A 144179-nucleotide genomic window follows, 5' to 3' on the forward strand; every position below is an offset into this window, starting at 1 on the left:
TTTTTATTCTAATTAAAATGAATTTGAAGTGTTGCCTTATTCAAATGTGCTTTCAAACCTAGTCTTTTAAAAAAGGTTTTCCTTTATTTTTCCTTCTCAAAAATTAAAATAAAGTGGTGACATTATTTTCAAAGGTAAAAAAGACAAGTTAGAAGAACCAATGATTTGGTACTCTACAATTATTTGATTTTAAATGGTCACCATATGTTGGCAACCTAAACGGGTCCATAAAACTTGATATTCTCAATACTGACATTCAAAGAGATGTATTATTTTGTTAAACTCACCAACTATTGCCACAAGTTTATTAAGGGATACTCGAGGAGCACTACATTGTTAACAGAATTGCTGAAGAAGGACTATGTGCGAAATTGAGCGTAGGAGTGCTAGGGAGTCTTTTACAACTTGAAGACAGGATAAGGGAAATGGTATTTGCATTTTTAGACAATAATACGTTCTTTGAGGTATAAACATATGCATCACTATGCCCTTAGTGAAATCTTTTGGTAGGATGTGCATTATGTTATTGTTGATAGTCATTTCTTGACTAATATGTCACAATCAAGTGTCCAAGCCCTATTCTAAGAATCGGGGCAACAAAATCATCAATCTCCTTCCCCTTATCGTCGTTTCGAGTATTTATATCCTTGTTCTCCTTTCCCTTCTTGTTCATTTTGAGCATTTTTACTCCTTTTTGACCACTTTTGACCATTCTGAGTGATTTGGAATGTTCAAAAGGTTTAGGAGCAATCAAGGCAAATTTCAAGCTTTTGGTAAGAAAATTGAGGAAATCATCTTATTGGCCTAACAAGATTTTCACATCTTATTTTGATGGTAACAAATAAAGGATGGTTTAAGAAGTTTGTGTTCAAGTGATGATATTTCAGGAACTCTAAAGTGACAAGTTCAAAAAGATCAAAAAGGAATATAAAAAAGATCACCAAGTGCTTAAGGAGACTCAAGATAATTAAAGCAAAAACAGCTCAAAGAATGATCAAATTCAGGGAAAAAGAAAGGAGATTCATGAAAACTTCAAAAATGAAAAGAGTTTTCAAAGTTTTAGGAAGCTTCGTGTAAGTACTTCAATTCTAAATATATTTTTGGATGAGATGAAGTTCATTAGGGGATAAAATGGACTTAGAGACTTTCTTTTAAAAACCCTGGAAAGTACATTTTAAATGTAAGAAAGTAAGAAAGTTAAGAGTGTTGACCTTATAGGTCATACCCAGTTTTGATTATAACAAATACTTAGATATTTAATATCTATCAAGTTTGTGTGCAGGTTCATATTAGCAAGATCACTTGATGGCATATGAAGACTTAAAGACTAAAGACCCAGAAGATTCATTTTTATTGTAATTTATATTATGCTTTATTCAGGTCTGTAATAGTAATATAGGAAAGATCTGTAATAATTATTGTATATCATGCATGTAGGAACTACAAGCTCAATGGCCTTATAACGACCCTAGGTCCCTACACATCGCTTAGAAATCGAGAGACCTTAGACGGTCGACTGACGCAAGATTTTTTAGGCTAAGTTAAAATGCCTAAAACCTTAGAAAGACCTTAGGTCCTTGCAGACACACATAAGATAATCCCCCATATCACATATATTATCAAGGGAATTCATTGAAGTAAAATAGGACTTAAAGGGTTAAAATCATGAGGCTTCGGGCGACCGAACCTGGCAAGTCAAATTGCCTTGGTCGACCGAACCGTGGATTGGTCAAAAAGTTGACCTGGATTCAGGTGACCGAACTCAAATGACTTGAGTATCCACGGTTGACCAAAGTCGTACCATGTACTTTTCCATCGTCCCCAGGAACCTGAACTTACAGTTCATTTTCACCTCGGGCGATCGAACTTGGAAGTTCGGTAAATTGAACCCAAGACCAGGCAACCGTACCTCAGACAAAATGAAAATCGCCTTGGTTCAGCCACCCAAAGTTCTCACCGGGCATCTGAACCTCAAAAATCACTTTTTCTGTTGTGTCTGTTCGTGCGACCGAACTATTGATTGAACACTTGAAACTCTCGGGTTGTTTTATTTTTTAACCACGATAAAATGGGTTAAAGAGGGTCAATTTTTCTAATTAGTTTTAAAATAATTTTAATAATTACACCTTTGTCCCTAATGGTCATAATTTTCCCTTTGCCTATATATATCTCCTCATTTGTTCAATTAAGGGTTGATTAGCAAGATCATTAAGCAAAAACTCTCTCAAATATTCCAAACCCATTTTGCTCATACTACTTCCATACACTCTAAAACTTCGATTTTATTGATTAACCAAGTGTAATGAGAGTACTTAGAGTGCTTGTACATCATTCCACTTTGCTAAATACCCTCATTTGTATTGTTTGTTGACAGTTGTTGATATTGAGAGTTAAGCAAGAGTTTTCCCACTAATTTAATCTAATAAATCTTGTGTGGGGAAAACTCAGTGGCTTGAGGGTCTTTGCATTGATATCGCAAGATTCCTTAACCAATATTTTTGTTTGCAAAATATTTTTTACAAGCTTGCATTCAAAAATCTCTTGTGCTTATTATATTGAGAAAACATTTTTGAGCTTCTTTGAATAATCTTGCTAGCATCTTTGAAACCCTAAACTGATATTGAGATTTTTCATACTTTGTTTCAAAGAAAAACTTGTTTAAACACTCTAGTGCTTGCTTGAGAATAATCATTAGTCTGAGTGTTGATTGCACACATTCACACCATTGAGCTTATTGTTCTTACATGATTGGTGTGCTCTGATTACTACTGGTGCAAATCTGCTTGTGTAAGAAGCATTTGTTTGTACGTAAATTTTTATATCTGATTATATTCCAAGCGTGGGCCTGAAGAGGGAGACTAGCCCTGTTGAATAGTCCTGAATTGGCTTAGATCCGGTTAGAAAAGTTAGGCGCACCATCCTGGTAAGGTGTGTTTGTAGGTTGAGGTCAGCCCCGTTAATTGACCTGGTTGTAAACGGTACCGCTCCACCAATTAAGTGAGCTGTAGTGGAATCCTTGTGCTTATGAGCCAAGGCGGGGACGTAGGCAGTATTGGCCAAACCTCGATATCATATTTGGTGTCAACTTTATTTATCTGCATTTTATTTTTAGCACTTGTATGATATTTTACATTACTCTGATTATAATATTTATATATTGATTTGGTATATGCTTAGAAAGACCCTGGGTTGTGTAATACTAATATCTGGTTTAACCTAGGAGAAAAGTTTAAAATTCCAATTCACCCCCCTCTTGGGAATACATCAAAGTCAACAAAAAATTTTGAAAATTGAACAGAAAAAAAGGTTTTTGTTTGTCTGGGCGACTGAAGTAAAAGCTCAGGTGTATGAAGAATTTCCTCAAGCAACTGAAGAATACGTACAAGCGCCTAAAGATTTTTCTAAAGGAATTCTAAAGAGGCAGTGTAAGCCCAGGCGACTAACCCTATTTTCAATAGAAAAAAAAGAAATAGTGGGTTGAGGGCTTAAGCGACTGAACCTATAGTTCAGGCTACTGAACTTCGACAACGACCATATTTTTTAAATGTTTTGATGTCAAATTTAAATTACTTGTGCCTCAAACTTTCTAAAAACTTGGGGGACACTCCAAGTAATCTTGGGCAGCACGAATTTGACCCTTTGTAAGCCTATAAATACATGGATTATGAAATCAAATAATACCAAGAATTGAAAATCATCTCTCAAAGCTCTCTTGCTCTCAAAGCTAACTTGCTTACTGAATTGCTGCGAATTTACAAAGATATTTCGAGATTCCAGTTTCTTCTATGAGCAAAAGTTCTGAGTTCTTGAATCTTATCAAGAGAAAAATACCGGTGATATAATTCTTGAGCTTCTTACTTCATTTTCTTTGATATTTTTATTGAAGTATATTAGTGTTTGAAATTGTATTAACCAGCTCTATCCGAGAGCGATCTTTGTACACACATATTTGTTCTTTTTCTTGTAGATTTTGACGTTTCAAGGTTGTTTGGATCGTTGGACCAAGCGTGGGGTATCGCTTGGAGAGTGGGCTCTACCCTTAAGGAGGTTATAATGGTTTGTTTCGCTCGAAAATGAACGGTATAGTGGAAACGTTAGGTGGTATTGGCTTAAGGCGAGGACATAGGTTGGGGATAAGCCGAACCTCGTAAAAAATCTCTATATCACTTTTAAATTTTCTCTTTATTTTCTGCATATATAAATTGTGTGGTGTGTATTCAAAGTGCAGGAAGTCAAAACTGAGATTGAGAAGACTTTTAACTTAAGAAATTACGTTGATCTTTTTTGGAAACCTTAAAGGGAGTACGTTGATCGCTTGTGGAAATCTTAGTTGAAAGAAAGCAAACAACTTTCATTCATAATAGGGCTTGAATCAAATTCATTCTCACAGGGCTACAAACAAACTCTACTTTGAGTTCTTGCTAAAGCTGAAAATTGTAAAAATGCTACATTTTATATTTTGATGGAGAATATTGTGGTTGATTGATTTAATATTTGTTTAATTAATATTGTTGTGAGTAATAGGATTGTGTTTATATAAGTTGTGATTAAGCTAAGTATTAGAAGTTAGATAAATCTTGTGTGATCACTAAATTATCAAAAAGTTGTGAATTTCTAAAAAGAATCACAAGAAAATTTTAATTACCCAATTCACCCATCCTCTTGAGACTATACCTTAACTTTCACATCTTTTTGCCCATTTGAGGAATGTTTGTTTTTTTTTTTTTTTTTTGTGATTAATTTTGACTATTTCAAGTTATTTGAAAGGTTTAGGAGCAATCACGGTGAATTTCGGGCCTTTGGCACGAAAATTGAGGAAATCCTCTTTTTACCCATTTCAGGCATTTTTGTTTTTTTGTTTTTGATTAATGTTGACTATTTCGAGTGATTTGAAAGGTTTAGGAGCAATCAAGGAGAATTTTGAGCTTTTGATACAAAAATCAAGAAAAATCCCTTTTTTTTTTCACTTGTTTTGGGCTTTTTTGCTCCTTTTTTTTAATCAATTTTGATCATTACAAGTGATTTAGAACAATTCAAAGGACTCGAAGCAATCAAGGCAGATGTTGAGCTTCCAGGACAAGAACCAAGGAAATAACTTTTTCACCCATTTTGGGTATTTATGCTCCCTTTTGACCAATTGTAACCCTCCGAGTGATCTAGAATAGTCCGAAAGGGTTAGGAATAAGCAAGGCTTCAAGCTTTCGACACTAAAATTAAGGAACTTCCCCTTCTCACTTGTTTTGGGTATTTTTGCTCCTTCTCGACCAATTTTGATCATTTCAAGTGATCCATAACAATTTGAATAAATTAGGGACAACTAGGGTGAATTTTGGGTTTCAAACACGAAAATTGAGAGAACCTCTACCCCTAGATTTTTTCCCTTAATATTATCCTTTTTGGATTTTTTAATTATTTTGCTAAATTCCACTAACTTTTTTTTCTCTATTTTGGTAAATTATTTCTTTTTCTAAAACTAAAAATAATTTTTAATTATTAAAAAAATCATTAATTCATAAAAATAAGAGAGTGTGCCTAGACACGTGCAAAACCAAAATGGCATTGTTTTTGACTGGTCAATAATCAACAATCAACAAACTAGGGAGGAGGGGTGGCCACACACACCTACGCATGCCAAAATGATGTTGTTTTGGCTTGAGGGGTTCTTCCACCTCCTCACTCGATTTTTGATTAGATTTTCATCATTTTTCTGGTAAAAAATTTGAATATTTTGTTTTCAACTCCCCGGACTTCCCACTACCCATTTTTGTCTCTCCCACTCTCTCCCAACCTCCCTCAAACCTGAAAATCGCTCAATAAGCCACCAAACCCTCTCTCTCCCTCCTATTTTTCTATCAATTCTCTCTCCCGTGTGGTGTAGGATGGGGTTGGGTGGCCTATGTCCTACAGTTTAACCCTTACTAGCACATACACTCAAAACACTTTAAAGAATTTAATTATCCGAACATAAACACAATAAACCAAAGGATATTTCACATGTTTTGGGATTTTGAAAGGGTGTGTGATGTTGTCCAGAAAATTAGTCTCAATTGGTTCTTTCATTAAGGTATTAAGTTAGATGCAGCAAAGATGATATTTCAATATTTTAAGAATGTAGTTCTATGTTAGCACAAAAATATTTCAGGGTTGATTTAAAGCTAGCAAGTAATAATATTGCAATCTCTGAATTTAAAGGGCTTATCAAATTTGGAATTTCAGGTTCTTAAGCAATGGCTTACAATATAAAATAATGGTTCAAACGAATACTGATTTTACTAATGGATACAATGGATGACTTGAGATTATCCAACACCAGACTAAGCAAAATGCAAGAATATAGACAAATTGCTAGAATTCAAAGGCTATTTAAACTAGGACTATGGGCTTGAAACAAGAGTTCACAATCAATTTAAGGGTTAATAAAAGAACAATCTTACCTAAGTAAGTCATTGGATGACTCAGTTTGATTCACCACAAACTCAGAACACACCATAGAATTCCTTAATCAAGCTGAAGCACAATGAAATAGCAAACTGCTATAGCTATGAATATTCCAACCGAATGCTGATTTTCACAATCACAATGATGGATGATTTGACGATAATCTACACAAGTTAGAACTCACCTGAAATCCTCCTTGCACACTTTTAAATATGGATATGTATGAAGAAAATGAAATGGTGGATTGTTGGTCGTGTGGGAGTAACTTGGTGGTGGCCGTGTGGGTGATGGATAGAGGTCTCGTGAAAGTGGGATAGGAATGGAATTGCTGGATAACAAGTGGTCTCACACCACTTGATCTCCGGGGAGAACGATTGTAGCCTCTCGCGACTCAATCACAAGGATCAAAACAAAGCTTAAACAAGCTTCACAAAGACAAAGTCTTTTAATTCAATATCAATATATTCTCTCTAATTGCTTCTTACAATGATACATAACATACTTATAGAATTAACAAGGGGAATGGGAAAGACACAACAATGAATAGCTAAGCTAGCATGGGGGGATAAAGACTAAACACACTAACAATTCCCATACAAGCATGGGAGACAAAATAAGTACAACACAACTTTCAAACACAATAAATAGTTCAACTTACAAGACATATTAAATGCTAACTCAACTTACTAACACTCTCACATGCAAGCAAGCTTGGTTGTCTTGCAATATTACACATTAAAAAAAAATTCAAAAGAAGCTTAATCCATGTGGAGCCATTTGGGACTCGAGCTCGCTTGTTTTGGTGTTCAAATGATGGTATCTTCGACTAGGTCGCACCCCTAAGGCTCTTGGTCGCACTTTTGGTCAAAGTTCTCAGGAGTTTTTTAGTGTGCAGGCGACTTGGTTCTACCTCATGGTGTTCTGGTCGCGCTCTAGTCGAGACTCTCAGGAAAATCTACGAACTGTAGATGGATAATTTTATCTGCAAACACTTTTCAGTATTTTGAGCCTAAATTTTACTAGAAAACTCCAAATAGGGTCATCTTGGTATCAAAAGAAAGCTAATAAAATTTTCCACAACTTTTGTGTTCAAAGTTTTTGAATATTGGAAGGTTTTGATAGATAAATTTTTAAATCAATTCATAGGTTCTTGCAAAACAGATTTAATGAGGGTTGACATCTGGAGGTCGTCCACATGTTACCATGTCAGCAAAGGAGTGGACATCGGGAGGTCGTCCACGTGTCACAATATCTGCAAAAGAGATAGTTAAGGCATGCCGATCCTCATCATCTCTCTTGGGCCCAAAAGAATTATTCTCTGAAGAATTAAAAGTGGTGTACGGGGAATACATCTCCGGGTTAAGATGAAGGAGGTCTTCCTTAAGATTCCAGCTCCTCTTGGGAAGTGGCTTACCTCTCCACTTGACCAAGAACTTCTGGAATGATCCTTCTTGTGTGAACTTTGTCCTATCATCCATGATTGCATCAAGGTTCTTGGGCATGGGTAAGGATAAAGGCAAAGACAATTTTGGGTTTTCAGGTTCAAGAGGAGCGGGGTCACCTATATGGTTAGAATTTGAAGGTTCTACAAAAGAAGGTGCTACAAGAAATGGGGTTAGATTCTCAACATTGAAAACATTGCTTATGCTAAAATCAAAAGGAATATTAAGCATGTAAGCATTAGAACTAGTTTTCTTAAAAATTTTGAAATAAACCATCTTGTTAGCATGTAATTTCCTCACCTTTGCTAATGAATTCCACTCAGGACGAATACAGAACATAACCATATCACCTTTTAAAAATTCTTTCAACCTGCAATGTATGTCAGCAGTAGATTTATAATGTTCATGATTCAAATGAATCTTCATTCTTATTTTAGAGTTTGGATTGTGTATATGCTTTGCAAAAACATCAGTCAGCTCACTCACTCTAGACTTAGGTGGTAGTGGAATAAGATCTACAGGCTTCCTAGGACTATATCCAGTGATAACCTAAAATGGGCTAAGGCATGTGGTCCTATTCACTACTTCAACTTGCCAATTGGTTTGCGATTGATAAGCACTAGGACATTTAAGTTTGGTGCCTAACATGGTCCTCAAGGCTTTTAAGAAATAACCTATGAGCTATACATCTCTATTGGAAACAATGATTTTGAGAAACCTATTCCTAATGACAATCTTGTTGGTTGCTCTATTATTGGTGCATGTGCTCAAAGTGTTATCTTCCTTGGGATAAGGGAAAGTAGGGCTGGCAAGTAGACCAAAACTTGTTGGCATTGGTGTATTCCCAAGAGGGGGTGAATTGGGTATTAAAAAATTTTCTCCTAGGTTTAATGTCCAGTAGCAGTATAACACAACCTAGGGTTTGTTTATGTAATTATAAACCCAATCATTCACAATAATAAATCACAAACATTGAAGTGCTGAAATTTAAATTGCAGAAATTAAAAGCAGGCACAAGAAATGTTATCGGGGTTCAACCAATATTGCCTACGTCCCCGCTTCAGCTCGTAAGTCCAAGGATTACTACTATTGCTCACTTAATAGGTGGAGAGGCACCGGTTACAACCAAGTCAAATTCCCAAGACTGACCTCAATCTTTACATACTCTTCTTGTGGGGTGGAGAAGGCCCTACCGATCCTTACGGGTTAGATCAAACCCCCTCAGGCAATGCCTGGAATACAATAATGAGGATACACTTTTGTTACAATACAAATACTTCTAAACAAGCAGATTATGTACCAATACGCACAAGCAATAATCAGTGCACCTCAAGTAGATAGGAACTATAAGCTCAGTGCAATATGTGTGATAACACTCAATCTAATGTCAATAGTCAATTAAGAGTAAGAGTGTATTTTCAGACTATCTTTGAAAATATGTATCAATATATCTCAATCACAAGTAGGGTTTCAAAGTTTTTCTAAGAGTGTAATCAGAATATCTCAAGAATGATTTTCTTAAAATTCTAGCATAAGAGATATTTATAGTAAAAGCTTGTAGAAAATATTTTACTTCACAAATCACAATACAAGCTTAGGATTCTTGCAATATGAATGCTAAGACTCACAAGCTACAAAGTTTCCCCACATGATGGATTTATTGATTAAATCGGGGGGGGGGGGGGGAGGAGAACTTTAGGCTAAACACTTAATCAAAAGGCAATCACACAATTACAACAATGAGATTTTAAGCAATAGGGAATAATGTAGAATCACTCATGTGCACTCTCACCAAGTTTGATTTATCAAAAGAATAGTAATGGGTGAGTGTATAGGCTTTGTATTGGAAGAAAAAGCTTTGAAAATTTCAGAGGATTTTCCTTTTAATCAAATTACAAATCTTAGCTTAATCTTGCAAATGAGAACCTATATATAGAGATGCCCAAAACTTTTACCGTTGGGGACATAAGGGCAATTCTTAAAATTGTTTTAAATATGTTTAAGTAAAATAACCCTGAATCACCTTAATTATCCGTGGTAAAAATTGGCCAACCCGAGAGTTTTGGTCGCTCGAGCTATAGGTTCGATTGCCAAAACAAACACATGCAGAAAAGGTACTTTTGAAGTTTGGATGCCTGGTGAAACGTTTGGGTGGCTGAGTCTAAGGCGATTTCCAAACTGCTCGAGGTTTGGTCGCTTGACTCTAAGTTCGGTCTGCCGAGCTTGCTAGTTTGGTCACTCGAGGGTATTTTGAATGTAAAGTTTGGGCACCCGTGGATGGTCAAAAAGTCCGCATTCAAGGTCTGGTCGAACGTGAACGTTCAGTTCATTTTAGTTTGGTCGCCCGACCTAAATCAAACTTTTGACCAGTCAACAATTCGGTGGATCGAGGCATTTTTAACGTGCCTAGTTCGCTCGAAGCTCTTTCATTTTTTACACCTAAGTCATATTTTCACCCTTGATTGCATAGATGATAGTGAGGATTATCCTAAGTGTTTGTTCAAGGACCTAGGGTCAGTCTACTGTCTAAGCTTTTCAATTAAGCTTAAAAACCTGGCGTCGGTCAACCGGAGTCTGTCTATGGTCATTTGTTTCCCTATGGTCAATTTACGGTCATGTTGAGGTTATATTCTACCATGCATGTAAAGACCCGAAGAATTATAGTAATTAAATAGTAAAAGAAAAAGGGAAGTAAAGGAAAATTCCAAAAAGGACTCATAGGGTCTCGTCGACGAACATAGGGTTCTCGTCAATGAGTATCCTTCTTGGGATCGTCGACGTGGACACGTGTCTTGTCAACGAGAATTTACTGAGAGGGTTCATCAATGAAGGATTTGTGTTCAGCGACGAACTCCCTTTATGGACTCGTTGACGAGGTGACGTGTCTCGTCGACGAATCCAGGTTTATAAGTAAGCCTAAATCGGATTTTTTAGCGAGAAATTGCATAGAAAATTTTCTCTCTCTATCTAAAAATCGACCCTATCCCCTTTTCTCTACAATTTCGGCTTCATTTTTCGCTGGTTCAACGATTGGAAGCCTCCACGCTACTCCTGGGAAGATTCTCTTCAAGTCTGCTGGAGTAGATCATTGGATAGGCCAACTTGGGCACCATCCCAAAAATTAGGGAAGTTGAATAATTGGGTATTTTCAGTTGTATCACACTTATTTGAGTTTAGATTTTTAGTTATATGAGAATATACTGGGGTTTTGTGGAATAAAATTAAGATGTTATATTTTCAGGAATAGGGTGTATTTGAGACCCTTTAGATATGGGTTGGGGACCCCAGTGAATATTTTCAGGAGCTCAAGTAAATTATAATTCAGAAAATTTACGAGTATGTAGGTTTGGGGAAATATAGTTGATTTATTAGAAATATGCATATGTGTATTATTTCAAGATTTTGGGAATGGTACGCCATGAGCGTGAGGATTAAGTTGGAGGCGAGCCTCCCAGCCAATTAGGTAAGGGAAATATGCTATGCTAGGAAATTCAGAAATATTATTAGTAAATTATAGTATTTGTTTATTAATATATGAGGTATAAATTATACAACTTTATAGATTTTAGAACATGAGTTTTAATAATTGTGTGGCCTGCGTAGATATTCGATTAGTACAAAATTTGAATAGTTTTTCAGAATATCATGATTTACAGTGTATATATATAGAAAGATATATTTACTAGACAAATATTTATCTGAAAAATATTTTACAGATATTATACAGACCAGTATTTTACAGTAATTACAGAATGTCATGCTTTCCAAAACCATAAAACTCAAACACTACAGATTATTCAGTCAGAAATAACAGTTAGATATTATAGACATATATTATAGTATTTTCATATCAGATTTATAGTGTTATGGTTATTTTGGAATCATGATGAAAACAGTAGGATATCTATAGAAATAGTATATACAATATCAAACCCTGATGAATCAAGTTATGTTCAGTTAGTAGAGCACGATACTGTTGCTATTTTTTTTCAGATAAGAGTGCAACCACATATCTCAAATAGTATGTGAATTCTATCAAATCGTGTCTATGGAGAGATTGTAGTCTCCCTAGTATTCTGGTTTGAGGAGACCGGTTTGACGAGGTAGTTACCAGTTCTGAGCTTAGGAGAGGATGCAATTTGACCAGACTGAGGATTGATAGAGTACAGTTAACTCACCTGGTAGGCCAACCACGATTAAGTCCCGCCAATGAGCCACACAACCTTGTCATGAGTGGTTAAATCATGACGTACAGTTTTCCAGGGTAAAATTTCAGTTATGTATATGTATACAGTTTTACAGAATATCAGCAATGTAGTATGATACTAGAAGTATGAAAATTAGAAAAGTCAGATATTATAGTTATACTTTAAACTATGATAAATGTGAGTTATATTGTATATTGATTTACCAACTTATACAGTTTCATATATTGTTATTTTTTATATTTATAAAACCCAGTCGCCACACACTAGCAATAGCATATTTCCTCTTACTGAGCGTTGTCTCATCCGAGTGATTTAATATTTTTCAGGTGATCTAGATAAGCGAGTAGATCAGGTTTGCAGATAGAGAAATCTTTTGTATTGCCCTACCTTAAAGGGTAAGTGTGTTCTGGGGAACATATTTTTAGAGTAGATGAAACTGGGGTGATGTGTAAATATGAATATATGGTTGGAAACACTAAATTCTGGTATTGTAGATATGGGTGTATGATTTTATGTTTTCCGCTGCATAAGTATGTCAATTTGTGTACAGGGTTACCTCAGTGCCCATCTGAGGCCTGAGATGTTAGAGCAGGTATTATAGGGGTATCAAAGTAATTTATATTTTATAAAAAAAATGGTATAATTTTTGGGTCATTACAATGCATGTCATGCATTAATTATTACAGATTTATGAATAATTATTATAGACCCGAAATGAATAAAAGAAAATATAATACAACTTAAAAAGGAAGTCAATCTTCATGCACTGCTCCTTTGCAATTCCATGGAATACACCGAAAGATGTGCTCGTTTAAGTGCTTCTCAGCTTCCATTTCTCATTTGTCATCCATGCTTAGAAAAGTAAACTTGTTCATACACTTAGCACACAAATGAGATATTGTGGTTTGTCATAATCAAAATAGGAGACGGACCCAAAAATTCAACAAAACTCTTATGAACAAAGTCATGTTCCTTCAATTCATTCACTTGTTTCAGCTCCTCATGTTCTATCAGGTTCACTCTATGATGTGATAAATGAGGCAGAGATGAATAAGGAACAAGGTCAGTGACATGTTAATTGTCTCTTATGGGAGATGACTTACTAGGTGGCTCAGAGTTGACATCCTTAAACTTAGAAGGTAGGGATGATACTTTTAGTGGTGTTTCCTTCTCAGGAAGGGATATTTCAGTCTCCTTAGCAACAACCACATTCACCACCTAAGTATCTTGACTCTCTTGTTCAAATTGATTTCTACTTATGATAGTCAAGGATTCTCCACTAATTTTTTTCTTTTCCTTCTTCTTTTTCTCACCATCTTCCCTATCAAGCGCCAAGTTCCTGGTGGGACATTTTTTGGAAAAGGGTCCTTATTTATGGCACCTGAAGCACACTGCACAGCTAGAACTCTGGTGAGATGATCCAGTCATGGGTGTTTTTCCTTTGTCCATAGGTTGTTGGACTGTGGAATTACTTCTTTAAGAGGTGACTTGACCTGATTGCACTGTTCAAGACTTGTCATAACTCTGTATCTTTCAAGAGTACGACTCATTTGAAAAGGTACCAAACTGTTTTCCCATGAGCCCTTTATTATTTTGCTCAAAGTCATAAGCTAAATTATAGACTTGTTCAAAGGACTCAATGTGATGAAGAAACAATTCTCTCCTTATTTCAGCCTCTAATCCTAAGCGAAATCAAGAGATCTATTAACTAATAGTCTCATAGACACCACATCTCATGGACAACTCATCAAATTGACTCATGTATTATGAAACAGTCATGCTACCCTGGCATAAACTACAAACTGATCCATAAGGTGCTCTCTATAGCTAAGGGGTACATACTTCTCCCTTAACCTATCCTTCATTAGATCCCAATGCTCAATGGGTCGATGATCTAACCTCGCTTTCTGCCTCTTGACATTCATTCAATGGAGCTTGGCTTGCTCGTGAACTTAATTTTGCAAACTTAACCCGATGAGCGTCAGTCATCTTACACCAATAAAATTATGAATCCATCCAAGTCAACCAATCTTAGAAGACTTTAGGATCCATCTGCCCATTATAGGTGGGGGCTTCTAACCTTATTACATCCTTATAAGGATCATGATGGTCCCTATGGTAAAGGTGTAACGACCTGATTTTACATGCCATTTTTTAAAAAGATATATATTAACTGTAAAATTTCACTACTCTGATACCTTTTAATTTCAAAACAAACCAACATCGTGGTTCAGATAGAACCTGTGGAATCTGAGACACCATAAACTACCTAAGCAGCGAGAAGCGGAATACATACAACAATAATAATATATACAATACCAGAGTGACCAAATTCTTCCCAAAATATACATACATAGCCATTTTCAAAATATCCTCATCTAAACCTAGGGACTACTAAAAAATGACTACCCAAAATACTCACCCTAGAGTTAGGGCAGTACTGTAGTCCCCTCTACCTGCGAGCCTGATCTGTTCGCTTGACTAGATCACCTGAAAAATGTTAAATTATTGGGATGAGACAATGCTCAGTAAGATGAAATATGCTATTGCTAGTGTGTGGCAGGTGAGTGTACATATTTGTAAAATCTGATTTAGAAATACCATAAAAACTGAATATGAGAAAACACGTATAGATAATGTACAATATAGCTTATACATATGCTCCTTAACATAAACTGTTTTTCTGAATTCTCTATTCATAATATTTCTAATATTCATTGGTATGTCTACGGTTTCTGTAAATCTGAATATATATATAAGGGAATTTTCTCAGTTATTTTATATATATATATATATATATATATATAAAATAACTGAGAAAATTCCCTAAATGGATAACAGAAAGTCATGATTTAACCCCTTATGACAGGGTTGTGTAGCTTGAAGGCAGGACCTATCCTGACTGGCTGACCAAGATAAGTCAAATGAACTCCAAAAGTTAGATCGACCTCCTCAACCCTAACCAACAGGGAATTTATTATGAACATAGGCACGATCGACTACTGAAAATCCACATACTATCTAAGTTATGTGGTTACACTTTGAATTGAAAATAGCTACAGTATCGTGCTCTGCTGATTGAATCTAGTCCATCAGCAGAAATTATACTATTTTACCATGATATTGACATAACCATAATACTATAAAACTGGTCTAAATATCTGAAAATCTGAATAACTGACTGAATATATAAGATCTGTATAATTGAATATCTGTCTGAATATCTAAGGATTTGGGTGTTATGGTTATGAAATCATGATAGACTGAATTTGTTGAAAATATATGTTTCTGTACGTATATTGTAAATCATGATATTTTCAAAATACAATAAATCGTGTTTCTGAATATACTGTATAATTTCTATCGGTATGTATACTGAAAAGTCATCATTCTATTAAACATGTATATGTATCCCATGATATTTTCTTCTAATATACTGTGAAACAAGGTATTTATAGGTGCATAAATATTGTGCTAATTTGCTATAAGCTAATGCCATACGATTTAAATAAATAAATTCACATGCTCTAAAATCTGTATTTTTTGCTATACAAATATTTTATAATCTAAGTAATAATAATTTGGTAAAACATATATTTCTGCTGATAATCATACTAAAATTCCTAGCATACCATATTTTCCTTACCTGATTATTTGAGCACTAACTGCTATTTACAATCTCACACGTGCGGCATTTATAATTTCAACATCCTAAGATAATGCACATATAATTTCCCAATCAAACAACTGAATTCACCTGAATAATTATCGCATACATATTTCCCAAAATCCACATATGCACAAATTCCTAAACTATAATCCATATATCATTTTACCTAGGTTCCTGAAATACCACCCACTAGGTCCTCAACCCTTGCTTGTAGGGTCCCAAAACACCCTATTCCTGAAAATATAATACCCTAATTTTACTTCACAAAAATCTTGTATATTCGCATATAATACAGAATTTGACCTCAAATGAACTGGGTAATACTGAAAATACTCAAATAAACCACTAACCCTGGTTTATTTGAGTATTTTCAGTATTACCCAGTTCATTTGAGGTCAAATTCTGTATTATATGCGAATATACAAGATTTTTGTGAAGTAAAATTAGGGTATTATGGTTCCCAAACTTCTCAAACCAACATTTCGCTCTGGTTATGTTGTAGAGAATCTCCCCAAGATCATCGTGGTAGCTTCTGATCATCGAACCGGAGAGAGACGAAGCCAAATTTCTAAAGAGAAGTCAGAGGAACTGTGTAGAGAGAGATAAAAATGTAAAAATGAATTTCTTTCATTAAAATTCATTTTAGGGCTACATATAAAATGTTGTTCACGTGGCCTCATTGATGAGCAATGTCACCTCGTCGACGAGTCCAAGCAGTAGTCTCGTCGACGAACGCCTACTCCTTGTCGACGAGCCCTAAAAATAGCCCTCTTGGTAATTTCTCGTCAATAAGACGAATGTCCCTATCGACGAACCCAAGAAGGAAGCTCGTCGACGAGCACCTTGCGTTTTTTGACGATACCTTGTAAGTTCCCTTTTAGAATTTTCCTATTTCTCTCTTTTCTTTATTATTTAATTACTATAATTCTTTGGGTCTCTACATTCTTCCCTCGTTATAAAATTTTGTCCTCGAAATTTACTATCTATATTGAACACCATTCTTAGTAGAAAATGAGCTACTTATTTTATTACTAACCCTCACTTATGGTGGAGAAATACTGTGGTTACATAAGCAAATCTGGGAGATTAAAAATATACTCATAAAAAAAAATTCTCCCAAAACTAAAAACACTACCTATCCTATATTCTAAATTACAATTACACATTTATTACTCTATACTAAACAAAATATAACTGTCATTATTTGAACTTTACAAATCACTACTATACCCCACTAAATAGGTGTGGGTATTTATGTGTGATTTGTTCCTCAAGGCTCCTAAGAAACTTCCTCCACCGCATGATTCCTCCACATGACTTTTACTAGTGGTATTTTGTTACTGTGCAATTCCTATTCTTTTATGTCTAAAATCTACGCTGGAGCTTCCTCATATGTTAAAGCATCACTGATTTCTAATTCTGCATAACTGATGATATGGGAAGGATCTGGAATGTATTTCCTTAACATAGAAATATGAAATATGTCATGTATTTTGAATTTTGAACAGAGCTGGTGGTAAAGTTAGCTGATAGGCAACTGACCCAAACTTCTCAAGTATCTCAAACGGGCCAATAAACCTAGGGCTTAACTTACCCTTCTTCCCAAACCTTATGACTCCCTTCAGTGGTGCTATTTTCAAAAACACATGGTCACCCACTTTAAATTCTAATTCCTGGTAGAGAGTATCTACGTAGCTTTTTTGCCGACTCTGTGCTGCACTGATTCTATCTCGAATAAGTTAGACTTTATCTTACGCCTGCTGCACTATTTCTAGCCCCAAAACTTGCCTTTCACCCAGCTCATCCTTGTATAAAGGAGAACGACACCTCCTAATATAAAGCGCCTCGTACGATACCATGTCGATGCTGGCCTAATAGCAGTTGTTGTAGGCAAACTCAACCAGTGGCAAATACTAGGTCTAGCTACCCTCGAAATCCAATACACATGCTCACAGCATATCCTCAAGTACCTAGATTTTCCTCTCTATCTGACCATCTGTCTGAGGATAAAAAGCGGTGTTGAATGCTAACTGAGACCCCAAAGCCTCCTGCAAGCTCTTCCAAAACTGTGATGTAAAGCGTGGGTCACGGTCCGAGACTATAGATACTAGCACTCCATGAGGTTGAACAATCTCCTGAATGTAGATCTATGCCCATCTGTTCATAGCGTAGCTAACTTTAATAGGTAAAAAGTGAGCTGCTTTTGTTAGTAGATCAACAACTACCCAGATGGCATTCTGACCATGCGGTGCCTACGGTAGCCCAGTAACGAAATCCATGGATATGTGGTCCCACTTCTACTCAGGGATGTAAAGTGGCTGCAACTACCCCGCCGACCTCTGGTGCTCAGCCTTTACCTATTGGCACGTCAAGCACTGCTGCACAAATTCAGCAATCTCCCTCTTTATGCTGCTCCACCAGAAATACTCTCGTAGATCCGTATACATTTTATTACTGTCAGGATGAACCGTGTATAGAGATCTGTAAGCCTCCTCTAAAATCATTCTCCTAATATCATCATCTGCAGGCACACACAACCTGGTACAGAACCTCAAAGCCCTGTCATCAGAAATGCTGAACTCCTCTCCATGACCATCCTGTACTCTGGCTATTACCTTTGTTAATTCTGGGTTATCTCCCTGAGCAGCTTTAATCTTTTCATATAGCGTAAGCTGCACAACTAGGTTGACAATAAATGTCTGAGGATCATCCTCCACTAACTCCACGTCGAGCCTTTCCAAGTCCGTCTGAATTGGGTGCTGAATTACTATTGCTAACTGCGATGTACCCTTTGATTTACGACTTAGTGCATCAGCCACCACATTTGCTTTACCTGGGTGGTTGCTGATGGTCAATCATAATCCTTGATGAGCTCTAACCATCTCATTTGCCACATATTCAACTCTTTTTGCGTGAAGAAGTACTTTAAACTTTTATGATCAGAGAATATTTCACATCTCTCACCATACCACCATACAAGTAATGCCTCCAAATCTTTAGTGCGTGTACCACTGCAGCCAATTCTAGATCACGGGTAAGGTAGTTCTTTTCATATTCTATCAACTGTTAGGAGGCATAAGCTATAACCCTACCATGTTGCATCAACACACAACCAAACCCTTTCAAAGATGCGTCACTATAAATTACATAACCATCACCTCCAGATGGAATCATCAGTACTAGTGCAGTGACAAGCCACTGTTTTAATTCCTGGAAGTTTTGCTCGCATTCATCATCCCATGCGAATCTAGCATTCTTCATAGTCAGTCGCGTCAAAGGCCTTGATAGTCCTGAAAATCCATCTACAAACCGATGGTAATATCCCACCAGTCCCAAGAAACTCCTGATCTCCTGAATATTCCTCATCCTTTCCCAATTTACCACTGCCTCTATTTTACTGGGATCCATTGAAATACCATCCCCTGATATAACATGCCCCAGAAATGCAATTTTCTCTAACCAGAATTCACATTTGCTAAACTTGGCATACAATTCCTTTTCCCTAAGCATCTGAAGTACCAACCGTAAGTGTGCCTCATGCTCCTCAAAACTCCTTGAGTAAACCAATATATCATTAATAAAAACCACAATGAACTGGTCTATATTTTTATGAAGCACTCGATTTATTAAATCCATAAATACTTCTGGTACATTAGTCAACCCGAACGACATCACCCAAAACTCGTAGTGCCTGTATCTGGTTCGAAATGTTGTCTTAGAGATATCTTTTGCTTTAACCTTCACCTGATGATAGCTTGATCTGAGGTCGATCTTAGAATAGACCTGTGTACCCTGAAGCTGATCAAATAAATCATCTATACGGGGTAGATAATATTTGTTCTTAATAATTACCTTGTTTATCTCCCTGTAATCTATGCACATCCTCATGGACCTGTCTTTCTTCTTTATGAATAGTACTGGTGCTCCCTAGGGCAATACGCTGGGTCTGATAAACCCTTTATTCAATAGATCCTGCAACTGGTCCTTTAATTCTCCCAATTCAGTTGGAGCCATACAGTAACGAACCCTAGAGATCGGCACTGTCCTTGGAGGTAAATCTATAGCAAAATCTATCTCGTGATCGGGAGGCAACCTAGTTAGCTCTTGTGGAAAAACATCTGGAAATTACCTTACCACAGGTGCACCGTCAAGCTTCGATTCATTTTCTGACACCTCTTTTACAAAAGCCATAAACCCTTGACATCCCTCCAAGAGTACTCTACTGGCCTGCAAGGCTGACACTAACTATGGCGAGGCATGCACACGTGAACCAACGAATCTATATTCTTACTCACCAGGGGATCTAAAAATTACTCCTTTCTGACGGCAATCAATACTGGCGTGATTAGCTGCCATCCAATCCATACCCAATATTACATCAAACCCCTGCTTGTCTAATATCACAAGATAATGGCCACTAGAAAATTCCTAAGTACCTTCCTACATCTTATAGTAGATCTAGTCAGCATAGCTACACCTAACTCAACATCTAACAACTGTGCTTCAATCCCAGCTAACTTAGCATACTTCGTTGAGACAAAAGAATGGGTGGCACCTATGTTAAATAAAACAACAATTTGATACAGAAAGCAGTAAAGATGCCTGCAATGCATCTCCAGTTGCCTCAGTGTCTCTTGGTGTCAACGCATATACCCTCATCAGGGCTACATTCCTCTGTTGGCCTTCCCGAGGTGCTTGGTAACCTCCCCAGTAGGGTTTGGGAGCTGGGACTTGGATCGGTGGTCCTGGGCATGCCCGTGCCATGTGGTTGGGTCTCACACAATGATAACAAACGTATCTCCCAGCTCGGCACTCTCCCAGATGTCGTCTCCCGCACGTTTGACACAGGGTAGGTTTGCACACCCTAATTCTCATGAGGTCCCGTTATCTACCTCTAACCTCCCCTATAACGGTCTTCTCTCCATGGGTCCCGGCTGGAACCTGCTTGAAAATCCTGAGGCATGGGCCTCTTTCTTTGACTTTGAGCTGCAATACCTCTCTGCATGCCACTCTCAATAACTGCAGCCCTCAACCCTATCCACGACCTCCCTAAATGTCTAAGCCCAGAAAACAATAACTTGCTCAAATAGGTTTTGTCTCAGACCTTCTTCAAACTTACTTGTCTTTTTCTCTTCGTCTAGTGCCAATGTGGGGCAAACCAAGACAACTCAATAAATGGAGTTGCGTACGGTGATACTGTCATCTGCCCCTCAACTAAGTGCATGAACTCTGTTGCATTTGCACTCTGAACGATGGTAGGGAAATATTGCTTAAAGAATAGTTCTTTGAATCGACTCCACATCACTGGCATTGGATCCGGTCTTTGCTCCTCAATCAACTTCACTGATCTCCACCAGCGTTTTGCCTCTCCTGTCAGTTTGAACATCGTAAATACTACCTTCTGTTCGTCTATACATGGAAGCACTGCCAACGTCTCCTTAATGTCCTGGACCCAATTTTAAGCCATAATCGAGTTAGCTCCTCCAGCAAAAGATGGAGGTTTCATCCACATAAATTGCTCGATTGTGCAACTACGCACCCTTGAGCTCCTGACCATCTCAGCCATCACGTGTTGGGTGACACTGCGCAATACTGCATCAATATCCCCACCTCCCATACTGGAAGGTCCTGCTCCATCACTCCCAGCATTCATACCACTTCTCTGTGGGTCCATCCTGAAAGACAAAGATCACTATTTAAGGACCCTATCTCCCATGCAGATCTAATCTATTTCATTCAACTAAAATTTTATATTTACTATTAGCTATCCTCCCTGATCTTAATTCAAAATCAAATCTTGTAACCTAAACACACGACCCGACAATAGTTTACTATGGATTTCCTGAAATCGTCACCCTAGGAAAGACACAGAAACCACCATGGAAATCCTATACCCAAACTACAGAACAAAACCTCAATTCCTTTCCTATACTCTGGTATTGCTTCCGCTGCACTCTAAAGTCTACATAACCGAGCAACCTAGGCTCTGATACCAAACTATAACGACTTGATTTTACATGCCATTTTTGTTAAAAGATAAATATTAATTGTAAAATTTCACTACTCTGATATCTTTTAATTTCAAATTAAATCAACATCACGGTCCAAATAGGACCCATGGAATCTGAGACACCATAAACTACCTAAGCAGCAAGAAGCAGAATACATACAACCATAATAATATATACAATACCAGAGTGACAAAATTCTTCCTAAAATATACATACATTACCATTTTCAAAATATCATCATCTAAACCTAGGGACTACTCAAAAATGACTACCCAAAATACTCACCCTACAGTCAGGGCAGTACTGTAGTCCTCTCTACCTGCGAGCCTAATCTACTCGCCTAACTAGATCACCTGAAAAATGTTAAATCATTGGGATGAGACAACGCTTAGTAAGACGAAATATGTTATTGCTAGTGTGTGGTAGGTGAGTGTACATATTTGTAAAATCTAATTTAGAAATACCATAAATAACTGAATTAGAGAAAAGACGTATAGATAATGTACAGTATAGTTTATACCTATACTACTTAACATAAACTGTTTTTCTGAATTTTCTATTCATAATACTTCTAATATTCATAGGTACGTCTACGATTTCTGTAAATCTATATATATATATATAATAACTGAGAGAATTCCCTGAATGAATAACTGAAAGTCATGATTTAATCCCTCATGACAGGGTTGTGCAGCCCGAAGACAGGACCTATCCTGGCTGGCCGACCAGGATAAGTAAATTGAACTTCGAAAGTCAGATCGACCTCCTCAACCCTAACTGACAGGGAGCCTATCCACAACATAGGCACAATCGATTGCTGAAAATCCACATACTATCTGAGTTATGTGGTTGCACTCTGAACTGAAAATAGCTACGGTACCATGCTCTATTGACTAAATCTGGTCCATCAGGCTCTGATACTATATACATATGTAACTGATATATCTATATTACTGTTTTACTATGATTTTGAACTAACCATAATACTGTAAAATTGATCTGAATATCTGAAAATCTGAATAACTAACTGAATATTTGAGATCTGTATAATTGAATATCTGTCGGAATATCTGAGGATTTGGGTGTTATGGTTATGAAATTATGATATTCTGAATTTGCTGAAAATATATGTTTCTATACATATATTGTAAATCATGATATTTTGAAGTACTATAAATCATGTTCCTAAATATACTGTATAATTTCTATCTGTATGTATACTGAAAAGTCATCGTTCTATTAAACATGTATACATATCCTAGGATATTTTCTACTAATATACTATAAAATATGGTATTTGTAGCTACATAGATACTATGCTAAATTGCCATAAGCTAATGCCACACGATTTAAATAAATAAATTCACATGCTCTAAAATCTGTATGTTTTGCTATACAAATATTTTATAATCTAAGTAATAATAATATGGTAAAACATATAATTTCTGCTAATAATCATACTAAAATTCCTAGCATACCATATTTCCCTTACCTGACTATCTAAACACTAACTGCTATTTATAGTCTCACACGTGCGGCATTTATAATTTCAACATCCTGAGATAATATACATATTATTTCCCAATCAAACAACTGAATTCACCTAAATAATTATTGCATACATATTTTCCCAAATCCATATATGCACAAATTCCTAAACTATAATTCATATATCATTTTACCTGGGTTCCTGAAATACCACCCACTGGGGTCCTCAACCCTTGTCTGTAAGATCCTAAAACACCCTATTCCTGAAAATATAATACTCTAATTTTACTTCACAAAACTCTAGTATATTCGCATATAATACAGAATCTGGTCTCAAATGAACCAAGTAATACTGAAAATACACAAATAATCCACTTACCCTAGTTTTGGGATGGTTCCCAAACTTCTCAAACCAACATTTCGCTCCAGCTATGTTGTAGAGAATCTCCCAAGGATCACCGTGGTAGCTTATGATTGTCGAATCGGGAAGAGAAGAAGTTGGATTTCTAGAGAGAAGTCAGAGGAACCGTATAGAGAGAGAGAGAGAGAGAGAGAGAGAGAAATTTGTAAAAATGAATTTCTTTCATTAAAATCCATTTTAGGGATGTATATAAAATGCTATCCATGTGGCCTCGTCGACGAGCCATGTCACCTCGTTGATGAGTCAAAGCAGTAGTCTCGTCGACGAACGCCTACTCCTCATCGACGAGATTCAGGCCCTAAAAATGACCCTTTTAGTAATTTCTCATAGATGAGACGGATGTTCCTGTTGACAAATCCAAGAAGGATGCTCGTCGACGAGCGCCCTGCGTTCTTCGACGATATCCTTTAAGTTCCCTTTTAGATTTTTCTGTTTCTCTCTTTTCTTTATTATTTAATTACTATAATTCTTTGGGTCTCTACATAAGGTCTCCTAATGTGAAAGTCGTTAACTTTATAGTCCTTATCATTCCAATGTTGGACATAGGGCATATGACGTGGGGGTCTCTTAGCAGTGTCATCTTGACCATTCACTCACCTTTGCGGAAGGAGGGGAGGTTTTTCTCTAGGAGGCATAGGTGGTTCTCTTTCATCATTAATCCTACAACCCTGGTAAGGATTCTTGAATTGAGTAGACATCCTAGGAGTTGGGGAAGGATTTGACAACACTAGGGAAGCCCTTGGAATGGTGTTTGGTCACACAAAGTAGGGTCAAGTGTAAACCTAACCAAACTAAGTTCCAAATATCCAAAATTCAGTATATATGTGGGCTGTTTTGGGAAAAATCCTGCAGTTGTTTTAGTCTAAAACTAAAATCCTGCGAGCTAAGGAAATATGACTTTGAGGGTTTAGCCTATTCTAACCTAGGCTTTGATGACAATATGATGTAGGACGGGGTTGGGTGGCCTATGTCCTATAGTTTAACCCTCACCACCACATACACTCAAAACACTTTAAATTAAGAATTAAATTATCCAAATATAAACACAATAAACTAGAGGACATTTCACATGTTTTGGGATTTTGAAATGGTGTATAATGCTGTCCAAAAAATTAGTCACAATTGGTTCTTTCACAAAGGTATTAAGTTAGATGCAGCAAAGATGATATTTCAATATTTCAAGAATGTAGTTCTATGTTAGCACAAAAATATTCCCAGGGTTGATTTATAGCTAGCAAGTAATAATATTGCAATCTCTAAATTTAGAGGGCTTATCAAATTTGGAATTTCATGTTCTCAATCAATGGCTTACAATATAAAATAATGGTTCAAACTAATATTGAATTTACCAATGGATACGATGGATGACTTGAGATTATCCAACACTAGATTAAGCAAAATGCAAGAATACAGGTAAAATTTTGGAATTCAAAGGCTATTTCAACTGGGACTATGGGCTTGAAACAAGAGTTCACAATCAGTTTAAGGGTTAAGAAAAGAACAATCTTACCAAAGTAAATCGTTGGATGACTCAGTTCGATTCACCACAAACTCAGAACACACTATAGAATTCCTTAATCAAGCTAAAGCACAATGAAATAGCAATCTACCGTACGTATGGATTGTAACGACCCAAAAACTCATACCATTTTTTTTTATAAAATCATATTACTCTAATACCCCTGTTAAAGTCTACTAAAACATCTCGGTCCCTAATTGGGCACCGAGGAAAATTCCTATTCATGAGATAATACCTTTGCAACGGAAAACATAAAAATCATAAAATCATTATTACAATACCAAAATTTAATATTTTTCTCAAAACATATATATACACATTTCTCCAAAAATCCTCCACCAGATCTCCTAGAAACAACTATTTATACATTCCCCAAAAACACTTACCCTTCTGTCAGAGTAGTACAAACATCCCCTCTATCCCCCAGCCTAATATGCTCATCTAGTTGGATCACCTGAAATATGTTAATTTACTGAGAGGAGATAACTCTCGGTAAGATGAAATATGTTATTACCACTATGTGGCAGCTGAGTTTACATGAATAATACATTGTTAAACATCTGAAACTAAGATAGCATGTAAAATAATATACAGTATAACTCACACCTATGTGGCTTAAAGTACAACTGTTTCTGAACTTTCTATTTAATCATACTTTTAGTAATTATAAATATATTTGCTATTTTTCTATAAATCTATACACACACACACACACACAATTGTGAAAACTTCCTTGGATGGCTATATGTCATGATTTAACCCCTCATGATAGGGTTGTACAACTCGCAGGCAGTACTTAACACTGGTTGGCCTACCAAGATAAGTCAACTGAAACCTCTGTTGTCAAACTAGCCGCCTCAACCCAGACTACTGGGGAGCCTGCAATCTCTCCCAAGGCATGATTGACTACTCATAAAATCCACACACTATTTGAGATATGTGGTTGCACTATGATCTGAATAGTTACGGTACTGTGCTCTGAAATTTGATCTAATCCATCAGGGTCTGATACTGTATAATAATAATTTATGTACTTATCTTACTATTTTACCATGATTTTGTTTCCACTATAATAACCATAACATTGTAAAAGCTGATCTGAATAAACTGAAATTATCTGAATAAACTGAAATATCTGAATGTTATGGTTCTATAATTTGTATATCATGGTATACTGTAAATCCTGTAAAAACATCTTTCTGTTATATATGCTGTAAATCATAATTCTATAAATTCTATAATTCATCTTTCTGTATATATATATATATATATATATCATGATACTTTATAAGCTGTGTAAATTCTGTACTGAACTAATATTTACTCATGCCACAGAATTAAATAAATAAGAAACCCATGAACTATAATATGCATTTTCTGGAAATAAAGCTAACATATAATCTATAAAGTTTTCCCTGATATCACATAATTTCATATCCTAAAATACATATGTTTTATTGGTAAAATTTCTAAAATTACTAGCATAGCATATTTTCCTTACCTAATTGACTAGGAGATCTGACTCCAACTTTATTCTTATGCCCACAGCGTACCAAACTCCAAAACCCTGAAATATATATGCATTTCCTAATTCCATCAACACAACTCAGAATAATAACTATATTTGTATTTTCCCCAAGCTCCCACACCTCTTAATTCATAAAATTCTAAACTACTAATTGTTTATCAATATTACCTATGTTTCAAAGAAAACACCTGCTGGGATCTTCAGCCCATACGTGTGGTGTTTGGAAACCCAAACCCTGAAATTATAATACCCTAGTTTACTCAACTCAAACACCAGTATATTTCTATCTTATTTAAAATCTAAGTTGAGAAAAGCCTGGTAACTACAAAATCCCCAAAATAACCTATTTACCTTGATTTTGGGATGGTGCCTAAACTTCCTAACCCAAAATTTTGCTCTAGCTAAGTTGTAGAGAATCTTCCCCGGATCATCGTAATAGCTTCTGATCATTGAACCGGGAAAAAAAAGGGCTGAAAACTTAGAGAGAAGGTGGAGAATCCGAATTCTAGAGAGAGAAAATGGATAAAGGAAGGATTTCTCACCAAAATTTTGATTTTTGCATATTTATAGGTAACTGGCCACGTGGCTTTGTCGATGAGACACGTGGACTCATTGATGAACCGAAGAAGAGAATTCGTCGAAGAAGGCCTTGAATTCGTTGACAAACCTGAATGTCCTGTAATCCTGCCCTTGGTATCTCTTCATCGACGAGACACGTGTCCTCGTCGACGGGACACAGAAGGTAGTTCATCAACGAGCCCAAGGCATTTGTCGATGAAGCCCTGTGAATTTCCTTTTTTTAAAAAAATTTATTTTCCTTCTTTAATTTCATAATTTAAATTTATAGGTCTCTACATTCTCCCCTCCTTATAAAATTTCGTCCTCGAAATTTGCTACTGTACTATACACCATCCTTTAAGGAAATTTTGCTACTTATTTTATTAATTACCCTCAGTTGTGGCGGAGGAATACCATGGTTACAATTATGGTTTTGGGAGATTACAAGCATATACATTAAAGAAAATTCTCTCAAAACCAATAACACTACTTATTTTATAACCTAAAATACAACTTATATATATATATTATCCTACTCTGCATAAAATAAAACCAAACTATATTTGCTTTACCTAAATTATTACTGTTCCTTTTTCTGTCTAATGTTGATCCTCACCAAACAGATGTGGGTGTTTCTATCATATCTCTTCCTCTAGCTCCACGAGGCCTCCTCCACTACATGATTCCTCCATAGGACTTTTACTAGTGGAATTCTCTTAGTACGTAACTCCTATTCCTTTCTATCTAGAATTTGCACTAGTGTTTCTTCTTATACTAAAGTACCCTTGAGCTCTATCTCCTCGTAATTGATCATGTGGGAGGGATCTGAGACGTATTTCCTTAGCATGGAAACATAGAATACATCATGTATCCTAGATAGAGCTGGCGGTAAAGCTAGCCCGTAAGCCACTAGACCCACTCTCTCAAGTATCTCAAATGGGCCAATAAACCTAGGACTCAACTTACCCTTCTTCTCAAACCTCATGACTCCTCTAAGCAGTGCTACTCTAAAAAATACCCGATCTCCCACTTCAAACTCCAACTTTCAGCAGCAAGTATTTAAATAGCTTTTCTGGCGACTCTGAGCTGCACTGATTTTGTCTTTAATAAGTCGAACTTTATCATACGCCTGCTGCACCAACTCTTGTCCCAAAACTTGTCTCTCGCCCATTTCATCCCAGTGTAGTGGAGAATGGCACCTTCTACCATATAATGTCTCGTATGGTGCCATCCCGATGCTGGCCTGATAGCTGTTATTATATGCAAACTCAACCAGCGGCATGTATTGGGTCCAACTACCCCCGAAATCCAACACACATGCTCGTAGCATGTCCTCAAGTATTTGGATCGTCCTCTCTATCTGCCCATCAGTTTGAGGATGAAATGTTGTGCTAAATGCTAATTGAGACCCCAAAGCTTCCTGCAGACTCCTCTAGAATCGCGATGTAAATCGTGGGTCTTGGTCTGAAATTATGGATACTGGCACACCATGGGATCGAACTATCTCTTGTATGTATAACTTTGCCAGTCTATTCATGGAGTAGTTAATCTTAATCAGGCAAAAATGAGCGGTCTTCATTAATCGATCAACGACCACCCAAATAACATTCAGTCCATGCATCATGGACGGTAATCCTGTAACAAATCTATAAATATATGATCCCACTTCCACTCAAGGATGTGGAGTGGCTGCAACTATCCCGCTGGTCTCTGGAGCACAACCTTTACTTGCTGGCATGTCAAACACAGTTCTACAAACTTAGTTATCTCCCTTTCATGCCGCTCCACTAGAAGGATTCTCGGAGGTCCTGATACATCTTAGTACTTCTTCGATGCACTGTGTAAAGGTATTTGTGTGCCTCCTCTAGGATAGGCCTCCTAATCTCAACATCTACAGGTACACACAAAATGGTATGAAACCTCAGAGCTCCATCATATGAAATACTAAACTCCTCCACCTGTTCGTCCAGCACTAAATCTATCGATTCTACCAATTCTGTGTCATTCCTCTAAGTAGCTTTGATCCTCCCCTGAAAAGTAGGTTGTAACACTAGGTTGACAATAAATGCCTAGTGATCATTCCCTACTAACTCCACACCAAGCCTCTCCAAGTCCATCTCAATCGAATGCTGAATCTCCACTGCTGTCAATGCTACTCCCACTAATTTTCGACTCAAAGCATCAACCACCATGTTTGCTTTCCTTGGGTGGTAACCAATAGTGCAATCATAATCTTTAATAAGTTCTAACCATCTTCTTTACTTCATATTCAATTCTTTGTAGGTGAAAAAATACTTCAAACTTTTATGGTCAGTGAAGATCTTGCATCTCCCACCATAAAGATAATGTCTCCAGATCTTTAGAGCATATACCATTGCAACTAACTCTAAATCATGAATCGGGTAGTTCTTTTCATATTCCTTAAGTTACTGAGAAGCGTAAGAAATAACCCTTCCGTGCTGCATCAACACACACCCGAGTCCTTGCTGGGATGCGTTACTGTATATAACAAATTCATCATCTCCTGATGGAATAGATAATACCGGTGCAGTGACCAGCCACTGGTTCAATTCCTAGAAGCTCTGCTCACACTCATCAGTCCATTTAAGCCTCACATTTTTCATCGTGAGTCATGTTAGTGGACCTGATAATTTAGAAAAACCATCCACATAATGCCAGTAGTACCCTGCCATACCTAAGAAACTTCTGACCTCCTGAACGTTCCCTGGTCTCACCCAATTCACCACTGCTTCTATTTTACTCAAATCTACTAATATGTCGTCCCCAAAAATCACATGCTTGAGAAAAGTGACTGCCTCAGCCAGAATTCACATTTCTTAAATTTAGCATGTAACTTCCTTTCTTTTAATACTTGCAATATTAGCCGCAAATGCTTCTCATGTTCCTTAAAACTCTTCGAGTATACCAAAATATCATCAATAAATACCACAGTAAACTGGTCCAAATACTGATGGAACACCGATTCATTAAGTCCATAAACGCCGCTAGTGCATTAGTCATTCTAAACGACATTACCAAAAACTCGTAGTGCCCATACCTGGTTTGGATAGCAATCTTTGAAACGTCCTCTTCTTTAACTTTCACTTGGTGATATCTTGACCGAAGGTCAATTTTGGAGTAGATCTGAGTCCCCTAGAGTTGATCAAATAAATCATCAATTCTAGGAAGAGGATATTTATTCTTGACTGTTACTTTATTTATATAGTCCCGTCTTTCTTCTTCACAAATAAGACTGGTGCTCCCTAAGGCGACACGCTAGGCCTGAAAAACCTTTTATCCAACAACTCCTGCAATTGGTCTTTTAGTTCTTTCAATTCAGCTGGAGTCATCTTGTAGGGTGTTTTAGATATCGGTGCTAACCCTGGTAGTAAATCCACAAAAAAATTCAATCTCTCTATCTGGTGGTAAACCAGGTAATTCCTCTAAAAAAAAATTTGAAAATTCTCTGACTACTGGAATATCAACTTGTTTCAATTCTTCCTTTGGCATTTCCTTTATATTAGCAACATAGCCCCTGACAACCACCCTAAAGCAACCTCCTCGCCTAATGGCCAACACTAACTGTGGCGAGGCGCGCACACGTGATCCTATGAACCTAAATTCTTGCTCACCTGGAGGTCTGAAGATCACTTCTTTTTTATAACAATCAATGCTGCCATAATGAGTTGCCAGCCAGTCCATACCCAATATCACATCAAACCCCTGCATGTCTAACACCACGAGATCGACTGGTAATACTTTCCCTTAAATGCCCACTAGATAGTTTTTCGGTACCTTCTTACACCTCACTATTGATCCAGTCGGCATTGTTACGGACAATTCAACATTTAGAAGCTGTGCCTCAACCCTAGATAATTTAACATATCCCGACGACACAAAGGAGTGGGTGACACCTGAATCAAATAAAACAATAGCTTTATAAGGTAAAGCAATAAGAATATCTGTAACAACGTCTTCGGAAGCCTTGGCATCCCCTAGCATTAATGCATAAATCCTCGTCGGAGTCGTGTTCCTCTGTTGGCCTCCACGAGGCACCTGGTAACCTCCCCGGAAAGGTCTATGAACTGGTGCATGGATTGGCAGTCCTTGACATGATTGAGCCATATAGCCGAATCTCCCACACCGATAGCAGACATTCTCTCCCATCCAGCATTCACCCAAATGTCTCCTTACACATCTAGGGCAGAAGGGATAAGTCTACCCACCCTGAGAACCACTATATCCCGTCATCTGCCTTTGACCTCCACCATACCGATCTCCTCTCCACGAGCCTTGGCTAGAACCTGCTTGGAAACCAGGAGGCGTGGGCCTCTTTCTCTAGCTCGATGCTCCCACATCTCTCTGTTCACTCTCCTCTACCACTGTGGCTCTATCAAACAGTTCAGAGAAGTCCTGCATCTTTAGAACTGCCATCTGTTTATATATTTCTCGCCTCAAGCCCCTCTCAAACATCCTTGCCTTTTTAACCTCATCTGGAACGATGTAGGGGGCAAAGTGTGATAGCTCAAGGAACTTTGTTGCATACTGTTGAACCGTGAGATTTCCCTGGGTCAAATTCAGAAATTTTACTACCTTAGCCTCTCTGACGGTGGCAGGAAAATATTTGTCAAAAAGTATCTCCTTGAATCGGCTCCAGGTCATAGCCACTGGTATGGGTCTCTGCTCCTCCAATAATTTCGTAACCGTCCACCATCTCTCAGCCTCGCCTGTCAACTTGTACATGGCATAGAGGACCCTCTGCTCATCGGTGTAGTGGAGCACTGTTAGTACTTTCTCAATCTCTTGCATCCAATTCTTAGCAATTGTAGAATCTGCTCCTCCTGAAAACGCTGGAGGGTTTATCTTCGTGAACTTTTATATTATACATCCCTAGCCTGTAGATGGGCCTCCCTACTCTCTGGAGCTTCGTGCAATCTCAGCCATAACTTGCTAAGCCACGCTGCGCAAAAAAGCATCCGAATCCCCACTGCCCATGCTAGATGGCCCTGCACCATCATCACCGCTAGCACTACTATCTCTAGGGTCCATCCTGCAATAATACCAAATTATTCTTAGAATCCGAACCTCATAATGCTATCCTTACATTAACATAACTAAAATATCCTCATTCAACCTATTACTAATTTAAGGTCTAATTCTACCATATGGAAATAGAAACCGACGATAGTTTATTATGATTTTACTGAAATCGTCACCCCAGGAAAATCAAAGAAACGACCCTGAAACTCCCACTTCCAAACTATAGAACAGAACCCTAAATTCTCATCTTATTTCCCAACATTAACTCAGTGAAATTCTATTCTATCTCAATTTCTATCCTTCTCATAATTTCATTCCTATATTCTGGTATTGTTTTCTGCTCTACTCTAGAGTCTACAGAACCTACCAACCTAAGTTCTGATACCAAACTGTAACGACCCAAAAAATTACTATCATTTTTTTTATAAAATCATATTACTCTGTTACCCCTGTTAAAGTCTACTGAAACATCTTGGTCCTAATTGGGCACCAAGGAAAATTCTTGTTCATGAGATAACACCTATGCAGCGAAAAACATAAAATCATAAAACCATTATTACAATACCAGAATTTGGTATTTTCCTCAAAACATATATATAAACATTTCTCCAAAAATCCTCCACCAAATCTCCTAGAAACAACTATAATACATTCCCTTAAAACACTTACCCTTATGTTATAGCAGTACAAACATCCATTCTATCTCCGAGCCTGATCTGCTTGTCTAGTTGGATCACCTGAAATGTGTTAATTTACTGGTATGAGACAACTCTTAGTAAAAAAAAAAAATGCTATTAGCAGTGTGTGGCAGCTGAGTTTACATGAATAATACACTGTTAAACAACTGAAACTGAGATAGCATGTAAAATAATATACAGTATAACTCACACCTATGTGGCTTAAAGTACAACTGCTTATGAACTTTTAGTAATTATAAATATATCTATTGTTTTTATATAAATCTATATATATATATATATATATATATATATATACACACACACACACATAAATGAGAAAACTTCCTTGGATGGCTGTATGTTATGATTTAACCCCTCATGATAAGGTTGTGCGGCCCATAGGTGGGACTTAACACTAGTTGATCTACCAGGATAAGTCAATTGAAAACCTCTATCGTCAGATCGGTTGCCTCAACCTAGACTACTAGGGAGCCTGCAATCTCTCCCAAGGCACGATCGACTACTCATAAAATCCACACACTCTCTGAGATATGTGGTTGCACTCTGATCTGAATAGCTACGGTACCGTGCTCTGAAATTTGATATGATCCATCAAGGTTTGATACTGTATAATACTAATTTATATATTTATCCTACTGTTTTACCATGATTCTATTTCCACTGTAATAACCATAACATTGTAAAAACTGATCTGAATAAACTAAAATTATCTGAATAAACTGAAATATCTGAATGTTATAGTTGTGTAATTCGTATATCATGGTATACTATAAATGTTGTAAAAACATCTTTCTGTTATATGTGTTGTAAATCATAATTCTGTAAATTCTATAATTCATCTTTCTGTATATTTATATACTGTAAATCATGATACTTTAGAAGCTGTGTAAATTCTGTACTGAACTAATATTTACTCATGCCACACAATTAAATAAATAAGAAACCCATGAACTATAAACTGCATTTTCTGGTAATAAAGCTAACATATAATATGTATAGTTTTCCCTGATATCACATAATTTCATATCCCAAAATACATATATTTTTCTGGTAAAATTTCTAAGATTACTAGCATAGCATATTTCCTTTACCTAACTGAGTGGGAGATCTGACCGCAACTTTATTCTAATGCCCGCAGCATACCAAACTCCAAAACGATGAAATATCTATACATTTCCTAATTCCATCAACACAACTTAGAATAAGAACTATATTTGCCTTTTCCCCAAGCTCCCACACCTCTTAATTCATAAAATTCTAAACTACTAATTATTTATCAATATTACTCAAGTTTCAGAAAAAACACCTACTAGGATCTTCAACCCATGCCTGTGGTGTTTGGAAATTAACCCAAACCCCGAAATTACAACACCCTAGTTTACTTAACTCAAACACGAGTATATTTCTATCTTATACAAAATCTAAGTTGAGAAAAACCTGGTAACTACAAAAACTCTAAAATAACCTACTTATTCTGACTTTGGGATGGTGCCTAAACTTGTCAACCCAAAATTCTGCTCCGGTTAAGTTGTAGAAAATTTCTCGGGATCATCATGGTAGCTTCTAATCGTCGAACCAGGGAAAAACGGGGCCAAAAACTTAGAAAGAAGGTGGAGAGTCTGAATTCTAGAGAGAGAAAATGAAGGAAAGAAGGATTTCTCGCCAAGAATCTAATTTTTGCATATTTATAGGTGGCTGGCCTCGTGACTTCGTCGACGAGACATGTGGACTCGTCGACGAATCAAAGAAGAGAGTTTGTTGACGAAAGCCATGAATTCATCGACGGACCTGAAAGTCCTGTAATCCTGCTCTTGGTATCTCTTCATCGGTGAGACACGTGTCCTCGTCGACGAATCACAGAAGGAAGTTCGTCGACGAGCCTAGGGCATTCGTCAACGAAGCCCTGTAAGTTTCCTTTTTTAAAATTTCTTTTCCTTATTTAAATCATAATTTAAATTTTTGGGTCTCTACATGAATATTCCAACTAAATGATGATTTTCACAATCACAATGATAGATGATTTGACGATATTCTACACAAGTTAGAACTCGGCTCAAATCTTTCGTGCACACTTTCAAATATGGATATGTATGCAGCAAATGAAATGGTGGATTGTTGGTCGTGTGGGAGTAACTTGGTGGTGGCCATGTTGGTGATGGATTGAGGTTGTGAAAGTGGGATAGGAATGGAGTCGCTGGATAACAAGTGGTCTCACACCACCTGATATCCGGGGAGAACGATTGTAGCCTCTCGCTACTCAATCGCAAGGATCGAAACAAAGCTTAAACAAACTTCACAAAGACAAAGTCTTTTAATTCAATATTAATATATTCTCTCTAGCTACTTTTTAAGATCACATATAACATACTTATAGACTTAACAAGGGGAAGGGGAAAGACACAACAATAACTAGCTAAGCTAGCATGGGGGGACAAAGACTAAACATACTAACAATTCTCATACAAGTATGGGTGACAAAATAAATGCAACACAACTTTCAACCACAATAAATAGTTCAACTTACAAGACATATTAAATGCTAACTCAACTTCCTTACACTCTCACATGCAAGCAAGCTTGGTTGTCTTGCAATATTACACATTAAACAAAATTCAAAAGAAGCTTAATCCGTGTGGGGCCATCTGGGACTCGAGCTCGCGTTTTTGTGTTCAGACAACGGTATCTTCAACTAGGTTGCACCCCCAAGGCTCCTGGTCGAAGTTCTTTGGAATTTTTCAGTGTGCAGATGACCTGGTCGCACCTCATGGTGCCCTGGTCGCACTTTGGTCGAGACTCTCAGGAAAATACCCATTAGTATTTGGAGAATAACTTCTATTAGAGAACTCCAAATAGGGGGATCCTGGTATCAAAAGAAATTCTATGGCTCTAGGCATGTATATTTCTAGGCTTTCACAGTTTTAGTTTGTATATTCATAATGATACCATGAGCACCTTAGGACACCCTCAAGATATGTTTTTAGATATTACCATAAGACGATTAGAATGAATGATTCATGAATGATCAATCCAAAAATTCTATAGAATCATGAAAGATTCTTCAAACCTAATCATACTATTACATTATATTGACAATTTCAAAAAACTGTTCATATTCTGAGTATAGTATGATGGCGGTAAGCGGGTAAAGAGTACATGTATTGAGCTACCAAGGAAGCAATAACTCCTAAAGAGGCTAGAGCAAGACCTAATTGAAAATGAATCGAATTATTGACTGTGTCATAAAGACCCTTATGCCCACGTCCTAATCGAGTCGTCCACGTGTTACCATATCAGTAAAGGAGTGGACATCGGGAGTTCATCCATGTGTCACAACATTGGCAAAAGAGATAGTTAAGGCATGCCAATCCCCATCACACTATCATGCTCTTTATAAAATTCCCACGAGGGGGCTATGAAAAAGGGAGGTTGAGCAAGAGATTTCTAGGATTTTCTTTATTTTTTCTTTTATCTCTCTCTCTCTGTCTCTCTCTCTCTCTCAGTTCTTCTTGGCAATTCTTGACGTTTCTCTTTGGGAGATGAGTTTTTCTTCTCTTCTTGTTTTACTTTTGGTAAAAAAAAAAAAAAAAAAACATGCTTTAGTATAATTTCATGTGTTTGTGTGTAGGTTTTTTCATGTAGAATTTTATGGAAAACACATGCTTTTAATGAAATTTATGAGTTTTCCTTTAGAATTTTTATGAAAAAATCCATGCTTTTAATGAAATTCATGTATTTTATATATATAATTTATGGAAAAATACATGCTTTTAATTAAATTCATGAGTTTGCTCATGGAATTTATGTAAAAACACATGCTTTCAATGTAAATTCATGTGTTTAATGTATGCTTTTAAACAAATTCATGTACTTTCATACGTCCACACATAACCATATGCTTTCATACCCATAATCACATACTTTCTTATTCATACTCACATACTTTCCTGCTCATACACATGCATTATCACATGTTTTCTCATTTATGATTACATTATTTTCACATACCCATGCATAAACATGTATTTTCATGCCTATCATTCCATGTCTATGCATTTGTGTTATATATCTTTAGGTGTTTTGCTCATTTGTGAGATGTTCTTTCGTCTTTCCTTTTATTAACAAAGATCAATAAAAAAAAAATAGAATGGAGGAAGAAGTGGGACCTTTGTGAAACTAGGTTTCTCATAAGGCCCCACGAAAACCTCTTTCTAAAATTAAAAAAAAAAAAAAAGAAAGGGAAAAACAAAAAATTGTTTTCCTTCCCTTTCTCAAATCGTGAAAAAAGATATTGGTTTTTTTTTTTTTTTTTTTTCCAAAAATTGGATTTCTTACCAAAATGTTTTCCACGATAAGATTTTTTTTTTTCCAAAAAAGGATTGGAAATAAATTTTGATTTTTCGAAAGCTGGAATTTCCCGAAATGGTTTGTTTCCCGAAATGAGGACCTTTTTCTTAGAAATTGAAAACAAATTCCCGATTTTTCAAATTCAATTTTTTTTTAAAAAAAATTCTGTTTCCAAAAGGCATGAATCACCTTGGTATTTCCCAAAATTAATTTTTCTTTCAAAATTCATCTATTTTTTCTCAAATACTAAATCTCTCACCCAAAGGGAAATTTTTTTTAAATAAAACTTTGAACTATGTAGGCTTGATCTTGGTCCTCGGGTACGTAGGCAGCTTACCGAAAAGAGGTAAGTTTAGCCCAAAAAGGCCCAAAAGAAACCATTTTGTTTCCTCAAACAAGTTTAAATCAGATTTCAAAAAATGAAGGAAGAGTATTGAGACCTTCGTGGGGTTTGATCCTCTATCTCAAAATGAGAGCTGTGCGCGCGCGCACACGTGCATGTAGGAGCGGTAACCATTCTATGAATGGGTGATTCTCGAGCCCAAAATTTCCCTTTTTTTAGGTTTTTTTTATTTTATATTTTTTAAAAAAGAAAAGAAATAAAGTGGTGACGCCATGATTTTTTTTTTTTTTTTTGAATGTTCACTCAACCTTCTTTAAAGGTTCACCTTATGGCCCCTCTCTATTTGATGGGCCCCACCCCGGAGGCCAGTGTCCATAGTTACATACAAGAGTGAAGTAGAAAAATACACAGAATAAGAGAAGGAGCTGCTAATAATGAATGATTACCTTTATGTTTGGTAGAGTTACCTATTTGGATATAAATTTATCATGAAGATGGATAACTTTTTTGCCATTTATTTCCTTACACAACCTAAATTATACCCTAAGAAGGCTTACTTGTAAATAATTCTTAATAGAGTTTGATTTTTTTCTTTGAGCACAAGGTCGGGGGAAAGGAACCAAGTCATAGGTGCACAAGGTAGGAAGGCCAAGCTTGTGGCCTTGCAAATGGTAGCTCACTTGACAATAAGTAAGGTTACCACAATAATGTGGGAGAGTATTAAGGAGAACCTTGTTAAAGATTTAGTTTCCTAAAACCTTATGAAGTTAGTTAAAGAGAGCAAAGTGCACCAATTGTGATTAGAGGATGGTTTGTAACATGGTAATCGACTCCTTTTTGCTCAAGTTGGTGACTTGAGGAAGATGTTGTCGTAGGAATGTCATGACTTCTCTTAATAAGCCACTAAAAATGGTATTGGACTTTGGCATTGTTAAAGCAAAGATACTATTGGCCATACATATAAATTAAAGGTTTGAGTATATCTGAACTTGTCTTATCTACTAGCAAGACAAGGTCGAAGGGAGGAAGATTACATTGTTGTTGGCTTCAAGTACCAATAAGGTTGTGGGAGAGTGCCTCACTTGACTTTAGTACCAACTTATCTAGAGTCAAGGATGCTAGGTCCATACTAGTGGTTATAGAAGGTTTTCAAAGAACTACTCGCTAGAGAAGGCAACAAATTTGTTTTTTTAAACATATTGCAAAGTATAGAGGCGCTTCTCAAAATATCGTTAGTGATTGAGACACGAGACTCACAGACAACTTCTAGACAAAACTTTTTAGAATCCTAAGTTGGTTGCTAATTTTTTGTTTTTTTTTTTGAGTTATCACTTGCAAATATATGGACATGTGGAGAGATCTAATAGACTACTGAGGAGTAGTCACATCATTTTGTCACTAGCAATAAAAAAAAGGGTAAAGCTACTAGATTGCAACTTAATTATATTTTAATGCCTAAAAGAGCTCAACAACCAACATAAATTTTTTTTGAGCTTGTTACAAGCTAGCTACTGTTACCTTACACATGGACGAGCCATACATGGTAAGAAGTATGAAAGTGTACATCTTCACCAAATAATAGAGATCAAATTCAAAGATTGCCAAAGCCTAATTTGACAAAGTTTCCAGGTGAATAACGAAGTGGGCATATTAATGGAGAAGATTGCTGCACCTGAATATAGGTGACTTTATGCTTGTTAGGCTCCATTAAGAAAATATCAAGTCATTACGAGCTAAGATAGCAGACTAATCACAAATATGAAGGACCAGTTCGCATCTTGGGCAAAGTTGAAAAAGTCTTTTTCAAGGTTGATCCTCTAGTTTAGATGAAAGTACACTCTATTTTTCATATCAATTGTTCCAACCCATTTATTGCCACTCTAAAGATACAACCCAAAGTCAGTTAACTAAAGCACTTAAAGACCCCACAACTTGACATACCATAAGTTGAGGAGATCCTTGCAAAAAGGAAATACGCATCCTTGATAAGAAAACACCATGAGTTCTTTATTAACCGGAGGGACTTTGGAGATAAAGAAATGAGTTAGATGTCAATGAATGACATGCAATTGTTTGTGGATAAAGTTGAAAAGTACCTAGCATCAAAGTGTAGGAAGGTATTGATTGCAAAAGTCAAGAGAATGTCATTAGTCAATCTTGTTCATGACATTAGACTTGTCTATGGTCGTTTGTCTTATGCACATTAGGTAGGAAATCACATTGTGAATACTACTGTAGATTTTATTCTTTGGGTAGGATAATACTTTAGTGAAATTAGAAGCATGACTCCTTAGATTGATGTTTCCTAGTGATAAAATAAAAATATTGTTGACATGTTTTGCATTGTTCTTTATCTAAACACATGTTATCTATTGAGGTATGATAAATAAATTATATTGCTTTATCACGTTATTCATATTTACTTTAAGATTGCTTATTGCTTTCATTTTATTTGTATTTGATAGTTGTGAGTTTGTTAATGAATGAACGACGATTTACTTTCAATTAACTAGTTAAGCTTATATGCTATAAATAGTGCCACATAACCTCTCACACAATGTGAAGTATCTTAGTGGCGATAATATGTCATGTCAAGGAGTTAACAATCCATGATATTTTGAGGCCAAGTGCTCATAGATGTTTGACCCATTAGACCTTTTGAAAAGCTACTCAGTGAAGGAGAGAAGTTGAAGTAAATTTGGGGGTGGGGGAGACAACAACATGAATTAGATTTGTTAAAATTAAAAAATTTGCACAATTCAATTGTAGTAGCCCGAATCCGATAGGATTTCTATAGCTCTGATACCAACTATAGCGACACGAACCCGATAGGGTTCCTATAGCTCTGATACCAACTGTAGTAACCTGAATCTATAAATAACTTCACAGCGGAAGATCTCAAGTTCATTATATTAGAGTACTAAAAACCTTTATTACAATAATATCTCCAATATCAAAATTAACATCCCTAAAAATTATAAAACATCAAAACATAACTAATTTAATATCTATTTTAAATAGCTCTTCTATCCCACCCACAGTTCCGCTACGCTACACTGATTTCGGTAATATTTCTCAAGGTATCTGAAATGTATAATAATAATGAGGTGAGACACTTTTTAGTAAGTAAAGACTAGATTATTATCAGTGTATGGCTGATATGAGTTTTACAGTATAAAACTATATTTAATAATTTTACTTTAATAAAAATTGCATTTGTAAACTATCAATCACATATATACACATAAATATCCGTACTTTCCTCCAAAACATCATTTAAGCCTATTGAATAATCATAATCACATAAATATCCAAATATGTATAGAAGAACTCCTTTTACCTATGCATGTTATGTTTAACCCTCATGATTGGGTTGTGCAATTCGAAAACTAGACTTAACTAGTTAGCTGGCCAATCAACCAGATTAAGTCAAACATCATGTTTGTAAGTGTGATTTGCCTATCACATTCATACTCATTCTCATACTCATACTCAGACCAAATTCACTATCCACCGCCAACACTTCCACAATAGTGTGGTTACACTAATATTTCTCTGCACATTCAGCCCATTAGGGTTTTTAAAACATATATTATAATTTATGCAATTAAACAATATAATAATCTGATCATGTTCCCAATACAACATTTGTAACAAAATTGCGTCAATATGAACAATAAATCACGTAATAAAAATAACACCACAAAAATCTCTAACTTACTTGATTATGCAATAAAATAAATAAACTCATGCCACCCAATTTGTATGTTAATTATAATTTAATAAATTACTAGAGAAAATGAATAATAATATACTTGGGTATATTTTAATAAAAATGCGAGTATGATCACCTCCACATTTTTAATTTAACTCAAATATATTTAAATAAAAATGGACAGGATCAAATCTACGTACATCAATTTTACTCACATACATATTTAAATAAAACAAATATCACCAAATTCATATACTCAAATTTAATCAGATATAACTAAAATAAAAATATGATCAAATTCACGCGGTTTAATATAACTCAGGCATATAAATATAATTAAATTCATATCAATTTAAATATGGAATATAATCAAAATAAAATCTGACATAATCTAACCCACTTACTCTAGTTCTAGAGTGGTGTTTACAGTGCGCAGAGGACGAGATTTCCGTGGCAAGTCTTTGGAGTACGGAATTGGAACCCAAGAATGATTTTCGTTCTCCGTTAAATTATAATTAATACAGAAAAAATTAAGGGGGGGGGGGGGGGAATTTGATTCTTGATGGATCAAGATGTTTCCTAATCCATCTTTAAGTCATATATATATATATATAAAATATTATTATATTATATTATTAGATTAGATTATATTATATTAATTAATAATAATTATTATTAATTAATTATTATTTTTTTAAGATTATTCCACTAATCTTGTATATATATTTTTGGGGTCATATAGAATACTTGGCTGAATATTGAAATCATGGTACACATTTTAACAAAATAATAGTTAACCCTTTTACATGTAATAATCATATTTTTAGTTAGAAAACATGTTGATCTTTGCCTCGGATACACAGCAGAAACAATCACACATGAACAAATCAACAACCACTAATGCAATCACTCGATGATGAAATATATTCAAGAACCAAATACTTAGTAATGAAAATAATAACACAATCAAAAGACACAAGATTTATGTAGTTAGACAATTTGTCTACGTCCACGAGTGTAACAACTTCGTTTTCACAATAAACAATGTTAAAGCTTACATTAGGGTTACAAATCAATGATTATATGCGAACCCTAAACATATAAGAACCTTAGATCCTATCTAAACAATCTCTGTAGCAATCCTCAAAGGAAATCCCTCCGATTAGCCCAATCTATTGACCTCGATTTAAAAATACATAACTTGCGCCGACTGAAACCGTTGACTATTTAGAGTAGAAAGGAAACACCTCTACATTCTCCCTAAGACCGTCAACGGTTAGAGTCCAAATCGTTGATGGTTAGCCTCCTGCCTGTAGACCCCTCTCATACTCTTGCTCTTCGCTTCACATAGCTTTCCTCGGTGCGTGTGCTTCCGCTCCAAATATGAGCTACATCCCTACCAAAACATATTAAGCCTACATAGAATATGCCACTACCTAAACAATTATACATTCAAAACTTAATAATCCAATTAACTAAAACAATGGGAAAAATATAGTCTTTAAATTCAACATTATATTATGTTATTATAATATAATAATAGTACAAACTTCATTTCCTATTATAATTTTTTTTTTTAAATTTTGAATATAATAACAATGTTGAATAACATTGTGTTATGGAAGCATTAATGTCATACTAGCAAAAATAGCCAAGATTGAGAAGAAGGCAGTAGCAACCAGGAATAGGATTCCCATCGAATAAGATTTTCATAAAATTTACCCATAATTATGGAACATGAGAATTGGATTTCCATACTTTACAACCTATTTTTGACCTATTGGTCCCCAGACGGAATCATTTTAAAAAATGTGAGACATTGACACATCAAATGTCACGAATATGACAATCCTAAAAATTTCACCCGCATATGGATTACTTCAGCCTAATACCAAATATGATTATCACTTCTCATAATGAACTTCAACAAAACACCCCATTATTAGACATCCAATTTTAATTCAATGTTTATAAAAAAAAAATGATAACGCGTTATTATTTTTGAATTATTATCACTCGACAAATTCATCGACATCATCTAATATTTATTATGTCCCACTAAGTGCAGATAATGATAAAAAAAAAAAAAACTAATACAAGAAAACACCAACTTCTCTATTTCAAATTCTCCCTACTGCAACACTGCATGACACCTTTGAACAACCGAACTCATAGCAGAAGTCAAGAATCCATCAACCCACCTTCATGCATGCAAGTAACAACTTAGGCAAGTGAATCAAAAGCACCCATAAACAACCCAACATGCATCGAGCCTTCATTACCTGTAAATGCTGCGTTTCAAGGAGGTCATAACTTCTTTGGAGGCTACTTTTTTGGCCAATTTGTTTTTTGAAGCAGTGCAGGTATGCTTGTAAATTATACCATTTGCTTCTACTTCTACTGTCAAGGAAACTACACCATTCTCCCTAGACAACATCGGCTTCTTCATAGTATAGCATTGTTTCTGGCATAACTCGTTTAGTTCTCTCACAGGATAGCTTTTAATTGTTTTAGGAGTAATTAGGATTACAAATCAATGATTATATGCAAACCTTAAACGTATAGGAATCTTAAATCCTATCTAAACAATTCTTGTAGCAAACCCCAGAGGAAATGCCTTCAATTAGCCCAATATATTGACCCCCAATTTGGAAATACGTAACTTGCGCCGATTGAAACTATCGACGGTTTGGCCCAATTGTCGACGGTTTGGAGCAAAAAGGAAACACCTCTGCATTCTACCTAAAACCGTCGACAGTTAGAGCGCAAATCGTCAACGGTTAGCCTCCTGCCTGCAAACCCCTCTCATCTTCTTGCTCCTCGCTTCATGTAGTTTTCCTCGGTACATGCGCTTCCGCTCAAAATATGAGCCACATCCCCAACAATATCCACCTTGGCGATGTTGATCAAGTCTAAGCAATGCTCGAACTTGTATCCAACTTCATCAGCATATTAGGCGCATTGTCAGATGTATGAACCTTCTCAAGAAGTTCCCCTGAAGTAATTAGTTACCTGACCCTACAATACTGCACATCAATATGCTTTGTCCTCACATGATACACCTGATTTTTCATCAAGTAGACGACACTCTGATTATCACATTGTAGCCTAACTTCACCTTACTGGACACCCAACTCTCTAACCAACTCTGTAAGCCACAACACTTCCTTGGCAGCCTTAGTCACTACCATGTACTCCTTGCAGTAGTAGACAATGCTACGAGCGACTGCACCATAGACCTCCAACAAATGGGTCTTCTCACAAGGGTAAAGGCATACCATGTAGTAGACCTCCTGTCATCCAAGTCTTTCGCGTAGTTAGCATCCATGTACCCCACCATCGACGGATCACTCTGTTGTGCACTGAACATGATGTCATATTTGGTCGTACCCTCAAATACCTGGGAATCCACTTCACACCATCCTAGTGTTGTCGATCCAGATTCAAGAACTTGTTCACCATGCTAACAGCATGTGCCACGGTCCAGCCTCGTACACACCATGACATATATCAGACACCCTACTGCGCTAGCATAGGGGACCTTCAACATATCACAGATCTGATCGTCTGTCCTTGGGGATTGGGCTGCAGATAGCCTGAAATGATACGTCAAAGGCGTGCTTACCAGCTTAGCATTAGCCATGTTAAACCTCTCCAGCACCTTCTCCACATAGCCGTCTTGAGATAACCATAGTCTCCCTGCAGCTCTGTCCTTACGAATCTCCATGTCAATTGTCCTCTTGGCTGCACCCAAGTCTTTCATATCGAACTCTTTTCCCAACAGAGTTTTCAACTGATTCACCTCAGTCATATCTTTAGCAGCAATCAGCATATCGTCAATATACAGTAACATAAATATGAGAGATCCATCCACGAGATTCCTCACATAGACACAGCAACCGTACTCACACTTCCTGTAGCCAATAAGGGTCATATAGGCTTCAAACCTCTTGTACCACTACCTCTGAGAATATTTTAGTCCATACGGTGGTTTCTTCAGGTTCTAGACTAAGTACCCCTATCTAGGTTATCTAAACCCTTCTGGCTATGTCACATAGATTAGCTCCTCCAGGTCACCATAGAGGAACGCCGTCTTTACGTCCATCTGCTCGAGATGCATATTATGCAGCGCCACCAATCCCAACATTACCCTGATGGAGTGTGTCTAACCACAAAAGAGAAGATTTCCATAATCTACTCCTTTCCTTTGCGAGTACCCCTTTGCTACCAAACAAGCCTTATACTTCTCTCTTTCTTTTTTTAAAACTGCTTTCTTTTTCCTTATATACCCACTTGCATCCAATCACCCGCTTCCCAGCTAGAAGCTCCACCAAATCTCACGTTTGGTTCTAATGCAACGACTCAATCTCCTCCACCATAACGCATATCCAACTACCCTTCTCCTGACTGTGCACAGCCTCCTGAAAGGTAGTAGGATCCCTGTTGCTAGTGACAAGCGCATAAGACACTAGATCGTCAAAACCGTATCTTGAGGGTGGCCTAACGACGCGCCTGGGTCTGTCTACAAGCATGCTTCAATGCGGTTGCTGGTCATCCGAATTAGAACTCCCTGTGTTATCTCCACCCTAAGTTTCCGACTCCACCTGCACCGTTGGCTAATCTCTCAGGCTAGGACTCCCTACAAGTCTACCCTGAGTATCTAACTCCACCTGAATCGCATGCTTGTTGTTGCTGCAATTTTTTGACACTTGTTTCTTTGTTTCTTCCTGAGTACGCCGCAACATGGCTTTCTTATCGAAAACCATGTTCCCACTAATTACCACCTTGTTTGTCATTGGATCCCACAACTTGAACCCTTTCATGCATAGGCCGGACACCTAAATACTTCCAAAGTAGTCTACTTTGTTATTGATCCACTCATCCTTAGCAACTTTATCATTCTGTGATGCCTTTGGTGATCTGTTTACCAAGAAACATGTCATACTAACTGCCTCAGCCTAGAAATTCATGGTGAGCCTAATATGCAACCTTAGATGCCGAGCCCTTTTGGTCAGAGTTCGGTTCATCCTCTCTGCCACACCATTTTGTTGCGGTGTTCGATGTAGGGTAAAATGCCTCCTTATAACATGCTGCTCGTAGAATCCTCTGAAATCTGAGTTTGTGTACCCAGTTCCATTGTCTGTCATAAGGAATTTAATCTTTCTCCGGATCCAGTTTTCCACTTCAACTTTCCACAATTTAAACCTAAAAAAAGTCTTTGACTTGTGACACATGAAGTAAACACATAGCTTTCATGAGAAGTTGTCGATAAAACTCATGAAATACACATGTCTCCCTCGTGATTCCACTCTCACCGGTTCAAACGTTTGAACGAATGTAGTCCAATACTCCCTTCGTCTTGTGCGTGGCTGTCATGGACTGAACCTGATTATGCGTCCCAAGCACACAATACTTGCAGAACTCTAACTTACATGATTTTATCCCCTTCAGAAGATTCCTCTTGTAAAGTTCCTTCATCACACGCTCACCCATATGCCCTAGACGCATATGCCAAAGAGCATTACTGTCGGACTCAGACTCTACGACTGTAGCTCCACCTACAACCGTGGTACCTAGCAGTGTGTAAAACACTGCACATCCTTCTTCTTCCAGGACTTGGACCGAGCCCTATGGCTGCTCAATCCACCTCGAAAACCGCTCCTCCCACGATCCTGATTGAACTTTGTCACAAGCCCTTCAGCATGTGAACCCTCGTTGCTGGCTTTCTTCCTTTGGTGGAATCCCAGCAACGCACTCGTGATGTCCTCTAACTTCAAGATTTCTTTTCCCCAAGTTAGCATCGTAACCAAGTTTTCGTATGTCGATAGGAAATTAAATAGCATCAATGTTTTATCCTCTTTCTCAAACTTCACATCAACACACCTCAGATTACTAATGATTTGATTGAAAGTGTTGAGTCAAGTCCAAACCCTACGCCATCTTAAGCCAATAAAGTTTTTGCTTAAGATATAGCTTGTTCGTAAACGACTTGGACATGTACTGGCTTTCAAGCTTCAACCAAATCGCAGTGGCGATTCCTCATCCATAACGTTGTACATAATGTTATCGGCCAAACAATGACAAACAGTGAAAACCGTCTTTACTTCAAGCTCCTTCCAACTTGCGTCATTCATGTCGTCTGTCTTCTTTCCGTACAAAACCTTCATCATTCCTTACTATACTAGTAAATCTTTTACTCTTTGTTACCAAAGCTCGAAATTACAAGTTCCATTGAACTTCATCGAAGAGACCACATCCATTGTTGAACCAATAGCTTTGATATCACTTGTTGGTTATAATTCGATTCCCAAGCAAGCAACAAGTATCTGATTTAGATACCAATTGTTGTGACAAACTTGACTCTGATACCACTTGTTGGTCTTCGTCTCAGATACGCAGTTGAAGCACACAATCACTCACGAACGAATCAACAACCACTAATGCAATCACTCAGTGATGAAATATACTAAAGAAACAAACACTCAGTAATGAGAAGAATAAAAAAACAATCAAAAAACACAAGATTTATGTATTTCGGCCATTTTCTTACGTCCATGTGAGCAACAACTTCATTTTCACTATAAACAATATCAAAGCTTACATTAGAGTTACAAATCAATGATTATATGCGAACCCTAAATGTACATGAACCTTACATCCTATCTAAACAATCCCTGGAAAAAATCCCTCTGATTAGCTCAATCTATTGACCCCCGATTTGAAAATACGTAACTTGCGCTAACTAAAACCATCGACGATTGGGAGTAGAAAAGAAACACCTCAGCATTCTACCTAAAACTGTCGACGGTTAAAGCCCAAACCGCTGATTATTAGCCTCCTGCTTGTAGACCCCTCTCATGCTTTTACTCCTCGCTTCACGTAGCTTTTCCCAGTGCATGCCGCTTTCGCTCAAAATATGAGCTACAAAACGTATTAAGACTACATAAAATATGTCACTGCCTTAAAAATTTTATATTCAAGACTTAATAATCCAATTAACTAAAACAATGAGAAAAGTAGTCTTCAAAATTCAACATTATATTATGTTATTATAATATAATAATAGTACTAACTTCATTTTCTATTATAATTTTTTTAATTTTGAATATAATAACAATGTTGAATAACATTATGTTATGGAAGATGAGAAATGGATTTCCACACTTTACAACCCATTTTTGACCTATTGGTCCTAAATATCATAGGCGACAGGAGGAATCATTTTAAAAAAATGTGAGATCATTGCCACATCAAATGTCATGAATATGACGATCCTAAACATTTCATCGACATATGGATTACTTCAGCCCAATACCAAATATGATTTATCACTTCTCATCATGGACTTTGACTTAACACCCCATTATTAGACATCCAATTTTAATTCAATGTCTAAAAAAAAAAAGAAGATGATAATGCGTTATTATTGGTGAATTATTATCACTCGGTAAATTCATTGACATCATCTAATATTTATTCTGTCCCACAAAAGGCAGACCACTGCAAGTTTAAACGATAATGATAAAAAACTAATATGAGAAATCACCAACTTCTCTATTTCAAATTCTCCAAACTCCCATTTTTTATAAAAGCATTATACACATAAACTATAAATACCTACTGCAACACTGCATGACACCTTTGAACAGCCGAACTCACATAGCAGAAGTCAAGCATCCATCAACCCACCTTCATGCATGCAAGTAACAACTTAGGCAAGTGAATCAAAAGCACCCATAAACAACCCAACATGCATCCAGCATTCATTACCTGGAAATGCTGCATTTCAAGGAGGTCAGAACTTCTTTGGAGGCTACTTTCTTGGCCACTTTCTTTTCTGAAGCAGTGCAGGTATGCGTGTAAATTATACCATTTGCTTCTACTTCTACTGTCAAGGAAACTACACCATTCTCCCTAGACAACATCGGCTTCTTCATAGCATAGCCTTGTTTCTGGCATAACTCGTTTAGCTCTCTCACGGGATGGAGTTTAACTGTTTCTGGAGTAATTAGGGGCTCCAAAAGGGGCCTTATGCTCTTAAAAACAGCTTCCTTATTGTATCCTGAATCAACAAAAATTGCTCCAGCCAGGGATTCAATAATATCTCCAAGCACCTGATTGACAATGGATTAATACCGCAAATAAAGATCAGTTTCAAAGGATATTTCAAATCACTAAATTGTCAAAGTGGGGTTGCACTTCGTTGTTTTCATTTCATTTACTAACAGCGTGTCATGGTATCAACAAGAAAATAACCGATGCAGTATTGTGATTAAAAAAAATGTTGTTTATGAGAATTGAAAAACTGAATTATTTTGTACCATTTTGAAATTTAAAAAAAAATTAACAACGCATTGTCAAGTTGAATCCTTAATAACGTAGGTTTTGCACAAGAATGTTGCAATAAGAAATTAAGTAGAACAGTGGAGGTGACAAGTATCAATGACTAACCTTGGGGAAAGATTTTTCTGACTCCCAGCCAAAAGTTGATTCAAGAGGTAATTGCTCAAAATTATTAACAGTTTTAATTATCTGCTTATGAAGCTCTGGGGAATAGTGGAGAATATACCGATGTAGTCCAGCCTTAACTGCAGATCTTGCATAACAATCATTGTTCACAGAAGCAGACCTGAGGTCAGTCAACAGTCCTGGAGACATTCCAGGATATTCATGGTAGAGGTGCATGGTCATGAGATAATCCAACACTGAGTCCCCAAGAAATTCTAGGCGCTGTACAACAGGACATATATTTTATGAAAATATGAACGTATAAAATCATTTCTCTCAAACACATTAATATACAAACTCGGTCCATCCATAACCAAGGCCAGAGAATCAAATAGATTAAAGTACTTACATCGCTTTTGGAGGAATAGAATGGAGATAAAACGAAATCAAGGCACAAATAAATAGAATAAACGTAGTAATTCCAGTGTTTGGTCGGTATAAGGATCTAGTCTAGAATACTATGTCAATTCTATTCCAATGTTTGTCCAATGTAATGAAACCATGCAATTAAATTAAGTTAATTTACCAATATGTTCTTATGTGTATATTTAAATTTGAAAAATAGTAAATTTAAGAGCTAATGAGCAAATGGCAATAAATAATATATAAAAAGCATACTCATTTGCCTTTTTTTTTTTTTTTTTTTTTAAAAAGATCAATACAGTGCTGGAAACAACAGAATATTACTATTTTGATACTCTGTTAAACATGTTTGTTTGTGAATTGCTTAAAAATATCTTAAAAACTAATATTACCAATAAATAATAATTATAATATGCACCTAGAAAAGAATAACTATAATAACAAAATTTATTATCATATAAAAAATGTATTTTAAATGTAATTAGTTTAATATTATTACATAAAAATATGTATCATAATAAATTGCAATGTATTAATAACTATTTACAGTACTATTACATTATATTGTATATATTATATTTTTTACCCAAATAATTTATATTGTTACAATAATATAAAAAAATATTTTATAATTTACACTAAATTGTTATAGTAGACTACATGGACCTGGGCCTGTGGGCTTGTGGTCATCTCCTTACTGTCCAAATGATTTGGCAAGGGTTCAAATCCCCCTGAGTGCATGTGTGAGTATGGGTGTTGGGGTTTGGATAGACCATCACCATATAAATATTATTTCATCAGATATTATCATTTTAATTTAAGTATTAGGTATTAAATTATTTTCTTAATATTAGGGCAAAAATACTAACCTCTACTGAAGTTTGGCAAAAAGACAATGACCTCCCCCGAAGTTTCAAAAATTCCAGAGACCTCTCCTATGGTTTTAAAATTCCCAGAAACCTCCCTTAAAGTTTGTCAAAAAAGACACAAACCTCCCCTTGTATTAAAAACGAGTCTTTTTAGGGGAGGTTCGTATCTTTTTGACAAATCTTAGGGGAGGTTTGTGACATTTTTGAAACCTCAGAAGAAGTCTGTCTTTTTGCCAAACCATAGGGGAGGTAAATGTCTTTTGCCCTTAATATTAAATATTTTAGTTAATAAATATTATTACTTGATTTATTACTAAAATGTTGTACTTGGGGGTTAAGGAGAGGGTGCTACTGTTAAGAAAGATATTCAGCACTGATTATTCCACCCTCTTAGAGGAGGTATTGTGGCTCTGGCCATTCTTTCAATTGGGCAATATGCCATTCCCACCGAAATTTTAAGCATCAAAACAACACAATAGAATTACGACTCTGTCCTGCCTCTGATTTCAGTGAAGCCAAACATAATTTTAGTTTTCTTAATTTTATTATCCACTCATCGAGGTATTTGCAAAGACAAACATGCAGCCCAAGGAACTAGAATATGATCCAAGACAGGATTGTTAAACATGGGTAATATGTACTGATCACAGGAATAAAAAATACAACTTGAAATTTTTGTCAAATTTAAACTTCAGATGGACAAGTGTATATAGTTAACTATAAGGTCTTAATTAAGCATATCCAGTTCAGAGGCAACCCAGTTTGTATCTTGATACATAAATAGATCCATAAATTGCTTGCGTTGTATACATGGAAAATGAGAAGAACAACACAAATCTCAGCAATATCATGAAAATTACCTGGTAGCATCTCGGAATCTCAGGCAGCATATAAGAGCCATGGGTAAGTGCTTCAACTAGCAGAGAAGGATCATGAAATGGGTAGTTCAGTAGTGACTGTAATTTATGGATATTAACAAACCTCTCTGGGTGCATTGAAAAGTCCCTCTCATATGGTATATTTGCAAAATCCATCTCAATACCAAGCCACTCCAGAAATAAAATGGCTGCTTTTTCACCACCAGTGCAAAGGAATGCACCAATCAGTGCCTCAACCACATCAGCAACTGTCTTGCTTTTTATCTTCCTTTTCCCTTTAATATACATAATTATAGCAGGAGAAACTTGTTCGGGTAATAAATTATTTCCACACACCTCACCAGGAATGATCCATTTTTTAGGATCAAAGCACTCATTACGTATAAAACCCTGCATTAAAAGGAAAAAAAATGAAATCATAAATCCAGCATACAATCTATTCACAAATATCAAATAAAAACTATTTCTCAAATAATTCAAATTCCATGAGTCATATAGGGTTCCTATAAAAATTTAGGGCAAAAGACACTAACCTCCCCAGACATTTGGCAAAAAGAAAATAGCCTCCCCTGAGGTTTCAAAAATTCTAGAGACCTCCTTCGAGGTTTTGAAAATTCCAGGGACCTCCCCTGAGATTTGTCAAAAAGACACAAACTTTCCCTTAAATTTTGCAAAAAGACAAGTTTTTTGAAGGGAGGTTTGTGCCTGGCAAACCTCAGGGGATGTCTGTGAAATATTTGAAACCTCAGAGTAAGTCTCTATCTTTTGCTAAACCTTAGGGGAGGTGAATGTCTTTTGCCCAAAAATTTAAAATATTAGATGCTTCATGTGACTCTTTAACCAATCCTGTTCTTAAGCTAAAGTTTCTTATCTAAGACTAAAACAAATGAACCAGCAAGCAAGTTTGGTTGAGCAGCACCAGTTGTTGCACAGATCCAAAGCTTAACTACTGTAATGAAATTTCTAGTAGAGTAATTTAAAAGGTAGCTTGTGAAGATTGCATGAGATAAATTCAGGGTCTTAGATTTGGGATCCCTGAGGAACAATGATTACTTGAGGCTTAAATTACATTGTTAGCTCAAAACCTAACAACTTAGGGATCATTTGAAACCACTTATGAAAAAGTACTTTTTTGAAAAAGTATGGATTTGATAAGTGTTGAAAGTCACTAGTACTAGTTGTGTCTTAAAGAAAAGGTTGACTATAAGTAATCATAAAAGAAGTGGTGCTTGGATACTCACTTTTATTACAAGTGTTGCACGAATATATATTATTAACTAATAATTTTACATATTTTCAATTGAAAATTTTAATATTGTCTAATTAACAAATTAATTGACATTTTTATTAACATTTTAATTAAAAATTTTAATAAACATTTTAAATACTATCTAATATTTAAATTATGTTTACAATTTTAATTATTTTTTTTTTATCAATATTTGTGATTAACATTTTTAATAATTTCTAATTACAAATACATTAGAAAGGGCAGAGTCAAAAGCAACAACCTCGAACAGCACCCTTAACCATTAGTAGTCTATACAAGAGTAATTTCATCAACTAGAATTTGAGGTGCTAATCCATGAAGATGAAAGTAAAGAAGTAAGGACTAAATTACAACAATATATTTACCGGGAGTTTATGGTTGCACCCTAGCTTGCAAAGTGCAGCATTAGATATAATTTTGTCTTTGTTAATACTTAGAAGGCCCTCATGGTGATTTTGATAGGTAAAAAAAAGCTGTTGGCTAGTTGCATATTTGAGAAATGAATCTCCAAGGGTCTCCAATGATTCCAAATGAAAATTTTCTTGGCATTTATTTGTGGTAATTGCTTCCAAAACCTGCAGTGTGAATGATGGATCAGCGTAAGTTCAAAGTTTTAAAGACACGAGCACCAACAGACATTGGAATGATGTCTCAAACAAAAAAAATTAAAATCAGTATAACATTATTCTGCAGCCAGATTTTCACGTTGAAAAGGTTTATAAACAGTGTGACCATACTTATGCAGTTATGCTAACAACAATAATTAGACAAGCAATAAGCTACCCATTACTTCATTGGAATTAATATTGATGCCAGTAAAATTTAGAGTAGAAAACATTTATATCAATTTTTATTTTTATTTTTTGAAATATTGGCAACTTAGTGTCAATGTCAACACACTTGTCAATATACAAAAATATTCAGGACACCTGTTGAGAGATGGAGAGAAATGTATAATATGCATATCTCCACAGATATCAATATATTCCATATTTATAAGTATCAGCAAATTGAAATGTAAGCCATTCATTGACCACTAATCAATGGAAAAAAAGTACCATTATCAAACATCTATTTGGGTGACTATTTATTCCAATCCTAAAGTTTAAAAGACACCCTTGAAAAGTTATTGTAAAATCCCAAGGAAGAAGTATCAATATCAAAAACCTATTTGGGTTATTATGTATTCCACTCCAGAAGCTTAAAAGATACACCCTGGAAAAAGTTACCGAAAAATCCAAATAATTAAAAAAATGATTATTTCAAGGAAAAATTATTATCAAGCAACAGTACCTTCAAGATGCAAATGCAACATGTGCAATGAGATCACAAGCAACATGCCATTAAATTTCCTAAAGGACATCATAAGCATGAAACGATACCTTAATGGTTGGAATATTAACATTTTGCGTGCAATGATCCAAATGCAACTTTTTTAAGTTGGCAGCAATGAACAGGGACTCAATCCGATGCATTACAGATGGAACAAATGAGAAGGAATACAGTGTACTAATTGATATTGGTGACATTATAATAAAACAAAGTTCCGGAGGCAATTCAACAAATGTGTTACTTGGCTCTGCAAAAGTGAAAAATGAAGTGTTGGTGACTGTAGAAGGAACATAACAATTTAAAAATATGAGAATGAGGAATCAGTTCAAATTAACATGAGAAACAAATCACCTCTGCAGCTCATTTTACAAATCAAATCAGATAATAAAGGGCAAAAAACCAAAAAGCTTCCAGATTATATTATATGATATGCAAAAACTTCTCCCTGCTCAAGATCATGTCACACTATTAGACACAATAACCTTGAGTGATATGTCCTTGGCAGTTGACAAATGTATCTACCTCCATTCAAGGTTGTAAATTTGGGTTTGAATTAAAATTTCAAGGCCTCCAACATATGAAATTCTAAAGGAATGACAATTTTGATTTTATAAAATGACAGAAATTAGTACTAGAACATGGAATTCCTTTATAAACATTATAAACTGTTAATAGGCATGATACTGCAAGAACTAGAACTAAAACATTCTAAATAAAATACATCAAGAACATGCACCCTTTTTGTTAAAGCATGTATCATATATTAACCACATCACTCATTTCTCTTAGCTTCAAGACCGAGTCACAATGATAGGTCTCTCCCTCTATTTATAATATATGCCAAGTACATAACAATGATCGTAATATCCTTGCTAATTCATGCTTACTAACACAGCAATAATGCTAAATAATTAAAGTCACCAATAACACTCTCCCTTGAGCTGGAGCATAGTTATCATATGCTATTAGCTAGTTACAAATGGATTTAACAATGAGAATCCCCCAGAAGGCAGATCTTGGATCAACAGTAAGGTTGTTCCTTGTGACCAATTGGTCATGGGTTCAATTCCAAGGAAACAACCTCTCTACATAAGAGCAGGGGTAAGGTTGCATACATGATGATCCTCCCCCCACCCCCACAAAGTGGGGAACCTTGTGGCCGAAGGACACCTTTTTTTTTTTTTTTTTTTTTAAAATTCCCTAAAGCTTTAGCGAGTAAGTCAGCAAGTTAAAATTTTTAAACTTTGCATGAGTGTAGTTGCAGGTAATATAAAAGTAGGTTGATTATACACATTAACTTTATGGGACAAAAATGTGGAAAATCTAGTTCTTCCAATATGATCTTTAGCCAAACAAACTCACATGTAGTGTGGACCATGGCCAAATACTTTGACTAGCACTCAACCGCACCACCTCTTCCAAGATACCAAGTTACCATCTTACATTGGAAGGTAACCTAGCCCAATTCACGTTTGTATATCCCTAACATGAGCGGGACCTCATCATCCCGATCTTGATATAAGAGAGCTCTCCTAGGTGCACCTTTGAGATATCACAAGATAAAAATGACTGCATCCAACTAAATTGTTCTTAGGGAATCAAGAAATTAGCTCATTAACAATAGTCGCAAAAGATCTATCTAGTTGAGTAACTACCAGATAGCTCAACTTTATAAATTATTTATCTTCAAATTTAGCCAACAAATCACCCACACCTAGCACTAATTTGCTGTTAGGATCCATGGGTGTATTGACACGTTTGGGTCCCAATAGCCTAGTCTCATCCAAAAAGCCTCAAACAAATTTTCACTGTGATAACATAGTCCCCAAGTTCTAGATACTTCTATACCCAAGAAGTATTTCAGTGGCCCTAAATTTTTGGTGTGATTATGGAAAATGCACCCGCTCTTGATACCTTGATCATCATCATCACCAATAATCACAATATCATCCATAAATACGGCATGCAAAATCCTACCAAAAGTAGCATGGAGATAGAGTACAGAGTGACAAACGCATGAAAATGAAGACCAAATTCAAGTATTAAGACAATGAAATGACCAATCATGTTCTAGGAGACTAGTTTATACCATCTAAGGATTTCTTGAGCTGGCGGACTAATCCTGACTCAAAAACAAAACTAGGCGGTTGCTCCATATAGTAGATATTTCTCCTAAAGATTGTTGTAGGAAGGCATTGTTCACATATAACCAATGCAGAGGCCAATAACATGTGGTGGTAAGGAGATGAACAAATGAACTAAAGCAAGTTTGGTGACCAATCAATCTATTAGAACAATCCATACCATACATCTAAGTATATCCCTTAGCAACAAGGCAGGCCATTAGACAAGCCATGGAACCATTAGGATTGACCTTCACAGCACACGTCCAACGAATACAGCCACAGACAGTTGTAGAGTACAAAAAGAATAATAATATGAGAGATACAAGAAATCATATCAAATGAAATCGTATCAATGTAAAGTAAGGCTATAACATTGATATCTCTTTCAAGAACAAGAATACCCCAAAAAGATATATTTTACAGAACAAAGATACAACTAATCCATTCTTGGACTTAATTGATAGAAAAAGGACATAGTCAAACATGCAAAGAGGAAGTGAGAACAAACGAGCCTTTGGGAAGAGAACTAAATAGAGTATTTTACCACCAAGGACTGAAGACGACATTTATTGATGAGAGAGCAAGCAATGAGCACATCATTAGTCTATTTTAAACTTTGGGGATATTTAGCTTATAAAACAGGGTATGAGTGAGGTCATGAATATTCATATTTTTCCTCTCTGCAACTCCATTTTGTTTTGATGTGCTGGCACAAGAGGACAGATGGACTATACTAGAGTTACTCATGTGGTTAGGAAATTGGATAATAAAGTACTCCTTAGCATTTTATCACTATGAAGTACCCTGATCAGTACATTGAATTAAGTCTATATTTGAGAATAGATGGTACAAAACTTATTAAACAACACAAAATGATCTTTCAATAAATCATGCCAACTCATCCTAGACTAGTCATTAACAAACATAACAAATTATTGAAACCCAACTTTATTGTGACATGACTAGGAGTCTAGGACCCACAAACATGAAAGGGTTAACTGCCTATTTATTGATTTGGGAAGCGAAGGAAACACAATGGTGCTTTCTGACAAGACTCGCACTCGATATTAGACACCGTTAGATTACCACTTTAAAAGCTTAAGTTATTAGGTTGTGGGCCAACAATGTATATCAAGATTTAACACTCCCTCGCATGTGCAGCCCGATGGCATGTGGAGAGATAAACACACAATAAATAACATCTAATATAGGGAATACAACAATTTTTTAAACAAAACATAATAAACATGGGCAACAAGACCAGAACCGAGGACCTCCTAGTAAGCAGCTCTGATACTATGTTAGATTACCACTTTAGGCCGTTAGGTTGTGGGGCAACAATGTGTATCAAGCTTTAACAGACAAAAAACTTAAAATGTGAACCGGCTGTTTTGATTTGTCAAAGAATGACAAAAAAGGCAGTGGATTTAAAGTGGTGTAGTAGCAGCAATGCATTCAATAGGAGGAGAAAGTGACTCAAAAGTAATAGAATCAACTAGCCTCACATCTTGTGCCAATTGTCTTCTTTGTTTTTAGATCCTGAATAACAAAAGACTTCGGAAATAATCCTAAAAAACAGTTTGGCAACCTCACAATCTTACCAACGCAAATGAGATTAAAAGAGGATAAAGAAATATACAAAATAGATAAAAGAGAGATTTGAGAGAGTGGGATTTTCTGTTCCTATCCCCTTAATTGTAGGTAGGTTTCATCACATTGGGGGCAAAAAGTAGTCAGTTACACTTTCTGTATGATAGTGGCAACAGAATTGTGGATCCAAGGACTAATGGAAAAGATGCTGGATGGCATGTAGACTATAGGACTACTGTTAGAAGGAAATATGTTATTTCAGTAATTAGATTGTGTAAGTGGGGTATTTTAGTCCTTAAATATTTTAGTTCTTATTAATAAATAAGAGGCAGACCTGGAGCTGTATGTAAAAGCTCCAGGAAAAACTGCCGATCATTTCTTTCTTCTTATCTTCTTCTCTAACCTTGTGTTCTGTATTTTCTTCTTTGGTTCTTCAATTTATTTCAAATTTACATTGTATCAGAGCAGTTTCTCTGAACGTGATTAATCTGACCTAGTACAGCCCTTTCTTTTTTTTTTTTCTCTCCTTTCCTTAAAGGAGAGATTTATTTAGGGTTTTTTCTCCTCTCAGCTGTGAGCTACTCTAGTGGATCTTGTGTGGCTTGTGGTAGTTTTCTTGTGTAAAGAGAGCACCCTACTGTTTCTTGCAGACTGCTGCTGCTGTTTCTGATGTTTTATCTGACTGCTGTTCCAGTGATGATACTGTTGTGGTGTTCTAGCTGCTCTCCTCCATCTCTGAACTCCAAGGATTATGAAGAGTAGATGAAAGAGAATGACATATTGCTGGTGTGGTTGTGAAATAGCATGGAGCCACAAATTATTGTGAAACATGGTGTTTCATAGAACAGTCAAGGACCATAGAACAGTCAAAGCCATGTTAGGTGATCTTCATGGAAGCTTCTCAAGATAAAATCAAGCTCGTGTTTTTGATCTATATGAGAAGTTCTTCAAAAATGATAAAAAAGGTAGGTTGATTAGTGAGTGCTATAGAACTTGGAAGGGTATGTGGGAAGAACTCAACATCTAATTTTTCTTTCTAATTTTCTGATATACATACTTCTCTCTTTTAATGAATCTTTGTTTTTTTTTGGGGGGGGTGGGGAGGAGGTTGATCATAATAAAATCACAGGGTTGGTCATTGGTTTTTAACTAGTTGAAGCATGGGGCAGGTTTATGTAATTTTCCCTTCCTTTTTTTTTTTGTTTTTTTTTTTTTTGGAGAAGTATCACTTGTCCAAGTCAAGGATATTTTGGAATAGAAAGTTATTTTATCATCATTCCTAGAATAAACCAAACATGGGAATACCATATCCCCAAGAACCTATCACTAATATACTTTAAAACAAAACATGGGAATCCTATATTCCCAAGAATCCTGTATTCCAAGTATCTAGATCTTCAGGAAGCATAACACCAGAGGGCATCTTAGATGACACAAACCAGAAACCACATTGTTGTCAAACTAAAGAATTTGGTCACTTAAGAACTGACATAACTCTTTGGCATTGATGTTGTTAGTTCTCATCATGGTATTTCTCTATCTCAAAGGAAATGTGTTATCGACCTACTATTTAAAAAAGTTACACTAGCAGCAACACATACTCAAATGAATCCAGACACAAATGTTGTGGCTAATGAGTTTCTACATGATAGAGGACTGGCCGCAAAACTCAGTTACCTTATAGTTATTTGACCAAATATCTCCTCTGCAGTAAGCATTGTTAGTCAATTTCTCAATGCTCAACGAACTAGTCATTGGGATGCAGTTGTTTAAGGCATCTCAAGAGTGCAGCAGATTGTGGTTTGATCAATGGAAATCACAATCATATTCAGGTTGAAGATTATTCTTAAAAGACAGTCAATGGGATTCAGGTTGTTGTTAAAAACGCTGACAAATTGCTTACCACATTCTTTGTTTAAATCAGCAAGTTAAGATAAAAGAGGATAAAATTAGAGCAGCTATTAGGAAGTAGTAAGAAGAATCTAAATTTTAAATGGAAAAGGATAAATCAAACCTTTATCTTTCTTCAGTCTGCCCCTCTGCAGGTAATTTTGCACTTGAAAGACGGGTCTTCCCTTAAGCAGTGACTCATGTTCAAAGTGCAACTCAATTCCATGCCTATAATTGAATATTAAATTCATTTTTTTTTTTTAATGAAAACAACAGCAATATTAAAATTCACTTAATAAACGACATTACTAACCGGGATTCATAGTATTTCTTATATGTAATAGCTTCTCCATTTCTCAAACTCAAAAGTGAGTTACCATCCAATTCATAAAAAAAACCATCGACGCAATACACACGGCTATTGTGTGGGGTGCACACCACACAATTCTCAAGCATGCAGCTGCAGAAAATACCATTCTTTGTCTGCACCATACGAGCATAGCCTTTTGGTGATAGACAATTCTCATGATTATTAACATTGTCAGATGAAAGCAGCACGGATCGGATACATTTCCAATCAATAATACATTGTTTCTCGTGTGAGCTGGCTGATGGGAGCAGAAGATAATCAATGATCTCATTGTTTTTTATATGAAACTCACCAAAAACCTCCTTCAGTTTATTCAAATCACGGTTCAAAAGAACTCTAAAAAGAGTGATTTGGAACTTTCTACACAAACTGACCTGTAAAAACAATTTTTTTAGCCAAAAAAAATGTATATTTGTTTTTAAAAAACAAATAATTGTACATTACACTAGAAAACATAGCCAAAACTCACATGCTCAGGACTGAGATCGATGAGCCCTACATATTTCATGTGCAATGCCACATGACCCCTATCAGCTTCTAAGTTGAACTTCAAATTTCTAACATCTAGCTCCAGCTCACTCCTTACAAGAAGTGCTATGTCACGAACTGGGATATCATACTGAAACTTCCTCTCTAACTCAATCACATAGCAATGGTATTTAATCATTAAATTGTTAGAACAATAATTCACCAATTCAGGAGGGAAGTAAATGACTTTCTCATCATCATAAGGCACATTTCCTGCATATCAAGCAAATGAGGACAGTTAAGCAACCACTTTACCTAAATTAGGGACTGTTCTGTAGCATTCCTGTTTTCTATTTTTTGTTTTTGTTTTTTAGTGTTGTGTAGTGAGAAAATGTAATATGAAAATGCATTTGATTACATTGCTAGTTTTCTCTTTTTGTATTCGGTTTTCAGTTGTTCTCGTAACAACTGAAAACCAGATTTTATGGTTTTCATTTGTAACAGTTTTTTAATATCTTAAATTAATTTTTGTGGATTGAATCATTCATTTTATACATAATTTTTAATTAAAATTAAATAAATGAATGTATGAATTAGAATAAAAATATCCACAAATTTTCTAAAAATTAAAAAAATAAATCAATCAAAAAATATTTTTACTATTTTTCAATTGTCATGTATAATAGGATTGTTCTTGTAACATTAAAAGATGAGTTTTGAAATACAATAATTAAGTAAAAAAAAAATTCTAACAAAAATATTTTAAGTTTGTATTTTTTGTATTTTAATTATTTGTTGTCTGATTCAAGGATATTAATGAGCACTTGTTCAATTTGGTTTTTAATTTGTTTCAGTTTTGAAAATATAAACCAGACTGCTAGTTTTTTGGTTTCTAGTTTTTCATTTGTTGTTTTCATTTTCATAATTTTAGTGATACTGAACAGTCCCTCAGTTATTACGTAATCAGCCAAAAATGCATATCAAGCTTTAACATTTTTCCACACGCACAGCTCAATTGCATATGTGGAGATAAATAAGAAAATTAAAAAAAAATTCAAAAGCATAAATAAGAGGTCATGCTTGAAAGTTACCTAATTCTTGTGCAGCAGCTTCTTCCACAACAATCTCAGGTACAAGATTATCGGTTAAAGCACCAATCTTATGAAGTTGCCTGCATGCTTCTAGGCACACAATTTGTTTCAATATATTAGTATTGCCTTGTGCATGAACAGTTTGTATTGGACAGCTCTTGGGAAGATATAAAATGCAAGTTTTCATCTCCTCATTGATGACACACCTAGGACATGATTTAAAATACCTAAAAAAAACAAACAAAAATGAGAGAGAGAGAGAGAGAGAGAGAGAGAGAGAGAGATGTCAGGTCAGATTAAAAAATAGTATATCTGTTCACAATCCAACACTAGAAATAACGTAAAAGAATTGCAGAAGAAAATACAAAGCAAAATGTAAAAGGAAATGCCAAAAAATAAGGAAGAAAAAAAGAGAGATCTAATATCAAACCTATCAGAAGGGAGCCTTGAACAGTAGAAGTGAATTAAAGCAACGCTTGAACTCAGGGTCACTATTGCTCCTGTACTTTTAACACAATAGAATTCATTATCAAGCAAAGCATTTTCAAGAGGTGCACAAGGAGTTGAAGAATGGCGCAGGGATTCCTCTCTCATAATTTCTCCACTGGAAAGATAGTTCTTTACTCGAGAAAGTGAAGCCTCATCCCCACTACAAGAAAAATGAGTCAAAAAAGGGAGGGGGGTTAGAAGAAAAAGAAATAGTGTAGAATTCATCCATTCCACAAAAAACAAACAAAAGTCATTTTCGAAGAATTTTTCCAAAAATTCAAGCTGTCATGTCACATTTTCCCAAACTTCTCCACATTTTTTCTATCAACACTTGAATATCCACTGAATGTTCAGAGGGAAGGTGTACAATTGTTTCTAAGATGTCTTTCCTCCACCCTCCCCCCCTCCCCCCTCGCGGCCAAAAAGACATAGAGAGAGAGAAGTAGAGGGAGACTATTAAACATTTTTTAAAAATAATAATAATAATAATAATAAAAGGTTTCTTGTCATGAATCATGAGGAAATGGCAGAATTCTACCTTTTCATCATCAATAAATAATCTGAGTTCTGCACTCTTGCACGACCACGGGACTGTATAAAGCTGCAAACATTGGCGGACAGATCAAATCTGATAACCAAGTTGCAGCTTTGAACGTCTAAGCCTTCTTCAAGAATTGATGTCGCAACGATGATGTTCACCTGCAAATATCATTCCCATATTCAAAAATGGCAATTTATGACTGTTAAATTAACACAAACCTGTGACAAAAATGAAAAATATAAACCTACATCGCCTTTACGAAATTCCTCAACAATTCTATTTTGTTGTTTCCTTGTTTGGGACTGCAAACCTGTGTTGTTTCCTGCTACATATTCTGTCTTCCAACCACTTAGATTCACGAGCAGCTCACTCAATAAGTCCTTGATTGTAACAGCTGTGATAACCCTTTCCACAAATATTATACATCTCAAATCTTTCATAGAGCTGCTTTGAAATAACACAGAGAAAACTCATCAACATGAAATGAACCACTTCTGAAGAAGCCAGCAAAAATAAAATAGTGAAACATAGATGAAACAAACAGTATCAGCATCTCCTTTTTTACTTGAGTTGTATCCCCTCAGTGCCCTTCAATGCATATCTAACCTTACTAATAAAAGATTGAAGAAAAAGGAAATTGAGCTACAAAGGAATGAACGAATGCAAACCTGTACTCCATGAGAGACTCAATCAGTGCAATAACTTTAACACTTAGGAATCCCCTGTCCATATCATCCTTCATATTACCACCAATTGACCAATCTGAATTTAAAGTGCAAGAAGACAAAGAAGGCCCCACAAAAAATATATATACCATTAAGAAAAAAAATAAAATAAAAAAGAGAAAATATAATAAAACTTCACAATTTTGGGGATAGAAATACCGGAAGGAATATAATTTGAGAAAATCTTCAACACACCCTTGCTGAAATCCTTAATAATTGTCTCACCAAACAAATCAAATTGACCCCAACAAAGGATATCAGTTTCATCAGTGGACAAGGACTCTGCAGCCTATTAAAAAAACACAGGTATTTTGTTCAACATATCCCTATATAACAATGAGCAAACCAAATTAATATTTGAAATGTACCTTTAAAGCCAACCAAAGTCCGAGCTCATTCAAACAAAACATAAAAGTACAATATATCCTCGATATTTTATTCTTCACAGATTCCACAGCAGATTCCTTTAGACCCAACTTTTCCAGAGTGCACTCATGCTGAAAAATAAATTTTATATTTTCAAAAAAATAAATCAACACTGTAATATATATATATATATATATATATAAATTGATCATAGAGAAAAATAACCTTTAAAAGTGGACGCATTGGAAGGGATAAATAAAAGTTATGAGATGATACATAGAGGATATGGATATGGAGACAAAAATGAGCTTGGGAAGAGGATCTTAGACTTCACTATGTCATATAATTTTAGTATAATGAATACTTGCTTTAAGAAGAGAGAAGAACACTAAATAACTTTTAAAAGTGGACAAAATAGAAGTCAAATAGATTTTTTTTAACTAGGAGGGTAAATTGTTTATCATGCAAGAATTGTAAAGTTATTCCAGGTGAAAGCCTAACCACACAACATAGAGTCTTAGTGTTAGATATATGTATTAAAAAATGGAAGAAAAATGATAAAATAACTCAATGTAAGAGAACTAAGTGGTGGAACCTAAAGGGAGAAAATATAATAAAATTTAAAGATAAAATTATCAAAGATGGGGATTGGACTATAGAGGATGGGATAGATACAAATATTGTATCTTTTTGGAGTAGATTAGCAAACTCTATTAAAAAGATAGCAAAATATATTTTAGGTGAATCAAGGAAAAGATTTTCGAATAGCAAAGAAAGTTGGTGGTGAGATAAAGATGTCCAAAAGGTCGTAAAGGCCAAAAGAAATTTGGTATAAAACATGGCAAAATGTAGAAACATGGATAACTTCGAAAAGTATAAGGAGGCGGGAAAAGATGCAAAAAAGACCGTTAGTGAAGCTAAATACAGATTACTTAATAGTTTGTATGATAGATTAGATACAAAGGATGGGGAAAGAGATATATTTAAACTTGTTAAAGTTAGGAAAGGAAGAGTAAGGACTTAGGAAATATAAAATGTATAAAAAGTGAGGATGATATTGTCTTAATTAAGGACGAAAACATTAAAGAAAGATGGCGAAGTTACATTAGTAAGTTGTTTGATAAAAACTAAATAGAAAGCTTAAACTTAGATTTGACAAATGAGGAAAAGACTAAAAATATGAGATTTATTCGCAAAATTAGAGTTAACGAAGTTAAGTTTGCACTAAAAACAATGAAAAATGGGAAAACTATAGGACCAAATAACATCCCAATTGAAGTTTGGAAATGCTTAGGTGATAACGGAATTATATGGTGTTATATGGTTAACTAATTTATTTAATACAATTGAAAAAACTAAGCTCCAAATGAATGGAGGAAAAACACTTTAATACCTATGTACAAAAATTAAAGAGATATTCAAAATTGTAATAACTATAGTGGAATTAAACTTATGAGTCATACGATAAAACTATGGGAAATGGTAGTTGAACAAAGATTAAAGTTAGAAACGAAGGTCTCATGCCTGGGAGATCTACCATAGAAGCTATATATCTTTTAAGAAGATTAATGGAAAAGTTTAGAGAAAAGGACTTGCATATGGTATTTATTGACCTAGAGAAAGCATATGATAGGATACCTAGGGAAGTTCTATGGTGAGTTTTAGAAGAAAAAAAAAATGGTGTATCTAGTAGGTATATTGATGTCATTAAGGATATGTACGATGGAGTAATGACTAATGTAAGGACTATAAATGAAAAAACTAGAAAATTTCCAATCACCATAGGTGTACATCAAGGATCTACTTTGAGACCTTATCTTTTTGCTCTAGTGATGGACCTAAAGGAACTTGCGGAATGGCCATAAGATCCGGCTATACGGTTAACAAAAAAAAAAAATCTGATCATGCAAACCCTAGTTACGTGATTAGGATTATACCTACGAGATTTGTTTGGTTTGATCCTGAATCTGCAAGTACAAAAACGAGCTCTTGAAGACGACCAGGAATCTTCTACTGTATTCCTTGAACGCGCTTTACTCCTGAGAGAGTGGGCTCGTAAGCAGCTGCTAGGGTTTTCTTCTCTCACGAAAATGTCTGCCTCTATAAGAGTTCGCTTGTCTCACCCTAACTGTTGAATGGAGCATGTGTATATAGGCTACGGCAGGGACCTCTGGGCAAATATGACTAGGACTTCCCATGTAATTAAGAATTCCTAATCCAACCCAAATTCATCCTTAATTACGTTAATTATAATTTATACCACTAAAGAATTATAATTGCATTCGAAATTAAATTTCGAGTTCCTATTATTAAATGCTTATTTATCTCCCCATGCAAAGATTACAGATACCCGTCTATTAATTTAAATTACTAACAATTTAATTAATTGACATATTAATTCTCTGAGACCTTCCACTTAACTTATTTTATGTGTCGAATTCAAAATCCACCTGTAGGGTTTGACACAATCAAAACTTATAAGCTTCCTCAAGGGGGTATCATCAATCCCGATACCGATACGTGGATTTCATCAATAACAAATGTTCACCATACACATAATGTCACTTTTTTTTTTTTTACCCATAAAGAATCTCACTCTTCTATGAATCAAAGTAATAAACACTATATGCACGTGTCCAATAATCATATTAGTATTAAAAGCATTCATAATAACCATGACATATTAATTGTTTTATATAGTCAGTATAAAACAATTACCCTAAGATGATCATGTTCAATACACACAAAGTGTACTAGTACAAGGAGTTGGAACTGTACCATTCCCAATAGTCAAGACAGACCTATTAATACCTTGTGCTACAGTCCTACCAATGGTGTGTCCAATTTCATTTAAGACTGTGAACAATAAACTTATATTTTATAAGAACTGATGATCTAATATTCTGTGTATAAGTCGTACTCTACACACTAGATCACTATAGAATAAAAGACACGCATGCATAATCATTAAATAAATAATGTCAGGACCAACTGACTAAGAGTATTCAAAATGAGATTCCATGATGTATGTTGTTTGCAAATGATATTATTTTAATTGATCAACCTAGGAGTGGAGTAGAGGCTAAGTTAGAATTATAGAGAGAAACTTTGAAATCTATAGGCTTTAGGATAAGTAGAAATAAGATAGAATATAAGAAATGTAATTTCAGTAATAGTAGGAGGAATATTGGAGACAAAGTTAAAATTGATGATGAAGAAATAAAAAGCCCTTGTAGATTTCGATACCTTGAATCTATCATGCAAGCTGAAGGAGAAATTGAAGATGAATCAATGCATAGAGTTAAAGCAGGTCGGGTAATATGGAGAATTGCTTCAAGTGTGCTCTATGATCGTAGAATACCCTTAAAATTAAAAAGGAAGTTTTACAGGACGACTATAAGACCAGCTATGCTATATGGATCATAATGTTGGGCGACAAAGAAACAGAATATCCAAAAAGTAAAAATTGTCGAGATGAGAATGCTTAAATGGATAAGTGATATAACAGTGAAAGATAAATTAAGGAATGAACATATTCGCGATAAGTTAGGTGCCTATAGAAGATAAGATAAGGGAGAGACAACTTAGATGGTATGAACACTTGCAAAGTAAGCCACATGATGCGTGAGTGAGGAAGAGCGAGTCAGTTATTGTGAGGGGCATTAGAAGGGGTTAAGGTAGACCTAAAATAATTTGGAAAGAGATAGTAAGGATTTAATAGCCCTAAGTCTGTCAAAAGAAATGGTCTATGATCGCATAAATTAGTGGAAAAAGATTCATAAAGCTAACCCCACCTAGTGGGACTTAAGGTTTGGTTTTGTTGTTATTGTTGTTGTATATATTGGTCATAGAAAGATGCAAAACTAGCCTTTTCTGAATTTAACTGAGATCAAGCATGGATTAAAAACAATCACCATGAAAAGGAATAGAAAAGTTAGTTGAACGTCTTTCGAAAGCCATGAAGCTTAACACCATGGCAAAACTCAACAAAACCATGCCTTACACACAATTGGCCACAAGAATCTGGCATAATCTTCCATACAACATATGGATAAATCTCAAAATAAATCGTCAACTGCATAGCTTTCTCACTAACTCAACCAATATGTTCATTTCTTTTCTGGGCTTCCCCATTTCTTCATGTGCCTCAAGGTCTAAAATTTAATTTTAAGATCGAAGAACCACACAGTGGAGGCAAAAAAAAGAGGTAATTAGCAATGCTGGTATCTAATTTGACAAAATGCATACCATGGTTAACACATATAAATTATGCTATCAAAAACACTCTAAAGTAATAATTAGAATCAAATTTGTAGAGGTATAAGTAAAAAATATTGAAAATTCAACATAGAAATGATATGGATAACAAGATTCGAATTGTGCAACAATACGTCAAAGTATGCAAAGTTTTCATGATATTTCAAGGACTATTTAACGCAAAAGAAGAATACAAAGAAAATGTACAAACCTTTATCTTCAAAGAGTTCAAATGGCTTTCCAAGCTCTCATTCAAGGCAACTGGGATATCCATGTGCTTATAAATTTTCCACTTTGTATTTGAAAAAGGTATAAACTCAGCCAGTACAGATTCATTAATACATGTGTACACCTTAAAAAAAATAAAAATAAATTCCTATTAGAAAGATTTCACGACCAGTATCATGTAAGAGCATAATCGTACTACAAGATTTTCTTTTTCTTTTTTTCTGGAATATGAAATCATACTGTAAAGAATTATTAAAAAGAAATGAGACAAGATATTAAATACCAAATATATAGGGGAGATAAAGATAGCCAAAATGAACATCAGAGTTGGCTAAAAAGGTAAAGTGCAAGCCGCAGTTCAACAAAGAAAGAGGTATGTAGTAAAATTTTAATTTCAAAATTTAAGTTTCATGCTAAAATTAATTAAACCTCCTTTATATTTTTCATCGAATTGCTGGAATGGCACATCCAAAAAATCCCACGAAGATTTCCATAATATTTGTTTTGTTTTGTTTTTTTTCTTTTTGATTCGTGGAATCTTGTGTTCAACTATTCAAGACACCAACTTAGGATGTGTTGTAATACACCAAACTACACCATCCCTTCAATTCTAGATTACCTCTACTAAAGAAAATAGTGGACCAATATTAAACAGGATGAGTCATATCTACCACGATTGCTATTAACATATGATAGGCATAGTGATGCAAGGCCTATGTCCTTGCACACAATGGATAAACCCCAATAACCTGAACTCAATCCATAATATTCAACTCTGAATAAAATCTCCTATAATCATATGTTTATAGGCCTATTATGCTTGGGAGTTAAGCAAATAAAATAAAGAAGCCTAAATAAATTAAAATACTACTTTACTAGTCGCTAATGATGAAAAATCTATTAACTTATGTTTTCTGACCTAAAAAATGCACTAGAAGAAAATATCACAAAACACAAAAATAAAAATTACAAAAATAAACTCAAAACTGAGAAATTGACTACAAATGCCTCTATCGTGCTCATACCATGAAATAAGTATGCTATCGAGCGAGTTTATGTGTAGAACAAACTTAAAACATAGAAATAGAGAAGCAACCTTTGAATTCATAAGATTCTCGAGGTCACAAATACTTTTCCAATAAGCATCTGGTGAGTTTGGCCCTAGATCAGGAGAAAATAAGTGGTGACAAGTATAAAATTCTAAGATTCTTGACGTCCAATATCCTAATTATATTAAATTGGTAAAATTTTGTAAAGCAGGCATCAAAATTTATACCTTTTGACTTCACAAGTGATGCAGTCATCCCTAATATCCTAGGAAGAAGATGCTTTTCAGAATTCAACTTCCGGTGATAGAACTCCTGCAGATGCAGTCAAAGTCTCAAATCTGAGATTATTTGTTAACAAAAACATAAACAAAAAGATTTTACTACAGACATAAATATCCATATAATTGGGCACGAAAAAGCTGTCAAAGTTTATGATAAGTTCACATTAAACAAGCAGCATAAATGAGAGTACATATTTCATTAGCTTGGCATGTCCACTTGAACAAGTGCAGTGAACAAATATAAATCAAAGCTCTATACTGATATAAGTTAGTTTCCATGAACTCTCTTTAGGTTATGATATTATATACATATGACAAAGATGATCTTCTGGATTTAGAAATTGCCGATATATCAAGTTTTAAGCAATCTACCCCCATAAATCTCCCATATACAATTTTGAGAGTGCACAATGACACAACAAAAACAACAACAAAACCAAACCAAGCCTTCAGCCCCAGTAGATAGGGTTGGCTACATGAATCTTTTTCTGCCAATTCACACGAACCCATTTTAGGAGTTCAAGAAGATTCATCTAGTTGGCAAGAATAAAAAAGAGCCAAGCCCAATTGATCTATCAATGTGGCGCGCAACAATTAAACCTTGTCTCAGTATCTAAATTCAGAAATACAGGAAAAAATTATAAAACTTGTGTAACGAATCAATGCATTTTGACCCAGAACTTCTCAAAAAGAGCCAAAATATGTCTCAAGATGTGCAACTCATATTCTCGGTAAGATTAAGCCATAACAATCATAAATTACTGAGAAAATCAAAAGACAAGCAACTCAGCACAATTAAAAGGATCACAACTTTAAATTCTTCATACGATTATTTTTTATATTAAATATAACTCACCATCATAATGCACGCATAAGGGTGTTTACCCCTCGCATGATGGCACTCATCAAATATTAAAAGTTTAATCATCTCCAGTTTGAAAAAGCTGTGCCGTAGACCATTAAGCAGAATCATGGGTGTCATTACAAGAACCTGAAAAGGAAAAAATCAAGAGTTATTGTGCATTACAATAATTCACAAGTTATTAAGACAAGAATCCTACATAAGGAATATGCAGTTGAACCTAACCATGTCCCAATAAAAAAAAGGTAATAATTAGGGTTACAGACAAGCCAAACTGAGTGGTAAGCTGATTGATATTGATTTGGCTACTGAAAGTATGTTTGAACTCAGCTTGAAATTGATTCAAGCTTCATGTTCAAGCTCAGCTTGATAAATCACAAGGAGGTGGACATTGGTAATTAGCATGAGTTTAATTGCTTTGATTGCTACCAAAGCCAAATCAAGTTCAATCTCAAACCTAAGCTCAAATCTCAAGTCCAAGCCAACCCCTACACATGGTTTTAAATAAAGGCCGTCACATAATGTAACAAACGTTATATAACGGAATTTCAAGGCCCCGACATTGATATAGACTGCTATAGCAGTGAGGGAAAAAAATCACGGCCGTAATGGCCGTTACACTTCTGTAACAGGCCGTAACAGGGGCCCCCAAGGGTGGCTCAAGTGGTGAACTCAAGGCTCTCTTGGTTAAATGACCAAGGTTTGAGTCTTGGTGGCTATGGCTTTCCATTTGATATAGTCCTTGATATTTAAGTGGAGAAGCATAAAGGGGCAGACCCATTATCCCGGTGGATTATTCGAGTGTCCAAAGGGCCTCAGACACCATCATTACAAACAATAAAATAAAATAAAACCTTAACAAGCGTTACAGGCCACTACACCCGTTTACAAATCATTCTCTGCTGATAGCCTTAAATATTGAAAAACACCTCATTTGCTCCTGATTAGTCTGAGTTCTGCTGCATTTCTCCCTCTACCAAGGTCATCAGCTTAGATCCAGTGATCTATGGCTGCCAAAACAGAAATTTGTGCTTGAATCGCCATATGAAGGTGATCTACAGCATCCCCTTCCCTTTGTCTGGAATTTTATCCACTTGGGAAAAAAAATTGTTGATGTTTGAAGTGATTTGGGTAGATTTGAGTAAGAAATCAAGCTAGAAACTTGGGATTTGAATAGATCCGAAAAGGATTTGAGACTTTGAGCTTCAAAGAGGATTTGGGAATGGAAACGCAAGCCCTTTGTGTTCGTGAGTTCCTGAGTCCTGACTTCCTATGCATGGGTTTGTCTACTGCCAGCATGTACATCTTATCCCACCCCACTTGTTTTTTGCTAAAGCAAGTTAAGCAGCTTATTAGCTTAACTAATTATTTTTCTACTTATAACTTAAGCAAGTCAAGCTTAAAAGCTTAAGTGCTTAATTAATTAACTTGCTACTATAGCGTAAGCTTATGCAATATTTATAGCTTAACTATTTCCACTTATTACTTAGTACTTAGTTACTCATACTTTCAATTGCTAATTTGCCATGCTTATAGTTTAACTAATTAATTTGCTTAATGGGCCTATTGCCTAATCTCCAATGGCCTAAATTGCTATGCCTTGTTATTAATATTTTGAATATTAGAATTTAAAAATTAAAATTGTTAGAAAATAAAAAAGAATATGTAACTACAGTATTAAATACAATGAAACTATTGTCTTAAATTGCTTAATAGGCCTAAATTGCTTAACCCCTAATGTCCTAAATTTTTATGCTTAGTTATTGCCTTATCGTTATTTTGAATAGTAAAATTTTAAAATTAAACTTCCAGAAAATATAAAATTATATGGAACTATTAAATGTAGTATTTCACGTACTAATACTACTGAATTTCATGTGTATGCATAATTGTATATTGACTCATCTTATGTCTCTATTAATTGTTTTTTATTTTCAATTACATTTCCAAATTTTTTAATCATTAAAGCAGCGGAAAGTATATATATATATATATATATATATATGACTTTTCATGTAAACAATAATAAAAATCATGTTGCATATTAAAAAGTGTTCCTTGGATGAATAAAAGTGGTCAAAATTCATTAAAAATCATGTTTTAAAAGATTCCATGATTATTCTTCAATTTTTGGCATGGTTGTGCATGCATGAAAAAAGTTCATGGCAGCTGCAACCACTTCCTGTTATGTAGACGTTACCTGCAAATGCAATTTAAAACCATGCTCCTACACTGACTGAAGCCTGAGCAGTTCACAAACAACTCAATCCATTTACAGCCTAGTAATAAGCAACATTAAAATGAGTATTGTTTATCGTTTGTTTCTCTCTCCACATGCTGTTGGGCAGCACATGCAGGGGAGTGCTTAGGCTTTTAGGCAAATTGATATTCTAACACTTGAATCCATTTCTTCCTAGATATCTTTCTTACTTCAGTTCCCAGTTCATGAACCAAATGATGGATAAGAGAGCTGAGGCTTGCACTGCAACTAAGAAAGTATGCCACAACAACAAAGGCAGAAGCTTGCACAAGAACTAAAGGGTATGTGCCAACATTACCCCTTGCGCCACAATAGCCATGACTACCACATCACACCACCTTCGCTAAGCTATAAAAACAAGCATCTTGTGGTTAAACAGGCCGCAACCTAAGCACCTATCGAGGCCTTCTACACTTTGACTGTTGGCCAAAACCTTTTGCTCCAAAAAGGTCTATTCACTGGTTAGTTCCAAGCCCAAAATTTATGGAACACAAACTCCCACTTTCCAGTGTGGAACACAAAGACAAAAACCTTTTGACTGATGAACTATAAACAATGATGATCGGACTCTTACTCTTACAAAACGTCAAGAAACTTCAGTTTATAAACCTTGAAACTAATGAGACCAAGGAATTTGTTCTAAAGTATTCCTCTAGGCTTTAAGAGTAAAATGAGTACCATCCATTTGTATACATTGTGATCATTGAGCAGTTATAGCTTGGAAAAACAATAAAGCCTATAACTGCAAGATTAGGCATCTAAACCTAGGACCAAAAATTGTGAAACAACTTATTCCACATGGAGTAATAAATTTGAGTTCTATGAGATCACAAAGAAATTTAGCAAATTCTCTGAATGACTAGCCAAAAAATAGTAGAAGAAAGATGAAGGGGAATATGTCATAAGACTTCACAATAAACTACTAATGATAGCTATGATTGGAGATCCATAATTTGGTTGGGTAATAACAAGAGTGATTTGTTGTTGCTTCTATGCATCCTCATAGTGTATGAAATAGTAACTCTATAATGTTTGTGAGATTGAGTTTATCTCAAAATATATCTGAAGTCTTCCAATGGGTTGTTTGAGTAGCAGTTGGACATTTGATGGACTGAACCATGTGAGTGTGGCTCATGAAAATCCACGTAGAGTGCATGGCTTAATTGTACCAAACCATAGGAGTTTGTAATTCTAGAGATGTTTCGTTAGTAATACGTTGATATGCACTAAAAAGCTAGGTTCAAGAATTTGATATTCACCGAGTTTCTTGTAGATCACAGCACATTTTCCTTTAAGCGCAGTTCAAACGTTATTCCCCTGTATTATATCTTGTAAAAAATGGCAGTCCGGTACACAAAGCTCCCGCGTATGCAGGGTCCGGAGAAGGGGTGGACCACAATGGATCTATAGTATGCAGTCTTACCTTACATTTTTGCAAGAGGCTATTTCCACACTTCAAACCCGTGACCTCCAAGTCACACGACGACAACCTTACCGTTGCGCCTAAGCTCCCTTCGCATTATATCTTGTGGTTACCCAATAATTGTTCTAATTATTTTCAATTTGAATCATGCAGGGATTATTGGATTCACATTTTTCTATTGCTTCAAGTTGAAACCACTTTTATCTTATTCCACCCTGTTTCAGTTGTCTGCTGATATAGTAAATGTTAATCCAGTTATAACCTTCTGTGTCTGTCAATGATTCATCAAAGAATGAATGAAAATGCTAAAAAAAATTTAGGCTACTAATTGTTGTTTTGACTCTAATTTCTTCTGATGATAGATTTATGTAAACTAACATTCCACAAGCGTAGAATTAGAGCTATTTTTTAGCATAATGTCCTATTTTTTCACTTCAGCTTCTGATAAGTATACAATTTGACTAAATTTCTTAACCTAAAGTATGAGAAACAAACAATTATAGAAATGCTCACCTCGTATTTGTCCTGTTCTTGTCTCCATGTAGCATCATCCCAGAAGTCAACTCCCATGTCACCCCAATAAATACCCACTTTCAAGTCAGTATGCATTTTCACTGCTTCTGCTTGCTAAAAATTAGACAGTAATAAATAATCAAATGTAAGGTTGCCAATATTTAATTCAACAAAGCATTTCTAGCAATATTTTTCAAATTTCACTGCTCAGCTGAAATGTTGTTGAAAGCCTCTAATTTTTAATTTTTTTTTTTTTTTAAAAAAAAATGCTCACACATTGCATACAAGTATGTACATAATCCATAAGCGTTGAATTCTTTTTGCAAACTGTTTTATAAAACAAGAAAAATGAAAATGAAAAGGGACAATTAGTGCTGCAATCTTGAGTGCTGAAAGCAGCTCATATATCCACACATGCCTCCAATTTTTATTTCTTAGGTTACAACTTTTAGCCAAAATGGAAATGGTTTCACTTTCACAGAAACTATTTCAATTTCTGAACGGTAAAACAATGAAAAAACGTGGAGAGAAAGAAAAGGAGACAATGTTTCACATACTTGTTTAATCAACACAACTTGGGGGACCAAAAAGACAGCAATGAACCGCGAAGGCTTTCGAATAAGATATGCAAAATTACGCAGAAGCATGATCGCAATCAGTGTCTTGCCAGAGCCAGTCTCAAGAAAAACAATAGTGTTTTGCTCCAGTGCTTTCTCCAGTGCCTCGAGCTGATAGCTGCAGCAATCAACCAAGACCCCCAACTCAAAACCAATACAATCTCATCCATTTAGCTTACCCCACCAAAAAAAAAAAAAAAGAATCACAATCTAGAAACAATTGAAATTTGTGTGTCCAGCCTCTTGGAGGTAACAAAAGAACGGGAATCTAAAATTTTGACTACTACTTTATCCGGTTCAATGCCAACTTCAGAAAACAAAGCTTTCCCTCAGCTAATCCTATATATTACAACAATGTGACTTTGCTCAGCACAGTTCAAAGTTCAACCCAAAGCAAGAAGACTCATAAATTTCAAACTCTGAATCAGGGTCTCCACTTTCCTTCTTTTTATTCCATTATCCCGAAAAACAAACAGAGAATAGGAAACAACTTTATAAAAAAAACATGGACCAGCATAAACAAAGATTAAACCTTCTGGCAAACGGGAGGGGATCAGCCGACGGCTGGTGGGTGTCCTTTACCATCATGTCCCCTGCTTCCATGCTTTCTCCTTCCAATCACAAACACATTGATGAATAAGATACCACCCAACTCTTAAGAAAGCTCAGTGCGCAGAAATCGCAAAGGTGGTGGGAAATAGAAGCTCACCGGAGGAAAGAATAACTTGGAAAAGAGAATTTGCAGAGCGTGGGGAAGTTGGGAAACGTGCTCAGTGTGCTTCCAAGAGCTTCGAAACAGAGATCCGCTCGGTGTTTGGACTCGCAATCAATGCCCACACACGCATATTAAGACACGCAGAGAAGCTTAGGGAGGAAGCAAGCCGACCTATTCTTTTCATTCCATGGACAGAAAAAGCATAGAGTTTGGAATAAGGAGCAGGATGGGAAAGAGACCCACTCGCTGTTTTTCCATCAATGGGACCAGACTTTCCTTTCCATGGCCTCGCCGTTTCGTGTCCTTTTCTGGCACTCCGCGTGTTCCCGTCAGCCCACTCCTTGACTAGCTTTCTGCTTTGAATCAGAAACAGACCTCCAGAGTACTTCGGCCTCTTATGCATATTTTTTTCCCCAAATTTTTTAAAATATGAACATATTGAATTTTAATTTTCTTATTTTGCTGTTTTTGAGATTTGAGAAAGATGACAAAATATTTAGTTAACTAATAAATATTTATTTTTAAATATTTTAATAAAATTTGAATATTTTAAAAACTAGTCTTGAACCTTTTTTTTTTTTTTTTGGTGACCTTTTAAAAGTTATAGATTTAAAACTTTTAAATGCTAAAAGTTAGTTTTTTCTCCAACAATGTCGTCCTTCATTTTCTTCAACTATTATAATACTATTATTGACCTAGTTGGTCATATCCCGTTTTAATAATGACAAATATACTTAGTACTGATGTTTGCACTAAGTCTTGCATACAGATTCACTCTATGCATGAAATTGAAAATAATGTTATATCATGATGGTATATGGTGATATTACAGAAAATTGAAGAATATTATACCTTATTTGTAACTATGTTTTCATATTCTTCATTTGGGGTTGTAATTAATTATGGACTGTAACACTATATGACATGTAATAATCTGCATTATGCATGGTAGGAAAATATGCTCAGAATGGTCTTAGTTAAACCTTAGGTTCCCGCACCTAATGCACAAAGCCCCACTACACTTTACATGTTATCAGGGATCAAATTAAAATCAAAGAATGGACCTTAGGTTAAAATCATGAGGCTTCGGGCGACCGAACCTGACAAGTAAAATTGTCTCGATTGACCAAACCGTGGACCAATCAAAAAGTTGACGTGGATTCAGGCGACCGAACTCAAAATAACTTGAGTGTCCACGGTCGATTGAACTTGTACCTTGTACTTTTCCATCGTCTCCGGGCGCCCGAACTTACAATTCATTTTACCCTTGGGCGACCAAAGTTGGTAGTTCGGTAAGCTAAACTATGGTTCATACGACCGAGCCTCAGACAGAATGGAAATCGTCTTTGGTCAGCAAACTGAACCTAAACTCAGGCACTCGAACTTCAAAAATAACTTTTTCTGTTGTGTCTATTCGAGGGACCAAACGGTGGTTCAGGCCCCCAAAACTCTCGGGTTGTTTTAATTTTTACCATGATTAAGAAAGGTTAAACTGGGTTAATTTTGTTAAATAGTTTTAAAATATTTTTAATAATTACTTCTATGTCCCCAACGGTCAAAATTAAGTCATTCTCTATATCTAGGGGCTCATTTGCTTGGATTAGTAACGATTAGCAAAAAGAGATTGAGCAAAATCCTCTGAAAAATCATAAACCCTATTTTGCTATACAAACCCCATACACTCATATTCTACTACTCTCTTGAGAGATCAAATCTTTGTGAGTGTTTATTGATTGTTTCATAGTGCTAAAAACCATCTTTGGTATATTGCATTTGATTTTCGTTTAAGGGTTAAGTAAAGATTTTTCCCCTTGATTTTATTTAATAAATCTTTGGTTGGGAAAAATCTTAGAGCTAAGTGGGTCTTTGCATTATCATTGCAAGACTTATTAAGACTTGTATTTTTGGTGTGCAAAAATATTTTTCAAGCTTATATATTTTCAAATATCTCTTGAGTTATTATTTTGTGAAAAATCTTATTTGAGATATTTTGAATATACTTGTTGAAACAATTTGAAACTTATGGTGATTGATTTACATTGATTAGTTGTTTCAAAGTTTACTTGAAAATACACTCTAAATCTTGACTCTATATGTACATTAGATTGAGTGTTTAGCACACATTATTAAGCACTGAGTATATTTACTATCATCTATGCTTGCATTGTTATCTGGACTATATTGTGGTACATTTTTACTAGTTGAGAAGCATATTTCCATGTACGCAAAAATTACATTTGTTGTATTCCAAGTGTGGGCCTGAAGAGGGAGACTAACCCTATTGAATAGTTCCAGATTGACTTAGACCCGGTTAGGAAAGTTAGATGCACCATTCTGGTAAGGTGTAGTTGTAGGTTGAGGTTAGTCCCGTTAATTGACCTGATTGTATTAGGTATCGCTCTACCTGTGAAGTAAGCCTTATAGTGGAATCCTTGTACTGGTGAGCCAAGGTGGGGATATAGGCACTTTGGGCGAACCTTGATAATATATCGTGTGTGCAATTTACATTTTCGCAATTTATTTACTGCACGTGTATGTTTTATTGTGAATGATTGGATTTATAATTGCATATACGGACCCTAAGTTGCATAATATTGCTATTAGATTGGTTGACTTATGAAAGAATTTTTTAAATATCCAATTCACCCCCCTCTTGGGATTGTACCAAAGCTAACAATTGATATCAAAGTCTTGTTACTTAGACTTAACAATTAATTAGTAAAAAGATCATTATGCCTCGTGTTGGTGCATCCCCTTCATGTGAGGAAAGGTTAGTTATGAACCCTCCGATGTTTTGTGGTGAAAACTTTGTTTTATGAAAATTTAAGATAACCATATTTGTTAAAGCTTTAAATTGGAGGTTTTGAAAAGTTATTGATCACAGAAATATTGTGCTTGTAAAAATCATTGATTGTATTGATGTTCCTAAGTCTGAATTTGATCTGAATGATAATGATAAGAACCTAATGCAAGTAAACTTTGATGCCATGAACACCTTGCTGCATGCTTTAGATACTAATATTCTCTGTGAGGTTATGACATGTAATAGTGCAAATGAGATATGGGAGGAATTTGAAAGGAGATATGGAGCAACTATGCAAGAAAAGGCAATCACTCCTTGTGACTTAAGCTCTATAGATTTTGAAGGAGGCAAACAATGCTTCATAGCTCTAACTGACGATGAGGTAAACTCGTCTCTTCCTACGTTATTAGATAACCTTGGTAATGATTCATGTGTTGATTTGAATGATGCATCTGATAATGAATCATATGATAGCTCTGATAGTGAAAGTCTGCCTACTTATGAAGAATTACAAATTGAATATGTTAGAATTCATAAGTCACTTATTAAAGTTAATAAAATGTATACTGCTTTGAAAAACAAGTATGAGACCTGTGTGAAAGAATGTGAGTCTAAAGTTCTTATTGAAAGAGAAAATGATTTTAAAATCAAACAGTTAGTAAACAAGAATGAAAAATTAAAAAAAAGAATTGAATGCAGTAAGATCTCAATCTTCAAATGACAATAATAAAGATCATCTTATTGCAGAACTTAAATGTAAAACAAACAACATGACTAAAGAGTTTGTTAAATTACAAGATGTTTGCAAATGTTTTAAGAACTTAAAAATGCAAGATCTGGAAAAGAAAGTAGAAGACCAAGTTAAGATCATCTACACCTTCACTAGAGGTAAGAACAACTTTAATAAGTTATTAGGTTCACAGAAGGTAACCTTAGATAAGGAAGGTATTGGATATAATGGAGTTAGAAATACAAAGAAGAAAAATTTGTACATTGGGTACTTCGTGAGAGAGTCTGATTATTATGCTAGTACCTCCTCCGGTCCTTATACTCATACCTATTGTGTTTTATGTAAAAAGAAGGGACATCCCAAGTTTGATTGTTCGTTCAAAAGGAAATAGGTCAAAATGAAACAGGTGTGGAGAGTGAAAGAAAAACCTGAATCTGTCTCTCCTTGACCCGAAAATGTTTCAACTTTCAATAGATTAGAATAGGGGGACTCTATAATCTTGAGGTCATTAGTTTATGATATTGTAGTACGTATATAGTACAACAATATAAAACAATGAATAAAAGAGAGGATGATATTTAAAAGATAAATCTAGTGTTTTTACATCCTAAATACTTAGGTTTAATTTGCCTTTATTTTGCATATGCAAAACATGCAAGATTTGTCTTGTGCCAAAAGAAAAGAATTCTCCTTAAATTATAATGGAGTGAAAAAATATTTATGTAAAATAAAATTTTAAAAAAATGTTGCTGTATAATAACTTTAGTAGCTGGTATTTAGTAGCCAATGGCTTATATATACATAGACACACACCCTATTAGAAGTCATTGAGTTTTCATCTAATAGCTAATTAAAGTGGTGTTATATATGCTTGGACTGATATATGCTGGAGAACATTTTGACAAGACCTGCATTAATTGCCCAAATGATATTGTCTTCCTTTCCTTCTCTTTTGCATTCATAGATCTCAAATTCAGATATTTGAAATGAGATAGTAAAATTTTAAAAGAGATATATTTGATTTATTATCCTCGATTGATGACTCATGCATGCGTGTAAAATAAATTAAATAAAATTAATAATCTTTTTAGCCATTCAATCTAATATTTCCCCTTAATTAATTTGAACATTTTGATTACTCGAACAGCTGCACACGATATTAAAAATAATTTTATTTTTATTTTTCCGTGCAGATAAATCAAGATGAGTCTATTGAGTGTCTTTGATGCGTGATTAGCAAGAAAAAATGGAGAAAAGAAAGGGACGTTGGAGAAGATTTGACCATGTGGATGGTCATTATATGATAGGACTTGGCCCAAAGTCCGCGCCAAAAATTCTCAATCACAAAAATAAACAGCCTCATCAACAAACTAGTTGAAAAACCAAAAAACAAAAAAACACTCTTTTCATAAACTTGGCAGATAATTAAAATTACACTGCTTACTCGATCAGCATCTATTAATTAATTTCTACCTCCCTCCACCTCTGTACGTATCAGATCGAGAAGAGAAAGAAGGAAACAAGATGGGCATTCGCGAAATTCAAAACAACGAGAATGTGCAAGTGAGTGTCATCAGCATAGCAGCATATTTCCTTTTTATACTGGGAGTTGTGGTCGCCTGCAACGTTGTTCATGCACTCCTAAAGCGTTTGTCACAACCTCGTATGATCTCTGAGATTATTGTGAGTCTCTCTTTCTCTCCCCCTCCCCTCCCTTGTCTCTCTCTCATTTTATATGTGTAAGTACGTTAATTTAATTCCTGGATCTGCATGCATGCCTGGCGTGCACATACAGGTATCTTTAGTTGTTGTAGGGACAGGGCTTTACGAGAAGTTGCTGGACACAAGCTTTTACCGCGAACGAGGAGATCAACTAAAGTTGTTCGTAAACGTGTTGAGCCAGTGTGGGATGATAGGGTACATGTTTACTCTAGGTCTGGAAATGGACCCTCTAACCCTCCTCCGCCGACCGCCCCGTGAAGCCAAAATGGCTTACGCCGCGATGCTCAGCTCCTTCATCTTGGCCTTTTCCCTCACGCCGGGCCTCCGTCTCTGGAACAACACCGCCGCGCTTTCCGTGGAGGCTTTTAGCGAGAACTCGCGGCGGTACCCAGACCAAATCCTCCAACCAACGCGGTCCACCAAGTTCCTCACCTCCGTGCAGCTCTCTAGCACGGCGTTCCCGCTGCTGACGCGCATGATCACGGACCTGAAGATCGGGAAATCAGACATCGGGCGGTTCACGGTGGCCGCGGCTATGCATTCGGACCTACTGTCGAACCTGCTGATGATCCTGGGGTACATATGCTCGTGCAAGAAGGAGGATTTGGTGGGGGTGGTGTGTGGGGTGCTCATCCAAGTGATGTTCACGTACAAGGTGGGGTGCATTCTGATAAATTGGGTGAACCAGAAGAACCCACCCGGGGGGCCGATGAGGGAGAACCACCTAGTGTTGGCGGTGGCGTTCGTGGGGATCATATGCGTGTGGCTGACGGCCATGAAGCTAGTGCTACCCTACAGTGTGTTCATGACGGGGCTGTTTCTGCCGAGGGAGGGGAGGGTGTCGAAGATAATGGTGAGGAAGCTTGAGTTGATACTGAGCAGGGTGTTGTATCCGATCGTGTTCGTGAACGTGGGGTTGGGGGTGAAGTTCTTTTTCGCGGACAGCACGGGGGGGATGGTGCAGTTTTGGGAGGTGCTGGAGATGATAGGGATGGCCAGCGGGAAGAAGCCGTGGGGGAGTTGGCACAGACACTTTTGGGGTGAGGCGTTTGGGATGGTGGGGATTGTGGTGGTGGGGAAGGTGCTGGGAGCATTGCTTGCGGGGAAAATGCTGTTGGGTATGCATTGGAAGGAGTCTGGTTCCATTGGCTTGTTTCTCGCTGTCAAGGGCCATCCTCATGTCTACGCTGCACTTGTGGCCACCGAAGTAAGTAAGCCTTTATAATATTATATATACCCCGCACATAATATGTATATATTATCTCGAAGAAAATATTAGGTATACAAAATGTATACATTGAATATAATATAATTTTATTGTGCATTAAAGAACAACATAATTTGGTTATAATACATACACATATATGGCGAAATCATATGGGTTTCCCAAGGAATTTTGGCCTTCCAAATAATGTGGCTCCAAAGAAAAACAACGAAAGAAGGGGTTTCTAAAATGTGCCAGAAGAAAGATTTAAAAAAGAACATCGTTCTCTCATATGGCGAAATCATGTTAGATCCAGTATATACACCTTACCTCAATCATTTTCTCTATCTTTATCTTTCTTAATTAATTTCTCTTTCAATTCCTTACTAGAAATTATTAATTAGATAGATTAGGGGCTACCATATGAGAAATTGTACAGAGGACCTGTAATGCCTTTTACGTTGTTCATCTACCTATTATTTAATGTGAAACGTATGACACTAAGTGAGACCCATTTGATTAGGGACTATGGACACATGAATATGTAAAAAAACGAGTTTCCTATATAATTTCTGGTATGTATCATACCTAATTAATTAGTGCATTCTAGAAAACCAATCAAATCCTTTAGTTTGGGTAATTAAATTTTAGTGCATGCATACTTTATTGATATTGAATATATTACACTTAATGTCTTATAATGACACAAATTAAATTTAAGTATTTTTAATTAATCATCTAAAATATGACTCAATTAGGCAACCTAATATAATTAATAGTTTCGCCGTTTCCTACACTCACAAGCTCACATACTTGCTTAATTAATGCATCAATTATGTTTTGCCACATTATCCTTATTAGTATATAAAAGTATGATTTGATGGTACCCACCATTTCTTACAAGTAACTCGGTTCTCCCTTATTAAATTATTTGACGTCATGGTAGATTTTTTTTAAGTGAAAATTAAAATATTCTCTTTATTAATTTGTTTGGTACATGGTAGATTTTTTTTTAACTCCCCCACAAAAAAAAAAAAAACCATATTGTTGCTTATCCTTCAAGAACTACCTGCACACTGCAGAACTTAGGCATAGACGCAATCTGCGCCATGGCGATGGTACTGGTGATCGTGTGCAGCGTCGTCTACATCCCATTCCTCATAACCTACCTGGTCCGCCGGGCCCGCAAACGCTCCTCCGTCCAAAGAATGACTCTCCAATGGCTTGAGCCTTCCAACGAGCTCCGCATGCTCCTCTGCCTCCGCGGCCTGGAGAACCTTCCGTCCTCCATCAACTTCACGGAGATCTCCCGCGGCACCTCCGCCGACCCCGGCACCACCGTCTACGTCACCGACATGATTGAGCTCACTGACAGCGTCGCCGCCACGCTGGTCCACGGCAGGGCCGCACCCGAAGATGCCGCCGCCGCCATGTCCGACCTCTCCGTCACCGAGATGAGAAAGCAAATCACCCACGAGTTCCAAGACTACGTGGAGGAGACTGGAGGCGGCATCGTCATCCGCCGCATGCTCGCGGTCTCCACCATGGCCACCATGCACCAGGATATCTGCGTTTTGGCCAAGGACTTGATGGTTTCCCTCATAATATTGCCCTTCCACAGAATTCAGTCGTCTGATCGGAAACTTGACGATAACCGGCCAGGGTTTCGAAACGTCAATCGTCGGGTACGTACCAATTCACACACTCCAAATCCAAAAGTACGTACCTGCATGCCTATGATAAATTTTTTCAATGTGCATGGGTTTGTGTGTGTAGGTGCAGTGCCTTACATGAATTTAATTGGATTAAGGTATAAAATAAGGAGAACTTATTAGGTATATTTAGGCGTCAACACATAATTTGCTATGTGTATGTATTTTAATTAAATAGATTTAGGGAAAATGGTTTAAAAATTATATGTATAGACCCAAGTTCTAAATCTATAGCACAAATTTGGATTAAGGTGTAATTGTTGATCATAGCACAAATTTATCCTATATTTGGGAACATAATTTTCAGGATTTAGATTTGAACTTACTTGGACTTACCCAAAATGGAGTACAAATTTTTCTGAACTTTTTCTAAATCCACACAATTCAAATCTAGACTATAATTCTAAGAATTAAAAATTTCACCCTAGGAGAATCTTGAATCAAATGCAGTGCATGATTATATGTTTCAGAGCTTGGATTTTGAGACATAAGCTTGAATTTGTGTAAAATGTAGTAAAAATTTATATTGTTTTTTATCCAAATCTTTACAAATACAATCCATAGCTCAACTATAAAAATATATTGGTATTTATCATACTTTAAATTTGCATCTTTGTTGATTAATGTCGACATAACTCAATATGCATGTTTTGTATTAAATTTTATCCACTTTAACACAATTAAATATTTTCATTTTAAAAAGGATTGATTACAAAATTAATTAATTGAATTGCACATCAATTCCCAATATTTTAAGCTTGACATTTTATTTCTTGAACTTATAACCAAACAGAAAAAGCTATTTTCTTAAGCATCAAAAAGTTGGCTAATAAATATTCAATGATAAACTTGTGACTGGATCTAATAAATTACTTTATTGTTCCTGTAAGTGGCAAAATGTCCATAATTTGAACTTCACGTTGAGGCAAAAGAAGTCATGTTGAGTTTGTATGCATAGGAAAATTATAGAAAATTCTTGTCATCCATGCATCTATGTACCTCTTATTTAGATGTGAGTCACATGTTTTGTAAGTCACGCTTTGACATTATGCTTATTTTTCTTTGACATTATGCTCATCATGAGTGGGACTCACCTTGCATATTTCTCACATTTAATTGAGAGGTGCACGAACACATGGAGAGATAGACATGCACTTTTTATAATTTCTCATAAACATGTAGCAAATGCAAGAGAAGATAAATTATAGTTGAAGGTGTTTTGTGGCCTCTTTTTCTTTGACTTAGGGGGAGAAAAAAGTATTACAAGGTCCTAGTCATGAGTTTGTCAAGTGAACTAACATTCGCCAGTCAATTTTAATGGTAAGGAAGGAAAGTGCAACATTTATCTTTGCAAGTTTAAGAGGTTAAATGTATGCCAAAACTTAAATATGAAGACATAAAATACAATATTTGACCCCAAAACTCAAACCCTAATATTGCATAATCTTCTCTCATAAAATCCATCTTTGAATTAATCTAACAGGTGTTGCGAAACCCGCCATGCTCGGTGGGAATACTTGTGGATCGTGGCTTCAGTTCAATAAACAAGATATCAAAATTGACGTGTCTTCAAGTGGCGCTTATCTTCATTGGTGGAAAAGACGATCGAGAAGCACTTGCATATGTTGGGCGCATAGCACGACACCCTGGAGTGAAACTAACAGTGTTTAGGTTCATGATGGACACTAGCGAAACCACCCTTTCCTTGAGAACTCGCATTTTTAAGTGCAGGGTGGACACGGGCAGTGCCGCAGAGTTGGAGAAGGAGGTAAGGTTGGACGATGAGTACTTTGCCGAGTTTTATGAGAGGCACGTTGTGGGGGAGCATGTGTCCTACACGGAGAAGTATCTGGTGAGTTCCATGGACACCTACTTCACGCTACAATCATTGGAGAAGCAGTACACACTACTAGTGGTAGGGCAAGGTGGGGAAAGGGTGAATTCCATGTTGACATGGGGGCTAAATGATTGGAACCAATGCCCAGAGCTAGGGCTAATCGGAAACATGCTATCAGAGTCCAGCTTCACAGCCACGGCGTCACTCTTGATCATCCAACAACATCATCTTAGAGGGGAATTAGATGGCCTTGAGGATGACTTTTCCATATTGTAGATATGTGTGTGTGTGTGTGTGTGTGTGTGTGTGTGTGTGTGTGTGTGTGTGTGTGTGTGTGTGTTAAATCTTAATTTTTCAAGGCAATTGTAGTTTTGAGATTGTTCATGAAAATGGAATTTAAAACAAATAGCATGTATATAATTATGTAAAGCTAAATACTCATATAAATAGTTGATGAGTAACCATTTTTGTTATTGTTATACACAAAAGATAAGTGTTTGGGATGTTCATAGTACCCTCAAGGGACTTCTTTAATGCCTATGATAATATATCAGTAAGAACAAAGGAAAAAATAAAAGATTGAAGTAATTGAAAAAGAAAATATTAGAGTATGTTGGTGAAGTAGTGAACTAATTAAAGAGATAGCTTTCCTAAGTGGAATATCCTAGCTAGTGGTGCTCTTGCTCACCAAGTGGTAGCTTCTAAGTGGCTAATAATTGCCTTCCTCCCCTTCCACATTTGAGTTAAAGATTGGACATAAAAGTAGGTCGATGTAATATTATTGTAGCTTAATTGGTTTGAACTTTATCTTCCTTAATTTTCTCTTTATTTATTTATTATATTAAAAGGAACTTCTAATTTAACAAACGAATGCACTGAGATCAACATATCTATATATATAGACACACATGTACACACATTAAGTTGAAACACAGCCCATTAAGTATAATAATGTGCATCAAGTTCAAGGGCAAATATAGACACACATGTACACACACATTAAGTTGAAACACAGCCCGTTAAGTATAATAGTATGCATCAAGTTCAAGGCCATAAATTACATCTGCTAACTAAATGCACTAGACAAGTATCCATCAGCAAAAAATTAGATGAAAAATATGATGACATCAACTTATAAATTTGATTATATTTCATTTTTAATTATCAAACATGCAGTTAATGGAGCAAACATTTAGTACCCAGCTTGACAAAGTATTGCAAGTTTAGGTAAATTAGGATAATGAACAAATGCATATTGGGCATTCCTACTTCTAACGACTTGAAAAATTTGAGGTGGAGTATTGGGAGGCAAACATGGTTGTGGATCAAGCTTTATTTGGGCTATAAGCATATATGTTGGGCTAAAAAATGTCAAGCCAAATGAATATGTACTATTATGCTAACAAATTTAATCATGTTGTTTTATTATGTTGAGATTAATTTGAATTAATGCATTCATGTGTCTTAGTTCATGTAGGTGTAAGTTTAATGTCATGGGTGGAGGGGACTCATTTAATCACTGGTTGTGATTAAACTCGGTGAGAATTACACTCAATTTCACAATAAACACTCAATTGATTTCAATCTAAAAAAATTACAAAGGAATTCAAAATATACAAACATTTCTTCTTACTGGTTAATGTCTCTCTATACACCTCATATTACATTACACACAAACACACACACACACACACACACACATATATATATTTATAGCAAAGCATCTGACGATAAGTGAAGATTATAATCAACAATGGTGGGCTGGTTGGTGAGGTTGCTACTGACTCCAGCCCAAATTCAATAAAGGTGGGCTGTCGGCCATCTTCAGTCAAGTTTAATTTTCAACATTCTCCCCCTCAAACTTGACTCTCCTAGTTTTTTCATTCTGAGCATTGTCTTCAGTCATGCCAAAATATCATGCCTGAGTGGCTTCATGAAAATGTCAGCAATCTGATCATATGTTCTGCAAGATATCAGTTCTACTTCTTTTTTCTTGACATGCTCCTTGATAAAATGATACCGAATATCAATATGTTTGCTTCTTTTATGGTAAAATGGATTCTTCGCAAGTGCAATCGCTGATCGGTTGTCGATGTAGACTTCTGTGGGGTTATTTGAAGAAATCCCAGATACTTCAGTACGTTCCTGACTCATATAGCATGACAAACAACTTAACTGGTAGCAACATACTCAGCTGCACATTATGACACCGTTACGATAGGTTGCTTCTTTGATGACCATGCAAATGTTGTATCTCCCATGAAGAATGTGAATCTAATCGTGCTTTTTCATTCATCAAGATCTCTTCCCCAATCGCTATCTGAATAACTGATAAGTTTGCAACCCCATCTTGATTAATAAAACATACCATTAGTGTCACGACCTGCTTAATTTCTACAATTTTTTTTTAAAAATAAAATCAATATCATATATCTCAAAACCCAACTCAACCAATTATAATTCACCTGGACCCGTGGGTACCAGGGATACATCAGAACACAATCGGAAGCCTAAGTAGCATGAAATATATATATTCACAATATTGTAAATACAAAACACCCATCATTTTACAACAAATACCAGAGCCACTACAACCATCGTATTTCCATATGTACATCTCAAAAATAAGACCTAGAGATATTTTCCCAAAAATCTAACTGTCCCTACAAAACTTATTCTTCAAAAGGGCAGATACCTAGCACTAGTTCAGCGAGGCTTTTCCCACTCTCTTATCTAGGGTTCCTGAAAAGTTTATGAAATTTAAGGGCGAGACACCTCTCAGTAAGGGAAATAAACTAATACTAGTGTGTGGTAACATGAGTATTCTGTGTTCAACATATATCATACATAACATGTTCATTACTATTTATCAAATCTGGGAAAACATACATATACCGTCAAAACATGGCAGAACATACTGCATTTTTCATAATCATATTTCATCTCATATAATAATAATAACATAAAAACATTCCTGGTAGGTTAGCTAGCTGTTGTCATGTATTACCCTCACATGACTGCGTTGTGTGGCCCGAAGGCGGGACCTGACAATGGTTGGCTGACCACTGCCAAGTCAAACAATAGTCTATAGGTTCGATGGGTCTACCGGACCTAATCCGTACATCAGGGGTGATCAGCACACTTCTTATAAACCACATCGACCATCCAATCTCACACCACTCCATACAACGGCGTTAACACAAATATCATGATCACGAAAACCATGGACACATAGCAACGGTATCGTGCAAGTGCTAGCCTAAACCAAGCCAATCAGGTTCTGATATCATATACATATATTAAAATCGTGATACATGGATATCTCATATCATTAATTTTCACATTAACCATATCATTTTGCACATATACATATATTATGAAAATCATCGACTCATACGCCGGTATTACATATTTTATTATAGCACAGCCCGTACACCGGCAATCACATAATAGCATAGCCCATATGCTGGAAAATCACAACATAGCACGGCCCGTACGCCGACAAACCATATCATAGCATAGCTCGTACGCTGGCAAATCACAACATAGCACGACCCGTACGCCAACAAACCATATAAAAATCTCGGCCCGTAGGTCGGTTTTCCATCATAAAAATCCATATCATTCACATTTCCAGAAACAGTATCTTATACATTTTATATACATGCCACACAAACGGATTTTTACATATTCAATCATACGATCAATTTCACAGTATTTTGCAAATATAAAACATATATATATATATATATATATACATACATTTTCTCAAAACAAAACTAGTTTAATTTATCCTCTTACCTGACTGCTACAAAACTCCTAAGAAAATCTTCCCCGCACCCGCAGGGTTCCTAACTCAACACCCTGAGAATAAAAACCCTCAATATTAAACTTCAATATTTCTACGTGCATAACATTTCTTATAACTACCGTTAAGTCAAATTCGGCTTAAAAAGTCTTACCTCAACTTAGGGATGATTCCCAATGTTCCAAATTCAACACCCTTGGAAATGGAAATTTTCAGTATTAAAGTTCAGTATTTTTACGCGTATAACATTTTTCTCAACTGTCATAAATCCAAATATTGAGTAAAAAGCCTTACCGTGGATTTGGGATGAAATCTAACTTTGTTTCCCTAACGATCCGCTCCAGTAGACTTGTAGAGAATCTCGCTAGGAGCATCGTGATGACTTCGGATTGTCGATTCGGCGTAAAACTGGCTTGGAATCGAAGAGAGAGAGAGAGAGAGAGTCGTAGGAGAGAGAGAGAGAGAGAGAGAGAGAGAGAGCGCAATGGGGCTTCCTAAGGAGGCTTATACAATTATATATATTAATATTATAATAACTTACTAATTGAAGCAAAACTTCTTGGAGAAGCTTGTACAACTTTATATATATATTAATATTATAGTAATTTACTAATTGAAGCAAAGCTTCTTGAAGAAACTTGTACAACTTTTTATATATTACATATATATCATAATAACTTACTTATATATATATATATATATTTCCTTATCATACTATTAATTTTACTTGTTAATTTAATTAATTTATTTCATTTTATTATTATTATTTTTTAAAATTTTATTTTTTTATTATTATTTTATTATATATATATTTTTTTTATTTTTTCCCGGTTACTACATTCCTCCCCCCTTAAAAGAATTTTGTCCTCAAAATTTTTGTTCCCGTAACTCGCCATCCTTTAACTAGGATAAATGGTTTACTCATTTTATTACCTACCCTCACTTATGGCGGAGGAATATCATTGTTACATTTCGAGTCTTGGAAGATTACATATACAAAAGAAACCATTCTCCCAAAACTAAAATACTACACTAATTAAACCATTACATGTACCGGCAAAAGAGACTACCTAACTACTTGCATTTTATCCCATAAACATTCTTGGAATTGATGCGGATATCTTTGTCTCATTTGCTCCTCGGATTCCCAAGAAGCCTCTTCTACAGCATGATTCGTCCACAAAACCTTTACCTGAGGAATTTTTTTATTACGTAGCTCTTGTACTTTCCTATCCAAAATCTGTACTGGTTTCTCCTCATACCCCAGTGAATCACTAAGTTCCAACTCATTATAACTGATGATATGAGAAGGATTTGGGATGTATTTCCTCAACATTGCAACATGGAATACGTCATGGATCCTGGATAACACAGGTGGCAAAGCTAGCCTGTAGGCTACCGATCCCACTTTATGCAGAATCTCAAATGGACAGATAAACCTAAGACTAAGCTTACCCTTCTTCCCAAATCGCATAACCCCTTTCATTGGAGCTATCTTCAAAAACACATGGTCCCCCACTTCAAACTCTAATTTCCTGCAGCGATGGTCGACATAACTCTTCTGTCGGCTCTGAGCTGCACTGATCCTGTCTTTGATAAGCCGAACCTTATCACACGCTTGCTGCACAAGCTCAGGCCCCATAACTCGCCGCTCACCCACTTCATCCCAAAACAAAGGAGATCGACATCTCCTACTATATAGAGCCTCAAATGGTGTCATGCCAATGCTGGACTGGTAATTATTATTATACGCAAAGTCTACTAATGGTATGAACTTAGTCCAACTACCCCCAAAATCTAGTACGCACACGCAGAGCATGTCCTCTAATATCTGTATCGTCCTCTCGGTCTGCCCATCTGACTGCGGATGGAATGTCGTGCTAAACGATAACTGAGACCCCAGAGCCTCCAACAAGCTCCTCCAAAATCGTGACGTAAATCGTGGGTCTCGATCTAATACAATAGATACTGGCACTCCATAAGAGCGAACTATCACCTGAATGTAGATCTCTGCTAAACGGCCGAGGGAGTAGTGGATCTTGATAGGTATAAAGTGGGCAATCTTCGTCAAACGATCAACAATCACCAAGATGGCATTCTAACCATGTAACGCCGTCGGCAGTCCTGACACGAAGTCTATAGATATATGATCCCACTTCCACTCTGAGATAAATAACAGCTGCAACTGCCCTGCCGGCCTCTGTTGCTCAGCCTTTACCTACTGGCACGTCAAACACTGGGCTACATACTCGACAATCTCCCTCTTCATACCACCCCACCAGTATGATTCTCGCAGGTCTCTGTACATCTTCGTACTACCGGGATGAACTGTATACAAAGATCTGTGAGCCTCCTCTAGAATAATCTTCCTGATCTCAGTATCGGCAGGAACACATAATCTAGAACGGAACCGCAAAGCTCCATCATTTGCAATACTGAACTCCTCCCCTTGCCCACTCTGTACTCTGTCCATCACCTCTACCAATTCTAGATCTTCTTTCTGGGCAGCTTTAATTCTTTCCTGCAGAGTAGGCTGTACTACTAGGCTGGCAATACCTACTAGGAGATCACTCCCTACTAACTCTATGCCGAGTCTCTCCAGATCTATCATGATCGGATGTTGGATCCCCATAATCGCCAACACTGGCTCCTTGGATTTCCTGCTCAATGCATCAGCTACCACGTTCACTTTCCTCTGGTGATAACTGATGGTACAATCAAAATCCTTAATCAACTCCAACCACCTTCTCTGCCTCATATTCAGTTCCTTTTGCATGAAGAAATACTTTAAGCTCTTGTGGTCAGAGAAAATCTCACACTGCTCGCCATACAGGTAATGCCTCCAAATTTTCAACGCATGTACTACTGCAGCCAATTCAAGATCATGTGTATGGTAGTTCTTCTCATATTCTTTCAACTGCCTGGACGCATACGCAACTACCCTACCATGCTGCATCAATACACAGCCAAGTCCTTTCAAGGATGCATCACTATAAAAGACATACCCCTCACCCCCAGATGGGATAACCAAAACTAGTGCTGTGACTAACCTTTGCTTCAGCTCTTGAAAACTCTGCTCACAGTAGTCGTCCCACTCAAATCTGACATTCTTCCTTGTCAGTCATGTCAAGGGCACTGACAAAGCTGAGAATCCCTCAATGAAACGATGGTAATATCCAACTAGTCCCAAGAAACTCCTGATCTCCTGAACATTTCTCGGTCTAGCCCAATTCACAACTACCTCAATCTTGCTAGGATGCACAGAAATACCATCTCCAGATATAACATGCCCCAAGAACATGACCTTCTCAAGCCAAAATTCACATTTACTGAACTTGGCGTACAACTTCTTTTCCCGAAGTGTCTGCAAAACCTGCCTCAGGTGCATCTCATGCTCCTCATAGCTCCTCGAATATACTAGTACATCATCAGTAAAAACAACAACAAACTGGTCTAGGTATCGGTGAAAGACTCTGTTCATCAAGTCCATAAAAACCACAAGAGCATTCGTCAATCCAAATGGCATAATGAGAAACTTGTAATGCCCATACCGGGTCCTGAAGGCCGTCTTCGAGACATCTTCTACTTTCGCTTTCACCTGATGGTATCTGGATCCGAGGTCAATCTTCGAATACACCCGTGTACCCTGGAGCTAGTCAAACAAATTGTCAATACGGGGTAGAGGATACTTGTTCTTGATTGTTACTTTATTAATTTCCCTGTTATCTATACACATCCTAATAGTCTCATCTTTCTTCTTCACAAATAACACTGGAGCTCCCCACAGAGATACACTGGGTCGTATGAAACCCTTATCAAGCAGATCTTGAACTTATTTTTTAATTCTGCCAACTTTACTGGTGCTATTCGATAAGGTACTATGGAAATAGGCGATGTACTTGGAAGTAGATCTATGGAAAAATCTACCTTTCGATTAGGTGGCAAGCCTGGTAACTCATCTGGGAAAACATCTGTAAACTCCTTTACTCCAGGCGTGCTAGCAAGTTTCAATTCATTTTCTGACATCTCTTTCACCACAACCACAAAGCCTTAACACCCACTCAGTAATAGTCTCCTGGCCTGAATAGTTGAAACTAGCTGAGGCGGGGATTGTACTTGCGACCCTATGAACTTAAATTTTGCTTCCCCCTGGAGATCTGAATATCACTTCTCATGCACGACAATCTATGCTGGCAAAATTAGCTGCTAGCCAATCCATGCCAAATATAACAACAAATTCGTGCATGTCCAGCACTATCAAATCGGCAGACAAAGCCTTCCCTTGAATATCAACTGGACAACCTCGAAGCACCCTATTACACCTCACTGCTAACCCAGTCGGTGTAGATACCAACAGTTCAACTTCTAATAATTGTGTTTCAGCCCCTTATAATTTAACACACCTCGAAGACACAATCGAGTGTGTAGCTCCCGAATCAAATAATGAAATAACTTTAAAAGAAAACATAATGACCATACCTATCACCACGTCACCTGACACCTCAGCCTCACCTGGCGTCAGAGTAAACACCCTAGCTTAGGCCGTATTCCTCTGTTGGCTCCCATGTGGCGTCTGATAAGCTCCCTGATATGGTCTAGGAGCTGGAACTGCATCCGGTGCGGTAGGGCAGTCTCGTACCATATGCCCCGATCGACTGCAGTGATAGCACACAGGGACTGCATCTGGTGGGGTAGGATAGTGTCGCACCAAATGCCCCGATCTACCACAGCGATAGCACACCATACCACCAGCTTGACACTCCCCCCAGTGCCTCCTATCACACGTCTGACAGACTGGAGGACCCTGCCCTGTTTGCACCTCGCGTCCTCCCGTCTCCTGTCTCTGCCCTCTACCATGATTACCTCTCCTCCACTGACTCGGCCTGTAACCCTACTGGTAGCTCGTAGATGTAGATCTCTTCCTCTGTCCCTGCTCATCCGCATCAAGACGCTCACCAATCTTTACCAAGGCCGCCCTGTCAACCAACTCAGCAAAGTCCTGGATCCGCAGCACCACCACCTGGCTAAATATACTCCGCCTCAAGCCTCTCTCAAACTGTCTTGCCTTCTTCACCTCATCAGGCACAATGTATGGAGCAAAGCCAGAGAGCTCGATGAAACGTGCTGCGTACTGCTAGACGGATAGCTGTCCCTGCTTCAAACTCAGGAACTCCACCACTTTAGCTTTCCTGACAGTAGTTGGAAAATACCTTTCAAAGAATAAATCTTTAAATTGGTCCCATGTCATGGCTATCGGAGTCACCCTCTGCTGCTCCAGTAGTCTCACTGCAGTCCACCACCTCTCAGCCTCTCCTGTCAGTCTATAGGTGGCAAGGAGGACCCTATTTTCCTCACTACATTATAGTACAACCAAGATCTTCTCAATCTCCTGCATCCACTTCTTAGCAGCTACAGGATCAACCCCGCCTGAGAACGCTGGAAGATTCATCTTTATAAACTTCTCTATAGTGCACCCATGGCCTGCAGATGGACCACTCTGCTCCCTCGAGCTCCTAGAGATCTTAGCCATAACCTGCTGAGCCACGCTACATAATACCGTGTCAGAGTCGGTCCCAGCTGCACCTGATGGTCTTGCTCCATCACTGCCACTGGCATGGGCACTATTTCCTTCCGGATCCATCCTGAAAACAATAAACGCAACTCAGAAATCCTATTCTTATATTTTACCCACCTATCCTCACCACTTATCTCAACATTTCTAACTCATTTCTAATCCCCAGTCCTACATTCTAGGAACACAACCCGACTATAACTTACTATGGTTTTCCTAAAATCGTCACCCCAAGAAAAACACCGAAACTACCACGGAGTTCCTGCCTCTAAACTGTAGAACAAACTCAAATCATTTCCTAAGCTCTGGTATTGTTTCCGCTGCATTCTAGAGTCTACAGAACCTAGCAACCTAGGCTCTGTTACCAAGCTATCGCGACCTGCTCAATTTCAACAATTTTTTTTTAAAAAATAAAATCAATATCATATATCTCAAAACCCAACTCAACCAATCATAATCCACCTGGACCCGTGGGTACCGGGGATACATCAGAACATAATTGGAAGCCTAAGCAGCAGGAAACATATATATTCACAATATTGTAAATACAAAACATCCATCATTTTACAACAAATACCAGAGCCACTACAACCACCGTATTTCCATATGTACATCTCAAAAATAAGACCTAGGGACATTTTCCCAAAAATCTAACTGTCCCTACAAAACTTACCTTTCAAAAGGGCAGATACACAGCACTAGTTCAGCGGGGCTTTTCCCACTCTCTTATCTGGGGTTCCTGAAAAGTTTATGAAATTTAGGGGTGAGATACCTCTTAGTAAGGGAAATAAACTAATACTAGTGTATGGTAACATGAGTATTCTGTGTTCAACATATATCATATATAACATGTTCAGTACTGTTTATCAAATCTGGGAAACCATACATATACCATCAAAACATGGCAGAACATACTACATTTTTCATAATCATATTTCATCTCATATAATAATAATAACATAAAAACATTCCTGGTAGGTTAGCTGACTGTTGTGATGTATTACCCCCACATGACTGGGTTGTGTGGCCCGAAGGCAGGATCTGACAATGGTTGGCCAACCACTGCCAAGTCAATCAGTAGTCTATAGGTCCGATGGGTCTGCCACACCTGGTCCGTACACCAAGGGCGATCAACACACTTCTTATTAACCACATCGATCATCCAATCTCACACCACTCTGTATAACGGCGTTAACACAAATATCATGATCACGAAGACCATGGACACATAGCAACGGTACCGTGCAAGTGCTAGCCTAAACCAAGCCAACTAGGTTCTAATATCATATACATATACTAAAATTGTGATACATGGATGTCTCATGTCATTAATTTTCACATTAACCATATCATTTTGCACATATACATATATTATGAAAATCATTGGCCTGTACGCCAGTATTACATATTTTATCATAGCACGGCCCGTACGCTAGCAAATCACAACATAGCATGGCCCGTACGCCGGCAAATCATATCATAGTACAGTTCGTACGTTGGCAAATCACAACATAGCACGGCCCGTACGCCGGCAAACCATATCATAGCACAGCCCGTGCGCTTGCAAATCACAACATAGCACGACCCGTACACCGGCAAACCATATAAAAATCTCGGCCCGTAGGCCGATTTTCCATCATAAAATCCCATATCATTCACATTTCCAGAAACAGTATCTCATACATTTTATACTTATGCCACACAAATGGATTTTCACATATTCAATCATACAATCAATTTCACAGTATTTTGCAAATATAAAACATATATATACACAAATCAGAAGCTATATATATATATACATACATTTTCTCAAAACAAAACTTGCTTAGTTTATCCCCTTACCTGACTACTGCAAAGCTCCTAAGAAAATCTTCCGCGCACCCGCAGGGTTCCTATCTCAACACCCTGAAAATGAAAACTCTCAGTATTAAACTTCAATATTTCTACGTGCATAACATTTCTTATAACTACCGTTAAGTCAGATTCAGCTTAAAAAGTCTTACTTCAACTTAGGGATGATTCCCAATGTTCCAAATTCAACACCCCTGGAATGGAAATTCCCAGTATTAAAGTTCAGTATTTTTACGCGTTTAACACTTTTCTCAACTGTCATAAATCCAAATATTGAGTAAAAAGCCTTACCGTGGATTTGGGATAAAATCTAACTTCGTTTCCCTGAAGATTCGTTCCGACAGACTTGTAGAAAATCTTACTATGAGTGTCGTGGTGACTTTGGATTGTCAATCTGACGTAAAATTGGCCCAAAATCAAAGAGAGAGAGAGAGAGAGAACAATGGGGCTTCCTAAGGAGGCTTGTACAATTATATATATTAATATTATAATAACTTGCTAATTGAAGCAAAGCTTCTTGGAGAAGCTTGTACAACTTTATATATATATATATATATATATATATATATATATATTAATATTATAATAATTTACTAATTGAAGCAAAGCTTCTTAGAGAAGCTTGTACAACTTTTTATATATTACATATATATCATAATAACTTACTCATATATATATATATATTTCCCTTATCATACTATTCATTTTACTTGTTAATTTAATTAATTTATTTCATTTTATTATTATTTTTAAAAAAATTTTATTATTATTTTATTTTATATATATATTTTTTAATTTTATTTTTTCCCGGTTACTACAATTATTGATGGTACCCTTGACATAACAGAGTATCCTCTTCACTGCATTCAAATGGGACTGGTCAGAAGTCTCTATGTACCTACTAACAAGTCCAACTCCACAGAGTATGTCTGGTCTAGTGCACGTCAAATACTTCAAGCTTCCAACTAGGGGTGAGCAAACGGTCGGTTCGGCCAAATTCGGTTAATTAACCGAATTAACCGAAATTTTCGGTTAATGATTTTTGATAACCGAACCGACCGAACAAAGGAAGCTCACTGAACCGAACCCGACCGAATTACCCTTTTGGGTAATTCGGTTAACCGAATTTAACCAAAATAATTTGAAATTAATTATTAAAAACAGAATATAATTATAACTTTTTTACTAATTCGAGCTTAATTAAGCATCTCATCTATTAATTTTATTTATAAAAAAGATATTTTAGTATTAAACTATAAGAGTAGAATCACTAGAATCATTAATTATCAATTCGGTTAATTCGGTTAACCGAATTGATAATTCATATTAACCGAACCGATAACCGATTAACCAAAAATTTGTAAAATTGTAACCGAACCGAACGACCCTATTTCTTGACCGAACCGAACTGACCGAAATTGGTCGGTTAATTCGGTTAATTCGGGTTGCCCCAAATTATGCTCACCCCTACTTCCAACCAGACTCTTGAAATATGTGAGGTCAATATCTCCTTGCTCATTCTTTCTCAATTGCAATCCTGTTTCAACTGGAGTTGTCACAGAATTGCATTTGTCCATCCCAAACTTGTTCAGTACTTCTTTTGCATAATGGCTCTAGGAGATGAAGATTCCCTCCTCTCTTTGCACGACTTCTATGCCAAGAAAATAAGCCATCTGACCAATATACACCATTTCAAAATCTTTGACTATACTCCACTTGAAAGCAACAAACATCTCCGGATTGTTGCCGATGAAAATTAGATCATCAACATATAGGTAGGCAATCAACATGCTTCCATCTGTCTTCATCTTCATGTATAACGCATGCTCATAAGGACACTTCTCAAATCCATTCTTTTGGAAATAGTCATCAATCCTCATGTTCCACGCATGAGGTGCCTGCTTTAAACCATAGAGTGCTTTCTTCGGCTTGTACACTCTATCTTCTTTTCCTTTCTTCACATATCTAGGTAGTTGATAGATATAGATCTCTTCTTCTAGAAAACTATCCAAAAATGTTGATTTCACATCCAACTGATAAATCTTCTATCCATTTTATGCTGATAGTGAAATTAGTAATCTGATGGTTTCAAGCCTGGTAACAGGGGCAAAGATGTCTCCATAATCAATCCCTTTTTTTCTGCTTGTAGCCCTTGGCAATAATTTTTGCTTTGTATCTCTAAACTTCTCCTTAAGCGTTCTTCTTGGTTTTGTAGACTCATTTCACACCAATAGCTTTGCAGCCCTTCAGGAGATTTGCCAACTCCCAAGTCCGGTTATTCTCGATGGATTGAATCTCCTTATCCATTGTTTTTCTCCATTTGTCTTCTTTATTAGTCTCCTTAAAGCTAACCGGGTAATTGGTCAACAATAGACAATACAGTGTAATATACTCTTCTATTGTTTCTGTAGTTTCGTACATATTAGTTAGATTATGAGCTCCTCTAGGTCTTATGTCTGAGATTTCACGCTCAATCAGTGATGGAGATTCATTTCTTTATGGTGAACCATGTGGAGGTGTTTGCAGCTCAAGAACTTGGGACTCGATAGTCACTTCTCTTATCTGTGTGAGTTTTTCTCCTTCAAGCGTCAATTTTGCATCTTTGGAAGATTCAGCTTGGTCCCACTTCTAGGATTCATTTTCTTTAAAAAAGACATCCTGACTGTGAATGACTTTCTTGTTGATGGGATTATAGAGTCGATATCCTATGGTATTGTCGCCATATCCAAGAAGGATACACTTCTTTCCTTTATCTTCCAACTTTGGCCTTCTTACCTTAGGGATTTTTGTGTAGACAATGGAACCAGATACTTTAAGATGACTCGGACTGGGCTTGTGAGTACTCCAGGTTTCATGTGGTATCTTTGTATCAAGACTCTTCGCAGGAAATCTTTTGAGTAGATAGACTACACGTGACACTGCTTCTGCCCAAAAAAATTTTGGCATGTTCTTATCCTTTAACATGCTATTGGCCATGTTAAGGATCGTGCAATTCTTCCTCTCAGTTACACCATTCAATTGAGGAGTGTATGATGGTGTGAACTATTTTTGAATCCCTTGTTGCCTAAGGAATTCCAGGAAAGCTTTGTCCTTGTACTCTCCTCTTTGGTCTGATTGGAGTGACTTGATGCGATAGCCACTCTGTTTCTGCATAAGAGCTTTGAACTCTTTAAACTTGTTGAACACCTTTGAATTCGTTTTCAGGAAGTAGACCCAAGTCTTCCTGGTGTAATCGTCAATGAAAGTGAGGAAGTATCGATTCCGTCCATTTGAAAATGGCCTCAATGGACTACACACGTCTATGTGCACTAGTTAGAGCAACATGGTAGATCTCCAGTCGGCTTGCTTTCCAAAGCTATTTCTGTGTTGCTTGCTCAGAACACAGCTTTCGCATATCACATTTGGGTGGTGGATGTTGGGTAAGCCTTTCACCATCTTCTTGCTTCCCAATTGTTTCAAACTTTCAAAGTTTAGATGTTCGAACCTGAGATGCCATAGACAGTCTTTGATGATAGCGCTCAAACACCTTGACATATCATGTTGAATGGCAAATGGAAACATTCGATTCTTTGCCATTTGTATTCGAGTAATGAGCTTACCTCAAGCATTTGTTATCGCCATCTGCTTATCTCTAAGGCTAATTCGGTAGCCTTTCTCTATAAGTTGTCTGAGACTAAGTATATTAGTCTTCATGGCTAGCACATAGTACACGTTGGAGATAAAAGCATGGTCTCCATCCTTCCTCTTAATTAGGACATTTCCTCTTCCTCTAATTAGGACTTTAGAGAGATCACCAAATGATATCTCTCCTTGAACTTTCTCATCAAGTTCATTAAATAGGTTTTTTCTACTAATCATGTGATTGTTGGCTCTAGAGTCAAGGTACCAAACATTTTGGTCCTAGTGGGTTAAGTTGTGTGCCATTAGCATCAACAATTCTCCTTCGTGTTTCTTCTTTTTTACAAAGTTAGCATTTACTTCGTGATTTTGGGGATTACCTCTGCACTCATTTCTGTAGTGTCCATACCTATGATAGTTGTAGTACTGAACGTTTCTCTTGTCCACGTTCAGGTGGTTATTGTATCCCCCTCTTCTTCCTTGTCCTCTGCCTCGTGGGACATAGTTCTGTTAATTGCGTCCATCTCTAGTGGGACCTTTTTCACCTCTGCCACCTTCTCTAGATTCAAAATTTCTAGAATTTCTTCCACGAGATCCTCAGCCTCATCCTTTTCCTCGCTATGATGTCCCCCCTTTGTTGTATCTATCTGTAGTGAGGGAAAACTTTGTTTGAAGGGCTTGCTTTAGTGCTTTATCATCACTCTTTCTGTTGACTTTCTACTCATGGGCTTGGAGTGAGCCCACAAGTTCTTCTACGGACATGGTTTCCAAATATTTTGTTTCTTCCTTGGTCACAACTATGTAATGAAATTTTGGATCCAAAGATCGCAAAATTTTCTCACAAATTCTCTCGTCGTTGAGAGTCTCTCCATTTCTTCTCAATTGATTCGATACTACCATAACTCGTGTATAGTAGTCAGTAATAGATTCAGTAGATTTCATTCTTAAAAGATTCGAAATCACCTCACAATGTTTGAAGACGAATCTTCTTTACTTTGTTTGCACCTTTGTGTGTTCGATGGAGAGAATCCCAAACTTCTTTGGTTGTTTTGGCGGCAGTGATGATTTCAAATGTGCCCTCATCAAGGCATTGGTAGATTATGGACTTGGCCTTGTAATCCTTCTTTTGATCGGCTCACAAGATCATTCTTTAAGCATTGGATATAGATGCTTCGACTTTTTTTTAATGGGGCTTCTCTATACCCATCTTTAACAATCTCCATGACATCCCGAGCACCTAGTCGGGCTCTCATTTGAATACACCAATTATCATAGTTCTCCTTCGTCAAGTTTGGAATAACAGTTTGTGTAGTACTGTTAGCCATTATATTTAATAAATCTAAAAACATAGTGGTGGGGATAGCTTTTGGCAAATCTAATGCCACCAATGTGTTCAGAAGGTTGAAAAACTTCAAGAACTGATTTTGGGCTGCAAAGAACTGGTTTAAAAATCACTAAACCAGCTAAAAGAAGTTTTGGACCGATTTTTTTTAAAACTGTTTGACTTAATGGAGTTTAACGGCGTCAGTGATTACCGTTTGGGCCACGTGGCGTGTAATGCCTCGACCCACCATGTGGGGCCTGGGTGCTACTTTAGTGACTTCTATGTATATGATACCATAGTCAATACATAAATGCAACTGAAATAATGAAAAATTCTCAAACATACATTACCAGAGTGCTAAACTACTTTTATGCACAAGGGTCTCCAAGAAAATCCATATTGCAACCCATAACATTGTACGAAGAGAAAACTCAATCTATACCCACTACATACATAAACTAAATGGCTAGCTTGGCCCCTCTAGTATGCTAAACATGATCTCTGGTGTTTCCTGAAAAGATAATTTGTATATTGGGGTGAGACACTTCTCAGTAAGGAAGACTAAGTTAAAATTAATGTGTGACCAACATGAATTTTAGTGTATACTAAAAATAACCAGTTCCTCATTTAGCCGAAAATATCGTTTAAAAATATATAGTTATTCCATACAGTTGAAAATATATTTTTTTCCTTTCCACAGTATAAACCAGTTTAGTAAATATTTAATACAATTTACATAAATCCATAGATATGCATATAAGACAACTCCATGTGACTAATGCCATTTACTTCCCCTATGGCACGGGTTGTGCGGCCCGAAAGCTGGACTAAGCTTGGGTGATCAGCCCAAAACAAAGTCAAAATATCATCCTCTGCAAGTACGTTTGCAGGCATCCACAACCAAGTTGCAGGTCCGACGTCCTTACTTCAACCTCACACAGGCAGTCACCTGAGACCCCCCAACACTTCTATCTAGAACAATGTGGGTGCACATGGTCTAATAACTAATCACTAGCAACGGTATCGTACTCACAATACACTGGTCCTCAAGGTTCCTAAAGCATTTAATGCAATTTAAGTAAATAAAATAGTAGTATAAATCATTTCATTTCAACTGTCATTTAATAAACACCCGATCCCCGACCGTCAGTTACACCCAACTCACAGCCGTCAAATAAAACCTAGCCCTTGGCCATCATATAAAACCCGGCCCCTAGCCGTCATATAATATCCGGTCCCTAGCCGTCACATCACATCCTTACATTATTCATAAGCAGTTCCAGTATGTTTTATAAACAGTTCCAGTATATTTCACTACCATTCTCAAATTTGGTTTCACGATAAACCATAAAATCATTCACTTGCCACACAATTTCAATATTTGAAAATAGTCCAGGAGACAACCAAATATACACAATATTTTTAGTTCGTAAAATAACTCAAATTTTCCATCATTCGTAATATTCAAAAATACTGTACCATATATCCTAGGTTTGAAAAATCCCCTATTGAATGGTTGGTTTTCAAAATAATCTTTGAACTCATAAATAAATAAATATATAACAGTTTAATCAGGTTATATTTAATAAAAATCATGAGTTAACTTAATTCCCTTACTTGAATCCTTAAAAGTCTGGTAAAAATTCCAACCCACGCCAGGAGCATTCAAAACTCCAAACCCTAAAATCACATTATCCCCATTAAAATTAACTCAACCCCAAAATTATAATTTACTTAATATTCCTAAACTCACAAAATTCCCAAAAACTATTTAACATTTCCAAAGTCTATAAACTCCAAATAAATAATTAGATTCCCAAAAATAGCAAATTTGCTAAATTTCCTAAATCTTATGCTAACCTTGGAGTGGTACCTAGGAAACCCAAATTGAAAATTCACTCCGGTTAAAATGACGACGATCTTGGTTACGACCCCGTGGTGGTGTCTGATCGTCGATTTGACTAAAGATTTAAGGAAAAATTTAGTAAAGGAAAATGGTTTACTTTACCCTAGGAGTGGTGCTTACGTCGCTCCTACGGCAAATCCACTATAGTAGGAATGTCGGTGGCAGAGAATGGAACCCAGTGGTATCTTCCATTTTTTTATCAGCGCCCGTTTAACTAACGAAATTGAGGAGAGAGAGAGAGAGGGGAAGTGAAGGAGACATTCAGGGGGAGGGGGGGCGGCCTCTCTGGAAAAGTATAAAAAATCAATCCTTCCTTCAGGAAGGATTGAATATATATATATATATATATATATATATATAAAATATAACATTAGATTATTATATTGTTATATTATATTAATATATAATTATATTATATTATTTAATCAATAATTATTATTTAATTAATTTAATTATTTAATTTTTTTTACACTTCCATGCATATTAATTTTCTGTGGCATTACATGGCAGCTTCTAGGTGTGTCGCGGACGTGGGTTCGTCAGCCGGGTCAGGTCGTCCACGTGGGTTTGGAGTCGGGTTGCTGGGCCAGGTTGTGGATCGGGTTTCCGTGTATCTGGGTCGGATCTCACCAACCGGGTGAAGAAGACGCGCGCGGGCACATGAGGGGCGTGATGACGGCGGTCAGTATCCTCGCCGGCGCATGTGGCACGTGTGGAGGACGCTGTTTCATCTGTCTGCGCATGTGAGCGCGTATAGAGGCTCCAGGTCTCCGTTTGAGACGCAGTTTTGACCTTTGGACTCGTCTCGATGCGAATTTCACAATGGTATGCCCAAAATTTAGTTTTGAGCATCTTCAAATCTGAGAGAAAATTTAATTTCTTTTCTCTTGTGTTTGGCGAATTTCAACGAACCTGGGTGCTCTGATACCACTAATGGGTGGAGGGGACTCACTTAATCCCTGGTTGTGATTGAAACTTAGTGAGGATTACACTCAATTTGCACAAAAAACACTTAATTGATTTCAATATAAAAAAATTACAGAGGAATTCAAAATACACAAACACCTTTTCTCATTGGTTAATGTCTCTCTCTAGACCTCATATTACATTACACACACACACTCACATCTATTTATAGCAAAGCATATGACGATAAATGAAGATTATAATCAACAATGGTGAGCTGGTTGGTGAGGTTTTGGTGAGGTTGATGTCGACTCTAACCCAAATTCAATAGAGGTGGGTTGCTGGCCATCTCCAGTCAAGTTTAATTTTCAACACAATGTTAGTATCTTAATTGTGGTTCATTTATTAAATAATTAATTAATTTAGGTTTATGTAATTAGTTGGGTTCATGAAATTAGATGTTCTAGAGTCATGTTTTGTACCTATAAACACCCCCTCTGTACTCAAGTTTGAAATGAAGTGAATACACACATCTCTTCCTTCTATTTTAACAAAGTGGTATCAGAGCTATTTTCTTTGAGAGATGGGGAACAATAATGGAGTGTATTCATTTCAATTTCCTCGTCCTACAAAAGAAAATTATAAAACTTAGTGTATTGAAAGCAGTGCTTGGCTCTCAAAATGTGTGGGAGGTTGTAGAAAAAGGTTATGTCCCACCTCAAAATGAAGTTTCTTTGCCTCGAAATTAGAAGGATGTTTCGACTAAGATGAGGAAGAAGGATCAGCATGTCCTCACCCTCATCTGTCAATGTTTGGATGATTTGATGTTTTATAAGGTGGCCAATGTGTCCCCCCAAGGAGTTGACAAAGTCAAGAAGGTGTGACTCCAAATGTTATGAGGTGATTTTGAAGCTTTGCGTATGTAGGAGTCTGAATCAATTTTGGATTATTGTTTGATTATATGGTGTGTGTCATCGAGGAGTCCAAAGATCTAGACTCCATTATGTTTGAACAATTAGAAGGCTCTTTACAAGCCCATGAAGACATGATCAAGAGGAGGCAAGATGAACCATTGGAACAAGTTCTCAAAACTATGGTTTCTGTCAAAGATGAACAAGTTCTCACCTTGGGATTATGTAAGTACATCCAATAAGGTGTTTTCAGCTTCATTGAGTGCAACAATGATGTATACTCCTCAATAGTCGGAGTCATATCTATCCCCTCCAAAGTAAAACAACAATACGAGGGATTCCAAAATTCTACTAGTACATTCATCATTTCTAAGTTCACTGGCATATGCAACAAGAATCCGATATGACAGTACACCTGAGAAAAATTTAGACGTCACTCTAGTGTCCATCTTGCTTAAATTCTTAGTTCCTTTAAAGAATTTGACCGGTTATCCATCCCGACTCAAGCTGGCAGCACGATCCTACCTTCTCTGCTCAGACTATCTCCCCAATGATTTTGTTGACTTTCAGAGTATAATCGTATTGCGGATTCCCCTTCCTTGTATACCACCGAACCTCCATGAATAAATTGATTTTTTTAAGAATCTTGGCAAAATAGTATGTATGCCTAATGTGGATGTGACATGTGAGACACAACACAAAGTATTTTAAAGAAATATATACAAAAGACCGAATTAAATCATATAAAGAAGGATGAGGCTCGTGTCCCAACCCTACGTAGGTTTATCACTTACAAAATTTTTCCAAGGCTCTATCCTAAGGGGGGGGGGGGGGAATTAAAGTTGAATATGTGAGGTTCAAGCTCTATTCCCTATTAAAAAAACAAAAGTTCACAGCATGTCCCCCATCCTTACCCGATGGGTCTACACAGAGTTTGTACTGAGTGGAGTGGTTTGTGCGCCCCCAAAGGTCTAGTCTCATGAGAACTAACGATATTACACTCCTATATATTCCTAAAAGGTGAAGCTAGCCCGGGTATGAGGCTCGTGAAAACATGTGTGAGTTCATATACTTAGCTTATTCCCTACAAACTCCACATATCATTAATATTTACACATGCTTATTTCAAACACACACACACACACACACACATATATATAGATATATATATATATATATATATTCTCAATTATTCAAACAATATTCATAAAATAAGATGGAGTAATTAAAAGACTTATCAAATTCACATCTGGGATAATTCCTAATTAATTACTGATTCGACTCTCGAATGTCCCCAGCGGAGTCGCCAAGCTGTCGCGATGTCCCGGAAGCGCAGTATGCCCCTGGGGAGGTAAGGGAAATAAAATATATATGATATTGAAAATTTTTATTTTGGAGTCATCACTAGTCTATTTTCCTTGGTGCGGTTAGAACACCTAATTACTACTCATTTGATTGGTCACTAGACTAAACCTAGGCCAAGGAACCAGTAGTCTCGATCTGCGTATACTAGGATTGGGATTGGGAGTTTGGTTATGTGAGGGGAAGATATTCGAATCCCCTACACACCCGTTCTATGAACGATTCCTAAATAATTAAGAATTATCCTCAAATTTAATTTAATAACATTTTAATTAACTCCTTTTAAAATAAATAAATGTGCAAAATTAATAGGATATAAAAAAAATTAGGTGTGACTTAAGAATGTCTAATAAGATCTCCAAAAGAGAGGATCTTGTTAGAAAAACCCCACTCGGAGCCGATACAGGTGCTGTCTAAATATACCCAATTGCCCTTTTTAAAATCACAAGGAAACACCCCCTCCTTAAAAATCAAGAAAATATCTTTTAAAAATATTTCAAAATTTTGTAGAATTTTTTCTAAGTGCCTTTGACATTTGTTCCAAAATTTTTGGGATTTTTCAAAGAAGGTTCTTCATTTTTTCAAAGTCAAAATGACTTAAAAATATTTTTCTTGACTTCAAAAATATTTTTTTCAAATTTTTTCCCTATTTTTTTCCTGATTTTTTTGCTATTTTTCCATAATTAAAAACTAATTAAAAATAATAAAAAAATAAAATTAAATAAATGAATAATAAACATTGACTCGATTTGATTAGTTTAAATCGGGTCAACCGGTTCAGGGGGTTGAAGCAGGGGCGCCACGTGTCAGCTCGGGATGAGGCCATATATATATCTAAGAACCCAACCCGAGATAGGTGTATTAAATAAATAAGAAAAGAGAAGGAAAATTAAAAAGGTAAAAATCTGCAGGGCTTGTCAACAAGTTCTCTTGTGCAGCTCAGTGACGAGATTTAGTAGCTCGTCGATGAAGAGATATCGAGAGATTTTGGGAAAACCTGAAATCTCAGGCTTGTCGACAAGTTCACTGTGACGATGATGAGTTCCCTTTTGCGGCTCGTTGACAAAGACGCCATTTTGTCGACGAGTCTGGCCAAGTCAACCAAGTTATAAATATCTTTTAACTTGCTTAATTGAGAAGAAAACCAAAAACCTCTGTTTCTCTGTCTAGAACTCGAACACTCTCTCTCTCTAGGATTTCGGGCCGTCTATTGCTGGAATCAACGATCCCACGTCACCACATGGATCAGGAGGAGAATCTCTACGTTTATAGCGGATTGAAATTCCGTTTCGAGGATTTACGGGTTTTGACCCAAAATCGAGGTAAGGGTCCGATTTTATTTTCGTTTCAGTAGATTTGTAGAGAATAGTATTGTAAGTAAGTATTGTTTTTCGTTGTTTATATCAATTATTTTTGAAATCGAAATCATTAAACATGTAGTTTACGATTGTATGTATGCTTTGGCTACTTATTTGGGAAAATTTGTCGGGTGAAAACCCAGAATTTTCCGGTTACAATTTTGGGAAAAATTGGGGGTGTCGAGTATCATCTCTATTTTTGTTGGAAAATTGTATGTTGTATAAAACTGTAGCAATGAGATGACCACATCTGTATTTTTATTAAACTGTATTCTTGAATTGAAAACGACATGATTGTTGTATACTCAAATAAGTGTGGAATGAACTGTTTTATGTAAAATGTACTAGGTTTTGTAAAGAAGCTATGACGGCTAATTACCGTAAGCTGAGGGGTATAGGAACATAAGTTCCAAAATTGTTCCAGGTTTTGTGAAATTTGCCACGTCTCGGTTAATTACCGTGGGCAAACATCATGTCTTGGCTAAATACCACGGGTGAGAGTGTCTGACTATATATCCGAGGGTGTGAAATATGGTCTATTTGTTCCAGTTGGTCACCGATGGGTGTGAGTGGACATCGTATTAGCAACGATATCGTTATGGGGCTTCAGTTATTGTAGGGTATCGGGTGCTTGAGTGTGACAATATTGACCGTATGTTTGGTATCGTATGTACTAAAACTGGATTGTGAAAATACTGAAAATGTATCGTGTTATGCTTTATGTCAAAATAACACTTGTATGTCACACACTGATATAACCTGTTTTCTTCCTTACTGAGAGGTGTCTCACCCCGATTATACAAATATTTTTCAGGTCCTTCGAGTAGCCAAAACTAGCATCCTAGCGCCCAGGAGCGTGGTTGTCAGTTAGTTGTGAATAGTACTTGTGTAAGTACTGATTTTGTAACCAGGTTGTCATTAGGGTTTTGTGGACACTCGGGGTATGTACTATATTTTGGAGCGTAGACTCTAGTAATGTATAGACTCCAGTGTGGTACATTGTATATATTAGAAAGAACATTTCCGCTGCGTATTGATGTGTATGTATGTATATGCGAATGTGTATAGGGTTTACATGTACCTCATGGGGTCGGACCCTCATTCAGTGTAGTATCATGTATGTTTTAATTGATACAGAGACAGGTTAGGTTACTAAATTCACACCTAGGGCCCATTTGCAAGTTCAGGGCGTGACGATATATATATATATATATATATATATATATATGTATGTATACATTATATTTTTTATTTTTATTTTTAGGAAAGTGGGGTGACGTTAGCATGTGTCAGCCACTAGATGGCTTCCCTTTTTATATATTATTTATTATATTTTTATTTTGAAAAATGGGGTGATGACGTCATGTTGACGTCACCCCAATCACGTGTCACCTATTGAGTGGCCCTAGCCCTTGGAAGAAGGTTGATGACGTCACACGATCTGGAATTTCTAGAGAAAATACAGATCAGACGGTATTGGTTGGGCCACGTCATTGTGCAATGGTGACATGTGGTGCACTATCTACCCATATAAAAAGCTTTTTTTCTTTTTACATTTTCTCTCATTTTTCCTCTCTCTCTCTCTCTCTCTCTCTCTCTCTCTCTCTCTCTCTCTCTCTCTCTCTATCCTCTTTTGTGTTCTCACTCTCTTCTGGTTGATCTATCTCCTTCTCTTTCTTTACTCTTTTTCCCAATCTGTGTTTTCGCTTTCCCTCTCTGTGTTCTTTCTCTCTCTCTCTCTCTCTCTCTCTCTCTCTCTCCCTCTCTCTCTCTCTCTATTGGGGGCCCTACCTGAGATCTGCGAAGGATCAATCCCTCGCGTTGGTGGTTTCTTTTTACCCAATCTATGGCATTGATATCCCCTCCACTTTTCTCCTTTGTCTTTGCAGGTGGGTTTTGTTCGGTGTAAAGGAGAGTTTAGAATGTAACCCTTGAAAATAAGCGTCCTTTTTGATTTGGGTTTGCATATGTGATTGTGCGCTGATTTAGGTTTGGATTTGAGACCGTGTGCTAATTTGTGTTTGCATTTGTGACTATGTGTTGGTTTATGTTCAGATTTTTGATTGTGTGCTGATTTGTGTTCGTATTTGTGATTGTGTGCTGATTTGTGTTTGGATTTGTGATTGTGTGTTGATTTGTGTTCAGTTTTGTGATTATGTGCTGATTTGTGTTCGGATTTGTGATCTGGGCCGAGAAGGGTTCAGGGCAAGTTAACTCACTTGGAACCCAATGAGTTGGATTTGTAACTCGCTTGGAACCCAATGAGTTGGGTTTGGGTTGACTCGGGTGAGTCAACCCTGAGATTAAAGGTGTACTTCCCAAGAGGGGTGGGGGTGAATTGGGTTTTCAAAAATTTCTTTAGTTAAGTATAACCCTTTTCAATTTATTATGACTATAATCACGCAATTACTTTTCAATTTAACTTTATTACAATCACAATACTAATAAGATCACAACCCAACTTCTAATATCAATTTTTCTATGGATAAACGATATGTAAGATCAGCTGCATATTTCAATGAAAAAGATATCAAGATAGACTTTCAGAAGTTTGATCTTAAATACTTTGTATTTTATTTTCAATAAGATAATTAAATACACAATGTTTATCCCAACTGTGTTCTCAAATTTCAATATTCAAAATTTATCCAATCAAACATCTGAAATTGTTTCTTGATTTCAAATATGAACAAAATCAGTATTTCAGCAAAACTTCCAATATGCAGCAAATTCTCAATAACCAAATAATCATACATGCAGATTATATATTTGCAATAAAGTAAAGAGATTAAGAGAAGAAGAGCCGAAGACCAGATTTTTTACAAGGTTGTACTTCTCAAGAGGGAGGTGAATTGGGTTTTCAAAAATTTCTTTAGTTAAGTATAACCCTTTTCAATTTATTATGACTATAATCACACAATTCCTTTTCAATTTAACTTGATTACTATCACAATACCAATAATATCACAACTCAATTTCTAATATCAATTTTTCTATGGATAAATGATATGTAAGATTAGCTGTATATTTCAATGAAAAAAATATCAAGATAGACTTGTAGAAGTTTGATCTTAAATATTCTGTATTTTATTTTCAATAAGACAATTAAATACACAATCTTTATCCCTGTTGTGTTCGCAAATTTCAATATTCAGAATTTGTCCAATCAAACATCCAAAATAGTTTCTTGATTTCAAATATGAACAAAATTAGTATTTCAGCAAAACTTCCAATATGTAGCAAATTCTCAACAACCAAATCCAATATGTAGCAAATTCTCAACAACCAAATAATCATACACGCAGATTATATGTTTATAATAAAGTAAAGAGATTAAGAGAAGAAGAGCTGAAGACTAGATTTTTTACAAGGTTTGGCCAACGGCCTACGTTCTTGCCCCAAGCAACACACTGTGAGGATTTTCCTTTTCCCAACTTCGTTTCCAAGTGAAGTTACAACCTCTCTCCCTCAAAGGTGGAGTTTGCCTCTCTAACGAGAATCCCCTCTCGCTAGGCAATGATCCAACAATCATGAATCATCAAACAAACAAGAAACCAAGAAACAACTTTGTTCGTACAAGAAACACTCTCAGTTAGAGCAGATTTATACAATTGATATTCAGTATACTTCAATCAATAAACAATATAGAAGATGAAGCTCTGAATAATATCACTAGGGTTCTGATTTAGAGTTGAGAATTTTAGTAGAATCGATCAAAAATCCGTGGATTATTTTAGCAATAACATAACAGTAGTTTCAGAAAGATATTCAACAAGATAACTCAAAATGTCCGATTTGTATGTGCTTTGTGAGTTACCCTAATTTTAGAAAACAGTAAGTATATATAGAGTAATATAGTTTCTTACCATTTCCCCCAAGTTTCTTCTAAGTTTGGAGCCCAAGAAATAAATTTTGAAAACTTTCCCAACGCTGTTTTTAAAGTTAAAACATGTAGCTCAGTCGACTGTGCCCCTAGGGTTTGTCGCCTGAGCTTTTAAGTTCAGCGTAATTTGAAAACATAGTGAAGAGTTAGTTAATTGGGCTTTGCAGGTCAGTCACTTGTCTCAGTTTTGTTTGCTTAAAAAATCATCAACAAAAATGTCAGTCGCCTGATGAAGATTCATCAGCCGCCTGTCCTGCTTGCAACTTCAATGTTCTTCAAATTTTGATTTTAAATCTTTAACTTTAATCTTGGAAAAACGTTAGTGAGACTTTATGAAATTATTTTCCAGGATTTTAAAATCAGGTCTCTAAGTCAATGATTTTTCCTAAGAGCTTCATGCATCTATATTGAATTGGTGAAGTACTTACATGAGACTTGTATATGGTAACTTTATCTTATGAACTAAGTCTTCAATATGCTTTGGCTTGCTCTTTATATCCAGCTTGAAATGTCATCTTCAATATATTTCAACATAAAAAATGGTCTGGTTAAAATTGGGGTGTCAACCCCCACGACCCACCTTTTAAAACAACTTAGGCCCATTGTTTAACTAAAAGCCACAACCCACCATCTTTTAAACAAAAAGGGCCCAGATTTTTTGTAAACCAGCCCAACCCAGGCCGACCCAAGGCCTCGTAAGGCCCACGAGCCCATTTCCCAAACTGTTAGAAAAAACCAACCCACTGGGCTTGTTGGCCTAACAGGGCTTAATGATAACAAATCAAGGGTACTTAACTTGTTTGTTTAAGTAGAGTTTCAAGTTTCAAATGCTTTCATGTAATCAAGATCTTGTATTGGAAGAACTTGAATGAAGCTTGAGCTAAAAGTCATAAAGAATAATGAAGAGAGACCTAGCGTATGAAGAATTAACTTGAATCCCGAGAATGAGAGTATTTGATCGAATCCCTGTGAATTCTTGAATTTGGATGAATTTTTGAGTCCCAGCGAATTTTAATTGTGTTTCAACATTTTAATTGAATCCCAGAATTCTAATTGAATCCTAGTGAATTTTGGATATCCCAGTGAATTTTAATTGAGTTCTGGTGAATTTTAATTGAGGCCCGGTATTTTAATCAGGGTCTCAGCGAATTTTTAACCGAGTCACTTTTGAAAGAATAAAATTGGAAGGAAAATGATAAGAAAACAAAAAAGGAAAATTTTAGGTTCACCCAATCTCCAAGTGCCATCTGGAAGCACCTCTCAAGGCTCCCCGCGCATCAAAAAGAGAATCAAACTGTTAGGGGGCGAATAAAAATCCCAAAATATCAAATGCGCAGGGAGGAAGACGTTAAAAAATATTCCCCGTTAGGGATCCCATTAAGGCCATCGCAGAAAGAGAGATTTTGATCAAACTGTTAGGGGGCGAATAAAAATCCCAAAATATCAAATGCGCAGGGAGGAAGACGTTAAAAAATATTCCCCGTTAGGGATCCCATTAAGGCCATCGCAGAAAGAGAGATTTTGGCGCCAAAATTGCACCACCCAATTCCTATAAGACCACAGTTCACGCATACGCAGAGCAGGAGAGAGGTCTCTAGCTAATCTGATTTCTCACGCAAGGCCGAAAGGGGGTCTGAATTTTTTTCTTTTTTCTCTGGCACTCCCCAACTTCCACCTGGGTCTCTTTCTCAACCCATCTCGTTCATCCTTCGTGACACCCAGTAGAGCAGCCCCGAGACCTCTGCATTTCCAGTTCTGTCATTCTCTATCCCTCTCCATACCTTCGGCTAAGGAAGTTCAGCTTGCGGAACAGCTTTGTTCTTCGCGAAAGCCTATCCCGCCATCTCTTTCGGCTGCTCTCTCCCTCGAATCCTCACTTCTGCTTCAAATATTGCCACTGATGACACTCTCGGGTGACTTGTACCTTTGCCAACAACCCGCCAATTGAACCACCTTCGTCATCACCACCGTCACCTCCGGCAACACCCACGCTCTCGACCATTCGCCTCGGAGGATTTGGAGCTTAAGTAGTGAATCTGCTGGAGACGTCGCTGTTCATTTTGGTGTTTCTGTTTGGGTCTTTGGTGGAGTAATTTGTGTCTCTCCAGGAGTTTTGAACTCTTGGTAAATTGATCGATGAACGATCCAATGTTTCTATGTTGAATCCAAAAGATAATCTATTTTCTATCTGACGTAATAATCAGTGGGTCTCTCGTCATCTTCAAGGTATGGTTGTTGTTTGGTTTCTTATCTGCATTTTATTGTAATGGATTATTTTGTGATGGTTGATGGTCCTACAGATGTTGATGAGTATATTGTTTTATGGAATTGCATGTTCGGATTGGATCCGTTTAAAGGTTGTCATTCATGTAGTGTTGGTTGTTTGATTTTGATAGAAGAACATTGGGGTTGAACCTCTCTTGTCTCCAATTGATAAGATTATTTTAAAACTAACTTTAGAAAATGCAATATGATCTTGGTGATTTATTTGTTGTTGGAATATCGTGGGACACAGTGAGCACCCCAAACTTCAATTTCCTTCCCCATCATCGCCACGCGCCCTCTCTCGTCTTCATCTCTCCCACGGCCTCACACCACTGCAGCGCCAACCTCCAGTTGCTCCGACCAACAACCATCACTGACGACATCACCCTTCATTCACCCATAACCAAAACCAACACAACCACCCTCCTAGCCAGACGAACACCATCTAAGTCCAACAAACCACTCTCACCCTCTCCATCCTCACCACCCTCGCTCTCGGGTCTTCCACACAACCCATGCACGTACCATGGTCATAGCAACCTGTAGCCATCCCCGAGCTCTTCTTATCAGCCTCAAGCTCCCCATTGATTCCCCACAATCGTGAACACTATTACCTCCATACCCGAGCTCTGCTCCTCACTAGTAACTTAGCTCCCCACGTACAACCAGCTCCCATCCCTCTGTCTCTCAGCCTCACTCATAGCACCACAACACACGAACTAGAGATTCCCCTAACTCTCACTCTCTCTCGGTCTCTATCACGGTAGCCCCACCAACCTACCCCATGAGCATTGCCCCTCACCGAGACTCTTTTCTCCTTCATCTCCTTGTCTCTCTCCCATCTCTATGATCCTCCACAGCAACAATCTGCTGCCAGCCGAGAGCTCAGCCACCCACAGAGAGAGTACACCCCTCCGTCCTCGCCACTGCTGGTAACGTCCACGGCCAGCCACCCCTTTACAGCCGCGGTGAACCCCCCCTACTCTGGCATGGCCCTGTACACACAAATACACGTCTACACTTTCACCCCAAATCCACACACTGCTTTACACACTAAAATACATTGCCTCACGCAAGCACACTCCACACACACTAAAATACACACACTAAGACACCCAGTGCTTCACGCGCACACACCAATACACCCATGGGCACACACACATTGCTGCAAAATAAAACACACGCAACACTAACACTCACACTACTACATGCACACTGACACCCACCTACCTACATCTGCACACCCCACTAACACACAAAACTTGAAATCACACACACCACTAATTTCTACCCACACACATGCATACACGTGTTCCATTTCACATGTTAGCATGCAACACCTTCATGCACCCAAGCATGCACTCACATTCACACACTTACGCACATGCATGCTACATTCATTCATGAACTTGCACTCGCACCACCCATGTGCACCTATACACATGCATGCATAAGCTCACGCACACATTCACGTGGTCATGCACATACACGCGCGTCATTTCACTCAAACACACGTATGTAGGCATTCATGCACCGTACATCATTCGTGCTCTCTAACCTAAACTTGAACACACACAGTCCACGCGTGAGGCAACGCGTGTTGACTTGATGGTCTCGACCAAGACCTTGAACTGGTTTTCCCTGAACCGGTCAATGTTTGACTGGTTCGTCATCCCTCAAATCGGTTCACCCCGGTTCTCTCCATTTCACCTGTATACTACTATATATATCCAGAAAATTCATAAAAATCACAAAATTCTCAAAAATCCAAAAAATATTTTCACACTTTGATTTTCATGGTTTGATTTTGTGCTATTTTGAAGTTCAAGAAAAATCACAGAAAATCACAAAAAATATTTTTACACTTAGGAAAAATCACAAAATAGGCACAGAAAATCATTTTCATCCCGAACAATTTTTGAAAACCTCCCAGAATAGTATTTTCCTATTTAGAAAAATCTACAGATTTCAAAACCCCCGGGAGTGTATTTTGTATCCTATTTTCGATTTTCCTTCCCGTTGATTGCAATCAAGGGCATAGGCTCTTCGGAGAATTAGATTGTCCTGGTTCTAAGAGAATACCTATATGGTATTTTCATTTTTTTGATTTTTGAAAGGGAGTAGTTTTGAAAGGCTTGTCAAGTTTATTTCAGAGATAATTTTTTATTAATCTGGTACCGTTCGTAAGAACGGCCGCATAGGGGGTGCTAATACCTTCCCCTTGCGTAATTGTACTCCCGAGCTCGACTTTGGTGACACTGACCGATTCTACCCCTAACGGGGTAGCAATCAAGTGTTCTAATTGCACTTTAAAAGGTTAGTGGCGACTTCTTCACACATGTTTCCCACGAAAATCAGATTTTCAAAATACACATTCCATTTTCCCTTGTTCGCAAGCCGAACCCACATGGTTGGGTCCAGGACGTCGCGACAGTGGGCTTTTAGTTAAATAGTGGGCCTAGGTTGTTTTAAAAGGTGGGATGTGGGCTAGGGTTGTTTTTAAAAGAGTTGGGCTAGGGTTTTTCAGCAAAATAGTGGGCCTTTGGGTATTTTTAAAAAAAGTGGGTCGTGGGTTTGGTTTTAGTATTGGGCTTGGGGTTAGTTCACTGTTGGGCTGTGGGTTTGGTTACAATGTTTGGGCTTGGGGTTGGTCCCCTGTTGGGCTACGAGTTTGGTTACAATGTTTGGGTTGGGGGCTGGCCTTTGTTACACTGGGGGTTTGGTTAGATTGTTTGAGTTATGGGGATTGGTCCTTGTGTTTCGGTTTGCAGGCTTATATATATCAAAGGGACTTTGGTTTGTGGTGTCTAGGCTTGGGTTTTGGTTTGTGGTGTTTGGGTTACAGGTTTTGGGCTTCAGTGCTTGGGCTATGGGGCTTTGGTTTGTGGTGTTTGGGCTTACAGGTTTAGGCTTTAAGGTTGGACTATGGGGAGTGGGCCTTTGCATTTACAAAATTTTGGGCCTAGGCCATTTGATTTATTTGGTGGACAAAGTCTAAGGACCTAGGTCTTGGTGGACCTAGGTCAAGTCAACAAGCCTAGTGGATCTGATATGTGAATCAGATATGATTTGGAATAGGTAACTCACTTAGCAGCCACTAAATTGAGTCAATGGATCAGGTCCTATATGCAACAAATCCTATGCACAAAGATAACACAAAAAAGACCAATAGATTTATCACTTACCTTCGATCTTTAAAACTCCTTCACTTTCAAGTTCCCCTTTTGATTTTGAGACACGAACTCTGACCTCTGGGCTTTCTTTTGATGTGCTCCCCTATCTGAACTCCAGCCTTTGGTATTTGGTGGATGTTCTTTGAATGCTTCTCTTCTTTTCTTTGAGTTCTTTGTAATGAATTTCTCACAATAATTCACACACTATGTTTGCTCTGTGAATATTGTCAGAACACTCTCATAGTAATTCTCACAATGTATTTCTTACACTCTACCTTGTCTGTGTGTCTCTGTCTGTGTGTCTATGGCAACTCCTCCCTATTTATAGGGTTGGGGCCTCAGACTTCATAGGAAACATTTTAATCCTTGCAAATCCTCCAATTAATTTAGAGAATTATTTAGATCAAATATTGTAGATTTTTTTTCCAAATTAATTCATAGAATCAAGTTATCATTCTTGCGTGTTCTTTCCATGGAATTGATCTTGCGGGTGTTGCAAATTTTGCTGATTTTTAATTAATTCTCATAGATCATTCAAGTTTACTTTTCTTTATTGCTTGATTTCCCTTTGATTTTGGCTGCAGGTATCCACGGAGATGCTATGGTATATTCTTGCACGCAAAAAGCATTGTTCAACCTTTGAACTTTTTTATATTTTCATATTTGTATTTTCCCAAATGTAAGATGTATTCCCTGTATGATGAATTCCCTATGTATGTATTCCCTGTATATGTATTCAAGTATGTTGATGCAATAAATACGAGAATTTGGTTTTTTCATTAATTGCCTTGTGGGACTGAGGTGCAAAAGGGAGATGATTTTGATTCCAAAAAAAAAGGACTCAATCTAAAACAAACAATCTCAATGAAAAAGATTGTGAAATAAAAAATGTAAAATAAAAGGACTCAATTGAAAGACTGTGAAATAAAATGACTCAATTAAAGAGCTGTAAAATAAAAATGACTCAATTTAAGGACTATAGTATAACATGATTCCATTAAAGGAGTGTAAAATAAAAGGACTTAAGGGACTGTAAAATAAAAGGACTTAATTAAGGGACTGTAAAATAAAATGACTTAATTAAGGGACTATTCAGGGACCTAGTTGAATGCTATTAACAAGATCTGGTTAAAAATATCATTGGATTTAAAGGGACGAAATAAAATGTTATCCTAAAGGCCCTAAAAAAATTAAAAAAAATGACCGAAAATACTAAATTGACTCCTTTCTTGTACAAACTTGTAACAACCCACGTATGTTTTTCAGAAGATGAAGGAACAAATAGAAAGATCCTACTAGAAAGAGACCCAGATAAAATTAGGGTGTCTACATCTACACTAAAAAAGGTATCGAAGAATTCTCAAAGTTTCTATTCCGACAGCCACATGTTGGGAATTATGGAAGGAGAGGAATGGGAGAATACTCAAGAAGAAATACTCTAATGCTTCACAGTTATCGCGTAGATGTCTTTCAAATTTATATCAGTAGAGTCAGACAAGCAAGAACCTTTGTTCGTTAAATTGGGGGGAGTTTTTGCATGTTTTACTAGAACTATGGGGGTGATCTTTTTTTTTTTTTTTTTCAACCTTGACTACTTATCCCCCATTGTGTTTTTGTTCTTTCAAGAGACTCAAGCTCCTTGCTTGACTCTTCCTTTTTTTTTTTTTTACTGAAATTACCATTTCTAAAAAAAAATAAAATGCACTCCCCCATTGATATAGAATGAAAGGTTTTTTTATTTCTAATCTTCAAATAAGTGACTCTTAATTTTAACGAACTCAAATTTCTGCTATATATTTTTTTTAATACTTTGATACCAAAAAGCGTAGTCAAAGTCAACCCGGACCCATAGGTACCAGGAATTTACCTGTTTATACATTTATGTCATCTAGGCAGCGGAACTATAACATACTTATCTTATATACAATATCAGAGTTTCACTATTTCTACATATACACATATATACCCCAAAAATTCAGCCTGCCTCTGACTCGATTACTTATCCTGCAACTGAGGTAATACCAACGAACTCCTTTATCATGGAGCTCGCTCCATTCATCTATTGGGATTTCCTAAAATATTTGTAATGTTGGGGTGAGAGACCTCTCAGTAAGAGAAATATACTAATATCAGTGTATGACAACATGGGTTTTATTGTGCTATAAACGTATACTGCAAATAATATAATTGTAATATATCTTAAGCTGTAACTGATAACACGTGAAAATCTATACTTTTAAAGGTAAACTTACTATATGATAATGAATTATCGTATCATTTAAATCATCTGTTAAATCTGTATCTTACTGAAATCATACACTAGATGTATAACTGTATATCATGAATTAACTCCACATGATTCGGGTTGTGTGGTCCGTAGGCTGGACTAAACGCTGACTAGCCTACCAGGTTATGTCAAAACGTGACATAACTACGCATGATTGCCCACCCAACCTGGTCTGCCCATCCTACTCATCGCAACACTTCACGGGCTTATATGTAGTGGGTATCCTACTCTCCGCTATACTTCGGGCTAATCGGCCTCCGACCCACACTTCCTGAATAGTGTGGTTGCACTGTCAGCTATACACCAACCTGGTCTACCCATCCTACTCTCCGCAACACTTCTCAGGTCAGCACATAGGGGGTTACATTATCTGATCTAGCTAGTTAGTTATGATATCGTGCTCATAACATACGTAACCATCCAGGTCCTGTTACTATATAATAAATTTCACATAATATTTTTGTAAATAAATATCTTTTTTTTAATTTTTGAATAAAATCTAACGTAAATGTATTTCTTTCTAGAAACTTGTCATTTCATAATTTCTGAATATATCATCACATTAAAACTGATCACGACATCTGCACAGTCTAAACTATCATGGCATCGGCGCCAACAGAACTATCATGGCATCTGCGTCGGCTAAATTATCATAATATATAGAAAATATCTTAATTTTTGTATTGGTTATCATTGTCGCAACGTCCCGGACCCGCTAGAAACCACTCTGGCAACGGGTGTAGCTGCGAACTTAGGAAACATGTGTTATTTGAAAAGGTAATGGTTTTGGTATCCCCAATAGAGTCGCCAAACTATCGCAACATCCCAGACCCGCTAGAAACCACTCTGGCAATGGGTGCGGCTGCGAACTGGGAAAAATAAGGTGTGTATTTTGAAAAAGAATTTTCGTAAAAAAACAAAGTGTGATGGAGTCGCTACCAACCTTTTGGAGTGTGGTTAGAACACTTGATTACTACCCCGTTAGGGGTAGAATCGGCTTGCGTCACCAGAGTCGGGCTTCGGAGTACGGTTACTTGAGGGGAAGGTGTTTGCACCCCTTACACGTCCCTTTTTACGAACGGTACTAGATTAATAAAAGATTATCCCACAAATTAAATTTAACAAGCCTTTGAAAATTACTCCTTTCCAGAAAAAATCGAAAGAATGAAAATACTATATAGGTATTCTCTCAAAACGGGGGCATATCGTGCTCCACAGAGCTCAATGCCTCCCTTTGTAATCATCAGGATCGAAAAATCAAGAAAATAGATTACAAAAATACACTCCCGGGGTTTTGAAATTTGTAGGATTTTTCTAAATACAAAAATAATATTTTGAGAGGTTTTTGGAATTTTGTTCGGGATGGAAATGATTTTTTGGACCTAATAAACATTTTTGTGATTTTTTTTTTATTTTGGTGATTTTTCAACATTTTTCCCAAACTTCAAAATAGCACAAATAAAATTAAGACAAAAACCATTGAAGTCAAAGTCTGAAAATATTTTTGGGATTTTCTAAAAATTTTATGATTTTTTAGAATATCTAAATAATAATAATAAACAAGTGAAATGGAGAAAACAGGCATGAACCAGTTTGGGAGAGGAGCTGATTGAGCACTGACCGGTCCAGGGGAAAAATCAGAGTAAGGTCTTGGTCGAGACTATTAGTCAACACGCGTTGCCTTACGCGTGGGCTATGTGTGTTTAGGTGTATGTTAGAGTGCACGAATGATGCATAATGCGTGTATAAGCATGAATGCATGACCACGTGTATGTATGGATGTGTATGTGCGTGAATGTGTGTGCATGCATGAATGAGCACACGCATGAATGTGTGTGCATGGACAATGACCTAAATGATGATGTCATGGGTGATATCAGGATGCATGAGGTGGGTTGCATGCACGTATGCATATGAGTATGTGATTATGTGAATTGCAGGCATGTACATGCATGAGCACATAAATGTGTGTGTTCGAGTGTGAGTGCACTCATGCATGTGTATGTGTATGCATGAAATTGCATGCATTTATATGCATGTGTATGTGTAAAATTGCATGCATGTATATGCATGTGCATGTGAGTGTATATGAATGCATGCATGCATGTATATGTGTGAATTTGTATGCATGTATATGCATGTATGTGAATCATGCGTATGCATGTGTATGTGTGAAATTGCATGCATGTATATGCATGTGCATGTGAGTGTATATGAATGCATGCATGCATGTGTATGTGTGAAATTGCATGCATGTATAAGCATGTATGTGGATGTGGGTGTATATGTATGCATGTGTATGTGTGAAATTGTATGCATGTATATGCATGTATGTGAATGCATGTGTATGTGTGAAATTGTATGCATGTATATGCATTTATGTGAATGCATGTGTATGTGTATGCACGTGTAAGTGTGAAATTGCATGCATGTATATGCATGTGCATGTGAGTGTATAAATGTGTGTAAAGGAAACCATATACAAGTACACAAGTAGTTAAAAGGGTTAGTAAGTAAATAAAGGTTAGAGTGCAGGAAAGTAAATGTTAGTATATAGGAAATATAAATGTTAGTATGAATACAAGCAAAGAAATAAGATGTTAGTAAAAGTTAGTAAATTAGTAAATTAGCATGTGAAGGTGTGTGAGCAGTGTGTGTTAATGTGTGTGAATAGTGTGTGACAAGTCTGTGTGATGTGTGATGAACCAAGGCATGGTGATGATATTCGCTTGTAGTGGCACAACCATGGCATTAATTTAGCCTATATAAGCCCTTAAGAAGCCAAACCTTCTGTTGATAATGTAGAAAGTCAACGGTGTCTTGGGCTTTAGTATCCACAATCAGAACACACTTCCTTCATTAAGACATTTTCACAAACACCTCATATGCAAACATAATCTACCAACACATTTCCTTCATTAAAACATTTTTACAAACATCTCACATGCAAACACAACCCACCAACACACTCATTTCATTAAAACATTTTCACAAACACCTTGCATGCACACAATCCCCAAACACCATTTCTTCATTAAAAGCATTTTCACAAACACCTTGCATGCACACAATCCCTAAATGGCATTTCTTCATTAAAGCATTTTCACAAACACCTTGCATGCACACAATTCACCAAAAGCCATTTCTTCATTAAAGCATTTTCACAAACACCTTGCATGCACACAATTCACCAATCCTGCAAGAAATAGAATCCCCTTGCAAATCCATAGGATGTAGGAAATGTTAGGAACCTGTGAGCATCCAGATCAAAGTGACACCAAGATTTTTACGTGGTTCGGTCAATAAAGACCTACGACCACGGAGCACACACCAAAAGTCACTATCTCATTGGAAAATATTACAATTCTCTCTCTCTCTCTCTTCCTCCCTTCTTCCTCTCAGCTCTCTCTGAGCTTCTCTGCTCTCTCTGCACTATTCTGTGCTGTACTATACACTTTCCACGGCCCTCTTTATATAGGCTTAGAATTTACATCATAATCAATACAAATCAATTACAAATTGGAAGTTTAAAATAGAGAGATTAATGGAGAATAAAAGCACGTGTTTTCTGACTCAGCAACACGTTGTCTCCTGGCTGTCTTCTGGCTCCATCTCTAACAATCTCCCACTTGGAGACAAAGACACCTCCCTAACCAGAGTATCATGAATAAATGATGTGCTCATAATATGTGTCTTCAAACATGAACACCAACTAAAGTTGAACACACTTTCAGCTTCTCTGTAGTCACCATCTTCCTGTCTGCTCGATTCCTGCGGACTAATCTGATGGCTGTCATCTTCATAACTGGTGTAAAAATGCTGGTGTAGTCAATCCTGTCCTTCTGCTCGAAGTCTTTGACTACCAACTAAGGCTTGTACCTTCTGGAGCTATCATGCTCCTCTTCAATTCTGTACACCCACTTGTTGTGAAGGCCTTTAGGCAACTTCCACGTTCTGTTGGAGGTGAGGGACTTCATCTCATCCTTCATCGCAAGCTCCCACTTGCTCATATCTGCCACCTGACATGCTTCATCATAGCATTCGAGCTCTCCTTCATATGTTGGAAGTAAGTAATCAATATACCTTCTATCTGGTATATGGGACTGAGTAGATCTCCTAAGCTCCGGTGCTGGAGTAGAAGACAGTGATGCAATTTCCACTGGTTCCTCCACTTGAGGATTCTCGGTATTCTGCTGATGTGTCCCAACACATTCTGAGTGGACCAATTCTAGTCCCTTCTTCTTTGGGGCATAGGTGTTTATCTGGAAACTAATCCTCTTCTGTTTCCTGATTATATAATCCTCACACATGTCAACTTGCACTGACTGTAGACCACTTAATTTTTTCTTTGAGTGTATCACCCTGAGTTCCTTCTCGCTCATGTGACCAAGTCGTTTGTGCCAGATGTTGTTGTCATCATTTCTTGCAGCAACTGAAATAGACATGGAGGCATTGGAGGTTAGAAAAAGTGTTTCGCTTTTCTTACCTCGCGCAATCGTTAGTACACCCTTTGAAACTTTCCATTCATCACCAATGAATTTCATCGTGTATCCCTCATCTGCCAGCTGACTAACTGAGATCAAATTCTTTCTCAGGTTTGGAATAAACCTGACATCCTTCAGCTTTCATACTGACCCATTTATATTGATCTTCACAACTCACTTGCCGGTTACGTTGCAAGATTGATCGTTGCCAAGGTGCACCTTACCAAAATTACCTGGTGTGTACTCCTCTAGGTAATCTCTGCAACATATGGCATGAAATGAGGCTTCGGAGTCTAAGACCCAAGACTCTTGCTTGCTTTCCCAAGAGCAGATCAATATCTCATCATTCTCGGAAGCAATATTTGCTTCTGTCTTTGCCCTCATCTCGAATCCTTTCTTCTGATTCCTGCACTGGTTCCTGTAATGACTAGTTTTTCCATAGTTCCAGCACTCAATAACTTTTATGCTCTGGGAACCTGTGTCCTGAGTACCTCTAGGATTTTCGAATTTTTATCGCTTTGGCCTAGATCTGCCGCAGTTGTTTGATTGTCCATGCCTGTTTCCTCTGCCTTGACTCTCCATGTTCAAGGTTGAACTCGAATTGGAGCTATGGTTCGGCTGCATTCTTATTTCCTCCGTCAAAATCATGCTGACGACCTCATCATATACAAGCTTCGATTTTCCTGTGGAGCTACTGATAGCAGTGACGACACCATTCCAATTTTCAAGAAACTGACTAAGAATTAGCAGAGCCCAAATATCATTATCAAACGATATCCCAACTAAGCCGAGTTGATCAGACAACTCATTAAAGTTATTCAAATGCCTACTGAAACTCTCACCTACAGACATGTTCATCATAAATAGTCTTTTCATAAGATGTACCTTGTTTGCGGCTGAAGGCTGCTCGTACATATTAGAGAGCACATCCATCAGAGACTTGGTGGATGTTATATGCTTGATATTGAACACCACAGATTTCGACAACGTCATTTTGATGGCTTCAAGGGCTTTTCGATCAAGCAACTCCCACTCTTCCTCGTTCATGGATGTTGGCTTACCCTTCAACGATAAGTGCAATTCCTTCCCAAACAAATAATCTTCTATTTGCATCTTCTAGAAACTGAAATTGTTCCCATTGAACATTTCGATTTTTGAGCTCTCTTTTCATTTGACATATCGATTTGCTAATCTAGAGATGGAATTAGCTCAAATGGATAGCACGGATGGATCCGAAATGATTGAAAACCCTGAAAATGGTTTGAGCTGCTTGAAAAACAGACTCAAAACGACTCCGAAAAGTTTAGTGAAAGTTTCAGTCAAACCTGGTCAAACTTGCTGACGTGGCACCTGCCGAAGTGGCACTGCAACGTGCTTGCTGACGTGGCAGTGGGGGTCCACCTGCTGAAGTGGCAGTGGGCCCACCAACTGACATGGCGGCTGATGTGGCAGTGGGGCCCACCTGCTGATGTGGCAGTGGGGTCTACTGACGTGGCGAGGCTGGCGTGACCGGTTATGCAAAGGTGGGTCAGATCCTGGTCATGAAGCTGGATTTCAGGTTAACCCGAGTCTAAGTGATTGGTCGGTTCGGGTCGGGGAGTTAACCGGGTCGGGTCGAGGCAGAACGGGTGAAGAAGACACGTGCGGCACATGGAGAGACGTCTTTCTCCGGCAAGGCACGTGTGGGCGCGTGTAGCCTTATCTGAACTCCGTTCGAGCTCCAGCGAACACCCTTGTCTTCATCTCGGTGAGCTGCATGCGATGGTGGCCTCAAAACGCAGTTTTGATCAACTAGACAGAGCTCTGAAAATCGGGATCACTTCTAATCTGGCTTTTCTGCTCCAACCGAGCTCTGATACCACTTGTTATGAACCTATGAGCATCCAGATCAAAGTGACACCAATATTTTTACGTGGTTCAGTCAATAATAACCTACGTCCACGGAGCACACACCAAAATTCACTATCTCGCCGAAAAATATTACAATTCTCTCTCTCTCTCTCTCTCTCTCTCTTCCTCCCTTCTTCCTCTCAACTCTCTCTGCACTATTCTGTGCTATACTATACACTTTCCACAACCCTTTTTATATAGGCTTGGAATTTACATCATAATAAATACAAATCGATTACAAATTGAAAATTTAAAACAGAGAGATTAATGGAGAATAAAAGCACGTGTTTTCTGACTCAGTAACGCATTGTCTCTTGGCTGTCTTTTGGCTCCACCTTTAACAGGAAAGAGAGACAAAAAGTGTATACCGAGAACACTGCGATAGCCGAAGGAGATGCCGGTGTGAAAGTGATGATGGGAACCGTTTGAGAGGGGAGCTTGAGTGGTGGTTCTGTGAGTTTCCGCTGTAGCAAGAAGGGGGTGCTGCTGTTCTGTGAATAAGAATAGGGTGCTGCTATGCTGGTGGTACCTGCGGCGACGATGGAGAAGTCTGGAGGGCTGCTAGCCGAGAGGAACCTGAGGGTGCTCCAGTTGTTGTCAACAATCGTGGTGGTTGCAGGTGGTCATGGGTGGCTATTTCTTGGGTTGTCTGAGGATGGTGGTGGAGCTTGGGTTGTAAATGGAGCTGCAGGAGCAGCTATGGGAGTAGATGGAGGCTGCGAGAAAGCTGCTACAGGAGCTTTAGGTGCTGCTGTTAAAGGCGGCCGCAGGTATTCGAAGGTGGGTCACTAAAAGTTGCCACGGGTGAGCTTGACGTGATTTGAGTCATGGGAGGTGGCTGGTTGCCGAGCTTTGCTGAGAAAGATAAAAGAAAAAGCTGGGGAGATTAGGGAAAACCAAGGGAGAAAGTGAGGATCGGTGAGAAGAGAGAAATGGAGAATGTATTCAGGTGAGGTCGTTCGGGTTTCTTCGTGAATGTGGGGAGGATATGGAGAGATGAGAGAGCTAGGATATGGGGACTCTTGCAGGTGTTCGTGAGGGAGATGGTAGCTCGGTTGGGTGGAGATGGTGGAGTTCAGGCCGTGAAGGAGAGCCGCTGGTAGTGGTGCTTGCCGAAGGAACTGATGGTGGCTGGTTGGTGGGTGTCGTGGTCGTGAACAGAGGTGCTGGGTTGGATCTACTTGCTGTTGTGAGGGTTGGATGGAAACAAGAGGGAGATGGAGAGTTGAAGAGAGTTTCGAGAGAGGCTGTGTGCCAATGACAAAAGGAGATGATGGATGGTGAGGAGATCGGTTGCGAAGGAGAAACGGAGGATGAATGGAGGTTCTGCCAAGAGAGAGTCAATATCTGGAAGATGGCGAGGATTGTAGCCCTGAACTGGAGAGTGGATGGAGGTGGCTAGAATGGGATCTGATGGTGGTCGGATTTAATGGAAGGATAAAAAGAACCCAAGAGGTCTAGCATCGAGTTGGAACAGATTCGACTTCTGGTAGTGGGGTGGATCAGAAGAGCAGGTGGATGCGACTGGGAGTAGAGGGTTAGATGGTGCTTGTAAAGGGTGAGAGGATGATCTGAGATTGGACGAGAGAGGTGGTCGAGGCTGTGGCTGGGGTTGTGAGGATGAGAAAGGGGTTTGGAAATGGGGTTGGTGGTTCGTGGGAGAGGCGAGAGGCTCTGGAGAGATGAGAGAGCTAGGAGAGAATCCAAGGGAGAGCAGGAGAGTACCAGCCAAAAAGAAGATGAACAGTGGAAAAAAAATCTCCCCCATTTCAGCTTGCAGGAGAGGCTCGCTATTTATAGGGAGTATGAGAGATGGTTTTGGAGCCAAACCCCCTCTCCTCGCGCGGGTGGTCTTAACAGAATTGCCTTTAACAATATTCTTGACAAGGAATATTTCTTTAACCTCCTCACCCATGCACATGTGGATTTCCGGATTTTTTATTCACCCTATTAACAACTTGATTCCCTTTTTGATGTGTAGGAGGGCTTGGGAGGTGCTTGGAGATTGGGAAACCTAGAAATTTTCCCTTTTTATTTTTTGATTTTTTATTTTATATATATATATATATATATATATTTATGTGGCTGTATTTTTCTTCCAATTTTATCCTCCTAAAAGTGACTTGGTTAAAAATTCACCGAGACCTGATTAAAATACCGGGCCTCGACTAAAATTCAATGGGACTCCAAAATTCAACGAGACTTAGCTTACAACACCGAGACTCAATAAAATACCGGGACTCGGTTAAACACATTGGGTTTTGCAAATAGTGTCCTCCAATTTTTTGGGATTCAAAGTCAACTTTATTACACTAGATTTTTTTTTAAATGACTTGATTAAAATTAGGGTGTCGACAATCGTCTTTCTAAAACTATTGTCAAATCATGCTTGTTCTATGAAAACATGAAATATTCTGACATGTTATAAGTTTGCAGTAAAAATTATCTATACTCATGCCACACAAGTGAGTACTACTAGATAATATTATCTGGCCTGGAAAAACATATTTTATTGACAAAATAATATTAAATTTGAAATCAAGGTTTCCTCGGTTCAACATCAGTATTCCCAAAATTACATTATTTCATAAACATAATTTCTGAAACAAATACTGTATAATAAATGTTAAATTTTTCTGAAAATACATGACTTGAACTTTTCCCTTACCTGTTTCCTATTAAGCCTGTTGAAATTCTAGATCTACGCCCCACGACATTTGAAATTCAAAATCCTGAAATTACATTTTTCCCAAATTAATCAACTCAATCTCCTGAATATTATCATTTAATATTCCCTAAGTCCCTAAATACTTCAATTTAACAATTAAAACTAATATTTAACACCATCACCTTAGTTTTGAAGTGGTGTCCCGAAACCCCAAATTGAAAATCTGTTCCGGTGAAGTTGTAGAGAATCTTCCCCTTGAACCTTGTGGTGGTTCCTGATCATCAAAATGGGGTTTAACGGAGCGATAATTGAAGAAAGTAGGAGGTAGGGCCGTAGGGTTTTAGAGAGAGAGAGAGAGAGAGAGGAAGATTTTTTTTTTTTTTTCCTTCCAATGAAGCTCGCAAGATTTTTTTCTTTATAACCCTTACTGCCGAGAAAACCGTGGACGATCTTCTGCTCCTCTCACAAAACCATTGACGATTTAGGTTTTACCCGTCCCTTTTTAACTATTTTAACTGTAATCGTCCCGCGGTAAAAAGAAAACGTCGACGGTTTTCCTACTTTCCCACAAAACCGTCGACGGTTTGGGTTGTACCCAAACCTTCTTCCTCATTTCCTTACTTTTTTTAATTATTATATTTTCCGGACCTCTACATAATTAGTCGAATTATGTTTTCAAATAGCCCAACTAAATCTATCAGTTAATGTGAATGAGAAGAGAAGAGAGATGAGAGGAAGGAAGAAATACGAAAGGGAAATAACAGATACTTGTTAAAATTACTAGTTTGTCTTCTTTTCTTCAAAAAGTATTGACATCTAACTAGTTGTGGGCACACATCCATGCTCTACTACTTTTTCTAAAATTATACTTTTATTTATAATTATAGAGAAAATAAATAGAAACAAAATTTTTATTATATTTTTACCTCTATATTACTTTTTAAAAAATAAAAAATTATTGTATTGTGATTATAAAGTAAAAATGTTCATCATTAGTGATGTGTAAAATTAAATTGTTCATTAATTTGATGTATTTTTTTTAATGTTTTTCTCACTTTTAATGATAATATGAAAATGTGGATTTCTTAATATTTTCTCCATGTTTTCAAATTCCAAATGAAATAAGAATTATGTACGAAAGATATAAAAAAATTATGACTTAATTTTTTATTAACAAATTTATTTTATAGTCTAAATAAATATGAATTCTACTATATATCATGGGCATGTAAAGATTACAAATTAACGTGACAATATGAGAGAGTAGGAGTAGCAAAATGGGTTGATAGGTCAAATTTGGACAGATCACAAACAAGTGAAGGTTAAACAAGTTCGAGTTCAGTTTAACCCATTTATTAATAGGTGAATAATATATAAACCCTTACCCGATCGTTTTATAAACGAGTTATAAATGGATACCGTTAAGCATTCATTTCAAAATATGATTTATTTGTTTAAATTTTTTTTTTAATATTTTATCAAAATTAACTTAATTTTTTTATAAGAAATAGAACTTTAAATAAAATAGCCCTAAAGTGAATGGCCCAAAATCCAATATATATATATATATATATATATAAAAGTCACTCGATGGATATTTGACTCAAACCCGTCCATTCCATTTATTAAATAAGTTGAATTATAATTGACTCATTTATAAATAGGTCTACTCTCCCTAATTCGAACCCAATTTAAATATTTGAGTGATGAAATTTTGATTCGTTTTGTCATCCCTAAATAAAAGAGATAAAGAACGGACCCTCTCTCTCCTCATAAAGCCGTCGTGTCCTAAATATGTAGTACTTCTCTGCTTACTATTTTTCATCTACCCAATTTTCCCATCTCATTCTTCGATTTTCTTGCTCAACAAGCAGGAGATGCTTGTGCCAAACCCCCATTGAAAGCTCTATTTGTACGCTTTATTTATTCCCTGCCCAACTTTTCCCCATCAATGATTCTTACTTCCAACTTTTGTTAGTTTCTAATTCTTTTCTTTCTCCTCATCATGAGAGAGAGAGAGAGAGAGAGAGAGAGGCATTTCTTGGGGCACAAGTTAGAACATGGAACGCAGACTATCTATTTTCAAAGATGCACATCTTTATTTTTATTTTTTTTAGGTGGGTAAGAAAGAGTGAAAAAATGAACCAAATAATAATATCAAATTAAATCAAATCAAAAAATTAATTAATTATGTTTCCATTCAATTTTAATTTTGGGTTTATAATGTTTTCGATTAATGATTTGATTTCGATTTAGTCCATTCAATAATGGTGGTTAACCAAACTGAATCGACTATATATATATATATTACATAGTTATATAATAATGTTGAATAATTTAATTAATTTTTTTCATCTATTGTTGTGAAAAATAAGGACGGTTTCTCCCAATATTGCGTAGTGGAATGAACATTGTATAAATGATTACACATACATACTTGCAACAAACAAAATGATGATAAATAGAAAACATTCCACAACCACAGCAATATAAAGAGAGTAATAATAAAGGTAACAACACTAGAAATTACGTGGTTCGGAAAATCTTACGTCCACGGGAGCAATTGGCAAGAGATTCACTATGAAAATCAAAGTCTCACAATGCAATGATCTTCTCTCTTTCTCTCACCCTGTCTTACTCTCTTACATGTTGAAATATGCCCATAATGACATATATATATATATATATATATCTCAACCCCTCAGAGGTTTCCCTCTGAATATATACCCAACCACTTCAGTATTCAAATTCAAAATTTAAACTCTTTCTCGAAGCCCAGCGACCACTTGTCGACGAGAACATGGCACTTGTCGATGAGTCAGAGAAGGCCACTCGTCGACGATTCATTGAACTTTGAGATTTCCTGGCTCTCGGTATTGTCGCAACGTCTCGGACCCGCAAAAAATACTGGCACGTGGGTGCGGCTGTGAACTGGGAAAAATATATGTGAATTTTTGAAAAAATATTTTTCATGGAAAAACAATGTGTGAAGGAGTCGCCACTTACCTTTTAGAGTGCGGTTAGAACACTTGATTGTTACCCCGTTAACGGTAGAATCGGTCTGCGCTACCAGAGTTGGGCTCGGGAGTACGGTTATGTGAGGTGAATGTATTAGCACCCCCTACGCACTCGTTCTTGGGAACGATACCAAATTAATCAAAAATTATCCCAAAATAAATTTGATAAGCCTTAGAAAATTACTCTTTTCCAAAAATAAGAGAAAATGTACAAAATGGATACTATATAGGTATTCACGCAGAACCATGGCAATCCAAAACTTCGAACAATCCATGCCCTTTATTGCAATCATTGGGATGGGAAAATCGAGAAAGTAAGGTACAAAATACTCTTCCCGGATTTTGAAATCTTAAGGAGTTTTTCTAAGTAGGAAAATATTATTCTGGGAGGTTTTTTGGAATTTGTTCGGGATGGAAATGATTTGATGGACCTAAAAAAGTATTTTTGTGATTTTTCTAAGTGTGAAAACATTTTGGTGAATTTTCAATATTTTTCTCGAACTTTAAAATAGCACAAATAAAATTAAGATAAAAAGCATGGAAGTCAAAGTTTGAAAATATTTTTCGAATTTTCTAAAATTTTTGGTGACTTTTTTGACATTTTATGATTTTTGTGGATTTTGATGAAGTTTGGAAATAAACAAGTGAAGTGAAGATAACCGATGTGAACTGGTTCGGGGAATGATAAACTGGTCAAACGTTGACCGAAACCTAGAAAAAACCAGTTTAAGGTCTTGGTCGAGACAAATAATATTTTTAGATTTTTTTTGGTTTTTCTGTAATTTACTAATTATAAAAATATTTTCCTAACTTTAGAATATGTTTGTGTGATTTTTTTTTTTGTATTTTAATGTGATTTTTGATATGGGAATTGTTTCAAAGGATAAAAACTGACTTAAAGTATTTTTAGAAAATTTCCCCAATTTTCTAGACTTTTTGGTGATTTTCTTGAGTTTTTATGAATTTTTGTGAATCTTAAATGTACTATTTGAAATATAAACATAAATATAAATATAAATATAAATATATATATATATATTAAAATTAAAAGAAAAATGAGAAGAACTGGTGTAATCCAGTTTAGGGAGGCGCACTAGTCAAACTTTGACCGGTCCAGGGGAGACCGATTTTAAGGTCCGGGTCAAAACCATCCGCACCGCGTGGCGTGTGGTGAGTGGAGCTTGGAGGCGAGTCATGGCTTCATCTTAACCGTTGATATAAGGGGGATCATACGCTCAAGCATGCCTCTGCGTGCATAGAGAACTAGAGCCTACGTGGCGTCATCTGAATGGTAAGGAGCACTTAGGTGGAGATCGATGACGTGGACAGATCGTGGCTGTCAATTGGGGAAGGTGATCGGATGGCCATCGGAGCGTTAACGCGATGAGATCTAAGTCATCTAGTGACATACAGATCGGACGGTGGAGAATTGGTGCATGCACGTGGGTCGCATCAGCCTCAAGAGGTGACAGTCGTAGGCATTAAATGCCTAGCGACAGGCTTGCCACAAGTCAGGAGCGTGGGGATATGGAGGGGTACTTGAGGAGGCGTCTGACGGAGGATTGATCGTGGTCGTTCATCAAGGCATAGATCGAACGACTGCCATGGGGGAGCTGTCAGACATTGATGGCGAACGGGCGGTGGAGGCCACATGTCTTCAGACGATTGGAAGTTCGCAGGCCCCCATTAAGGCTCCCAACATAGATTGATCTGGGTCGTTGATGCAGGGTGATGAACCAATGGCTGGGATGAGCTGAACTTCCCCGCATTAATGGCGTCAGGGAACAAGGACGACACATGTCATTTGGCAGACGCAAACGGACAGGCCCTTATGAATGCTCTTGACACGGAGCAATCATGGCCGTTGAAGGAATTCAAAGATCCAACGGCTAAGAGGGGATCTTGTACGTGGCTCGATCGAATGGTCAATGGAGCACTACGGTCCAAAGGCAAAGTATACTTAAACTAAAATTTTTTGTTTTTCTCATTTCCAACTCTTCTTCCTCGAGACTCCTCCTCTCTTTCTCTCGTTCTCCCTGTTCGTTTCAGTGAACCAGAAGCCCTATCATTGCAACTCTCGAACCCTCCGTGGCCTGCGAATTAGAAAACCCACCCCCTATGACAATATTCCTCGCTTAGTACTCCCTCTCTGCAGTCTTTTCCCATTGAGACCTTTATCCTCCTTGAACTCTTTTCCTCGCTCTAACCTTCTGTTCTCTATTCTTTCTTTTATGAACATCCAAACCCTAAGGTTTATTTCCTTTCCATAATCTCAATTTCTCCTTTCTTCAACTGCAGGGATGGCGACGGCCGTACCACTAGCCGGAGCGGCGACGACAGCAACAATCGGAGCACCACCACCACCATAATCAATATCCATGATGAGATCCAACGATTCTTCGACAATGAATCTGGTTTGTGATGCTTTTGGTACTAATCGGTTTGATGATCTCTGTGAGGTGCTTTGGGGGTTTGTTTACTAGTAAGGGTTTAGTTGTAGGTCTAGGTTTAGGGGCGAGTGTGACTCGTCCGATTCGGTGAGTGGGAATAGGGTTGACTCGCGTGAGTCAACCCGATGAGTGTGTGTGTTGATTCGGGTGGACTCAGGCAAGTTCAGTGAGCTGCCTCAGGTAAGTGAGTTGGCACATGTTGGGGAATCAGGCATGTAGGGGGCTTTAAGATTTGGGCCTGGTGGTTTATTCTTAAAATGGGTCTACCCCGGCTAGTGGGTTTTAAAACGAATGAGCCTGGTTTAATTTTTAAAATGGGCTCAGCCCGATTTGGTGGTTTAAAAAGACAAGTGGGCTTGGCTTTGATTTTTTTTTAAAAAAGGTCCGACCTGATTTGAGAATAGGTTGATGACCTTATTTAAAAAAGATGGGTTTAGGCTTGGGAACTTTTAAAAACTGGGTATGGGTTTGGGGTTAAAAGTTCTCAAATGGGCCTTGGTTAGGTGGGTTTAAAAACAAGTGGGCTTGGGTTTGTTTTTTAAAATGGGTTTGGCCCAGTTTAAGAACAGGTTGAGGGGCTTATTTAAAAAAATGGGTTTAGGCTTGGGAGCTTTTAAAAACTGGGTATGGGCTTTGAACTTAAAACTTGAAACCAAGCCCGAAGGTTTTTTTAAAATGACATAGGCCAGGTCCTCGGATCTGGCTCTAATTTGAGTTTCTTGTTTGAGCTCGAACCTTGAACCTGAAATTCGGTTCAAATCTAGATCAAGAGATCCGGGCTTGGATTGAAGGGGAATTTGAGTTCAGGTTCAAACACGAACCTGAAACCTGAGGGAGGGTACCTGCATACATGCTTAAAAACATACCACTATCATATGAATCGAACAATTCAAGAAATTCATGCTTAGATTCTTACAATTCTTTCTCTTGCTCCTCCAGTCTTCCTCCCCCTTCTGAGCTTGTTTGGTGTCTAGTTGATCAGGCCTACTATCTCGTACACTCTGAATGCTCTGCTATATCTGTTGTTTCTTCTCTGTCGTCGGTGAATGCTGCTCTGTGCACAAGATAGTGCCCTTTGGTCTCTGCTTCTGCAGAGCTCTCTCTCTGGAATTCTCAACTAAGCAGAATTGTTCTCTAAATCTCTAATTCTCTCCATCTTAACTCCTACAGAGTTTCCCCTACCCTCTTTCTAACTTTTTCTCTCTTAATTCTTGCAGGGCTTTCTTGTGCCTTTTTTTCTCTATACCTAGCTACAGTGTGAGACTCCCTTTTTATAGGGAGTCTCAAGACTCATTTTTGGTGCCAGAATTCCTCTTCTAACATATTTCCCCACTAACAAACCTGTCGGAGAATAATTCCCTTCTGTTGTGTGAGTTTTTTATCGTATTTTATTTGGTGAATTTCTTCTAACAAACTGATTCCAATTCTTGTGCACAGGTGAGTTTGAGGAGGTGACATCAGCTTTTCCAAATGGCAGTTGGAGAACTGGGGTTTTCCTTTGTGTTTTATTTTTATTTGTTTTTGTATTTATTTTCTTTCTGCATATATTGTGATGTACCCCCAGGTTTTCTTTCCTGCAACATTTATTTGTACCAATATTTCCATTTCCTTATATCTCTTCAAGTATGTGATGTCATTTATTTTTTGTACCCTTATGTTGTATACTCCTGCGTGTAAACGTGCACTTCACTTGCACGTGCTCTCACTCCCTTTCTTGTAATAAAATGTGACCTCACATACTCTTGATGGACCAATTTTGACCCAAAAACCAAAGTTCTACTTTGTCCCACGAAAACCATAGTTAACATAACATGACTTTAATACCCAAACAAAACTTTGGCCAAAATCAAAGACTGGGTTCAAAGGCTACATATCTCAATCTAAAATCTAAACACTTCAATTATTTAAATCTAAAAACTCAATTCCAGAAGTTTGAATGACTCAATTCAAAATTCCTAGACTCGACTGAACAACCGGACTTTCAAAATGAGAGGACAAAATCCTAAAACCTAAAGGACTTGACTAAAAGTTTCGAAGACTTTAATTATGAGGACTCATTTTTGAAAACCTAATAAAAGAAACATAATTTTGAAAAGAAAACTAATTTTGAAATTAAACAAAGTTGAAGAACCTTAGTTCAAAAGGACTTAATTTTGGGTTTTTAACACTTGACCCATAATACCTAACTTAAATGAAACAAATATTAATTTTACAATTAGAAAAGCCTAATTAATCAAAAAAGGACTCGATTTAACAACTTGAAAATCCAAACTCAAATCAAACATCTTCAAGACTTAACTTCAAACTAATTTTTTGACCTTCGTAAGGGACTTGACTACTGGGAATCAAAAGGACTTCAATTGGGGGAATTAGGGTCTTGATTTTGACAAAGGGTTTGTTTAAGATGTGAAGTCAAGTTTTTTTGTGCTGGGTTTTCTTGGGGTGGCAAGGTTAAAATTAGGGTGTCTACTGGTATCTCCTCGTCGATGAGTCTTTGCTGCTACCCTGCACCTAGACCACATCCATATGTTTTTCCCTTTGTTTATAAACTCCTGAAGTATAAGAGCCACACCATAAACAACAATCTCCACATTGGTGATTATACGCCCCTTAGGAGAACCCCAAAAACATATCTGACTACTCCACCTTGAATTCTAAACGTTCGGTTGGGACTGTCTCTCTTCGAACACTTGGAGACAAGCACCAAGTCCAAGCAATGCCGCTTGAACTTGCTGATGGTAGCTTCAGCTTCTACCATCAACCCCGATAGAGTTGTAGATACAACTCCTGAAGACTTCACCATGGGCCTCCAATAAGACCATCCCATAATAGTAAACACAAAAGCTGCTGCAAGCCTTATATTACCAAAGCCCCCTGCATAGTCTTTAACAAAACTAACAACTAACGGTCCACTCTATTGCATGCTGGAACCACCCATTGTATAATCATGGAGGACCTTTGACATATTCTAGACATCACAGCCCGTCCTTGGATACTGAGCAGTAGACATTCCATATAGATTCTCCACAGAACTCCCCTGAGATAGCAAACAAAAGTCTCCTTGTAGTTCCTTCTATAAAGCCACCTTGAGATAACACCAATCTCCTTGTAGCTTTATCCACAAAGTCACCTTGAGATAACACCAATCTCCTTGTAGTCCTGTCTACAAAACCACCCTGAGATAACACCAATCTACTTGCAGTTTTGTTCAAGCGAATAAGCAAACCAAGATCCATCTTGGTCGTGCCCGACACATTCATGTCAAAACCTTCCAACAGAGTATCCAACTAATTAGCCTCAGTCAAAGTCTTTTTAGCCAATAACATGTCATTCACACACAATAGATACATCACTCAACGACATCCTATCACCCTCTTCTACACTGGAAGCCTCACCAACTCACACACCTTAATAGTGGTCTGATAGTACACATGAGCGCATCGTGATCCTGCTGGTCTCCCAAGCTGAAAACTCCCTACAATATTGCAACGACCTGCTTATTTTTACCATTTTTTTCTTCCTATAACAATATAATAATCCTGACATATCATAATCCCCCTGGACCTATGGTACCAGGAGTACACCTAAAATACAGTACAGAAGCCTATGCAGTAGGAAACGTAAAATCATATACATACCAAACTATCAATCAACACAATACTAGAGTTCACTACAACCATCATATAATTATACACATCCCAAAATATCCCAAAAAGGGTCCTAGGGTCACCTCCCAAAATCCATCCAACCCTAGCAAAAAGACTTACCTTTCAGGTAAGGTAAAACTATCGAACTCTAGCGCTACGAAATTTTATCCGCTTTTCTATCTAGGGCTCCTGAAATGTTTATATAATTTGGGGAGAGACACATCTCAGTAAGGGAAATAAACTAATATTAGTGTGTGGTAACATGAGTATTTTCGTGTTATACATATAGCAGTTCATAAACATACTTGATAAATCTGTCTGTATCATATTTGAAAAACATATATAATCATAACATGGTATAACATAGTGAATTTTTATATGTATAAATCATCTCATATAAATGTACATAGAAAACATCTTGGATGGTTAGCTGCCCGGTGTCATGTCTTACTCCCGCATGACTAGGTTATGTAGCCCGAAGGTGGGACCCAACAATGCTTGGCGGACCACTGTCGAATCAAAAGCAAAAGTCTGTAAGTACGATAAGTCTGCCTCTACTGGTCTGTACCCCAGGGGCACCAGCACTACAATAAACCACATCGAATGCCATTCTCCCACTGTCCCATACGGCAAGCAGTAGCACTAACATATCATGATCGTGATCATATAGCTACGGTACCGTGCTCGTGAAAGCTTAAACCAAGCCAACCAGGTTATGATAACATATAACATATTTCCAAATAGTGATACATGACTATTCATAATAATAACTGTCAAGTTAATATCATCATATAATTTTGCATGACATCGTAAAATCTACGGCTCTTACACTGGCATTTCGTATTTTATAGATCACGGCTCGTACGCTGGTACTGCATATCATAAAACCTCTGGCCCGTACGCCGGTATTTCATATTAAACTCTCGGCCCATACACTAACATATCATATAAAACTTCAGCCCATACGCCGATATATCTATAAAAATTTTGTATCATTATAACATTTTCATGGTAAATTTACTCATGCCACACAAATTTAGACATTAAACATATTTCTGATCAACAGTGGTATTTCCAATATAATTCTATAACATACATATTTATCAGAAATTAAATGCTTAAAAATAATAAATACATTTTCATAAAAATCCTAACTTAGTTTATCTCCTTACCTGACTTCTAGAAAGCCCCTAAAATAACCAATCCGACACCCGCAGGGTTCGCCGTAAAACACCCTGAAAACAACATCTCATAGAACAGAACTTCAGTATTTCTTCGACCACTACATTTTCTACAACTGCAGGAAAACCAAATACCGAATAAAAAGCCTTATCCTAAACTTGGGATGAAATCCAAGTTATCCCCACCAACGATCCACTCCACTAGACTTGAAGAGAACTTTCCCAAAAGTGTCATGGTGGCCTCGGATCATCGAACCGGCAAGAATCCGGCCCAGAAACTTAGAGAGACGGGGAAGGGACAAATAGGAGAGAGAGAGAGAGAGAGAGAGAGAGAGAGAGAGAGAGTGTGTGTGTGTGTGTGTGTGTGTGTTCTTCACCTAATTCTAATGAAAAATTCAAGTTTAGGCTATTTACACATTGGCCTTCGTCGACAAGAAATGTCACTTCGTCGGCGAGGCCACGAAGGAAGTTCATCAACAAACACTATTCCTCGTCGACGAAATTCAGAGCTGAAAAAAATAACCTCTTGGTATCTTCTCATCGACGAGACACGTGTCCCCGTCAACGATCCCAATAAGCCACTTCGTCGATGAACGCTTCGCGTTTGTCGACGAGGACATGCTGTGCCCCCCTTTTTAATTTCCTTTTCCTTCCTCTTTATTATTTAAATGAAATAATTCTTTGGGTCACTACAAATATAAACAACGTCATCTCTGCCTTGAGTCTGTTGCTCCACCTGCATCACGTGCCAAACTGTGATATTGTTGACTCGAGATAGAACTCTCCGCATTTCTGCTCTGAGTTCCTAACTCCACTTGAATAACATGATTGTTGCTACTACAGTTTTCTAACATTTGTTTCTCCTCCTTTACCTGAGTACGCTGCCCCATGACTTTATCACCAAAAGCTATATTCTCGATCACCCCTTTGTTTGTCATAGGATCACCTAGCTTACACCCACCTTTCTTCTAACCCAGAAAGATGTACTATCCGGACACAACACCAAGCCTAGATCCTCTATCACTAGAATAGTGCACCAGTGGACATCCATTCACAACTGAGTAGTCTACTGCAAAACCTGCCCACCATTCACCTGCAACTTTCCCATCTAGCGATATCTTTGGCAATCGATTACACAAGAAACACGTGATACTCACTGACTTCACCAAGAAGTACCCTACAAGCCCTGCATATAACCTGTTTTGCTAAAAAAACTTCTTGAACAAAACCAGAGTACTCAGCCCCAATGTTTGACTTGAGAATCTCTCTCCCAGTCTAGTTCTCCACCTCAGCCACTGCATGAAGTACACCAAGACCCTTCATGATAATCCTACAAAAAAAATATGTCCATCCCCTAATGCTATCATCATTGGTTCCCAAACATTTGAATACATGCAGTCACCCATATGCTCTAACTACATATGTCAAAAGAAACCCGACTCAGACTCAACAGTTGCAACTTTACCTACCGCTATAACATCTCGTAGTGCAAAGATGTTTCCCTCTACTTTATCCATTTTCATAACTATAGACTTACCACACATTTTCATTTCTTTGCATTCAAACTCATAACAATATCCATTACGGTCTAAAATTTCCAATGAAAATACCATTCTTCCTTAAACCCGATTCATACTTTACATCACATATGGTTTTTACAACACCATCATACATTTTGATTTTGACATTTCCAATAACAAATACTTTACATGAAATATCATTTTCCATCAAAATACAACTAGTATAAGTTTACCTATCGGTGTCAAATCATTTTCTAGGATAAAAACATCTGGTGACTAAGATTCAAGAATCCGTGAGGCACTCTGAACTTGATGAAACGCGTAACATATCTCCAACACTACATTCTAAGTCTTTCTCCACTGCACTTGCAGATTTTGATGAACCCTTAGACATATATCGGCATTCCCGTTTTCACCAAACTAATGTTAGAGAATTCTCATCCATGACGAGATACAACACGTCCTTAGCCAAATAAAGACGAACGATTGCTCCCAATTCATTCCAAGTTGTTGCATTCATGTTATCCAGTTGAAATTCTGTATAAACCTTCACCATTCCTTGTTACAACACGAGATCCTTAAATTCGGAGGCCATACAACACTCTTTGATACCAATTATTGTGAAAAATAAGGGCGGTATCTCCCAATAGTGCGCAGTGAAATGAACATTGTATAAAGGATCACACATATATACTTGCAACAACAAAAATGGTGATAAATAGAAAGCATTCCACAACCATAGCAATATAAAGAGAGTAATAATAAAGGCAACAATACTAGGAATTACGTGGTTCGGTAAAGCCTATACCACGGGAGCAATCGGGAAGAGATTCACTATGAAAATCAAAGTCTCATAATACAATGATCTTCTCTCCTTCTCTCACCCTCTCTTACATGTTGAAATATGCTCAGAATGACATATATATCAACCCCTCAGAAGTTTCCCTCCGAATACCCAACCACTCCAACGTTCAAATTCAAAATTTAAATTCTTTTTCGTAGCCTAGCGACCACTCGTCGATGAGAACAGAGCACTCATTGACGAGCCAGAGAAGGCCACTCGTCGACGATTCTGTCCACTTGTCGACGAGTCTTTGAACTTTGAGATTTCCCGACTCTCGGTATCTCCTCATCGACGAGTTTTTGCTGCTACCCTGCACCAAGACCACATCCATATGTTTTTCCCTTTTTTATAAACTCCCGAAGTATAAGAGCCACACCATAAACAATATCTATTTTAAACTTGAATTAGTTATCTTTTTCTTATTTTTCAAAAGAGTAGAACTTGAATTACGAATTTCTTTTTTGTTCAATTTAAGTGTGGATTATTTTAAACTTATGTTAGATGCTAGCTCAAAAATCATTTAACTAAATTTTAGTTAACCAATTGAACAATTCAATTTTAGTTCACGTTTTAACGACCTAAAACTTTGATTCGGTTAACGGTTTAAGTGGCATGGTTCATTTTTCAATTTTAATATTCTTACAACTTTTCTATTTTAAAATGATGGTAACATTTTTATAATTTTTTAGAAAACTTAAAATGAAAAAGATAACTTTCCACAATTGAAAAAGCCCAACCTAAATAATTTTGAGTAGTTATATATCTAAATTAATTATATGATCCAGACACTTTTTCATAGTTTAATTAGTTGATTAAAATGTGATGTCTAATATGTATTTATTGTGATTTGAAAAAAAAAAAACATAGATTTAGATTTACTTTGCATTATCATGATGCATAATTTAGGACAATGATGGGGTGAGCATAATTTGGTTAAAACCGAATTAACCGAGCAAATTTGATCGGTTTGGTTTGGTTCGATTAAAAATTTATTTGGTTTGGTTCAATTTTTATTTTCGTTGAATTTTGATTTTAGTTTTCGATTCGGTTTTTGGGTTTGGTTAATTCGGTTAACTAAATTAACCGAATAGTATAAATTAATAATAAATAATTATTTATATTAAAATATTTATATATTTTTATATCTACTTAAATTTTATTTATTTTTAATATTATATATATATATATTAAAAATCTATATTTTATATATATATATATATATATATTAAAATATTAAATCGGTTAACCGATTTAACAGAAATTTAGTTCGGTCGGTTCTAAGTTTGGTTAAATATGGAATTTTAGTCAGATTGGTTAATGAGATTTTTTAACTGAAATGTTTTGGTTAATTCGGTTAACTAACCGAATTTACTTAACCGATCAAATCGTCATCCCTTCGAAAATTGTCTCAAATTACCAGCTTGCTTAATTTAAGAAAATATTTTTTAAAAATATGTAAATTATCTATTTCTTTATTTGATACACCATTGAAAGAAAAAAAAAAGTATATTTTTAATCAATAGTATTTGAGAGTATGAATTTTGAGATTTGAGCTTAGATTCATATGGATTCAGAAGAAAGTTAATTCAGTTTTATATTATGTTCTATTCAAGTCCACAAGAGTTCATATTCAAAGCCTAAATTTCATGCTCCAAATGCAAGAGAATAAATTATAGATAGAAGAAAGGGGTTTTTGAAATATATTTTTAAATAAAAAAATTGTGGTCACATTCATT

The 144179-nt window shown here is 36.9% G+C and overlaps 2 protein-coding genes across 14 annotated transcripts; one reads left to right on the forward strand and one right to left on the reverse strand.

Moving 5' to 3' along the window:
- Positions 1-42324: 42324 nt before the first annotated feature.
- On the reverse strand, positions 42325-76878 carry LOC131152983 (endoribonuclease Dicer homolog 2). Of its 13 annotated transcripts, none has more exons than XM_058104979.1 (25): positions 76502-76859; positions 76325-76403; positions 75733-75910; positions 75176-75289; positions 70974-71108; positions 70064-70148; positions 69884-69948; positions 68771-68911; positions 64305-64433; positions 64096-64225; positions 63880-63973; positions 63460-63655; positions 63209-63369; positions 62612-62830; positions 62182-62408; positions 61092-61363; positions 60566-60996; positions 60377-60480; positions 54697-54893; positions 53680-53889; positions 52027-52434; positions 49878-50156; positions 49197-49540; positions 49048-49115; positions 42709-42822 (listed from the first exon to the last, which is right to left on the reverse strand). In XM_058104979.1, the coding sequence occupies exons 2-24, from the start codon at positions 76393-76395 to the stop codon at positions 49082-49084; spliced, it is 4224 nt and encodes a 1407-aa protein (XP_057960962.1). In that variant the 5' UTR covers positions 76396-76403; positions 76502-76859; the 3' UTR covers positions 42709-42822; positions 49048-49081. The 13 variants fall into 13 exon arrangements, 12 of the variants coding, with proteins under 12 accessions (XP_057960958.1, XP_057960957.1, XP_057960962.1 ...); XM_058104982.1 differs by having other exon boundaries at positions 42709-42814; positions 49044-49115; XM_058104981.1 differs by having other exon boundaries at positions 42720-42822; positions 49044-49115.
- Positions 76879-81564: 4686 nt separating this feature from the next.
- Positions 81565-86791, forward strand: LOC131153890 (cation/H(+) antiporter 28). The gene is made up of 5 exons (XM_058106338.1): positions 81565-81723; positions 81836-82117; positions 82187-82969; positions 84049-84651; positions 86162-86791. Exons 1-5 carry the CDS (start codon positions 81565-81567, stop codon positions 86789-86791), a joined length of 2457 nt encoding a protein of 818 aa, XP_057962321.1.
- Positions 86792-144179: the final 57388 nt, after the last annotated feature.

Source organism: Malania oleifera, chromosome 4, assembly GCF_029873635.1.
Source record: "Malania oleifera isolate guangnan ecotype guangnan chromosome 4, ASM2987363v1, whole genome shotgun sequence".
NCBI classification, from domain to species: domain Eukaryota; kingdom Viridiplantae; phylum Streptophyta; class Magnoliopsida; order Santalales; family Ximeniaceae; genus Malania; species Malania oleifera.

Excerpts from the sequence above, each read along its gene's own strand:
- LOC131152983 (XM_058104974.1), bottom strand. The coding sequence starts at position 76,395 with ATGGAAGCAGGGGACATGATGGTAAAGGACACCCACCAGCCGTCGGCT. Across the intron at positions 49,541-49,877 it reads CAGAAAAATCTTTCCCCAAG|GTGCTTGGAGATATTATTGA; the intron begins GTTAGTCATTGA and ends ATTGTCAATCAG. Across the intron at positions 42,815-49,196 it reads TTGAAATGCAGCATTTCCAG|CTCATATTTGGAGCGGAAGC; the intron begins GTAATGAATGCT and ends GTAGGGATGTAG.
- LOC131153890 (XM_058106338.1), top strand. The coding sequence starts at position 81,565 with ATGGGCATTCGCGAAATTCAAAACAACGAGAATGTGCAAGTGAGTGTC. Across the intron at positions 82,118-82,186 it reads ACAACACCGCCGCGCTTTCC|TTCCTCACCTCCGTGCAGCT; the intron begins GTGGAGGCTTTT and ends CGGTCCACCAAG. Across the intron at positions 82,970-84,048 it reads CTGCACTTGTGGCCACCGAA|AACTTAGGCATAGACGCAAT; the intron begins GTAAGTAAGCCT and ends TGCACACTGCAG.